This window comes from Emydura macquarii, unplaced genomic scaffold (assembly GCF_026122565.2).
Source record: "Emydura macquarii macquarii isolate MOO-44397 ecotype Brisbane River unplaced genomic scaffold, CSIRO-AGI_Emac_v2 contig_1483, whole genome shotgun sequence".
Classification (NCBI taxonomy): domain Eukaryota; kingdom Metazoa; phylum Chordata; order Testudines; family Chelidae; genus Emydura; species Emydura macquarii.
The window spans coordinates 503522-640366 of NW_027131620.1; the positions used below are offsets into that span (position 1 = coordinate 503522).

The following is a 136845-nucleotide window of genomic DNA, read 5'->3' on the forward strand; positions in this document are numbered from 1 at the left end:
CCCAGCGCAGCCCACAGGCCACGGCTCGGGGGAAGGCGCAAGAAGCTGCAGTTGGCAGGGGCTAGCCGGGGCGGCCTAGTAAGGGCAGCAGTTGGTGGGGAGAGCCGGGGGGGGGGGGGGGGGGGGGGGAAGAATTGGGGGTGGTCTGGGGGGGAAGGGGGCGGGGGATGGAATTGGGGGCGCGGGCCTGGATGGTCTGGTGGGGGGAAGGGGGCCGGGCCTGGATGGAATTGGGGGGCGGCCTGGTGGGGGGGGGGGCGGGCCTGGATGGACTTGGGGGGCGGGAAGGGGGCCGGGCCTGGATGGAATTGGGGGGCGGCCTGGTGGGGGGGAAGGGGGCGGGCCTGGATGGAATTGGGGGGAGGGAAGGGGGCCGGGCCTGGATGGAATTGGGGGGCAGCCTGGTGGGGGGCCGGAGGGGAAGGAAGAGGGTGCGGGGGAGGGGGGGGTCAGAGCCCTTGACACTTTAGCCGCCCTAGCGCGGGCAGGACTGCGGAGACGGTGAACACCTCGCTGACTACAAGTCCCAGCGTGCAACGGGGCTCTCCCGGCAGAACGGTGGTTGCCGCGCTGCATGCTGGGATCCAGAGCGGGCTGCCATTTCATTGATGTCCCCCACGGCCGTTGCCACTGCTGTCATGGCGGAAGCGGCACGTGACTGTCTCTGGGCTCTGCCGTAAATTGCGGGTGGCTGTCGCAGCGCCCTCCTTCCCCGTTTTACGGCAGGCAGGGCAGCGCCGCGCCGCGCCAGCAGCCTTCGCGTGCGCGCGGCAGAGTGGCGGTTGGGCGGGTCGGTTGGCGCCTTTGTCCTCGCGGCGGAGTGAGCGGCGGCGGCCTGAGGCGGGGAGCGGCTGCGACTGACGGTAAGTGCAGGGGCTGGGGCAGGGGCAGGGAGAGGGCGGCCCACCGCTCCCTCCGGGCCCTGGGCGGCGTCGCCCCATGGCCTGGCGAAGGCCCGGCCGCGTCCCTGGGCTTCCGCCTCTCGCAGCGGGCGCGGGGCGGCGCCAGCTGGGGCGGCGGGGGCGGCTCGCTCGGCGCGGCGCGGCGTGGCTCTCCCCCCGGCGCTGGGCCTGGGGCGCGGGGCGCCGCCGCCGCTCGTGGCTGGGTCCTGGTGGCCCGAGAAAACTGGTCGACGGGCCTCGGGCCTGGGGACTCGACTCGAGCGGCCGCTGCCGCGCCGGCTTCCGACCTGTCGGCGGCGCCGTGGGGCAGGGCGAGGATGGAAGGGCCGCTCTGCTCTGCTCTGCTCTGCTCCGCTCCGCCGGGCCGGGCCGGGCCGGGCCAACCCGGCGTCGCGGCGGGCGCCACGCGCGCACATGCCGCCTGGATTGTGTGTGGCGGGCACGGCCGCTCCGCTCCGCTCCGGTGCGCTCCGCTCATCGCGGGCCCTGCGCTCGCTCGCTCGCTCGCCGGCCGCGGGGCTGCCCGGCGCCGGCTGCGCTGCGTTAGCTCTCGAGAGGCGTTGGCGGTTCCTGTGAGTGCTTGGCTGTAGTCGAGTCGCACGAATGTGCGGGGCAGCCTCGTGTCCGGGGCGCAGGGCGGTCTCGCGCGGGGCACCCTCGGCCCGGGCTCTGCGCGCGGAGCGGCTCCACAACTTCAGCAAAGGAGACCTGCCGGCCGCAGGACGGACAGACCGCGCGGACGTGTGGAGCGCTGCGCCCTTCGCAGTGGCTCCAGGAGGCTGGCCGCCTGCTTGTGGGAAGACGTTGACGTGTGAGAGTCGTTACACCTGCCGGATGGTGCCCCGGAAGATGACAGCGAGTCAGATATTTGTGTAAGCCCATGTGAATATCTGAATAAAAGTCTGTATTTAAAAATAAACGTTTTGGAAAATGTGTCCGTTTTTCTTGACTTCCTGCACTGCTGATTCTTCTTTTTTTCCCCTGGCTGATGTAAAACTGTTCAGTGGCGGTCAAGCTTTTTATACACACAGATTCAACATGGGCTTTGGACTTTGCTAGACATTTGGGTAATGTCTCAGGCTCAATACTCTAAATGTTGTAATGAAATGTATTTGCTCCTGAATCCCCTGGTGGACAGGGACAGGTTTAGTAGCAAGTAGGGAAACTTTTCCTGGCAAATAAATAGTGCCCAAGCAGTTAATTGCCTTGGAATTTGTTTTAATTTTAAAAAAGGGTTTTCATTATTTTGCCAAGGAGGGGGGGAGGGGAACTTCCAAATGCTGACTGAATATGATTAATACAATGAGTTCTTCTTGAAGACATGGTTTTCAATCCCTTTAGTTCAATTGATTTAGTTTAACACAAGTGGAAAAAACCTTTTCTCTCATCAAGATGTGGCCTTAGCATGCAAAAGGCAGCTCCATTGCCTCTGCTGCTGCTCAGAGCTTTGCAAAGCAGCATGAAATTAATAAGCTTTTGGTCAGTTTCACCTCAGGTCTAGAGAATCCTGTGGACCAGCAGTGAAAATGTCAAGTTTGTGTCTTACACTGTGCTCCCTGGAAAAGCTTTGAGCAGCAAGCAGTAAAGCCAAAAACACTGGCATTATTCACAGGTGAAGTGGGCCCCCCTGAAAGATGTGGGAAGGCTTAGGTTAACATTTGGATAGGCGATCCTAGGGGTTAATTGGATGGAGCTTAAAATTTAAGGTAACTACTAGCTTAGGGTCTCATACAAAATGTGGAGCCCCTTGCAAAGTCTGGGGATGGCACCTTGTTAGCAAATACAGCGCTCTCTTTTTCCCCATCATAACTGTTAAATCCAGCTCATTCTTCATAATCTTTTTATCGCCACGGCATTAACCTGCCCTGAGCCACCATCGCTTACTAGCTAGAGATAGCTATGAAAGTTTTGGACCTGCAGCCAGTTGGTGTCTGGTAATTTTTTGTAGCCTTGCTTTTACAAACTTTTACATATTGTTTTGGTGATACAGAATATGGTATCAGTATCCCACTTTCTCCTCTGTCACAAGGTCAAAAAGTGTGAAGATGCTTGTGAAACACTAAACCCTTAAGTTTGTGAACAGTTTAGAGAGATTTACCATTTCTAGTGTTTGCTGTCTTTCTGGCTGAAGGCAGGGGCCAAAAAAAAGTGTGCGTGTGTCTGTGTAGGGGGGGTAAGATGTTTTTACTCATCCCACCAGCAGAACAGAAGCAACAGTTGAGTACACTGCTCTAGGAGAGTGAAAAATCTCCTATTCAGCTTTCTTCCCACCTGCTCTTTTCCTTCTTCTTGTCTGACCCAAAGCCACCTGTTTGGAGGAAGAGATGCTTTTCCTATGAGAGGAGGAGGTTCCTGCTATTTGCTTCCTGTCACAGTATCATAGACAGGTTTCTACTCTCTCTAGCAAAAAATTGGGTTGAATTTATTGCCACTCAAATTCTTTTAAGCTTTCTTTTCAAGTGACCTGTGCTTGTTCCCTCTATTAGCACTGGTACTCCATCCATTAATTGAGACTCTCCTCCTTTAGTTGGATTCTTAGAAGGAAGCTGAATGGGGAAATCATTCATTTTCCTGATGCAGTATCCCAGCAGCTTGGGATACCACTCCCTTCTGATGGTCTGAACATTACCAAACTGACCTTACCCATGTATTCAACTAAGGTGAAGGTAGGGGCTGGGAACTGTAAATAGTCTCACATTCAAGCCCTATACTAACTCCTTTTTAAAACAGCGTTTAACATATGGGGTTTACAGATTTGATTTCGAAGGTTACCTAAAAAAGGAAAAGTGTCCTTTTTTGCTTCTTTGTGATGTAGAAAGAACAGGTTTTTTTACCCTAAAGATTTTCTGTGTGATTTTTTTTTTCATTAAAAATAAAGATCTTTTCCATCCTGTGTTTGCTGTAGGACTGTGGACACTTGGGGTTATAACATCTCAAGATCACTGAAACTTGGACAATTGAGTGGGGGGAAGGATTTTTACTTGGACTATTTAAAATTCTTGTTTTATATCTGTTTAAAACTCCTGAAACCTCCTGGGAGGAAAAACCTCATTAAATATTCACATCTCCTACCTCTTCAACTAATGTGTGTGCCAACACTCAGGTAGTGTTCCTGTAAAGACAGGGTGCACAAGATGTGCTATTTCTGATGTTGAAGGTAAATAAACAACCCTTTGGGGCATTCTTCATATATTATAAAGAAGCAAAAATTGGCATAAGCACATTTTCCCTTTGCAGTTCACCTTTAAATGTGTAATTAAAAGAAACGAATATTGCTACCAGCTTTTCAAACTTCCTATGAACATAGGTGTGGATGACCTTCAGAAAAGGTCCCTTGATATTACAAATTCTGGGAGTGGTTTTATGACGGGAAATGCAATTTTTTCTAGTACTATTTTATGGCACTAGAAAAACCAGTGCAAACCCATTTTATTTTTTAAGAAGTCTAACTTGCTTATCCAGAGGCTAGTCTTAAAAGAAAACGACACTAATTATAATTAGAGTTTGTAAGATTTGTCAAGCTATGGCTCATAATTAAGAATAGAAGTATTTTATTGGTGTGTTCAAAATTGTTTCCTGTGTAATTTATTACATTTCTCCTCATCTTCCCTCACCCTACCTCCAGATAAAACTCACCTCCAGCAAAAACCCCACTCTTCACTCCTGGAGATGAACTGCCAGTGAGGGAGATGGTTAAGATCCCTCTGTTAAACAACTTTCCATTTGCAGAGGTCATCTTTTAGTATCTTTAAGCCTATTATGAATTTTTTGCTTTAGTGTTTTATTGATTTTAGCCTGAAACTTAAACCCTGCCTTTAGCTGTGATTGTTTCAGTGTCTCTCTAGAGTCAGAGATCATGTAGTCTGGCCTTCTGTATATCACAGGTCACCAACATCCTCTAGCGTCTCCCCCAGACTGGATAAAAATGGATAATTTTATTTGCAAATAAAAATTTTTTTTATTTAAATTGGATTTTTTGTGTTTGTTTAAATTATAATACATTTTTCTTTTTAAAATTAAACTTGTTTAAAATGAAATCTGAAATTAATACAAAATATGTTAAGGCCTAAACTACTTATAATCTCTTAAAACATTTAAATAAAAAATAAATATGCTGAATCATTGAGCAACTATCATAAACTTGGAGTTAAAAGTTGCTTTTTTATATAAAAAGAGAATCAGGGAAAACACTTAACTTTTGAGGTCAAGTTTTATCAGTATGGCACAGTAGGTCATACTGTATTAAAGGCTTGTTTTGTTTAATAAAAATAAATTATTTGCTGTTTTGTTTGAATTCCAGTTATCTGAATGCAGCCAGACACAAATCATGAGCAAAATGTTATCTAGTAAATAAGCAATATATCATTCACCATTTTCTAATATACTAAAAATATACAATTAATAAGATTCTGAAAATATTAAGCTTAATTGCTTAAGTTTATATTGTTCTAGAATATGCTCCTAAGTAGCAAAAAGGTGTATCACATCTAGCGTAAAGGCTTTTTCGGGACTTGTCTATATTCATGGTTATGCAAGCAAAACTTATATCACTTGGCGGGAGTGGGGCGGTTTGTTTATTTTTCAAGAGCGATGAAGTTTTGCTGGCATAACTGTGAGTGTAGACAAGCCCTCAGTTATAAATCAGCATGTTTTTAATGATTATAGCAACCAATGCAAATGCACCTTGCATTAGAAAATAACTCAAGTATGAGTGGAAAAGTTTATTACAATTGAGGTTTCCACTTGGTGATTTAAATTGTCATGATTTAAATCACTCCTCCCTGACCCACACACTAACCCAACAACTGAAATTAGGCCAATGTATTACAGCCCATAGAAGATGTTGCTGGTATCTCTAGATTTGTCTGCAGTAAACAATGTTTATAAAATTCTCCTGTTGATATCGCTGGTGGAGATGAGTAAGTGGGGAGTTTTTGTAAAAATTCCCTAGTGTAGACTCGGCTTAAGTGGGAACTGACTTCCTGGAGAAGCAGATTGGGACATAGGAAATGAACCTCAGTATTGGTATGAATGGGAGGTCAGATTTTCACTTATTAGATAATTCTACTTCATATATTTTTGTTAAGTGATTCAATTATTGTCAATTCAAATGATATTTTTTTAAATGAATTCACTGTAGATTTTTAAAAATATTTTTTCATTCATTCGGGTATTGTTATATTTGTCTCTTTTTGTATGCTGCTATCAGGATGTCTGCTTCCTGTGTTTATTATTTATTTAATTAGTATTTTAATAGTTTTTACCAATGTACTGAATGCTTAGATGCCACAATGGTGGGCCCTGTAGAAAAGTCTAAGATAGGTACTTGCTAATTAGATATACTGATTAGGATGTTCCTATATAAAATTACTGTTTTCTTTAAATGTTCTTTAGTTTGGAATTAAACTTATGAAAACATACCCTTAGAGTGATCAGTCATGGGTTTAAAATTAAGGATTTAGGTTGGTGATTTCCTTTTAGCAAGACAGGAAGATAAAACCCAATAGTACAATGTAAGAGAGTTGTCTGCCAAATTTCCAAATCCTCTGTATAAGGATTTCTCTTGAATGCAGCTTGCTTAAAGCAACCCAATTGGCCTCTAGTCTGCAAACATGTTAACTTTAACCTTGTTCCAATTTAATTGTAATTATCATGGATGTGAAATGATATGCATGGCCATTTTTCTTTTTTGCGAAGAGTTGCATTTGGAACGAAAACAAAATGGCTCGAGGACGCATGAGCAATAGCATCAAACAGAGCGACTTCACTAACAGCACCAATCCACAAGATTTAGAAAGAAGACTTTTTGTCGGCAATTTGCCCACAGACCACATGACCCGTGAAGAAATGGAAGAGATATTTTCAAAATATGGCAAAATCAGGGGTTAGTATTTTATTTTGTTATGGCTGGGAAATCATAGTCAGAAACTTAATGTTCATGCCATCTGATGGTGATGAGAATGGTGACAGTGAATTTTTCTAAAAGAAAAAAGTGACCTTTATTGACATTTTCCCTGAAAACTAAATTCCTTCAGTACAACTGAAGCCTAAGGCATGTTAGAGCTATAGCAGTTTCTGTCTTGTCTTTTTGGGTTTGCATTATGATATGATATCAAACAAGTCTATCCTTTCCAGGGCTCTTGTATTCTCTTAATTGGATCTTGGTCACTTTAATGCTTTTTGGTCACTGTCTTGTCAGAGGAAGTTGGGTTGTTATATAGCATTTCATAATTGCCTTAGAAACATTATTTTCCAGTTTTTGTAAACTCTGTCATTTTGGTCCTGGTTAACTTATTTGAATATTCCTATTAAGTTTGGATAGATGTTCTTGAGTAAAGTCCATTTGCTTGTTCAGCCCTGTGGAGTTTATATAATGGCCAGCATGTGGTAGTTCTGTCCCCTAGTTGTAACTGGTCTTGCCCTGCTATTAATTTTTCCAGCCCTCAGCATGTTCCATGGCTATGGGTTCGTGCAGTATGAACGTCTAGAAGACGTCCAGGCCGCTCTGGACGGTGAGAAGGGTCGCCTTTTTAAAGGGTATAGATTAGGTAAGGAAAACTGCTCCATGCTACTCATACTGATGCCAGCATGCATTTGGGTAGAAAGAGGGCTGCTTTTTTTTTTTTTTTTTTTTTAAAAGAGATCTATGGAAAGACCGTTGTGTGAAACCTGCCTTGAATATTAGTCTAATTTTGTTTTAGGTACTTTATTTTTCTTTGAGTTCTTTGCTCTAGTCTTGTGTGTGATACAGCAGCCACTCTGCTTCCTCTTGATATCTTGGTCTTTCTCCACATTTATTTTTATATATTAGTATTTAAATTAGCACTATAAGCATACTTGTAAAGCACTTCATTACAAGTAGTTGGTGTTAAACCACAAAATCCTGAGTGTTCACTGGCCCTTAATTAACTTCATTTTTAAAATATTTTGTAACAATGTTAGATCTCATCTTGACAGATGAAGGGAATTGATCACATAACTAAAAGTTAGTGTGGTTGCTTAGATGAAAGTCATCATGACTTGACTACATTTGTTACGGGCAAACAGAATAAAGTAATATAAATATAAAGTACTTTGGTCCTTTAAAAGGGCCAGTTTCACAAAGCAGAAAACAATTGAGTCAAATCAGCTGGGAGAAAGAATTTAAACAGAAAAAATGTGAATTAAAATTGATGAAGGAAGCAAGAGGACACAGAGAAATCTATGGCTGGCAGGGTTAAGGACAATAAAGAGGAATTTAAGTATATTGGGAATGAAAGGAACCCTGACAATGGTATTGGTCCATTACTAAATGGAAATGGTAGAATTGTCAATTATGCAGAAAAGGCAGTTCAATATTCAATAAATATATATCTGTTTGGTATTTGGGGAAAAAGCCAGATGATATAATCATATCTTATGATAAAGAAATACTTTCCATTCCAAGTAGTAGCTGCTGTTTAACCATCCTCCTTAAGATTAGACACTTTTGAATCAAGAGGTATGGATAACTTTCATGGCTGAGGAGCTCTTTGAGCCATTAATGTTGATTTTTAATGTCTTAGGAAACGGAGCACACGAACGATCATACTGGGTCAGACCAATGGTCCATCTAGCCCAGTATCCTGTCTTCTGACAGGTGCTTCAGAAGGAATGAATAGAATAGAACTGGGGAGGTTCCAGAAAACTGGACGAAAGCTAACGCTGTGCCAGTATTTAAAAAGGGTAAATGGGATGACGAGAATAATAAGCCTGTCAGCTGACATTGATGTAGGCAAAATAATGGAACAGTTGATAAAACATTTGAATATGCCAAATTAAAGGACGGCACTGGAATTAATGCTAATCAACATGAGTTTATGGAAGATGGATCTTGTCCAGCTAGTTTGATATTTTTTGTTGAGATAACAAGTTTGGTTGATAAAGACCGTAGTGTTTATGTAATAGACTTCTAAAAGGCATTTGATATGATTATGCAGAACAATTTTAGTAAGAAACTAGAACAATATAAAATCAACATGGCACACATGAAATGAATTAAAAACTGGGTAACTGATAGTTAAGCCTCAAAACATAATTGTAAATGGGGCATGATCATTGAGTGGATGTGTTTTGTAGTGGTGTCCCACTGATACTAATAATAGGTTCAACACTATTTAATATTGATATCCATGATCTGAAATAAAATCATTATTGATAGTTTGTGTCATCTGCAAAAATTTGGGGAGTGGGATAATTGAGGACAGGTCACTGATATGGTGTGAACTGGATTGCTTGATAAACTGGACACAAGCAAACAATTTGTTTAAATACAGTCAAATGTAAGGTCATCTATGAACAAAGAACGAAGGCCATACTTACAGGATGGGGGTCTCTATTCTGGGAAGCAGTGACTCTGAAAAAGACTTGGAGGTCATGGATAACCAACCGAACATGAGCTTCCAGTGTGATACTGTGGCTAAAAGGGCTAATGCAGTGTTGAGAAATATTGAGTTGGAGTTAAGGAGTTAATATTTCTTTATTCAGCACTGGTGTGACCACTAGTGGAATACTGTGTACAGTTCTAGTGTCCACAATTCAGATGTTGGAGAAAGTATAGAGAAGAGCCAGGAGAATGATGAATGGCTTGGAAAAGATGCTTTTTGGTGAGATTCCAGGAGCTCAGTCTAATTAGTTTCAAGAGAAGGTCAAAGGGGTGGGTGATTTGACCACAGATTGTAAATACACCTACATGGGGAACAGAAATTTGATAGAGGGCTCTTCTGTCCACAGGCAAAGTACAAGAAGATCATTGGCTGGAAGTTGACAAACTAGACAAGTTCAGACTAGAAAATAAGGTGCAGATTTTTAACAGTGAGAGTAATTAACCATTGTAACAACTTACTAAAGGTTGTGATACATTCTTCATCGCTGGAAATATTTAAATCAAGATAAGATGTGTTTCTAAAATACATGCTGTAGTGCAACCACAGCTATTGTATTTGAAAGTAGAAATTAAGTCAAGAATATTCTATGGCCTGTATTGCACATAAGGTCAGACTAGATGATCACAATGGTTCCATCTGGCCTTAAAATCTATGAAGATCCTCCAAAACAAAAGATTTTAATTTTCTTTTCAAAAGGTGTCTTGTATATGTTAAATATTTAATCTGTAAATGCTAATGGCATTAAATAAAATGTTCTTGAAAACTGTCCATTTTGCAGAAGAGAAGAATCCTTTGAGTAAATCTTTTTTCAAATCTATGTCCTGTTTGAAGACTTATAAAATCTTAAGCCAAGGAAGCAGATAGTGTTGCACTTAAAGGCTTACATCTGGTAAAAGAATATCTTGCAGTGAAAGGTCAAAATGCAGTGAAAAGAGGACTACCTTAGATGTACATTTTCTGTGTGCTAAAGCTGAAATATCTTGAACACATAGGAACTCTTTAAAAGAAACCAAACAATTTTAACGCCTTTTTTGCGTTGCACTAAAATACTTCCATAAATACACAGAAACTTCTTTGTTTCCCTGATAAATAGATCTGTTTAGAGAATAAATGTCCAACATATCTAAACGTTAATACAGTAGAAAGTTGCTATGTTAAATAGACAAAACATCCACCCATTTCTTAATCCAGTAAATCTGTTTTAAATAAGATCCTGTGAATTTTTATGCCACACACTTGTTTCTTGGGTTACCACTACTTATTGCTCAAATGGTACTTGCTTTTTCATTCACTGTCAAAAGGGAGAACACATCCCTTGTTTAAAGTAAGAATGAAGATTGAAGCTAGCATCTTTGTTTTAATTCTAACTGTAAAATTCAGCAAGAGAAACTTGGGAAATTAGAGTAGATAGTAAATCCACCAAATTTCTGCTTACAGAACTCTATATGCCTTGTTTTTTTCAATTGCAGAAAAATTGAAAGATATACATTATTTAAATAGTTAATCATTACTGAGAGTTACACTGTTAAATCCTCAAACAAATATTTGTAGCATTTAGGTGATTTTCTTTTTTAAAGGTTCTCATGGCTGAGAACAAAAAATCCTAAACTCATCATTACTCTGAAATGCTTTTATTCTTAACCACAATCAGATTATAACCTCATCTCTGTGCTATCATGGATGTTTTCTTCATTTCTCTCCCGGATAATACTACGAGCAGTTTTGGCTGAACCTGTGTTCTTGAATTGGTTACAACATTGTGGCTCCCTAGTTCTTTTGTGTGTTCTATTCTGAACACTTCAAGAGACATTTTCAGGGCAATTACTCAGACACTAACAATTTTCAAATTTCTGATCTGTTGCATTTGTTTATATCACATCGACCTGATGGTGTTATGACTGCATGAAGTTCACTTCATGGGGTAGTTTTTACTTCAAGTCCCTTGGATCCTTCTGTCTGAGTGGTGGAGATTGTGCACTTTGATGTCACAACAGTCCCCTGGAAGTCAATTGAACTTGTTTTTGAGACCCTTTGGGTTCTTTTTCAGAAGGATGGCAGCATGCTCCATCGAACAGGACTGGCTTTGAATTTTGAGATGAAATGTACAGGCCAACAGCTTTCTGTTCATGAAGGATTGTCTGACTCTTTACTTTTTCTCCTGGAATCCATGGAGCTGCATGCTGTTGGTCCACAGACTACAGGAGAAAGAGGTGGTGTTCTCTTATGGGACAAGGAGTCTGGACATGGGTCTAAACATGATCAAGGGATAGAATTTCATACAAACTGTCCACTCTTTTAGCTGGAAATCACAGTAATCCATGACCAGCTCTTTGCATTGTACTATCTTAATTTAATAAAAATCGTCAGTGACAATGCCTCTTTGCTGAATGGATTTCCTTGCACCATATGGTTGTCTTTGAATTTTTATTGCTTTAATTTAAAATGTGCTGATGATCTGTTTTTTTGTTCCATAGCATTGAACAGATGGGTTGATTATTCTTTTCAGATATTAATAAAGCAGCGGAAAGAAGAAATATGAATAAGGCTTCATCAAGGTCCAGCCCAGCACGAAGGTAAAGTACCTGGAAGCAGTGAGTTATACTAGGAAGGTCAGGCTTTAGGGTGTGAGCCCTCCTTCCTCTGCTAAATGTCTCATTTTCTTCCCTTATCACCACCTCCCCAACAAAATGGAGACACTCGAGTGAACGATCAGAATGCGAACATCCCTTCCATGTGCAAAGGGCCTTGCTGGTTCTAACAGCTCAGGAGGCACAAGGAAAATCTTGTGTTTGCTGCTGTGACTACAACAGGATGCTGCATTTTGCGGCATAGGTTGTGTGAAATTTGTTGGGGAAGGATAAACTGCTGTTTGTTCCTGACTCTCAATTGTCAGGGAAACAAGACGTCTATAGAGAATACCCCATGTGTCTATAGCATTCGCCATGCTGTGCTACAGAGAATAACAGCATTTTACATCTTCTGATGTCGAAGGCTTCCACTGCCGATGTGAGTCTGGAAAATGACTATGCGGACAATGCATACTACAGGGAGAAAACTTCCCTGTACTGCACTACCCTTTTTGCATGTGCATTTGTATCATCATCCTCCTCTGTACAGTTACATTGGGGATACTGGGCATCTGCCTTCTTTTCCCACGCATCCTTCCCTCAATAAATAGGCCCAATGCAGATAGTCCCTGAATGTCCCCTTCTTGTGTGGTCACACAGCAGATTGATAAGACACACATGAATTCATTAGGCAGGAGGAGACTCCTGCATCGTGGCCATGTTTTACTATGGAGTGTGGGTGAACACAGCAGTTACATTCTGATGCAGTTTGCATCTTCTCTGGCTATGCTACAGGGCTGAGTATGCATAGGGAGAATTAAATTTCTGGGAACTGAGTGCACACTATATGTAATCAGTCTCAAGCATCCATGTTTCACAGCTACACTGCAAATTGTATCACCTCTGTGTGAGTAGATATTCCATGTCCCTCTACATACTGATATGTATGGGCCACTACTGGCTACTGTTTATCCATGGCTGTGTCCAGTTAAGGGGGTGTGGGGCAGATACACTCAATCACATGAACAGGGATACTCAAAGTAAGTGAATACCGTATCATGGTCCTAACAGGTTTGTTTCTGAAGACCTATGGATACAATCTATGAATTTTGCTAGTTAAACTATCCAAAGTGGATAAACACTACCTTCAGTTACACTAGAGATCTTGGGCAAATATATTCCTTCCTGTAGCTCACAGCCGGAGTAAAAAGTGTAAATCCAGAATGTTTGGAGATACAACATGCAAACAGATATTGTATGTTTGCTGCATTTATACTGCAGAGCACAAGTGGATTTGCAGAGCCCGTAGTCCCTTGGCATCAGGCAACCCTGCAGGCGCACGCAAGCACAGGCCCGTTCCTCTGGGCATTGGGCAATGTGCAGGAGTGCATGCAAGCAGAAGCCGAAGTCACTGGGCATCAGGGTACGGGTGACGCTACAAGAGCGTGTGCAAGCACAGGCTGATGCTACTGAGCATCGGGGTTTGGGCACAGATGCTAACACGGGCTGATGCCGCTGGGCATCAGAGTCCGGGCAATGGCGCAGGCGCATGTGCGAACACGAGCCGATGCCGCTGGGCATTGGGGTTTGGGCGCTGGTGCGGGCGCATGCGCGAACACAGGCCAATGCCGCTGGACATTGGGGTTCGGGCACGGGCACATGCACGAACACAGGCCAATGCCGCTGGACATTGGGGTTCGGGCACAGGCGCATGCGTGAACGTGGGCCGATGCCTCTGGGCATCAGGGTTCGGGCGTAGGCGCGAACACAGGCCAATGCCACTAGGCATTGGGGTTCGGGCACATGCGTGAACGTGGGCCGATGCCGCTGGGCATTGGGGTCTGGTGATGGCGCGGGCGCATGCGCGAACACAGGCTGATGCTGCTGGGCATCTGGGTCCGGGTGATGGCGCGGGCGTAGGCGTGAACACGGGCCGATGCCGCTGGGCATCAGGGTTTGGGCGCAGGCGCATGCCCGAATACAGGCCGATGCCTCATTGGCATCGGGGTCCGGGCAACAGCGCAATAGCGCAAGCAGACTTGCGGAGGCTGATGCCATGGGCATCGGGCCATGCCACTGGAGCACGAGCAGCGGCTGATGCCACAGGAGTGCAAGCAGATTTGCAGAGGCCAATGCCATGGGCATCGTGAGCAGGAGTGCGTGAGCAAGCAGCGGCTGGTGCCATGTGTGGGTTTTTGAATCACAGAGGGCAAATGGCTGTTGTGCATCCCTGTCCTTGATATCTCACTCCAGATAATGGATGGATGTTATATCTATATATCTGTTTAGGTAATCAGAGTGGGAATTAATATCTCTAACAATGCAATTACATTGCACTCTTGGGTGGTTCTATTGTATGCTACCCTATGGCTTACGGCAGGCTATGGGATACTCTGTATCCCTGTGTCTGACTGTACTGTAAATTCCAGGTGGATGCAGTGGTAGCTGCTTTGGTTTCACTGCAGATTACAGATGAGGATATAGGATGTATTTCCTTTGGTTGTACTGAGGAATGAGTGGGGAATACCGTGTGTATCCCTGATCGAGTGTGATTACCGTACAGAAAGTAGGTGAGGATATGCTTTGTATCCTGTCTGTATAAAGTGTAAAGCAGGAAGGGAAACTGTTTCCCTGGTATTGAGGATGGTTACACCCATATTCAAATACAGTGCATTTCACAGGGAGACTGTGCCTGATCTCTGTAAAAGACTATATATTACTTGTGGGTAAAACTATAGTTCATGTTACAGGATACACACTGTATCTCTTTTATAAATAAAGACCAAAGGAATACTGTGCATCCCTTGGATGCAAATGGTGGGTGTCGGACTCTCAACATGGAATCTACATACCTTTTTCACTGCTCAGAGAAGCGGGGCATAGGAAAGTAATCATCAGCTGGGTTTGGTAGGTATCCGTCAATCTGGTATTGAAGCCTGAATCTCTGTCTGGCTACTCCTGATAATCACTCTCCAGCTGATTCCCAAAATGAAACTATGAGCAACGTAGAACTTATCCAAAGGAGGAAGTTGCCTTCATCTTGTTGAGAAAGCATGATAGTAATAAATATCATGCTCCATATCTCCTTCAGGAAGTATGCTAGTTAGCCAAGGAGAATTTAGGAATTGGAAGTGTTAAAAGGAAGTATTTTATTGAGATTTTAACCAAGTGTTTCTCTTCCCACAATTGTAAGTGTCCTGCAGATGTTAGCCATGTGAGAGTGTACATACTGCTCTGCTTGAAGCTTAGCACTTCCATTCCTGAGGCCTACTGTATGTTTATGGGTTTAGAGTGGATTGAAGGTTACGTTAGATCTGAAAAACAGCATTATTTGGGGAGGGGGAAATCTATTTTGGAAAAGAGAAGGCATGCAATCTCTCACCTCTCTTTCTGTGTACTTCTGATTGAAGTACTTCTGACTTCTGACTGACATGCTGCTTTACTACAATAAAAAGCCTGAGTGAGAGTAGTCATTCAGGTACCATTGGGAATCATGATCCTGCTGGTGATACAGACCTGGCTTGGTTAGTACTATCCTAACATGAGGCATCATCCAATCCCACTGCTTTCCTTCAGGGACCATCTCTTCACTGTCAGGAAACTGCAGTGGCCGCTGTACAGAATCCAGCCACAGTGAGGAGCATGCTGCTCTTCATGATCACAACGTTCGTTTCTGTAAATGTGACAAGACTGACGGAATTGCTTCAGGATTCTGGTCTCCTTTTTTGATTCAGTGAATTTGAATTGACACTTAACTACACTATCCTAGTGGTTGGGAGGACACGGTACCCTGGGTTCTGTGTAACAGTTGTCTTATAAACAAATGTTTTGTTTGAAAATTCCTCACTGGCTGTGAGGGCCTGAGACCTTGGAGTGATGGTTTCTTGGCTGCCTAGCCTTGTTTTGCACGGACATCCTGCACTACTAGTGGTGGTCCAGATAGGATATTTTCTGCAGCTTGCTGGGCTGTGCAAGGCGTTTGAATAAGAAACCTTTTCGAAATGCCTTGACACAATCCTTTGGGCATGTCTAGCTGCTTTTGTTTTGTTGGGGAAAAGGAGGGGAGGATTCAGCTGCTGAGCGAAAGGTTTCTCTGGCCACCCCAGGTAAGAGGTCTAGGGTTGACAGTGCTCATGCTTTTTTTTCTAATGACATTTCCCTGGTACTTTCCTCAGAGAACCATATGCATATGGGGATGGCCGTGATACGAGACGTGATCGCTCCCCTATTCGGGGGAGCCCACGAAGAGAACCAAGGGATGGTAGAAATGGCCGAGATTCCAGAGACACTCGAGATATTCGAGCTAGAGATGTACGTGAGCCCAGAGATGCTCGAGACCACAGGGATCCTAGAGACCTACGAGACCCCCGTGACATCAGGGATCCTAGAGATTTACGGGACCCCCGTGATGTTAGAGACCTGCGCGACCCCCGGGATCCTGTGTATGATCGATATCGGGATGTGAGGGAGCCGCGGGACCCTGTGTACAGGTATCTTACACCACTGGATTGTAGTTGCTAAACAGTTTGATTGATTTGCCGTCTCTCTTGTAGTGATGGTACTAAATTGGGTCATGTTGTCCTCTTACAGATTGTGGGAGTCTGGGGGATAGCCTGGTGCATATTTTAGTGATTAATCTGGGGGAATGTTCACATGCATTACGTTGGGAAAAGTTGGGGTTGAATGAGGGGATGATACTGGTGCCTGGAGCTCTCACTTCTGAACATACAGCAGGCTGTGAATCATTTGCTTTGCAGAAGAGATGATTCTTATGACCGTTACCTTCGCCTGGAAGACTATTACCGGAGGAAAGATGAACCTTATGACCGTTACAGAGACCACTTTGACAGAGCCCCTTTAAGTACAGAAGGTCAGTCCCCTATTGGAAAATAATTTATAACAAGAGTGGCTTTGTTATAAGCAGGTTTTCATGTTCTACCACCTGATGGCAATGGGAGGTTGCATCCAGCGCTGAAATGAGTTTGGATGTTTGACAAACTTGTATCTAGTGCAGCAAATCCATCTCTGAAACTGGGGGTTGTGTGGGGGTTGGGCAGGCTGGCAGTGTATAGGTAATAGCTCTGAGCAGCTAGAGTAACATTATTCACTTTCTCCATTTCCATGGCTGGCTTTCTTTCAGAGCGTCTGAAACGCGAGGAGCGACGCCGGGAGGAGCTATACCGTCAGTACTTTGAGGAAATCAAGAGGCGCTTTGATTCAGAGAGGCCTGTGGACTGTTCTGTGATAGTTGTCAATAAGCAGACAAAGTAAGAAGCTAGTTGTTGTGACCAGTTGTGATCTTCTGAATAGAGGGATACTTATTTGCCTGGAATAAAAATTACCCTGGATTTTCAGCACAGTTTCTCTTGTAGCTGCTATTTGTGAAAGTGGCTTTTGAGCATTGAGAGTGTTGTAATCAGTTTCTTTACTGCTCTTGGCAGCAGATACTCTGTTTTTGTTGGGATGGGGAAAGCTAAGTATTTTGGCCTTGCAAATCTATTACTCTAGATCTCTCCCTCCCCAGCTTTCTGTAACAGCCTGGTGCTTCGTTGATATAGGGCTACCTGCAATGGCCTGTGCTTACTCTTCCATTCATTATTAATTGAATTAATTATTGATTTAAAACTTAGCACCATACAGTAGCAATAAGGGCACACAATAAATGGATTTAGAACTAGCTAGCTGACAGATCTCAAAAAGTAGTTGTCAGTGGTAATCATCATGAAATGGTGGTGTTTCTAGTGGGGGTTCTGAAAGCATCTGGCCTGATGCTATTCAACATTTTTATTAATGATCTGGAAGTAATATAAAATCTTTGCAGATGATAGATTGGCAGAATGGTAAGTAATGATGACAGGGCAGTCATACAGAGCAGTCTGTGTCACTTGGTAAGCCGGGGCCACTCAAACAAAATGTGTTTAATACAGCCAAATGTAAGGTGTACATGCAGGAACAAAGAATACAGGCTATACCTACAGAATGGGGGACTGTGTCCTGGTACTGGCTTTGATAAGGGTCTAAGTGTGCTAATGGACAGACAACCCAGCACGGGCTCCTGTCGTCACAGAGCTAGTGCAACCCTTGGTTGTATAAACTGGAGTAGTGAGCAGGGAGGGGATGGTATCTCTGGGTACAGCATTGGTGAGACTGATCCTGGCCTCCAGCTCTGATGTCCACGTCTTCAGAAAGTTGTTGACAAATTGGAGAGGGGGCAGAAGAGAATCACAGAAATTATTCGAGGCCTAAAGAAAATGGCTTACAATGAAGAATCAGTTAAGCTTGTGGAAAAAGAAGATTGAAAAGTGTCTTGGGTACTAGGTACTAAAGGGCTCTTTAATCTAGTAGGGAAAGGCAGAACAAAAGTCAGTGGCTGGCAGCTGAAGCCAGACTAATTCAAATTGGAAATAAGGCACAAATCGTTAACCGTGCTGGTGATTAACAGTGGGAACAAACTCCCCAGGGAAATGGTGGATTCTCCATGTCTTGATGGCTTCAGGCCTGGCTGCCTTTCTGGAAAATGTTTTAGTTGTACACAAGTTGTTGAGTTTATAGAGGGGCACCTGGGTGAAATTCTCTAACCTGCGCTATACAGGGCATCATACGAAGATGTTCTAATGGTCCCTTCTGGCCTCAGAATGTATGAATCTTAAGGGCTGAGGCAGGATTGTAAATCGTGGGTTCGGAAGTATTTATGTTGTCTCCTATTGCTTGTGGATGAATGATTTAATGCTAACTTAGTTGTGTAGTCATGCTTTTAGCTCAAAAGAAGTGACTAGAAGAAGATCTGCAGAACCACTCTTCAGGCAGGCGGATTCCAGTTCCACGTCCCTCTCTGACCAGCAATCGACCTGTACTCTCTATTTTTGGTGATACTTGATATGGTTTTTTGGTGCATCAACAGGCTTCAAATTCCTGTTGTCCAAAGACCCTGAATGTAGTTGGACCCAGTATCTGCTCTTCTGGAGGCTGCTGTGCCTCTGCCCTTTAGGCACATGCAGAAGTTGCATCATTAGTTTAGCTTAAATTCAGTTTTGAACAGAGTTAAACTGGATACAAACTCCATTGTAAACACTCTGATTTTTGGTAACTTTAAGTTGATTCCTAACTGATTTCAACTAAAGCAAAATGAGCCTGGTTTAAACTAAAATAAAATAAGGGTCAACACAGGCTTTTATATCACCTTAACTAAATTGGTTTAAAATTTCCCCTTATGTTAAACAGGGGCAACTTTCTGCCGTAGGCAGCCCCTTAGAAAAATGAGCCTGGAGCTGATGGGAGTGAGGGTTTTTGTACATTGCTGGCATGTTATAACTTGCACTGCCTTTGCTTTGTGTAGGGAGTACGCTGAGTCAGTGGGGCGGAAAGTGCGGGATCTGGGCATGGTGGTGGATCTGATCTTCCTCAACACAGAGATGTCACTGACTCAGGCCCTGGAGGACGTGGGCAGAGGAGGGTCTCCTTTTGCCATTGTCATCACCCAGCAGCACCAAGTTCACCGCTCCTGCACTGTTAACATCATGTTTGGCACACCACAAGGTATAGAGGCCACAATGATCTGCTGGTTCAGATCATGCTGAAGTGCTTGTAATGCTGCCTCAGAGTTTCTTCTCTCAAGCAGAAAACCACACAAGACACAACACTTCATCGTTGTGACATACATAGCTATTGAAGACCCAGTGCTTGCATGAGACAGAATGTTAGAGTGAACCCAGGTTTGCGCTATGCATGAGAAGAGTGATATGGCTTGGTGCTCTGTCTGCAAATGAGAGTGTTTCTGGTGCTGAGCTCTTGGCAGCTTTTCTTTTGGTGCTGAAGTCCTTCTCTGCAAGTAGTATTCCTAGAGCTTCCCAATTCTTAAATCTCTGCCCCGGACCAATCACCTTTCTTCTTGTGTGACAGAATGAATAGTCACAACATCCTTAAAGGTGACCCCAGAGGAAACAGTTGGACTTGTGCTCTTTTTTGTTTTAAGATACATAAAGGGGCCCAAAAGATACTTTGCTGTTTGTTGCTCCAGTGCTGCTGCTGCTGCTCAGAGATTTGCCTGGAATCAGCAGAGTGAAATTCACAAGTGTGGCTTTTCCCACTGTTTCTATTGGATCTTATGGTAGCAAGGAAACTGAGAAGAATCAGGTCAGTGTTACTGAAAGCTCTGAGCAGCATCAGCAGAGAGGCAGGTATTGGGGCTAGTCAGCGGTTTAGGGGTGAAGAAGCAGAGGCTGTCCCCTGGCAGTAGTTAGGCATTCTTCTATGAGATGTAAGGAAGAGAGCTGCATTCTCCCTGCCAGAGGAGGTGGTGAGAGGAAGATCTTCATATGCATCAGACACCTGCTAGTCAGAGGCTAATCTGAAAGTCCCTCCCTGCTCCCAATGCAGTGCCCAGCAGCTGCAGAGAAGGGGCTGAGCTTCTCAACCAGAGTGTTACTCCAGGACCTTGCCAGTGGTTTCCCAGTCCATTTGGTAGCTGAATCCTCTAGCTAGTGGTGCTGGGAAATGTTCCAAGTGCAGGCTTGAATCCGAAGAGTTGCTCCTGCCTGTTCACTCTGATCGCCTACTGACCTAGGTCAGGAGAAGGAGCACCTAATATTTGCCCTAAAATCAGTGGTGTCCAAATAGTTAAAGCTTCTCTCCTTGTGCAGAACACCGCAACATGCCCCAAGCTGATGCCATGGTGCTGGTGGCAAGGAATTATGAGCGTTACAAGACAGAGACTCGGGAGAAGGAGCGTGAAGAAATAGCCAGGCAGGCTGCCAAGATGGCAGATGAAGCAGTTCTGCAGGAACGAGAGCGCCCACCACCCACAGAGGAAGGTGTCAGAGGGAGCCATCCACCAGGGATCCAGACTCTCTTGAACCTGCTGGCGGACAACCGCTATCTGACTGCTGAAGAAACCGATAAAGTCATCAATTACCTGAGAGATCGGAAGGAACGGCTAATTAGGGGAAGTAGTGACACTCTGCAGGGTAAGTTACTCAACCCAAGACAGCGCGAATGTGCTAGCCAGATGCAGTCTCAGCTGAAGGGAGTAGAGCATATTTCTCACTTGTACTTTAACAGGCCTTTGAGGCAGAGATGTCTGTTAGGCTGTGTCTACGCTACCAGACTTTCAGCTGATTCCTGAAGGACTGAGCTATGCCAGCAGAAGCCCCTAACCTAGGCACAATTATACCAGTAGAACTACTGTTACGAGTGTAGTTTGTCCACTTGTGGGCAGTGGCTTTAGGACAGTGGTGGAAAGCACAGCGTGGCAGGTACAGCTGTGTCCACATCTGTGGAGTGCATTGCCAGTATAGAATGCCAGTGCTCCCTTCCTGGTAGAGTGTTCCCTGCATAGACAGCTTAGAGTACTGAGGCTGTTCTGGATCGTTCAGGGAGACTACATTGGCTGTGAGTCTGTCTCTGAAATTGCAGGGTACACCAACTGAATAACTGCATTGACTTGTCATGTGAATGGAGACAGTTCTGTAAGTGACATGGTCTGTGTTCAGCTCCCCTTCACTCGCACAGGGCATTTCCGTCCCACTCATTGAGAGGATAGGGCAGTAGCTGGCTTGTGTGGCTTAGTATTTATACCCATCGGGGCTGCTGTAGGATGTCTGTTCAGATGGGCCTGCAGAGAATTAACCTCTTCTTTTCTCTTTCCAGCTCCATTGTCAAGGCAGTCTCTTGGGGCACCTTCGGGGTCATCTATGGCCAGCCAGGCCAGCCTTCCAAGCTCTCAAACTCATCAGAGCACTCAGCCCCTGGCCTCTGCCGCCTCTGCTACAGTGTCCTCCACTAATCCCCAACAGGAGCTGCAGGCAAAAATCCTTAGCCTTTTCAACAGTGGGGCTGCGGCAGCAGCAGCAGCAGCTGCGGTAGCAAACAGCAGCTCTGCAGCTTCCACAGCTGCTTCAGGTGGCCCTCAGAACCAAAACTATGCTAACGTAGCCAGCAATCAAGGTCGGGCAGTGCAGCTCAGTGCTGCAAGCTTAAACCAGTCTCAGCAGAGAACACAGGCCCCGGCTACGCAGCTTCCTGCCCTCCCAGGCTCCACAAGGAACACAGGCCCAAGACCTGGAGCATCTCAGCCAGCCCAGGTACACTATGGTCAGCACCAAAATCGTCTGCCTACCCCTAGCAACATAGCTGTTCAAAGGCCCGTATCATCGTCAGGTATCAACTTTGACAACCCCAGTGTGCAGAAAGCCTTGGACACCCTAATCCAGAGTGGCCCTGCACTCTCCCACCTGGTGAGCCAAACAGTGGCCCAGGGGCGAGCAGGACCCTCAGCCCCGCAACCCATGGGCTCCTACCAGCGACACTATTAACATCCAGCTGGAGAGCTCATTCCCCTTCCCGTTGCCATTACCATACTTGTAGCTGTTTAAAGAGTCTTTTGTCCTAGATGCAGGGCAAATGCCCTTGAATATGCATGTCCTCTCCCTCCTTGGGTCTTTTGCTGTGCCCTGTGCCACTCCTGCCTACACAGTGACTAGAGCACACACTCCAGTGGGATTGCTGTTGAGTGTGTCACTAGTTCTGCTCCTCTTCCCCTTGGTTTGGGTTAGCTGTGTTTGGAGACGTGTGCTCTCCAATGAGTTCAGAAACTTCTGTGGGCAATTTAATTTTGGCCTCGCTGGAAGTTGCTGCTATTGCAGCCCACCTGCATTTTCCACCCTTGGTGGCAGGCATGGCAGTAATGTTTGCACAGCACGTTTCACCGTGGCTTTAGAAAATGTCTGCAGGCTGTATTCAAGTGGTTCGGAGAGAATTTGACAAGGGGCTTATCAGAGCAAAGTGACTTCTTGAACTGGGTTTGTCTGAGACTGATTCACCTCCCCCTTACAAGCATCTCTTTGCAGGTGGTGTGAAGTCAGGATGGTTCTGTTTTGCGTGGCTAGTGGTTAACACCCTTACTTGGAGGTTTGAGTGGGAAGTATTTGTGTGTGGTTTAAGAAAAACCCCATGAGCTATACTGAGGGGAAAGCTCAGTGGTGGGGCTGAAGCAGCTATGCTCCTGGAGCATGTGCAAGACTTGCCCACCAGGTAAAGCTGGGAATTAAAAGGCTCTGTCAATTCTCTGGACTCAGCAGCCAAATTTACAAGCAGTGTATTACATGTAACACAGTTTTGTTGCTTTGGGGCCATTGGCTACTGTAACTTCATCAAAAGTCCAACCACAGAAAGCCCAATATGTGTGCAGTTACCCCTCTCCCAGAATTTGGTACAGCAGGCTCCCTGCCAGGGAGTGTCTTATACCCTCTGCTGGAGCTTGCAGACTCTATTTTACTGTTGATTATGTTGGGTTCTGTCTCAGGGCTCAGGGAGGCAGTGCTGAGAGGGCTCCTTTGTTTTTATAAGTTTCCAGACGTTTTAGTAGCAGCACTGGATGCTTTTGTGGAAAATCAGGCGGAGATTCCTGAGCAGGTTTTTAACCAGTGATGTATGTTGTTAGGACATGTGGCTTCTCAAACTAGATTCTCTCTAGTGCGAAAAGGAATGCATAGCCTCTTTAAAGCATCTGGGGCTTCCTGGGTGGAGGGCAGAAAGAAACTGTTTGGAAAACAAAGTTCCTGGAGCAGCGACTCTGTCCTGGATGGTTTGTGTTGTGTAGCGTTTTTCTTTCTGTACTGTTAACAAGAGGACATTACTTTTTAATAAAATTGGCAGGAAAAATGTGGTGTTGCGTGTTTGACATTAACCAGCTTGAGTATTAAACTGAAATGGATCCTTCCCAAGGAGTTGCCAGTGGTCTGGTTCCTTATGGTTTGTCTACATGGGGAAGTCCCAGGGAAACTAGTGAAAAATAGCTAGGGTGTAGACTGAAAACCAATAGCTATTCCTCACTTGTTCTCCAGGGGAATAATCTTATTCTGCACAGAGTGCCTTTGTAAGTTAGCTGAAGCCTTTTTGGTTTTGAATCCACTTTTAGCATAGAATGAGACCCTTCACACAGGGAGCTGTTCTGGGCTTTTTCCCTGCATAGATGAGCCTGCAGACACAGGCCAGTGCTGGATGCAAAGGGGAAAGTGTGAAAGCCCTTTCTTGCACCCAACTCTAAGCCTGTTGCATGGGGCAGAGGCAGAGTTACATGCTTGCCTCAGAAACTACTTAGCACTTCAAAGTGCTTTTCAAGCACTTATCCTCATGCTATCTCTGTGAACTCCCTAATTCACATGCCAGTCTGTAGAAACCATTGGTCTGTGCCCACCTCCTAGCAGTGAGTGAATGGCTGTCGGCAGTATCCAGGCCCTCATGCACTAGATGCTGAACTGCACTGCTGGGCAACTAAACACAGGGCGTTAGAAGCATTCTCTGTGCCTCAAGACAGCTCATCAAAGGCCACAGAGAGAGAGAGGTCCAAAGGTTTTCTTTCAGCGCTGTGCATGGAGCACTAGGCACACTGTACTCTGCTCCCTGGAGCCTGCACTCCTGTCATGGCAGGTGTGTTCATGGTACAGATGTGAAATCCCTTTTGGAACCAGACGTTGCTAGTCCCAGTTGCACTAAACACTGACCTTTCTAGCTTTATATTTACTGCCCTGTTTGTGCTGAGTAGAATTAAAGAGGAGTGAGTCCTCTGCTCTGATTGGCCCCCTCTTCAGATGGGAAAAGAATGAGGCTTTCCACCTTCTCCTTGAAGGGCAAGTGCATGCACATTAGTGCTCTAGGAATGTCAGGCTAGACACGGTGTGCACATTTCCCCTTCTGCCTCCGCCTGTTAGACGCTGTTCTTGGGATGTGACCGTGCTCAGGCTGGGCGTGGATGACATTCCTTTTAGCACGTGGGGAGAAGGAGAAGAGGGGGTTTGTGGTACCCGTGAGGGTCACTTCAAAGGGTGTCCGAAAGGTCTCTCTTCTCTTCCTGCGAGCCCCTCTGCATCCTGCTGCCAGGCATGCAGCAAGCACATGAAAGAGAACCTAGTGACCTGTGCTAGCTCCAAACCCAGTGAAAACTCTCCACTACAGGTAGTGAAGGTGCAATAAACCATTTTATTGCATTTTGTGCAGACAGGAGTCTAAAAAATCAATACAGTAAAAGCTGTAAAGCATTAACAGGAGCATTCAACAACTGAGGAGCAATTAATATCCACAGAGAACTCAGGGTTGCTAGTGAGGCGGCCTAATACAGAATACTGAAACACTTGCACAGAAATTAAATGCAAGCCTGTTACTCTTTTCTTTTGGTTTGCAACCTGTTTTATTTACAAGGTTTAAACTACTTTGCATTGCTCTGCACACAGACTCTAAAACACAAAGCGTACTAGGTCACTACATGTCTATCGAAATATTGCACTCGGAATAAAAGTCATTGGAATGGGCTGTAAAACATCTAGGTACAGTGATTATAAAGTTTATTGGATGAATGGACTTTGTTGTGGTAACATTCATAACAAATATATTGCACATGTAGCACAGAAAAGTGTTTTTGCAACCAACAAAACCTCAGACCTCTGGGTCCTTCCCTGGGGTGTCAACCCTGTTACGCAGAGCAGAGTCTGGACTCTTACAGTGCAACTATTGTACCCTAAGCAGGCTCCTGTCCTTCCTGTGGTTCAGCTGACTCTGAATAACAGTGCCCAGTGCAGTTTCTGCCTACATCTCCTGTGAACATGCTCTCCAAGGGTTTGATGCCTGGACTGGGTATAACACACCAGCTTGCACTGGAAGGCCAGGCAGCTAACGGCTGGAAGGGGGTGAGGTGGAAAGGGGCGGGAAGTGAAGGTTGCATCCATTTTAAACTTGTGAGGAACTAAAGACCGTTCCTCTGATGTGGGCTACAGTGATGGAGAGATTCCTGGGCCTGGGAGAGCATGCTCATATAAGCAGGCTGCTAGCATTGGGCAAGCCCTGCACACTTTCTAAGTGCACCACAGAGCCTGTGCTCACCGGGCAGCTGCATACAAGGGCTCTCTGTAAAACAAACCTCATGAGTCAAGACTACCCTGCCTGCTTTGAAAACCTTCCCCCGTCTCCACGTGTGCCAAAAAACGGACTCACATTTCTACTAGGGGACACTGTCTTACCAAGACACAACAGCGGAAGGATGCTCCCAGGGGAGCTGCGCACACACAAGGCCAAACGTGCAGGGGCAGAGCTGGGTTTGTAAACTAACATGCAGTGCTGTCTGCTAAAACTGGCCCTCTCCGCACCCTCCACTTGCCCCTGGGGAGTTTTGCTGGGCAGTGGTCTTGAGAGGCAACAATGCAGATGTTCAGAGCTGTAGTACTGGTCCTGCTGAGCTGCGGAAGGGGACGCCTTTCACGTTCTCAAAATGGAGATTTGACAAGGGGCCGGGGTCTGCCCACACCCCCAGCACGGGTGGAGTCTGGCATTCCAGGCTGAGGGGGACAGAGGTGAGGTCCCTGGCTGCCAGTGCTGGTACGAGCAGCAAGTCGTGTAATCCTGCTCTCAGCTGCTCTAATGGTCACTGCTTAAAGTGGTGCTGGCAGCACTAGGGTGTCCTATGCCACTCAAGGCGGTGCAGGTAGCAGAGCAGGGCTCAGTGATGTGTGATACATGCCCACGGCTGAGCTCTGGGCAGCAGGCTGTGAGGAATCAGTCCTGACGAAAGGGAAAAGCAGGACTGAAGGCCATGGGTGCTGAGGGATTGGGGACAGAAAAGGAGAGGAACACAATGGGGCAGCAGAGGGGAGGGGGCAGTTTGGAGTCCTGTAGGAAGCAGCAAAAGCCAAAGGGTTTGCAAGTAACATCTAAGAATGCCAGGCCCAGAGTCGCTCTGTGCTCCTGAATGGTGCGAGCCAAGCAGGCGGGAGGTGCCTGGCTTTCTCACAGATGGGGCCATGCTGAGAACAAAAGCCACCGAGCAGCCCTAGCTTCTCCTCCATGGGCCCCTGACGAGAGCTTAAGGAAACCTGCAGCCAGGCACACACCTGCCTCTCCATTTAAAAGGTTCCCTGGGGCAGAAGCACTGAGCGGAGCTGCTGTGTGCTAGAACAGCTGGTCAGTAATTGTCCAGTGCTGTTCTGGGTCCATGCAGCCCTGCCTTCCAGCTGGGAGCGGCGCAGGGCACAGCCCAGCTTCACCTGGGCATGGCTTCCCCGTGAGCAGAGGGGCCTGTGCCAATGTCCCAAGCTAGATCAATGCTGCCCTGCGCAGAGCTGGATTGCTCACAGCAGAGGCTGGTGCTGCTGGGCAGGGGGAGGCACTTTGGGGCATAGCTACACACACACACACACACACACACACGGGTGGGGGCTGGGGCCGTCACTACAACTGGGCCTAGGTGAGCAGCTGCTGGATTTTGAACAGGAAGCTTCAACCAGGTCAGTGTCACTAAGCGGAGAATCACTTCCTGCTCCGGCCTCTGCCCCTCACCCCCCCATGCGGACACAGTACTCGGACTGGGGCTGGGGGGGATCCCAAGGTCCCCACTGGAGGAGGGGTTGGGGCAGGGGCTCCCTGTTGCAGCTGCATTTGGAAGGAAGTGGAGGGTTGGCACTGGGAAAGGGGGGAGCTGCGGCTGGGGGCATCCATGCCCAGAGGCTTGAGCGAGCCCCATGCGGCGCTGGGCACTGGCAGCTCTTCCAGTGCTGACTGAGCAAGGGCAGCGGGGGGGGGGCAGCTCTGGCAGTGAGACCGGCCCAGCTGCCTTCTTCAAGGGAGGGTCATTGCACTACACGTCGGCTGTGGCCAAGTTACCCCTTCACTGGCATCAAGCCATGGCCTCTGAAGGCAGCCGTCTCCCCCAGCGGCGGGTCCAGGGCTGCCGGGAGCAGTGCGCCCGTCTGCACAGGCCCAGTGCTGCAGCTGGGGGGTGGGAAGGGCGAGGGGACGCTCTGGGCCCAGCGGAGGGTAACACTGCTCCCGCTCAGGCTGGTGGGGTGGTGCGGCACGGAGCGGGCCCACCGTAGCAGGCTGCACTCAGATTGGAAGCTCAAATCTGCTGTGAAACAAGTTCAGAAAAGTCAGTATCGTCTGTTCCCTGAAAAGACTAAGCAGCAAAATTCCGAAGCGAATGAGCCCGCGCGCTGGCCCTCCCCACAGGACGCACGGGCCAGGGACGCTGCAGCCTTCACCACCGCATGTGGCCAAGGAGGAAAAGCTGCTCTCTCTCGCTCGCTCTCTCCCAGCGGGCACAGCCGCAGCAAAACCTCGCAGCCCCCGTGCTTGGGCCCCAGGGTGGAGCCCAAAAGCCGGAGCCAGAATTCACTGGCGCAAGCGCCTCCTCGCGGCTCTCAGTGGAGCGCTATAGCTAGCCGGCCGCTGGGGCTAGTAACAGAAATATGCTCGCTTTAAAAATACACATACCGTATTATGTACATTATCTACAGCCGGGCCGGGCCGGGATCTGGGCTGGGGCGAGCCCGCTGCCTCCTCCCCCAGCCGCCAGTCACCTGTGGGGCCTAGAACTATTCACATGGGTTAAAAGCTCCTCCGTAACGGGCGCGATGCTGGGGTGGGGGCAGCTGGGAGCAAGGTGTGATGTGCAAACAAGTCTGCAGCCACGGGCGCTGGGCCGGTCGGGCATCGTGTGGCGCTGTTTGCGGGCCTGTGTGGCTGGGCATGGCCTGCTGCTGGTGCGGGGCTGAGCGGGGGGGGGAACTGAGCTGCAGCGTGATAAACATTAAATTCAGGTGGGGGCTTTACCAGCCGCCCCTGAAGCAGCTGCAGGGCCTACCGGGGGGAGCCGGGGGGGGGTTTTGACTACAAGCAGCTGGGTCACAGGGAGACCGAGGGTGAGCATTCAGGGGCCAGCTGTTCATGCAGCAGGCGTGGGGCTCAGTCCCGGTCCCATGCACGGTGCGGGGCCAGCCGAGGCTGGGGAGGGACCCAGGCTTCCACCCAAGAGCTGCTGTGGCCACAGCTTAGCTGTGCCTGGCGCCAGCCGGCCGCTACTGTGCCCGTATGCCCAGGGCTGTGCAGCGCATGTGGGCAGGGAGCGGCTGGCCACGTACCATGCTGCACACAGGCCCCGCAGCTCTCACGTGCCCAAACCTCACCGCGGTGCAGCCACGTGGGCCTGTGCTGGGGGCAGAGGGGCAGCGACATCTCAACGTCCCCTGCCCTAACGCTGCCCCAGCCAGCCCACGCCCAGCCAGAGGCAGCATGGCACGAGCCGTCATGCCCACGCGCTGCAGCACCGGCCTCCGCTGGCCAGCCCTGCCGCTCGCATCCGGCCAGCCCAGTGCATAGGCACGGCTGCAGCTCCGGGAACGGCAGCGATGGCCGCAGGTGGGGCAGGGCCGCGCATTGCTGAGCCCATCGTGGCGCATGCCCTGTGGGCGGCTTGGAGCAGCGGGTGAGGAGGGGCTGGCGAGGCTGGCATGCTGGTGGCCGCTCCCAGGCAAACAGGCTCCGAAGGATGCATCGGCAGGACGGGGGCAGGGCCGAGAACATGTCCCACCAACCTCAACGTGTCCAACCGCAGGCGGAGCAGGGAGCCTGGGTCCAAGGAACCAATGACCCACTTGCCAGCCTGCCAGGGGCTCCAAGGACGCAGGGCCGCAGAGCCCAGCCAGTCCCGGGGCGCAGGCTGTGCGCCACTGTCTCTAGTTCTATGTACACAACAGCAGCGGCGCTGTGCTGGCGCGATGCGGCGCGACGAGCTGGTGCAGTTTGAATGGCGAGAGGTGGCATGATGAAGTTTCTGAGCACCAAGCACAAGCGGCGCCTCCCTCCCGGCCGCCAGGGGCAAAGGGGTCGGCGGGGGGCTCTCAGGGTGCAAAAAAACTTCCGCGCGGCGGCTGGTGTTTCAGGAGTAGATGGTGATGACTTCCCGGCCCCCGCCACGCACCAGCATGACCCGGTCTAGGTGCTCCGTCAGCACCTCCAGGAACTCCATGTCTGCGGGAGCATGGCTGTCAAGGAGGAAATCAGACGCAGGTGCAGCGCAGCACGCAGCCCCTCTGGGCCAGCCCGCGACGGGAGGGCAGACAGGGCCTGCCCGGCCCAGGAGCTGTGGCTGCAGGAGGGGCAGGTGGGCCGGGCCCAGGGCCAGCTGGGCTAAGGCAGGCGTAAGGCTGCCATCCAAGCAGGGGAGACGGGGCAAGTCCTGGCGCCAACCCGAGGCTGGCAGAGTCCCCCCTCCCCCCACATTGCCCAGACCCCTGGGACCAGCCTGAGTGTTCGCTGCAAATTAGCTCACATCAGTGCTGTGCTGATTGGCTGAGTTTGTGCTACTGGTACAGGCCTCCACCAATCAGCTACTCCACACCTGTGAGCGCCAGCTGTGCACGGATGCTGGACCCCACAGCACCTGCCTGGAGCCGGCTGGGCAGGGCCACGGGGCACAGCCAGAGCCCACTGGGCGGGGGGGGCGACCGGGGGGGGGGGGGGGGGCACACATACTTCTGTGTACACGCCCAGGGCTGCCTGGTGCCTGGGCGGAGGGGTGCGCCTTTTCTCTTTAAATCCCCCCGTGTAACACTGGCCAAGTCGCCATGGGCTGCCCCAGACTCAGCGAGCGGCAGGGGCCGGGCAGGCACCAGCATGGCCGTGGAGGGCGAGCGCAGGGGACTTACTGCCCAGAGTAGAACCAACGGCAGCACCCACCAGTGCTCCGGGTCTGCCTTGGCTGGCACATGGCTCGGATCTTCCTGCGCCAGTGACCACGTCTCTGCCCAGCCAGGAGCCAGGCCCTGGGGCTGAATCTGCCCAGGAGTGAGGGCAGGGGCCGCCTGGGCCCAGCTGCAGCCCCCAGGGATCAACCCCGTCTCACCGGCCTGGTGGGGATGCGGCTCTCTGCAATTGGGTGGGGGGGCGGCGCTGGGACAGCTGCCAGGCCTGGGTGCCCCAGCGGTGCGGGAGGGAAGCTGCTGGCGATACCCCAGCTGGCGAGAGGCGGGCTGGGACCAGGCGCGCGGCCCCTCAATACACAGCAGCAGAGCGGCTGGCACCTGGCCTCAGCCCAGGGGCTGGCAGCAGGTGGGGCGGTGCCGCTGGGCAGCCCCTCGGCTCTCGCACCCGCTGCTTGCCCCTCAGCCAGGGCCTCACCGCGCCGCGATCCCCACGGCAGGAGGGCAGGGCCTGCCCCGCCGCTGCCTTCAGCCCCCAGGCAGGTGCCCGGCACCCCGAGGGCATGCGCTACCCCAGCTGCTTTGCTGCCGCCCGCCCGGCCAAGGATACAGTTCTCGTCCCCCTTCCGGTTGCGGGGCGGGCCGGGCATGTTCAGCAGGACCAGCCGGGCCTCCTGCGACTTCTTGACGATGGCCTCGTTGAGCTTCACGGCGGTGTGCATGCGCCGCACGTTGGACTGGTTCCTGCGGGGAGACCACCACCGTGGGGGCGGGCTCGGGGCACAGCCAGGCCCTTTGCGCTGCCATTTGGAGGGCCCCCCCCCATGTGACTGGATCAGATGGGGGCAGCAGCAACCAACCCCCCCCCCCCCCCACACACACGGCTGGATCAGACGGGGGGGGGGGGGGGGGGAAGCAGCTCTCTCACACACACACAGCTGGATCAGACCGGGGGGGGGGGGGGGGGGGGGGGCAGCAACTCTCACACACACACACACACACAGCGCTGGATCAGACCAGGGGGGGGGGTAGCAACCCACACACACACACACACATCCCCCCCCCCCCCAACGGCTGGATAAGACGGGGGCCGCAGCAACCAAACACCCCCCCCCCCAAACACACACGGCTGGATTTGGGGGGGGGGGGGGGGTGCAGCAACCCACACACGCAAACACCCCCCCCCCCACACACACACACACGGCTGTATCAGACCGGGGGGGGGGGGGGTGTGTGTGGTGCAGCAACCCACACACACAACCCCCCCCCCCCCCCACACACACACGGCTGGATCAGATGGGGGCAGGGTGCAGCAACCCCCCCCCCCCCCCCCCCAAACACACATGGCTGGATCAGATGGGGGGGGGGGGCGGGCGAGGTGCAGCAAGCTCCCCCCCCCCCCCCATATATATATATACCCCTACCCCCACACACACACACATGGCTGGATCAGATGCGGGGGGGGGCAGGCAGGGAGGAGGCCTGCCAAGAACAAGCAACTCCTGCATGTCTCAAGCGGGCCCCACAGACGCGGGCCCCTGGCTGCACCTGCCAATGGGGCAAGCCCAGAGCACGGCCAGGCCTGGGGCTTTGAGCAGGCACCGCCAGGCAGTGTCGGTCTCTCCCCCATGGAAGCTGGATCGGGCCCCTACAGCTCCCGGGGGAGAGACCAGTGGCACCAGCAGCCGTTCCCCAAATGCCTGGCATGGCAAGAGCCCCCTCGCCCCTCCCCACGGCAAGGATCGGTGTGTGGGGTAGGCAGGGCCCCTGAGCAGAGGTGTGTGGGGCAGGCGGAGGCACTGTCAGGGGTTGGTGTGTGGGGCAGAGGGGGGCCCCAGCAGGGGTCAGTGCGTGGGGCAGGCAGGGGGCCCCAGCAGGGGGTGTGTGGGGCAGGCGGGGGCCCCAGGAGGGGGTCGATATGAGGGTCAGGCGGGGGGCCCCAGCAGGGGGTGTGTGGGGCAGGCAGGGGGCCCCAGCAGGGGGTGTGTGGGGCAGGCGGGGGCGCAGCGCAGGCGTGGCACTGGAATAGAAGGAGCCGCGCAGTCCCCAGTGGCTCTCCCTGCACCGGGACGGACGCGCCGAACTCAGACTTACAGGTTCTCCCACTCCCTGCCGGCAGCACAGGGAAAGAGAGAGAGCACGTCAGCATGGCCGCCTCGCCCCAGCCGCCCGCCTCCCCGAGCAGCGGGCACGCGCTGCCAGGCCCTGCCCCACACCCCTCTGCCCCCACCTCCCCCCGGCGCCCTCGGGCACCGAGCGCTCAGCGTCCTGCGCTGGACCTGGGGCGCCCCGGCCCCTGCCCGGCACAGCCCACCGGGAGCTGGCGCCGTGCGGCCACCCCAGCGGGCAGCAGCGTGTTGCGGGGCCGGCAGGCCGGGCACGGGGCTGGCTGGTGGGCGGGAGCAGTGCCGGGGCGGCCTGGGCGCTGCCCTGCCGCGGGGACTCACGGCTTCATACTGAAGAAATCCTTGATGCTCTCGGGGCTGACGGGACTCTTGCTCTTGTTCTTCTCAGCAACCGACTTCTCCTTGGTCCAGGTGAGATGCACCTTCTCCGGGGCCAGCTCCGCCTCGTCGCCGGGGGACTGGGGGCTGCTGCAGAAGGCGGTGGCGTTCTTATCGTGGATCAGCTGGACCTGCAGTGAAGGGCAGGCTGAGGGCGAGCAGGGGTGCAGGCCAACGGGGGGGTCCCCCCGAACCTCCAGCCTGGCGCACCTGACCCCAGTCTAGGCTGCTGGTGCCGCTGGTCTCGGCCCTGTGAGCTGCAGCCCTGATTAAGTTCTGTGGGGGGACAGCTCCGTGGTGCTCAGCCCATTCCTGGTACCTCCACTCTGCGGCCCACCCGCCACGGCCCCGCCCTGCCGCACTCGCCCCCCAAGGATCCCACCCTGCTGCACTCGGCCCCCAAATCCCCCGCCCGCCCTGCCGCACTCAGCCCCTCCCTGCCGTTGCTCTGCTCCTGTCCCCATGGTGCCTTCTGGCCTCCCACTGCTCAACACCCCCCGACAACATCCCCTGGCCCCCCAGCACTTGGCCCCTCTCAGGTGCTTGCTCCCCATAACCCCAATTCCGCAGGGCTCAGCCCCCCAGCGCTCAGCCCCCCAGCACCCAGCCTTACCTCCTCCTCCGGCTTCTCCTCGCTGTCGCCCACCTGCTCCTCCGGGACGCTCAGCCGCAGCCGGGTGTTGGCCGGGTCCTTGCGCCGGATGGAGCCGCGGGACTCGTCCGTGATGCTCTGGATCTGCGTGGGCAGGGAAGGAGCCGAGAGGTCACTCTGAAAACCCCGCTTGCCCTGGGCTCAGCACGGAGCCTGCTCCTGGCCCACCCTGTGCGGGGGTCCTGTGAGGGGAGGGTCACCGCCAGGGGCGGATCAGACCTAGTCGGGTTCGGTCTGGTTGGGTGGGGCAGGGGGGTCACGGCTGAGGCGCTCAGGCCTGCCCCTGGGGGAGGGGTCGCTGCTGGGGGCAGCGCAGGTCTGGCTGGGGGGGGCACAGGTCCCGCCCTGGCTGTGGAGCCTGCCCCACAATTATTGGCAGCTCCCCAAGGCTGGCATGTCAGAGCCGCTGCCCCTGGGGCGCAGGCCCCAGTGTTTGGGGGGCACGGCCTGTCCCGGGCAGAGGCCTCGCCCAGACAGCCCGGTTACCTCGCGCTCCCGCTCGGTCTTGGTGAGGTGCATCTGCTTGAGGATCTGTGAGCGCTGCTCCATCACCAGGGTCTTCTCGTAGGTGTAGGCCGAGATGTCGCTCTCGTGCTGCAGGGACGGGACGGGACGGGACGGGACGGGACGCGGCATCACCCTGGGAGAACTCACCAGACTGCCCCCCGCTCAGCCTGGGCCACAGCCAGCAGCCCGGGCTCAGGCACCTAGCGGGGTCATGACGGCACACCCAGTGTCCCAGGGCCCCGGGACCGCCGCTGACATGGGCGGGTGCCACCCGCTGCCCAGGAAACGTCTGCTGCCAAGGATCCTGCCTGCCCCTGGCCCCTGCAGCCCCTTGGCAGCTCCACACCCACCTCCCAAGGCAGCGACTCTGCGCAAGTCACCGGGCCGGGGAGCTGGGCCAGAGAGGGGCCAGGGCCGTGCGCGGGCGCTCACCATCTCCACCACCTCCACCTCAGCGGTGATGCGCAGGTGGTACAGGAATGTCGTCAGGTCCTTCTTCATCTGGATGCTGTTATCGTCCATCTGCGCCACCGTGAAGATGCGCATCTTACACTTCCGCCAAACCTGCAGGGGAGAAGGGGTGCGCTGGTAGCTGCCCCGCAGGCCAGGGGAGGGAGGACACCTGCTCCCCGATCCCGACTCGGCTGACATGCCAAAGTGGGGGGAACGGGCCCTCCTGATCCCAGCCTGGCCGGCCCACCAAAAGGGTGTGTGACACACGTGGGACTTTGCTGTAACATTTGTAAGTTCTGTACCTACCCTTTGCTTCCTGTCTATTAGCCAGTTGCTGATCCAGGAGAGCGAGAGTTCCCTCGCATCCCATCACCGCTCACTCTGCTTAAGAGCCTTTGGTGAGGGACCTTGTCTGACAATCTAACTACACTGTATCCACTGGAGCACCCTTGTCCACAGGCCTGTTGACCCCCTTCGAAGAATTCTAGTAGCTTGGTGAGGCGTGATTTCCCTTTACAAAAGCCACGTTGACTCTTCCCCAACAAATCCTGTTCATCTCTGTGTCTGATCATTCTCTTCTTTACCATCGTTTCAGCCAGTTTGCCTGGCACTGAAGTTAGGTTTACCGGCCTGTAATTGCCGGGATCGCCTCCAGAGCCTTTTTACAAAATTGGCGTCACATTAGCTATCCTCCAGTCAGCCGGCACAGACGCTGATTTAAATGATAGGTTACACACCACAGTTAGTAGTTCTGCAATTTCACATTTGAGTTCCTTCAGAACTCTTGGGTGGAACCATCTGGTCCTGGTGACTTAAGACTGTTTAATGTATCAATTTGTTCCAAAACCTCCTCTAACGACACCTCAGTCTGGGACAGTTCCTCAGATTTGTCACTTTAAAAGAATGGCTCAGGTTTGAGAATCTCCCTCACAGCCTCAGCCATGAAAAATCCATGCAAAGAATTCATTTAGTTTCTCCACAATGGCCTTGTCTTCCCTGAGTGCGCCTTTCGCAGCTCAATCGTCCAGGGCCCCCCTGCTTGTTTAGCAGCTTCCTGCTTCGGACGTACTTTGAAATGTTTTTGCTGTTACTCTTTGCCTCGCTGTTCTTCAAGTTCTTGTTTGTCTTCCTAGGTATGTTCTTACACTTCATGTGCCAGAGTTTCTGCTCCTTTCTATTTTCCTCAATAGGATTTAACTTCCACTTTTTAAAGGATGACTTTTTGCCTCTAACTGCTTCTTTTACTTTGTTGTTTAGTCCCGGTGGCACTTTTTTGGTCCTCTTACTATGTTTTTTAATTTGGGATATAGAGTTAAATTGAACGTCTATTATGGTGTCTTTAAAAAGTTTCCATGCAGCTTGCAGGGATTTCACTTTTGGTACTGTACCTTTTAATTTCTGTTTAATAAACTGCCTCATTTTTGTGTAGTTCCCCTTTCTGAAATTATGGAGGACGGCTTTGGTGACCTGCCCCCCCCGAGAGGTTAAATTTTATGATGTTATGGTCACTGTTACCAAGCAGTTCAGCTATATTCACCTCTTGGACCAGACCCTGTGTTCCACTTAGGACTAAATCAAGCATTGCCTCTGCTCTTGTGGGTTCATGACTAGCTGCTCCAAGAAGCAGTCATTTAAGGTGTCCAGAAACTTCCTCTGCTTTTTGTCCTGAGGTGACACATATCGTCAATAGGGGGATAGTTGAAATCCCCCATTATTACTGAGTTTTTTATTTGTATAGCCTCTCTAATCTCCCTGGGCATTTCACAGTCACTATCACCATCCTGGTCAGGTGGATGGTAGTATATCCCTGTTGCTATAGTCTTATTATTCAAGCATGGAATTACTAGCCAGAGAGATTCCATGGCACAGTTCGGTTCATTTAAGATTTTTAATTCACTCGACTCTACGCTTTCTTTCACATATAGTCCCACTCGCCGCCAGTACGACCTACTCTGTCCTTCTAGTGTATTTTGTGCCCTGGTATTTCCGTGTCCCATTGTTATCCTCATTCCACCAAGTCTCTGTGGTGCCTGTTATATCAGTATCCTCGTTTCATACGCGCACTGACGTTCACCCATCTTCGTGTCTAGCTTTTGTATATTAGCACGTCACAAACTGTCACTTGTTAGCTGGCTGCCGTTCTGTGATGTAATCGCATGGGACTCGTTTTCATTTGACTGTTTCTCATCAGATCCTTCCTGTATTTTATCCTCTTCCCTGCCTGGGATGGGTCCTTTAAGATCACCAAACAGCTGACTGAGGTGAACTGTGTGGGGGACCTGTCCAGCCTCAGGGGACACCTGCCACCTTCCAGCACCTGGTGGACCAGTTACTGAGGGGGACGGAGGATGTTCCCTGGCGTATACTGACAACATCTGTAGCTTTAGCCAGACCTGGGAGGCTCATGTGTCCAGGGGAAGGGGGTGCTGGGTCGCCTCATGGAGGCTGGACTGACAGTGAAGGTGGAAAAGCGTAAGGAGGAGGTGACCGAGGTTTCTCACCTGGGTCACAAGGTGGGAAGTGGCCACGTACGGCCAGAGCCTGCCAAGGTGGAGGTGATTAGAGCCTGCCCAGCTGCCCAGACCAAGAAACAGGCCAGCCCTTTCTGGCAATGGGGGGTGTTACCAGAGCTTTGTACTCCACGTTAGCTGCCTGGCTGCTCCCAGCACTGCACGGCACTAGCGGGTAAGCCAGGCGGTGCTCTGGGCAGCTGGCAAAGGGCTGTCTGCATGGGACGGAGCCCTAAGCCAGGACCCACTCCTGGTACCCCCAGACTTTGACAAGCCCTGCCTGGCGTCCACAGACACCGCGGCCATAGGGCCAGGTGCGATGCTGATGCGAGAGACGCCCCTCGCCAGGGAGCGGAACTCGGCCCAGTCGAGAAGGAAGGCTGGCCTGCCTCTGTGCCTGTTTGGGCAGAGCTTTACCGTCTCCTCTGCCGTGGTCAATGCCGAACTTCGCAGAGGGGGGCTGAGCCGTCACGACTATGGCATGAAACAGTTCGTGCTGCTGCTCTGCCATGAAACGGGACACCTGAACTTCCCCGAGCCACTGCCCGGGCAGGCTCCCGGGGGAGAGGTGCTGAATGTGCGGACCCGGAAAGACAACGAGAACCCCAAGGACTCAGAGCAGCCAGTAAACCGAGGTTCTGGCAGCAGACTCAGCCCAGCTCTGCCGGACAATGGACTGAGACCTGAGCGGAGGCTGTGATAAACCTGGGCTCACAGAGGGGCAGCAGATCTCAGCTGGACTGGCAGAGACACGGCGGGTGAGGCCATCTCCTTTATTGGCCGACACAGGGCAGAGTAGGCCCGAAAGCTCATCCCTCCCACCAACAGAGGCTGGGCCAGTAAAAGCTCTGGCCATCCCCCAATCTCTCTGATCTCCTGGGACCCCACAGCTACGACACGGCATGCAAAACGACAGGGCAAGGCAGAGCCCAGATGCACTGCACCGTAGCTTGGCTGGTGCTGGCCAGTTTGCGCTGTCCTAACCTTTGCGTCACTTCCTGGCACCGTGTCCAGGTGACTCCGAACTGCTCGGGTTGGGAGAGGCTGCCTGCCACGCGGCAAATACTTGCGCGGGGCCTGGGTCCCTGAAGGAGGTGGAAGTCTCTGGCCAGGGTCTGCCCACGGGCACAGCTCCCGGTCTGCAGCTCAGACTCAGACGCGAAGGTCAGCAGGGACCGTTCTGATCATCCAGTCTGACCTCCTGCACAGCGCAGGCCACAGAACCTCACCCCCTGCTCCTGTAACGGACCCTGACCTCGGCCTGAGTTACTGACGTCCTCAACTCATGGTTTACAGACTTCAAGGTGCAGAGAATCCACCACCAAGTGACCCGTGCCCCATGCTGCAGGGGAAGGCGAAAACCCCCATGGCCTCAGCCAATCTGCCCTGGGGGATAATTCCTTCCCAGCCCCCAATACGGCGATCAGCTAAACCCTGCGCTTGTGGGCGAGACTCGCCAGCCAGACACCCGGGAAGAATTCCCTGCAGTAACTCAGAACCCCCCGACTAACACCCCATCGCAGGCCAGTGGGCACATTTACCGCTAGCAGTCACCGATCAGCCAATTGCCACATTGGGCTGCCCCGCACCCCAGGCCCTCCGTAAACGTACCCAGCTCAGCCTTCAAGCCAGCGAGGTTCTGCTCCCCTGCTCCCCTCCAGAACTCCACTCCCCTGCTGGCTAGAAACCTGCGTCTAACAGGCAGCAGGAGGGCTGGAGCAGAGGCTCAGGCTTGGGGGTGTGGAAGCCACGTGGCCAAGCCTTGTGGGAAGGTGTGACCCCGTGGGGTGCTGCCAGGAGATGTCTACAGACAGGGCGAAGCACCGATCCACGAGGGGGAACCACCCCCTGATCCCAGCCTGGCCGCATGCCCGAGGGGGAAACCTCCTCCCGATCCTGGCCCGGCCCCCCCAGTACCTTATGGTGCCGCAGGAGGAAGGGCAGCAGCATGAGCATCCCCCCGTCGTGGACGATCCACCAGACGTCGATGTGGCCCTCGGAGAACCGCTCTTGGTTGCCCGGAAACATGGCAACGTTCTTGGTGACCAGCAGGGCCAGGTGGGCGGCTGTCGTCTCCCGCACCAGCTCTGTGGGGAAGGCCGGCGGCTCAGGGCAGGGCAGGGCAGAGACCAGCCCTCTCCAAGCGGGGTGGGGGAGGCTTCCGTGCGACAGCCTCCCCTCCCCGGCCAGGGAGCACCCAGCTCGTGCCCAGAGCGCTGCGTTCCCTCTGTCCCCTCTGCACAGCTCCAAGCACTTCCCTTCCCACGGCCGGGGCTGCCAGTGCCCTGGGCCGGGCTGGAGCTGCTCAGCCCAGCTGGGGGCTGGATCCATCTGCTTCCCCACCCCAGAAGCCTCCCTGGCGGCTAGGAGAGGAACCGCGACAGGGCTCAGAGACGGGGTGATCACCCTGGCATGCACAAACACACACAATCATTGCTTCCTCCCAGCCTGCAGGGACGCAGTTGGAGCAGTTTCTGGGTGGCTCTGCTTCTGCTCACTTGTGTGCGTGTGCAGGGGGTGGATGTGTGCCGCTGGGTGTGCGCACACACCTTTCTGAGGGGGCCGAGTTCTGCATGCAGTAGGGCTGGCATCTCTTCTCTCCTGCGGCAGGGAGTTCCACAGGCCAGGTATGACTCCCGTGAAGCTTCTGCTTCCCACATTCCCATATTAGTCAACAGCTTCCCGGTCCCCAGGGATGTAGCTGTCATGGGGGGGTCGAGGGACCTGGGGCGGAGCCCACTTTGGCAGTGGCTGAGTGGGAAGCGGGCCTCAGGATCCCCAGGGAGGGCAAGGAGCCAGTGCATTCTCACAGGAACAGCAGACCAGCTGCTGGCTACGGGAATGATCCCAGGGACCAGCCTGACCCCTTTGCTGTTAGCGTGACATGGAGAGGGCGCCCCCCATGGCACCACCCCACCCCCTTGGCTGCAGGGCCAGCTGGGCTGGCGCTAAACAGCGTCCCAGCTTCCTGCTTCGGCCCACAGCAGAACCGGAACCGGAACCGCCCCATCCCGACCCCCAGCCCCTGGGCTAAGTGGGGTTTACACAGCACCAGGCACTGCTGACGTCTCCCTTCTCCTCCTGCTGCCCCAGGCTCTGGATCCCCACCGTGAAACCTGCTCATGGCCACAGGCCGGGCAGGCTGGTGCGTACCAATGAAGTTCCTCCAGGTCTGGTGATCTTCCTTCTGCCGCCAGTTGCGTGGCCACCCCACCAGCACCGTGTTGTGCTGCAGCCCCCCGAGCCCGCTGGATTGGATGAGGTGGGACATGCCATCCCGCAGGTTGGACGAGATCACGACCTGGCAAAAGCCTTTCACCTTCTCGGCTTCCATGAGGCGGCGTAGAGACTGGCAGCGGGAGAGACGAGGGGGCTCAGAGAGCACAGCTGCGCCTCTCGTGGCCCCAGCAGCAGAGGGGACCCAGCGGCTGCCAGCTCAGCTGCACCCCTGTGCCTGGGCAGCCGGCGAGGCAGGCAGAGGGGTGGGCGGAGGAGGGCAGCGTGCGGGCAGGGGCAGGGGCGGGGACTGGGTGGAAGGGGCACATAAGCAAAGCTCACAAATCCCCCTTCAGCCAGGAGCCTGGGGCGCTGCATTGGCACTGCCAGGGAGCGTGTTGAGCTGCCGCAGGCCGCCCGCACTGTCTGTGCCGCGCTGGGGCCGTTCCCATGCCAGGGCTCGGATGGGCAGGAGGGCAGCAATTAGGGTTATTTACTCCCCAACATGATAACATGGCTGCGAAGAGGAGAAATTGTTTGGTTACAAGCTCTTAATCCGATTAGGGGGAAGCCCAGCTGTGAGGCGGGTGTGCCCGGCGAAGGGAGCTCCCTTGGCATGGAGCAGATCCATTCACGCTGCCGCTGCCCCAGGGCACGTCCCTCCCCCTTGCTTAGCGCCTGGCTCCCCTGCTGCACACAGGCCCCCTGCATTCCCGTGACGGACCCCGGCCAGCGAGGCAGATGCCAATGCTGTCGGCCTGCACCATGCACAACGGCACTTGGCTCCCACACATCTGCCACCTCGGCTCTAAGGCCAGCTTTCACCCCAGGCATGCCCTGCCCCAGCCCGCTGGCGGGCCCAGGAGGACGGGTCAGAGGGAGACATGGCTCAGCGGGGACGTCAGCGTCCCAGGGCCGTGCTCTGCCGGGGTGGCGGGTGCCAGCTGCTCTGAGCCATCTCCATCCCATGGCAGCAGGGCAGACGCCGATGGCAGGGGCCAGGCCAGGCCAGGGGGCTCCAGCTAGGCCTGGGGAGGGAGGGCACAGACAGGAAGCGCCCCCAGAGGAGGCTCCGTTCCCTGGGCAGGTGAGGGGCCCTGTGCCCGTGTCGGCCGAGGGGAGGGTCCCTGGGGGAGGAGCAGCCTGGAGAGGCGGGGGGCGCGGGGATGTGAACGCTGGCACTGCCCTCACCTCCTCCGCCCGCTGGGCCTGAAGATGATGGTCCAGGAAGGTCCCTTCCACCACGGAGCCCACGATTGTCAGCCCCTTGCCGGCTTTGAGCTGGGAGGTGAGGGACAGGAGCTGCGGGTGCACCACGTTCTGCTCCTGATCCACTCGGACCAGAACCAGCAGCTGCGGCCTGGGGAGGGAATGTCCTGGGTTAAAGCAGGCCACGCATGACCCTTCCACCCCGCAGCTCACCCGCCCAGGGGAAGCCACGGAGCCTCCCTCTGGCTCCTGCCAGCCACGCTTCCTCCATGCTCCGGGAGTCCCGTCACCCCACACAGCCCTATGGGCCTCGGGGGCAGGCGCACTGGGGGCCCGGGTAGCCCATGCAGCAGGATCGCCTCTCGTTCCGCGGGCGTCCCCATCCATCTGCACCCACTGGCTCCTGTCCGACCCCTGGATTATGAGCTCCGGGGCAGGGACCGTCTGTGGTGTGTGCAGTGCCTGGCACACTGGGACCAGGCCATCACTTCCACCATCCTACCCCTCCCCTCACGCCTACCCACTCTCCTCCGCTCCCTGTACCTCAACCCCCTGCCCTGTGCACCCCCTGATCCCCCCAGTCCCGGGTAGCCACCTCTGGGCCCCTAGGAGCAGCCTGAGTGCCTGTGCTGTGCCTTCGCCCCGCCCACGTGTCTGCCCAGCCGCCCTGCCCTTCGCGCTGCCCCCCGCCGCCCTGCCTCCGCCCCGCTGCTGCTTCACACCGGTCCTGGCTAGGGACAGCTGCCTCCGCCCAGCCCCCCGTGCTCACCTCCAGTTCTTGGTGTGCGGGGGCCCCTCCTCCAGGCGAAGCAGAGCGTAGCGTGCCGCGCTGAGCGAGAGCCCGCGGATCCCATCGCCCCACTCCTTCTCCGCGCTGCCGGGAGGGAGAGGGCAGCTCAGCGCCTGGGCCTGGGGGCGCAGCCGGGGGGAGCTGGCACAGGAGGTGCTAAGCACGGTCCCAGGGGGGCACCGGCTCGCTCAGGGCCATGCGCCGGCGACTGGCAGCTGGGCTTCCAGCGGGCGAGGGGCACCAGGGCAGGGACAGAGCAGACGGAGGCTCTCCCTGCCTGCTCCCTGGGAATAGGGGGCCTTGGGATCAGCTCCGCCAGGGCCCTGGAGGGAGGCTGCTGGGAGCTGTAGCCCTGGGTGAGGGAGGAGCTGGTGGCGGCTGATTTGAGCGAGGTCCGGACAATCGAACTGTCTAACCGAGCCCGGGCTGCTCGCGAGCTGGGGCGAAGGCCGGCCCCCTGCACCCCGCGTCGCTCCCGCAAGAGACCGAGGACTCAGGCCAGCTCGGAGCTCGGGACCACAGGGCAGGGGGTCTGGGACGCAGTAGGGGGTGGCGGTGGGGGTCTGGGAGGCGGTGGGGGGCGGTGGGGGTCTTGTCTCCAGCCCAGGCCCCTGCTCCCAAGCAGGAAGGAGTGTAGCCCGCCAAGCCCGGGGCGATGCCTGCTGCCCGGCAGGGCTCCTTGCTAGCACTTAGACAGGGCACCGCGGGGAACCACCGCGCAGCCCCCCCACTGCTCCTGTGCGCAGCCCCCCACACCCACCGTTGGGCCACGCAGCCGCCCGGGCGCCAGAGACTCACCCTCGGTACTCGATGTACTTGTAGATCAGGCCGGCGATCAGCATGGCCACGAGCGCGTAGTACCAGGAGCAGATGAACATCAGGGCCAGGCAGAGGCTCATGCCCAGGAAGGAGAGCGTCCTGGGGGGATGAGCAGACTCAGCACAGCTCCCCGAGGAGCCGGGCCCCACACGGCACCGGCTGTCAGCCCTGGCACCTCCCGCGCCAGCTCCCCACTCCAGCAGGCCAGGACGCTGCCTCCAGGCCCATTTCCTGCTCTCCCCCCGCTGTGGGGGCGGCGGGTGTGTGACCGGGATCCCCACAGCTTCATCCTTGTGCCCAGCACGGGGGCAGAGGGGCCAGGGCAAGCAACCGCCAGGGATGTCAGTGGGGGCGGCTCCTCTGAGACAGGCCGGGGGGGGCGCCAGCACCCAGGGACATGCCCCCCTGCACCCCCTCAGTACGCCGCTGAGCCGAGCCAGCACAGGTCTCCCGGGAGCACAGGCTGGGACCTTCTGGAAAGGGGCCACTGCTTTGCCAGGGAGCCTGGCTGCCCGAGCTGGGCCCCTCTAGCTCTGCTCCGCCTGGGCCCCCCTCTGCACAGGAGCCAGGTGGGCAGCAGCCGCCCGCCCTCCCCTACTGCCCCCAAGCCAGGCCCTTCACTCGCCCTCAGCCCCCGGGAACCAGCCTTCCCACTGCACAGAGGGGGAAACTGAGGCACCAGAGGGCCAGGTCTGCGCCACATCCCCCAAAGCAGCACCCTGAGCCTATGGCTCCCCCTCCCCTGCACGGGGCAGCAGAGCCCAGCCTGGCCTTGAGGCCGGCGCGCCGGGCGGGAGGATGGCGCCGTGCTCAGGTGGAAGCGGTGCCCTGGGACAGGGTCCTCCTGCGGCCGACACCCACCAGTGGTAATAGCGGAACCGGGGCCGCCAGTTGGGCGTCCTCAGCAGCGTCTGCACGGCACAAGCCAAGTTGACAAACATGTAACACATCAGGAAAAACCTGCACGAGAGAAAGGGAGACGGCGCCTGAGCCATTCGTTCACCCCAGGGCCAACGGTGGCCGGGCCTGGCCCCAGGAGCCCCCGCAGTGGGTGCCAGGAGGTACCATCCCTCGCGCTGGCTGTCCCCAAGGGCCCTCAGCGGGTCCCTGCCGCTGCCAGGATCTCTGGAGGGAAAGGCCAGCCGGCAGGACGGTGCGTGGCCCTACCAGCACACGCCAGAGACGGGAGAGCGCAGCTCGGGAGAAGGCCCTCTCCTGCCAGCTGGGGTGCTGTGGCCAGCGCAGGATGAACGCGGGGGGACGGGGACAGGGATGGGGACAGGACATCTCCCTGGATCCACAGGGGAGCGCTCATTCAGCCAGGGCACGGGAAAGCTCAGACAGCCTGGCTGCAGGCTACGGGCCAGCTGGGGGGTTTGTGCCGGCCAGGCGGGGAGCCGCGTCCTGGGCCCGAGCTGCCTACATGGAGAGGATGGGGGCGACCTCGTCCAGGGAGGCGATGAGGATCCCGATCTCGCAGATGCAGGCAGTGAGGAGCAGCGCCCAGGTGGGCTCCCCGTTGGCTTTGCCATGGCCGAAGACCTAGGAGGAGAGCGAGAGAGAGCGCGTTAGGGCACCTGGGCGGCGAGGAGAGGGGCTGGCACTGCCCCCATCCCATCTGGCGCCCGCTGGGAGGCCCTGGCACGTGGCAGGAACCCAAGGGACCCCTGCACGGTGGCGTGTGCCTCTCCCAGGCCACCCACCTGGGCAGTGAGCAGTCGGTCCGGGGGCTGTGCGTGAGACGCAGGGGCTGGCAGCACACGTCCCAGGGACGTGGCTCTGTCTGGGCGCTGGGGACCCTATAAGCACCGAACCAGGCACGGCTCCTGCCCGAGGAGCAGGCAGGCACCAGCGGGGGGGCGCTGACAGTCAGTGCAGACCCCGGACAGGCAGACGAGCGAGCGAGGGGCCCTGGGAGGAGCCGGAGACAGGAAAAGGGCGGCCATGGATGGGGGAGGACCCAGTGGACTGCAGGGGCCCTGGGCTGCATGTGGGGGGCTGAGGCAGCCCCTGGGGTCAGGGATCTGGGGCAGCTGCTGAGCCGGGAGCCTTGAGGGAGTAGCCGCGGCACAGCCTGAGCCCATGGGACTGCTGCCCCAGCGAGCCGATGGCTGCGGGCTGTGGATAAGAAGCGCCAGGCTGAAGAGCGGGCGGCTCTGGGCCCTGCTGCGGAACACACAGCCGTCCAGGAACGCAAACGTCTCCCGGCCCTGGGCAACAGCCAGGCCCGCACATGTGCCAGCCGTCCCCCCCACAACGCCCCAGCACAGCCAGTGCCTGCCCGCCCCTCCACTGGCCAGCCCAGCACCTGGGCTCCTCACCACGCCCTGCAGCCCTGCCCCTGGGCGAGCAAACACCCACCCCCCGACCATGGGACCACGAGCTGGCAGCCCTTTGGTCATTGCCCACCCCTATGTGGGGCCCCCAGTAACTTCCACTGCCGCTGGGGCTGAGGGAGTGTCTAGGGGCCGGGGGGCCATGGGGGAGACGAGGGCTGAGGCTTCCCTTCAGAGGGCACGGGGAGCCCAGCTCACCCTGCTGGCCACAGCCTTAGCCCCAGGCAGGCTTCACTGCTGCAAGGGCCGCCACTGGGTGCCACCCGCGCCCTCTTCCCAGACTGGGAGTCCCAAGAATGCTGGGCCCCTGGCAGACAGTGGGGCAGAGCAAACCCATCTGCAGCCAGGTGCCCTTGCGGCTTTGCCCTGCTTCAGTGCCACGCTGCCCACAGCACTTGTGATCCCCGAGCCACAACCCCACTGGGGTAACCCAGCGCTGCTCCATGCAGGTGCAGCCTCCGTCCCCACTGCAGCCCCGGGCAGCCCCTCGCCGGCAGACACAGCCATGGGACGCAGGGAGCTGAACTGCATGTTTAGAAAGCGATGGGCGTGGGGGGCAGGTCCCCAGCCGCAGGCTGAAACCCCTGGAGGGTCAGACCCTGGCACGGTGATTAGGTACCAGCCACCCACTGAAATCCCAGGCCAGCGTGTCCATGGGCTGGCCTGGCCCCCCAGCTGCTCCTGTGTGACAGCGCAGGGGACGCCCCATGCACACACGAACCCTGCGCACACCCCCACGCCTGCCCACGGAGCCAGCTGTGCTCAGCGCCCAGCCCAAGCAGGCAGAGCCTGGGCCGGGGTTCTTGGGGCAGCTGTGACGAGGGGGGTTGTAATGCTTGTAGGAAACCTGTGAGCGCTTCCGTTTCCCCTTCTGCTGCATGGTTACTGTGCGGGTGGGAAGGGAGCAGCTACCCCAAAGGGGTGCCTGGCCCCAAGTGGGTCACTGGGAAGGGACTGGCTGAGCTGCCCCCAGCCTGATGGAGATCCCCTGGGACACGGACACCTGGCGCCCCACAGCCAGGGATGGCCCCACTTCTCTGCGGAGCCGAGCAGCATTTCCCCACCTGGAGAACAAAGCACCTGGGGGGCTAAGAGCCGGCTGCGGGAAGCGGTCAGGGCACAGCTCGGATTCTGAGCAAGGCGATCGGACGGACGGAGCCTGAACCAAGGGGCTCACAGGAGCGGGGCTGGGCTCCGGGCTAACCAGAATGGACAGTGCTTTAACCTTGCCAGCCAGGACTTCCTGCACCGTGCGCCAGGAACAAGTAAACCCGGCCCGTGACAGCGCTGTGCGTGTCGCTGCACACGCGGGCGAGCTGCCTTCATCCCGCAGAGCGGCCAGGTCTCCATCGGGCCCCGCAGCCCGCCCCGGGCCCTGTTAATAGGGTGCAGCGATGGAAGGGACCCGAGCCCAGCTGGGCCGCATCGAGGGCAGTTCCCCATCCGGCCCCAGGAGCAAGGCCCCCAAGGAGGCCCCAGGCTGTCCCTGCCCCCTCCTGGGCATCCTCCCCGATGCAGCCCCGCTCTCCCGCAGTGGGGGGGCTTTGCCTGCGCGGAGAGGCTTCCTGGCAGCCAGGGCAGTGCGTGCAGCGAGCTGGAGGACGCACGTCTGCTCGCATTAGCAGAAGACGGGGTTGCTCAAGTGAATGCTCAGACTACGGCTGGCAGGGCGAGGGAGCCGGTTTAAAATTAGCCTGCTCTTCCCCGGGGGAGCTGTCGGTTTGGATTTGGAGAGACGGGATTCTGAGAACGCATCTTCAGAGAGCAAATGAAATATTAACCAGCACAAAGGCAGCGCACGGGGCGCAGGCCGACCTTTGCCAGTGCTCTCCTCGCCTGCGTCTCCCGGCATGTCACAACCAAACCCCTCCGCGCACGGCGGATCCTGCACCTGCCAGACCCTCCCGCACCAGGGCCAAACCCCGGGCAGCGAGGACAAGGCCCAGGGTGCAGAGCGAGCTCTGGAGCCAGCCTCTGGTTCCTGATCTCCAGGGATCAGGAGTTCTGGTTCTGCCTGGTGCCAGGGAAACACCAGGTCCCAATGGGCAGAGACTGACTCTTGGACCTGAGAAGGCATCTGGATGGAGGCAGAGCAATCACCAACCCCAGCGCCCACTCCCCTCTCCCCTCCCGGCACATCCCGCCGCAGCCCCCTACCCCCCCGGCCCCCGGCACATCCTGCCCCGGCACCCGCTCCCCATTCCTGCCCCCGGCACAGCCCGCCCAGCGTGCACCACCCCTCCTCACCCAGCAGCCTGAGGGCAGTTCTCCCCCCAGCCATGGGGCAGCTGGTAGCCAGCTCCTCCTTTCTGACTTTCCCTAGCTCCCTGCCCAGCTCCTGACACAAGCGGGGACCTGCCCCGTGAGCTGCCAGCACTCCACCCGCCTGCACAGGGCAGGAGCGGCCACGCTGTGTGGACGGGGAGCTGGTGTCTCTCCGAGCAGGGGTGAGTTCCCCCATTACCGCTCTCCCAGCCGGGCTGTTATGTCAAAGCCTGCTCCGGCATGAACCGAGCCAGACCTGAACCCCAGGCCTCATCCCAGGTCACCAGCCACGCAGCTTCCATCCCTGCCCCGGCGCCTCCTGCACACAGGACAGGGCCTGCTGCACTAACGCCTCGTGCAAACAGGCCACGTGCGAGCTGGGACACAGATGTGCTGCTGCAGACGCTGCCAGGCCATGGTGGCTGCCGCCCTGCTGGGAGCACATGGCAGCGCCGAAGAGGGGCGCGCTAAGAGCTGGCTGCCGGAAGGAGTCGGGGCTCTCACCTGGGATGGGAGCAAGCAGGTCAGCCGGAGACACACAGCCTGAACACGGGGTTCACTGCAGCGGGGCTGGGCTCTGGGCTGAGCAGAACGCGCCGTGCATCAGCCGTCCCGCTCTGGGCTGCTCTGGGCTGCGTCCAGTGACGGCTAAACCCGGCTGCGCCGGTGCCTGCATCCCTGCACCATGCACACGTCTCTCCCCGGGTCTGCCTCAGGGGCACTCACCGCGCGGGGCAGCAGGGCTGGAGCCCCAGAGGCCCCGTCTAAGGAGGTGGGGAGGCTGCATGGCCTGCCCTGTGCAGGGAGCGGGGCCCCTGGGGCCAGGCACAGCAGCTTGCCCTAGAGCCTGTTCCACAGCTGGGGGTGTAGCACCGACCCTGTGCATCCGCGACTCCGTGTCTCCATCCAGACACAGGGAGCCTGCACTTGGAGGACAAACGGACGTGGGGCGAGCTGGAGACGGGGCAGGATGCCCGCCGGCAATGGGCCTGGCAGTGCCGGTGGTCAGTGCCGGCAGCCTGCAGCTGGCAGCGCCTCACCCGGGCTCCCGGGCAGCGCCATGGATCAGAGCCGGCGGAAGCTGGCGTGCGGCAGGTCACTCACCCTGAGGAAGGGGACGATTCCATCCCGGGAGATGGCCTGGAGGAGGCGGGGGGCTCCCGTGAGGCTCTGCAGACCCGCCCCACACGTGGAGAAGAAGGAGCCGATGACAATCACCCAGGGAGACGGCCAGGCGAGGGTGCCGACCACCAGGTTCCCACTGACAGCCTCGCCAAACCTACAAGGCAGCAAGCGTTACCGTGGGCTGGGCAGGGCCGGCAGCGTGGCTCCCGCCTCCAGGGCAAAGCCAGCCCAGGACAGCCCGGGGCCGGCCAGCGTTAATTGGCTTGGCAAACCGGGCACCTACGCCCACCGACCAGTCGACTGAGCGCCTGTTCTGGACAGGCTCAGTCATTGCCAGGAGTGCCAGCGAGAAAGGCCTGCCGCGGGCGGTGCCCTGCACCCTGGGGCCTCCCGCTCGCTGGCCACGGTCCGTGGCCTGGCCACTCACCCGCTGCAGGCTCTGCCCGCCAGCAGGGGACGGGTGAACCGACTGAGAGCCCGACGGGCTGGAGCCTTGCGCGCGTGGGCGTTTATCTTTGGCTGTGCATCCGGCCCTCATTGTCCAGGTGGTTTACAAAGCAAGTTAAAAGATTTGATCCCCGCCCCCAGATGCAGTTTGGGGGGGCAGGGAGGGCAGTGCTCCCCCCCCCCCAGCTGCAAGCCTCGGGCCGGTGTGGAATTTGCCCCCCCACACCCAGTCCCGCTGGCCTGACTGGTGCTGCCCCCCAGGTATGGAAGTCAAACTCCGCCTGATCCCGTAACGGACTAGACAACCGAACGGGGTGGGGCTGCGGGAGGGGTCGCCCCCATTCAACCTCCTCGCCAGCACAGCAAGAAGAGATGCCCGCTCTGCCCAGCCAGGCAGCAGCCGGGAGAGCAGGCCCGGCAGCCGCCCAGCCAGTGTAAGTGGATTAAAATGGCTGTTTCCCAGGACAGCTGCTCTGAGTTTCTTTTGTTTCTGGTTAATTTCATTTTTCTCCAGTGGCGCTCAGCATGGCAGGGTTCAGGCCGCGGTGCGAGCAAAGGTCCGTAGCTCTGGCCTGAGAGCTCCCCTGCGCCCTGCCGCCATTTCTCGGTGTGAAGTGGCTCAGTGAAGTAACCCGGGTTTTGTTTAAGGCGTGAGCATCGGGGGCTGGTCTAGGCTAGAAAACCACACCCCAGCTCCATGGCTCAGGGGTGTGAAAATCGCAGCCCATCTCCTGGTGGGCAAACTGAGGTTGCAGGAGCGGAGGGGAGGGCTTGGCCCGAGGCCCGTCCTCCAGGGGCCCCGCCCGCCCCCCCAGAGGGCAGGCCAAGGCCCCGCTTTCTCTGTCAGACAGGAGCCAGTCAGCGCCTGGGTGGTGTTTGTGCTGGCGACCCAGAAGCGTCACGGCAGAGCACAGCAGGCAGGGCTGCCCTAGATACAGCCAGCGCCGCAGCGCCTGACAAACAGCTCCCTGCAGCACCAGGATTAGAGGGAGAAACCAGAGCAGAGGAGACAGCAGAGGCGCATGGAATAATCAGCTGGGGGGGCAGGGACACGAGTTCAGCCTCCTTAACCGAGCTCATTTCCACTCGGCTCTTGGGACATCGGCGCCACCACCCAACGGTGCAATCACCCCCCAGCATCCTCCCACCACAGCCAGCCCCCAGCCCCCGCCCAGCCCCCCAGCCCCCGCATCCCGCTCGTGGCGGCACTCACTTGTCCCGGAGCACGACCCCCTCGATGCAGGCTCCAAAGAGAATCACGGAGCTGATATCTGCGGGTGGTGAAGGAAAGCCCAAGCTGCGGAAAGTCCCCCACTCCTCCCCCGCTTCCCACGCCACCCGCTGTGCCTGGGCATTGCCACGGCGCAGCCACGAGTGGGGAGCCAGGGCCACAGGGCTGAGACGAGGGGCAGATGGCAGGGCCCAGCGTCCCACGGAGCCAGAGCACTGTCAGAGCAGCAGACCCTCCCGGGGCGCCAGGGGAGCATTGCTGGTCTCCCAGGGCGCAGACAACAGGAGTGCGGGAACAGCAGGGACACGGCCCTGGCTGCACAAACCCATCCTCTGCTGGGGCCGCAGGGACACGAGAGCCCTCGCCGCTCCGACCCCGCAGAGGGGCTGCTGCAGACACAGACAAGGCCCTGCTCCCAGCCGACGTGGGCCTGCGCCAAGGATACAGACAGCAGACGTTGTGGCGATGGCCAGGATGGTCCCTGTGGGGATGGATTTCTGAGCATCGCGCAGGTCTCCCGATCGGTTGGAGCCGGCCATTATACCTGGGGAAGACAAGGAAAGCGCTCTGGGGCACCATGCTGCAGACAGAGCATGGCCTGGGATGCAGAGCCCTGACACGCTGGTGTCCTGAGGCCACCAAGGGCAGGGGGATCCAGGCCGGCTCCGAGAGCAGTAGCCGGCAGGTAAGGCCCAGAGCAGACTGTGTCCAGCCTCCATCCTGCACGGGGGCTTTGGACTCAGCCATGACACGGACACGCAGCCAGCGCAGGCAGACTCACAGCATGCTCCCACCCCGGCCCCCAGCCCCCGGCCCCCGGCCTGGGGCACAGACACATTCCCTGCAAGGCCAGCCCCAGTGCGGGAGGGGTCCAGCCCCAGCCGCGCCCAGGAAATGCTGGAGGGAGCCGAGCAGGAGAGGCAGGCAGCTCAGGCTCCGGGTGGCAGGGGAGGTGGGGACTTAACGGAGCTGGCAGGGGCCCAGAGAAGCAGCGTCGGTGGGGTCGGCGGGGCCAGGGCTGAGCGAGGGGACCGAGAGCTGGCGGAGGGTGGAGCTGAGGCCTCAGGGAGCAGAGTGCGCGGCAGGTCACAGCCTGGCGTGTGGATCTGAGCTGCAGCAATGCGCCACTCAGCCAAGCGCATGCCAAGGCTGGGCAGATGGGCAGGGGCCCCACATGGCCGGAGAGCAGCATGTGGGGTGTGGGGCTGCCCTGGGAAGGCAGGGAGTGTGTGGCAGAGGGAAGTAGGCACTGCCCTGGGGGGTTGCTGACTCCCCCTCTTCTCACCCCATTTCCAGGTGGTTTCACACCCGACTCCACTGGTAGGATCAGGTGCTAATGTGGTTTCTCTCCTCAGCCCATAATCAGAGCCGAGCGGGTGAGGTGCTGCCCCAGCCCCTGGGCACCGGCCCAGAGCTCGGCCAGGTCAGCCGGCAGGCAGGTGGGCAGGGAGCTGCGAGGCCGGCCATGCCGCGGGCAGCCTGGCGTGGGGCTGGGCCCGTCACCGGTGGCTCTCAGCAGGGGCTGCCTGGCCTCTCACTGCTTCAGGGAAGCGAGGGCCAGGAGCCCCCGTGGAGCTGACCACGCCAGGAGGGGAGGGTGCCTCAGGAAAAGCTGCCACTTGTAGTTCGGCCTGAATCATTCCTCGGACATGAGTGCAGGTAGACGTCATGAAAGGCAGGTAAGTGAGCGGCATGCAGGGCGTGTGCCGGAGGCGCTGGGGCGGGGCAGGGCTTTCCTGGCCCCAGGATTCCCCAACATCACCAGCAGGGTCCTAGCACCAGCACAGAGCTGGCCCTAGCGTTCAGGTCATCGCACCTGGTCCAAACTCGGCTGGCTCTGGGGTGCAGCTCACGGAGCTTGGGAGGGCCGTGCCATTCCCAGACCCAGCCTCAGACCACAGGCTGCCTAGGCGCTGTCTGCCCCAGACCAGGCTGCTCCTGGGGGGCAGATCGGGGGCTGATCTGCTCAGTTATTTCAATGGCCACCCACACTGCAGGGGAGCCAGAAATAGCTGAGTGCTGGTGACGTCAGCGCGGAGGGGAGACGTGCCTTCTGCGGGGCTGGGGGCTGGCTGGGGGCGGAAGGGCTCTTTGATCCTCCCGTTCACCCCCACACAGTCACGATCCGAGCAGGAAGCAGGAACCACAGGACAGCCAGAGGGTGCAGAGAGCAGAGTGGTGTGTGGCCAGCCAGGCGTGACAGAGACCCTTGCATGCACACACACATGCATGTGCAGCCAGCAGGTGCACACACAGCCATGGAGCACATGCATACCCCACACGTGTGCCGGCACAGACACACGCACGTGCCCAGAGGTGTGCAAACACCCCCAGGCACACCCACGCACGCAGGCTGCTGCAGCTCCTACCTGTGACGGATGGGAAGTAGATGCCCACCAGCAGGGTGAAGTATGAGGTCATGTCGCTGAAGACGTAGGGCTGGTCCATGTCAATAACGGGGTCTGCCAGGGGCACCGAGGGCATCCCCTGCTTCTCCACGATCACCCCCTTGGGCAGGTAGCTGCTCCAGAGATTCTCTGCGCGGAGAGCAGGGAGAGACGGCTGAGTGCACGGCGCCTGCTGCAGGCCCAGCGATGCTATTAGAGGAGCGACCCCACACAGCCGCCCTGCCCCGCTCAGCACCCACTGCAAGCGGGGAGAACCAGCTCTGCACTCAGGACTGCCGGCATTGCCGGACGGGATCAGCCCTGACGTGCATCTCGCCATCGCCCGTCTCTGCGGGCAGCCAGCAGCAGACGTGTGGGAGGGAGATGTACGAACCCGCAGCTGGCCCATGGGGAAAAGCGGCCCCCCATGACGGTCTCGCCCACACTCCAGCTGGATGGGGGGTCACGCTAGTGCGCTGTAAATGGTGTGGACGTTATGGTCCCAGGGAAGGTCTAGACACACCAGCTAGGACCCAGGGAGTAGGGTGGGCTTGAGCCCAGCTGGGTAGCCAGAGCCTCCACACAGCTATTGGTAGTGCACTACCGCAAGCCCGTCCCGCTGGGCTGGGAGGCTCGGTCACAGCTGCAGTGTAGACAGACCCCAACCGTCAAAGGTCAGCTCAAACGCGAAACACTGTCAGCGTGAACTGCGATACGGTTGGATGTTCACCATCTCCATTTAAACATTCTGTCCCTTTCTGAATCTCGCTGAGCTCTTGGCCTCAGCAGCATCCTGTGGCAGTGAGTTCCCCAGGCTAATCACACAATGGGCGAACAAGAATTTCCTTTGTCAGCATTGAATTTTCCATCTGTCAGCTTCACTGGCCGCTCCCTGGTGCCTGTGCTGGAGGCAGGGAGAACAGATGCCCCCGATCCCCTTGCTCTGCCCCATCCAGGACCGTATAGACGGGTATCCTGCCCCCTCTGCTCGCTAATACTCCCTCTCGCCTCCAGCTCTCCCATAGCACTGGCCGCCCTCGCCTTGTTCCAGGTCGCTGCCCTGCGCCAGAGCGGCCGCCAGTGCTGGGAAGAGACTGCCCACCCCACTCACCCCCAGTGCACAGCCCCAGACTGCCAGCCCCACTCACCCCAGCCCCACTCACCCCCAGCACACAGCCCCAGACTGCCTGCCCCACTCACCCCCAGCCCCACTCACCCCCAGTGCACAGCCCCAGACTGCCTGCCCCACTCACCCCCAGCCCCACTCACACCCAGCGTACAGCCCCAGACTGCCTGCCCCACTCACCCCCAGCCCCACTCACCCCCAGCGCACAGCCCCAGACTGCCTGCCCCACTCACCCCCAGCCCCACTCACCCCCAGCACACAGCCCCAGACTGCCTGCCCCACTCACCCCCAGCCCCACTCACACCCAGCGTACAGCCCCAGACTGCCTGCCCCACTCACCCCCAGCGCACAGCCCCAGACTGCCTGCCCCACTCACCCCCAGCCCCACTCACCCCCAGCCCCACTCACACCCAGCGTACAGCCCCAGACTGCCCACCCCACTCACCCCAGCCCCACTCACCCTCAGCGCACAGCCCCAGACTGCCAGTCCCCGCTTTCCCCACAATACCGCCCTGACGCCCCCTCTGTCCTGCACTAGGCAGTGACTCCACCTGCCCCAGGAATCTGTGCTGGGGACGACGCTTGTCAAGTGCTTCCTGAGCATCTATTAACGACCTCCACTGAGCCCCCTCATCTGGCACGGCAGCCGCCCCACAGAGAGCCAGGCGGGTTGGTCAAGCCTGACCTCCCATGCCTGAGCCCAGGGATGAGAGCCCTGGCGAGCTGCTGTGCGGTTCCCATGGATCTGCTCTGCCCACACACCCTTTGGGCTCCCAGAGCCGAGCCGAGCCGAGCCGAGCTGCACGCGTCAGCCCCGCACAGAGCCCCGCCCCATCTCGGGCCCCTTCCAGCTCCCTGGGGCAGAGGCAGAAGCCTGAAGGACAATCTGGGAACGGGGGGGGGCACCTCCCCAGGGTCCCTGGGAGGCTGGAGGCTGCAGAGAAAGGCCATTTCATTCAGCAGCGCTCTCCTTAGAGCTGAGCCACTGCCACCTTCCAGACTCGAAATCCCAAGCCAGACACAAGCCCCTGCCCCTTGGCAGCTCAGGGCAGGGCACAGGCCAGGTGCTCCACGGGGCAGATCTGTCATAGGCTTTGCTACAGGTAGCAGGATTTCTCAACGACTCCTGTCTTTATTACCGTCCAGCCGATTTGCCCAGCCGTGCTGCCGGACCCTGGTTACGCCCCAGCGGCCATTCTGGAGCGTGGGGGCGCGGGGCTGTCAGGCTGACAGCAGGAAGATAGTCCTCCAGCCTTTTACGGTGCCAACACGGCCGCAGGGATTTCAGACTTCCCCAAACGTCACTCTTGGGCTGAGCCCCATGTGGAAAGTATCGCCCCCAAAATGGGGCATCTCTGAAAGCCAGGAGCAAGGGAGAGCTGCGTGCATCTGGATCCAGCCCGCCACACTCCAACCTTCTCCAGTGCAAGCACCCAACAACACAGGCTGATGGCTGAAGGCACAGGAAAAGTGGGCTGGGAACAGCTCCTGCCACAAACTTCATCAGAATTTCCTGTCCCTGGCCCCGTTCCAGAGCCCTGGTTACACAACAGCTCCTGCTCACTAATCTCCATATTAAAGCAGCAGATAAGTAACACCAAGGGGGCGATTACTGCTCACTAAACCTCAGATCAATATCAGCCCTTCCCAGGCCAAGAGGAAACAAGGAGCAGATTCATTCCTCTCCAGCCTGGGAAAGGCGGTCGGGCGGTCGGAAGCCAGGGCACTGTGGTCTGGCAGCTTGACGGGAGAGTCCCCAGATGCACGAACCTTGGCACGGCGCATAGGAGCCAGCTGCACCTTCCCATGACAGTTACAGGCAGAGGGACAACACAGCATCAGTGGGAATTACAAAGCCTGCAGCATCTCTGCAGGAGACGCAGCCCTGAGCAGAGATCAGGCCTGCATGTCAGCGTGCCCTAGTTAGAGGGGGCAGGTCCCCCTGTGTGCCGCCACTCCGCCCCACAGAGCCACCCTCCCGCCCCACTGCTCCAAGTGAGTTTCACCTGTCGTGTGCTGGCAGGGCTGGTTTCTAACATGCACAAAATCCTCATGATCTTCAGCACCTAGACTGCTCCCTGCCCCAAGCCATACACCGCTCTGCTACTGCCCCTCAGAGCTGACCCCAGCTTCCCCCGTTCCGCTTCTGGGCTTCTCCTTTGCAGAGGCTGAACAGACAAGGCCAGGCCACGTGGAGACAAAGCAGCAGTTCACTAGAGAGCAGGCAGCGCCCCGAGCCAGTGCTACACCCAGATCTGCCCAGACCCTAGCCCGGACTCTCCCCCGGGGTGGTCCTACCTTTGATGAGTCCACTGGCAGCGCCCGGGATGCCCTGGATCTCGGTCACGTTGTTCTTGGCAAAGTACTCGTCACAGGTGGCGTTGAGGAACTTGGAGGTGCAGAACAGCTCCCACAGCTTGGAGCCCACGGTCTCGTTCCCTTCCACCACCAGCTTGGTGCAGATGTCAAAGCCGTGGCGCGACAGCGTCCGGTTACCCAGAATGCAGATCCTGCAGGGAGAGGACACGCGGTAGGGATGTACCGGAGCCGAGCTCCTGCCCCGCCAGCCCCCTGCCCTCCCGGGAGAGGGATGGTACTCACGGGAAGGAGGGGGGGTCGATGGCGGATTTGATGACTCCGGCGTAGATGGCGAGGATGGAGAGGATGACGCAGCCCAGGAAAACCAAGGCAAACTTGTTGACGTACTTGACCCCGACGAACACCACGGTGGCCATGCAGGTGAGCACGCAGGTGCCGTAGACACGCATGTTGTTCAGCAGGGCCGCGGCCTCCTCGCTGGCCTCCTCGGCCTTGAAAATGGCCATGGCTGGGAAGAGGTAGGCCTGGGAGAGAGCGACAGCAAACCTCAGCGCAGCCCCCACGGCTCCACGGGGGGCAGGTGCGGAGTGACCCCCCGAGGGCAGAGGCTGGGAGGGGGGCAGAGGGTGGGGGGCAGGTGCGTAGTGACCCCCCGAGGGCAGAGGCTGGGAGTGGGGACGGTTCCAGCCCAGACTGCGGGACGGTCTCTGGTGCCCAGAGCTCCCTGGGTCGGCAGCTCCTGCTCCTCATGGGCTGGTTCTTCTCCGTGGTTTTTCCCCAAAGCCCCCATGTGTGGAGGCACCTGGTACTAGCCCCAGAGCGAGGGTCTCCCCAGCACAGTTCTGGGGCCAGCGAGTGCTGGGGGGAGGCATGGCCCTGGCTGGGCCCCTTTGTACCTCCTCTGCTCAGGCAGACAACCTCCCTCAGGGTCTAGGGCAGGCCGGGGGTCCCGGGCCGGAGCTGATCTGTGAGGCTCCAGGAAGGACTAAGGATGGGGAGGAAGCGCTGGGAAGCTCGCTGGTTCTCCTCCGGCAGCCACTGGGGGGATTAACCCTTCCCCTCTGGGGGGCAGTGAGTGCTAGCAGCCTCCTGCCCCCTGCCCTGCACCTCCATCCCCCCGCTGAGAGCAGGCGCCCGCTAGGAACAGCGAGCGGAGCATGTGGCTGGCAGTGCCGGGCCAGGAAGGCTGCTGGGTCCTGGGGCAGGCGGGAACAGCCTCTCCCTGACTCCCCGCAGCGCCTGCTCCAGAGGGGACGCGGGCAGGCCGGGAACCCACTTACCAGCAGGATCTCGATGGTGCCCAGGATGTACATGGCTCCCGCAAAGGTGGTGCCCAGGTAGAAGCACAGCCCCACGGCCCCGCCGAACTCGGGCCCCAGCGAGCGCGAGATCATGTAGTAGGAGCCGCCCGCTGGCAAAGAGAAGAGCAGAGGGGGGTGGGCCCCACCGCAGGAGCCCAGCACGTGCCTCGGTTCCCTGCACCCCACGTGTCACCCGCCCGGGTCTGCCTGGGCCCTCCTGGGGACCAGCTGGGCGCTGACCGGAGCTCCACTCACAGGCGTGCAGCAGGGGCCACTCTCAGCAGGGCAGGGGGAGTGGGGCGCCTGGGCTGAGGGGGGCAGGGCTGTCTCCCCATCCCGGCAGGGGAGGGACGGAGTCCCCTGGAGACCCTGCCAGGCTCCCCCACCTTGGCTCGCACTGAGTGGTCTCTGGGAGCGGCCGAGCCCTGGCAGCTGCACTCTCCACTGCGCGTGGGCAGCTGCCGGGCTGGGCTCCGCGTCCCACCTGTGCAGGGCGGACAGGAGCAGATCCCCTGCAATCCAGCAGCTGCAGGAGGCGGCGGCTGGGCCACATGTCCCCTGCCAGCGGAGGCAGGCTCTGGGTCGCTGGAGAGGCCAGGGAGGGCAGCAGAGCCACGAGCCAAGGGCCTGCTGCAGCAGGTGATAAATGGCAGCAATGACACCCCTGGACAGGGCTGGCACAGTTCAACCAGAGCCAGGTGGCCCGGCCCGGCCCGGCCCGGCCCAGCGGGGATGGGAACCCAGCCTCCATCCCCAGGCAGGCGCCCCATGCACACAGCTCAGGCAGCGAGTCCAGTCCTGAGGCGCGGGGTCAGGGTAGCCCCCAGCCCAGAGCCTCTCACCGGGCAGGCGGGGCACAGAGCCGCCCGCAGCACCATCCAGAGCTAATTAACTGACCAGCAACGCTCGAACTCGCTGCTAAGCCCTGCCCCACTCAGCACGCCGAGCGGCCTGGCCGGGGAGCAGAGCGCGCCCGGGAGGCACCACGCACCGCACAATCCCAGGCCCTCCCGCCGCCTCCTCCCCCACCCCAGGGCCCTCGGCCACGTCCTCACTCTTCTGTCTCTTGTCACCCCTTCCTGCCCGCACTTCCCGTCCCGCCTGCTCCGCGCACACAGGGGCCCACGGCAGCTCCTCTGATGGGCACCTGATGCTGCCACCTGCTCCCGCCGCCAGGAGGAGGAGGCCAAGCTCTGCTCCCAGTGCGCCCCTGGGTGAGAGGGGGGGATCGGGCAGGGCGGTGCCAGGGAAGCTGATACCATCCGGGCCCCTCTCCGCTAGTCCTCACCACATGCCCCTCCGGCCTGGCTGCTCCCTCCGGGCAGGGTGGGGGGAGGCTGGGTGAGTGGCCGCCACCTGCCGCTACCACCTTTGAAATGCAAGAACCTGCCTCTCCTCGGACGAGGGAAACCCCCGCAACAAAGCAACTCTGCAAATCCCCTTCAGCAGCCGCGTACAGTGCCTAGCGCAGCGGTTCTCGGCCGCTGGCCACACAGGTGGGTGTGCCCGCGTAACAGAGAGCTGCATCTGCGGCCCACCGTGGGAAAGGGGCTGAGAAGCGCTGCTCTGGAGAGGTGAGGCGTCTCGCTAGGGTTGGTAACGTCGCATCGCGTCACGCTGGCGTGGCTCAAAGCCTTGCGTGCACACGGGGGCAGGCGGCCGCTGTATTTTCAACAGGTTTGATCAGTTCTGCGTTAGCTGGGCACAGAGACGTTTCCAGCCGCTCTGCCCGGGTGTTTGACAGCAGTGCACGTCTTGAGACCCACATAAAGCCCCGGCAGATGGAATTATTCTTCTGGCAACTGGCCAATCCATAAAGAAACCAGTCAGGCCGGTCAAACCCCGACCAGGGGGTAACCCTAGTGCAACAGGCGGGGAGAGGCGATGCCACCCAGCTGGCTTGAGGGGGGCCGGGGCAGGGCTGGGCCAAGGGAGCCCTGGCGGGGCTGGACTCGTGTCCCCCGGACACATTTGCTCCTCAGCTCCCTGGGCAGCCCCTGGCCCAAGTGGGGACGAGCTGAGGAGGGGGAGAGGCCCGAGGCAGCCTTGTGAACCTGGCCAGATGCCAGGGTCCCTCTGACCACATGTAGCCCTGTCCTGACCCACCACCGCCCTCCCTAGGGCTGGACTGGCTCTGGTGCCTCCCGGGGGAGGCTCTGACGCGTGACAGTGACTCCCTGAGCGCTAATGGGACACAGGGCAAGGTCAGGTATTAAATCCAGTTCTGCCCTTTTCGGGGCTCCCCCAGGCTGGGTCACCCCACTTTGCTCCCCCACGGCCTCAGTCTGCTTACAAAGCCTGGGACGTCCTCACCTCTTCTTAGCAGGACCCCAATGCAGCACCACAAACACCACAGACAGGAAGCAACGTCCCAGTTCACCCCGGTACAGCATCTAGCAGCACGAAATCGTTCCAAAAACTGCCCCAGGCCCCTCACGCTACGTCGCCTGCCTCCCTCCGTGCCCGTCTCATCCCGCCAGCCCTCAGCGTCCCCCGCCCACGGAGGGAGACGCTCACCTGCTCTCTGGGCTGTCAGCTGGCACTAGCGTGCTGGGGCTCGCGGAGCACAGTGCTGTCTAGTAGTTAGCGACCCCGCAGCCCCGTGTAACAGCCGCTGCCGGGGCTCCCTGCCGGAGGGCAGCCTGGCCTCCTGGCATCTCAAACTGCCACTGAGCTACTGGACAACGCGCTCTGGTGCAGAGGCAGGACTAGGTTAAAATCCGCAGAGGGGCTAGGGAGCTTCTGTCGGGGGGTTAGACAAGCGCAGAATTCAGCCCGTTCCTTCCCAGAGCCAGTGGGGAGCAGCAAATGGGACTCTGGTCTCTCACATCAGGGACTCAGGGTCTACTGCGAGCTCTGCCTGGTGCAGCCTGCCCGCCAGGCGGCTCGTAGGTGGCTGGGCGTTAGCGGCCCGCGACGGGGCTCAAGGCCTGGGGACGGCTGTTGAAGTCAGCCAGGCACCTGACGATGCAGCTAGGGCGATAACCTGCAGCGGGCAGGAGCCAGCCACGCCCAGCCCAGCCCTGGCCTTACCTGGCACGACGCCGTTCGTAGCAATGGCGCTCATGGAAATGGCCGTCAGCATCGTCTGCAGAGAAGAACAGCAGGTGAGAGGCACCCGAGAGAAGCTGCCTCCTGTGCTCCAGTGGGCGGGAGGCAGCAGCACCGGGTCAGGAATAACGCGGCAGCAGGAGGGGGAGCAGGAGCTCCTGGGGGGAGGGTAATTAGTGAGGCACCGGGGAGGGGCAGGGGTCACTAGGACGTTCGCCTGCATGACCGACATCAGAGATGCAGTGGACCAGAGGACGCGGCAAGGACTGAAATGAAACCCCTTGGCTGAGGTTTTCCCAGCCGGGCGCTGGATCCAGCGATGCCCCACTCCCGGCCGAGGCCTGGCTCCCAGCACGCCAGCCACCCGCTGCTTCCGGCCCCTCTGCTCCTGCACGGGCTGAAGCCTGACAAGTGGTTCCCAGCAGGGAGAAGCTGGGACTCTCCTGCAGCCAGGCTCTCGGGCTGCGCGCGTTTGCTCTCAGGAGGGGGCGGCCCATCTGCACAGGGCTGCTCTGCTCAGGTCTGGTCTGCACTAGATCCATGTCACTACGTCTGCAAAACCCGCTCCCCTGTGTGACGCCGCTAGACAGACCCGCCCGCCCGTGCAGACAGCGCTAGGGCAGCGGGAGAGACGGCGCTCGGGAAGGGAGATGAACTCCGCCGATGGGGGAGCTGCCACAGTGCACGGCACGGTGCAGCTTTCGAAGGTAGACGTGCCCTCAGCATGTCAGCCTGGCCTCTCGTGCACGGCTGCCGTGGCTGTTAGCCAAGGGCCAGTGGGAGGCAGGTCGTCATGCAGCAGCTCTGGAAGACGTGGCCCACACCAGGGCAGAGGCTTTTCAATAGTATGCTTTTTTGGCTGGGGGGACCCTGCAGCACTCTCTTTCTTGCAGAGGAAATGTCTGTGCTGTCCCTGAGGGCCATTTCCATCCGGCTGTAACGTGGCTTGCGCTGCACACGGAAGTCAAGCCCCCTTACCCTAGCTAAGCCGTCTCGCTGCCCTGGTGCAGCGTGGGCGAGGCCTCAAAGACAGGGGTGCAGCAATATTCCATTCCGACCCAGGAGACAGGCCCCAAGAAGCAGCAGCTCCCCTCTGCGGGGTTCCCAGCTGGCACAGGCCAGCCTGGCTCCAAGATTACCAGGACTGGGCCCAGCCTCTGGCTTTCCCAGCAAGGTGAGGTGCTTGGGTTTATCAGAATTCAGCCTCCTTCTTGTCACCTAGTAACAGCTGGGCTGCTCTGTTCCTCCTGAATGCTCACTCATCAGCTGCAGTCTCCGCTATTCCCTGCTGCCCTCCAGCCAGCCTTACAGTGGGGCTTTTCCTCGAATTCGAGGCTGAGCCAGGGTAACACAAACACGGGAGGTGAATTATTCTCCGTGCAGTGCCAAGCCAGCCCTGCCATTCCCAAGGAACTCCGGCCCTTAGCAGGAAGGGACGGGACAGAACAATGAGACAGGCCCGTCCACTCGATGTCGGTCTCTGCCCCTCCTGTCACCCCACCTGGACGGGAGACACTGTCCTGTCCTGAGGCAGAGAGTACGGCCGGGCGGGGCCGGGTCTGCCCGGCAGGACGCAGGGGATGGGATAGAACGACCGATCACTCACGCAGGAGCAGCAAAGTAAGACCATGCAGAACGATTCCATGATGCCAGCAATTCCCACCACCCAGGTCAGGCGCAGGAAGAGAATCACCCCGAAGATGTTTTGCAGGCAGGGCAGGTAAACGCCCATGAAGGTGCCCATCCGCGGCGCCTACGGAGGAAAGCACAGAGCCATTAGATACAAGGGAGGCAGTGTCAGCGCCTCCCACGGGCCACAGGAAACATTGGCCTGGAGGGTCAAGTCCCTGTTGCAGACGGTGCTGGAGACACGGTGCAGAGACGACTCGAGGAGTTGGGAGGAAACGGAGGGGCTCATATGCGCCAAGCCTGGCCATGGCAGCTGCGGAGAACAGGCCGGAGGGGAGGGCTCAGACCACGCAGGGCAGAGATGGGTCAGCAGAGCTGGCGAGGGCAGCGAGGAGACAGGAGGCTCTTCCGTCACCTGCAGCGGCCAGAGCAGCGCCTGCCTCCCACGCGGCCGGGGGGATAAGACGAAGGGAGAGCGAGGGAAAGAAGGCAAGGAGGCTGCACGCAGTCACTGCAGAGCATCAGCTACAGCCACCCCGCTGGAGACAGGCCTCTGCAGCCCTAATTGCTGCTGTGCTCTCTCCACACAACCGCAGGGCATGTCATTCTCCTCCCTCCTCCCCGGGTCCCCTGAGACTGCCTGTGCATTCTCAGGGGGTCAGAGGCCCTGTCTGAGTGCTTTCAGCTGCCGCACGAGCCGGCCCTCGCTGTGCGGCTGCGCGTGCGGGGCCAGCAGGGAATCCCAGGGACAGGCAGGTGCAGTTTGCAGGGAACTTTGCAACGCCCTGGTGATCCCGGCAGCAGCGGAAGCCATTTCCCCCCCACCTGCCAGTGCATCAATGAAGGGGAGAGTGGGAGGGTCGAGGGTCCGTGGAACAAGGCCCAGCTGGGGCAGCAGGACCAGCGCGCTGGGGCCAGGCCTGCCCTGCGCATGCCAGGACTGCGAGCTGGAAGTGCATGTGTGGGAACTCCTGAACTCCCACGCCCGGAGAGAGCGTCACTGCCGCTGGCCCTGCAGGCTGAGGCCAGGGAATGCAAACTGAAACCCCAGCCCCCAGAGCCGCCGCGGGAACTCACGGCCCTCCAGGCGCGTCCTGCAGGGAGAGGACTAAGGCCACTCGCTCGCCTGCTCCCTGGGCCCTGCACCACGGCTTGGCACGGACGTGCCGGGGAAGCCCCCTGGGCGTAGGTGCTGGAACCAGGGGTGCTGCCGCCTGCCCCCCCAGCTGGAAGTGGATCCCAGCGTATCCAGGGTTTACAGGTCAGTTCAGTGGCTCTCAGCACCCCCCATACACATTGTTCCAGCCCCCCTGCCCTTGGGAGAGAACCCAGGGCCAACAGCCCTGAGACCAACCCCGGAGAACTGCCATGGCACAGCCCCAGAGCGCAGCCCCAGAGCACCCCCCGGCGCAGCCCCAGAGCACCCCTTACCTGCACAGGTTTCTTTTTGGCTCCATCGTTGTTCTCTGCCTCCTCGTGCTCCCGGCTGCCCTGCGGCAGGTTGGTGTAGTTCGCCAGGCCGCTCAGCAGGGAGGAGACCATGGGGCTGGTGTCCATCTCTTCCTGTTAGGGGCAGCGACAGAGAGGTGAGGGTGAGGTGCCTGCTCTGCCCTGCCCCCGCTGCCCCTGCCCCCCGCTGCACCCTCCGGCTCCGGCCCTACCTCGAAGAGGGCCATGTTCTTGCCGTCATACTCCTTGCCCTTCTCCAGGTCTGTGCTGTTGATGAAGGGGCTGCTCTCCTTGGGGTTGCCATCACCTGCAGAGACACGGAGAGATCAGGGCTTGGCCCGGCCCCTCGCCCCAGCCCAGCTGCCCCCACCTGCTTCCTGCTGGCAGCAGGAGCTGCACCAAGCTCCACCGGTCCCTGCCCACCTCATGGGAGCAGGACGAGGAGCTGAGAGCCGGGGCCCCAGCACAGCCCCACCTGCCAGGAGCCATCAGGCCAAGGATGGTGCCGGGTCCTCAGCAGGCACGTGAGCGAGAGCAGATCCTCTGCGGAATGTCACCATCCAGGGCCTGATCCGAGCCTGCCGCCCCCGAACCATCAGTGCCGCAGGGATGGGGGGAGAGCAACACCCGGACACGCCTCTAACGGAGCCAGGGGACGCAGCCAGCATCTCCCTGGGCAGCATGGCCTGCTGCAGCAGAGACCCTGATTTACAGAGAGCACCACAGCCCCTCTCCTCCCCCCTCTCCTGTGGGAGCCCCAGCCCCATGGCGCAGGCCAGCTGGGCCACCACCAGGGAGGGAAGCCAGCCGGGTATTTGCCTTTGAGCAGCAGGCTCTGTGCCGAGCGCCGGCAGAGGGATCCGCGCCCCGGCGCCAGCACTGGGATGCCCAGACCCCGGTCACGGGCCCTAATGCACTTACGGGATCTCTGCTGTTTGCTTTGTGGGCAGGGAAAGAGAAGAGGCAAAATCCTGGCTCCAGCGCACAGGCCAGTAAGAAGGAGACAGCCCGGCCTGGCAATGCTCAGTCAGAGCAGGGCGCGTGTGCCCAGCCAGGTCCGGCCCCCTGGCCCAAGCAGAGGGGAGGACACCACAGCAGCCCCCGCAGGATGCTCCCCCCCCAGCCCAAGTCTCCAGCCCCACAGAGGGAAAACACATGTGGTTGCTCAGGCTCCGGATGCTCTGGGCTCCACTCCCCCTCTGGGCCTGGCGCCCACCCCAGCATCGGCGCTCCTGGCACTGCCGCCAGAGGGCACGGCCACCAGCTAAAGTGAGCGGTGTGTGCCCATGATGGGAAACAGGCCCCAGCGCAGCCCTCAGCAACGCCACAGCCACGGCCTCCTCTGCCCACCCGCGCTGCCGTCTCCTGGGAGGGGCGCCCGCTGGCTGCCGCTGAAGGCAACAGAGTCCTTGAGACTGGAACCAAACTGGGGAGCCAGCCCACATGGGAAGCGCTGCAGAGCAGGGCAGCAGAGACAGCCAGCCCCAGGGAGAGCCACGGGGCTGGGGTGTGCTGCGTGGGGGCGGCAGCTCCCGAAGCTCTGAGCGCAAGCCGCTGTGAGAATGGGGTGGAGGCTGCATGGGAACGGGCTGAGCAGCCTAATAACGAGGGGAGGCACCAGCCCCAGCCCCAGCTAGAACAGTGCGAAGCTCAGGTTCCCCGGGAAAGGGCCGGGCTGTTTGCAGCACTGACGACCTCTCTGTGAAGGAAGCGAGAGCCAGACGTAGCAATAACAAGAGCAGCAGAGAGCTGCAGAGCAGCAGAAATAAATCAGGGTGGCAATGCAGCAGCAGCTGGTGTGGGTGCTCGTGGAGGAGTGCGTCTCAGAGCCCTGGCACAGCCAGGGCGCGGCAAAGGAAGGGGGAGCCGGGCAGGGGGGCTGGCACCGAGCAGCCCAAAGAACCAAAGCAAAGAGCAGCCAACACAGCAAGCTCCTGGTCGCCAGCCCCACCCTGAGCTTCCACAGAGCCCGGAGCAGGAGACCAAACCGGACCTGGGAATGGGCCGAGACCCACGCGGCAGCTGGGCTTGAGTGAGAGCAACTCACTGGAAGACGCACCCCCTCTGTGACGGAGCAGGTGAAAGCTGGAGCGCCTGGGCAGGGAACCCCAACACCAGCTCTGCAGCAAACACTGCCACGGGACCGGGACCGGGACCAGAGCTCTGCCCAGGGCGCAGGGCACACGCTGGCAGCCCCGGGCCAGCACTGCTCTCCCCGGCTGAGTTCAGGTCCCAGCGCCCGGCAGAGACGAGGAATTGGGCAAGGGGCAGAATTTGCAGAGCAAACTTCCACTGCCCCGGGTCTGGTCTCTCCGGGGGGGTCTCTGCTTCCCATGGGAAGAGGGGAGCAGTAGCCGCCTGGCTTCTATGCTGTAGCTGCATCCACAGGTTTTGGCAAATGCCCCGGCAGCGGAACGTGCCAGCTGCAGCCTGTCTCCCTTGGGGCCGTGCCCCCCACGAGCCGAGCACGCCTCCCCGTGCAGTGACGGGCTGGGGCGCGTGGGGAAGGTTGTGACAGGGCCACGGAAGCAGCCCGTGCAATGCAATGAACACCAGGCTGCTCAGCGATCTCCGGGCGCGTGTGGCTGCGTCCCTCTGTCAGCAAAGGGCTAGCCGGTCTCCACGTCCCTGCCAGCCCCTGCCATGGCCAGCAGCCCACAGGGAGTGAGACAGTGGAGCAGAGAAAGCAGCAGCAGCGCCTGACTGCTGCTGCCACACAAAGGACTCGCTGCTGCTGACATCGAGAGCGGGGCCCTGCGCTCAGCCAGCCCAAAGATGCTCCCTGCAGCGGGGGAGGGAGGCCCATAGGGTCCGCAGGAGGCTGCCCAGGGCCCAGCTCTTCTATGCCGTGCTGAGTCACAGCCGCACGTGGAGCTGAGCCCTGCATGGCGCAGCGGCCTGCCCGCGGTGCCAAGGAGCACAGCAGACGCTCTCACTGACTGGCCACTCTCCCCTGACGGGCGGCAGTGCCCACAGTCTGCAACGTGCCAAGTCCTGCGAGCGCCTGGCTGACCAAATGGAGCATTGCGTCATACTGTGGGGCTTGTGTGTGCCTCAGTTTACCTATGTGCTGCATTGCGAAGGCCTGGTTGCTCTCTGCACCAGGCGGGCAGACACTGGGGCGGGAGCCACTAGCTGCCTGGGGCTCCGTCTCCAGCTCCTTCAGGAAGCTGAACAACAATCACCCTCCCAGCCCCTTTGAGAGCGAAGGACGGGAGAGGCGAGTGCTGGGGGATGGGAGGGGCTGTGGAGGGAGTCAGAGCCCTCAGCTGCAGCTTTTGGCACTTGGCTGGGCTCTGGGCTAACCAGACTGGACTGTGCTCAGTGCTTAGTCTGTGCCCGGGCTGGCCAGGCCTGAGCCCCAGCACCTCCCAGCCCGGCCGTTCCTGGCCCTGGCACCCCCAGGCCAGGCCGTTCCTGGCCCCAGCACCTCCCAGCCCAGCCGTTCCTGGCCCTGGCACCCCCAGGCCAGGCCGTTCCTGGCTCCAGCACCTCCCGGCCCGGCCGTTCCTGGCCCCGGCACCTCTGCACTTGCCGTGTCAACTATGAAAGTAAAAAACAATTGCTTGCGCCCCGGCCCCTCTTTCATGACGAGCAGTGGCCAGGCTTTAACCTTCAGGTCCCTGGGCTCCCGGAAGCCTTGCCATGCTGGGTGCCAGTTAACGACTAAGCCCGACCTCTGACAGCGCCGTGCATGTCACTGCACACGCATTAATCCCGGCAGTGGCCAGGTCTCCATCGGGGTCTGTCTCCAGGGGACTCGCTGAGTGGAGCTCACGGGGTGAGGCAGGAGGGCTGCAGGCCCAGAGGTGTAGTCTAGGCAGGTGGTGGAGCCGCGTGGCTTCCCCTGGAGGAAGAGTCAGAGCCCGGGGGGTCTGGTGCACTGACGGGTCCTCCTAGAGCCTGGTCTGAAGCTGGGGCCGTAGCAGTGATCCTGTGGATCCGCGACAGCCTGTCCCAGCCGGGGAGGACACTGCTTGTTGGTGATGTTATTTTCAATGGACAGAAGCCAGCGATTCCAAACCCTGCATGGCAATCACGCAGTGAAGGGCGTCTGGGCGCCGAGAGGGAGACGGGCAAAGGGAGCCGGGACCCCACAGCAGGAAACGTGCCACATGTGTCAATCACAGCCACCTGAGAACCGCAGCCTCCCCCGCGAGGCATCGGCAAACGTGGCACCCAGCCTCTCCTGCCTGGAGCAGCGATGCACTGCTGCGTGCTGACTCTCTGTCAGACTCCTTGGAGCTGCCCTCCAGCGTGAGGCAGTGATTCATCGTCTGCGGTCTGTCTGTCTGTCCCAGACATGGGGCTCCCACGCCAGGCAACCCAAGGCCAAAGGGGCTGGCAGGACAGACTCTACACAATTTTCATTTACAAATATTGTCTAGAATGCGTATTATATAATAGCCACACACACACACACACACATGCATACACGCATGCCCATGCACATGGACACACACGCATGCACACGGACACGCACGTGCATGGACACACACACACGCATGCACACGGACACACACACACGGACATGCGCACCCATCCATCTCGACTTACTTAAAAATGCACCATGCAGCGTTCTGTGGGAAAGCACAACCACTAAATAAACCACACACCAGTTGGACCATTGTCTAAACTAAATATACCCACCCATCACACACACAACCAGGGAGCCAGAGTCAGCGAGATCTCCATTCAGAAACACAACCCGAGAGGCCACGCTGGAACCCCCACCATCACTACTGGGTGACCATCGGAAAACAAGACGCCCGTTTCCTCCTCCCCAGCCACAGCGATTTCACATCGAATCACAGGAAGGCAGGACTGGAAGGGACCTCGAGAGGTCGCCGAGTCCAGTCCCCTGCACTGAGGCAGGACAAGGTATTATCTAGACCAGTGGTTCTCAACCTTTTTGGGCTGGCGACCTCCAATGGACTTAAAAAATATTGTGACCCCCGCCCCTTCAATATCACTGAGTGAATGATGAATAATCCGTAGGGCCGGCGCTAGGGGAGGCAAGCAGTGCGAGCGCCGGGGCCCCACGCTTGTTACATGCTTCAGCCCTGGGCAGCAGGGCCCCGGCAGCAGCTAGAGCTCCCGTGAAGCTATCCTGTGGCGTGGGGCCCGGGGCAATTGCCCTGCTTGCCACCCCTAACACCGGCCTTGGCGACCCCCGGACCCGTCCCAGGATCTCCCTGGGGATCACAAGCCCAGGCTGAGAAACACTGACCTATTCTAGACCAGTGCTTAACTATCCTGCCGTTAGGAAGTTTTCTAATGTCCAACCTAAACCGCCCTTGCTGTAATTTAACCCATTGCGTCTTGTCCTGTCCTCAGAGGTAGGGAGCACAATTCATCACCCTCCTCTTCATAACAACCTATCATGTACTCGAAAGCTGTCCTCACATCCCCCCCAGGCTTCTCCTCTCCAGACTAAAGAAGCCCAGGTTTTTCAATCTTCTCTCACAGGTCAGGTTTTCTAGACCTTTCATCATTTTTGTTGCTCGCCTCTGGACTTTCTCCAATTTGTCCACATCTTTCCTGAAATGGGGCGCCCAGAACTGGACACAGTTCTCCAGTTGAGGCCTGATCAGTGCTGAGTGGAGCAGAAGAATTGCCTCTCCCAGAATGATGTTTGCTTTTTTTGCAGCAGTATCACACCGTTGACTCACGTTTAGCTTGTGATCCACTATAACCCTCGGATCCTTTTCTGCAGTTCTCCCTCCTAGGCCTTGCCCGTTTTGGATGTCTGCAGTAGATTGTTCCTTCCCAAGTGCTGCACTTCGCTTTTGTCCTTACTGAATTTCAGCCTATTTATTTCAGACCATTTCTGCAGCTGTCCAGAGCATTTTGAATTCTAACCCTGTCCTCCAAAGTGTTTGCAACCTGTCCCATCTTAGTGTCATCTGCAAACGTTGTCCGTGTACTCTCCATCCAAACCATTTATGAAGATACTGAATAGAGCTGGACCCAGGACAGATCCCTGTGGGACCCCACTCGATACGCCCTGCCAGCGTGGCTGTGAACCACGCTCTGAGTGCGCTCACACACCCACCGTCTACTGCTTCCCCCAGCCACAAGGCTTGTTACCCTTTCAGAGAAACTCTCCCCGTGGGCGATGTGGCTGGGGAGGTGTGCGACTGAGGAGTGGGAGGTGAGCTTTGGGGGGCGTCCATGCCGGGGGGCTGTGGAAGGAGCTGCAGGGGCAGCAGCAGAAGGAAATAAATGGGGCTGGGGGCTGGTGCCAATGACAGAGCAAGAGGGGAGCGAGGGCGAGGGAAGGGGCACAGGAAGATGCATGTGGCAGCCCAAGGGGGCAGAGGCAGCTCACAGTCCTACCTGCTGCATCCTGACTGCAACCTGCCAGGGAGGGGCAGGGGCAGGCTCAGCATTAGGGTCATCTCCTTTGTGAACTTCCAGCTGCTAGAGGTGGAAACACCACACAGCGGCTCTGGCTTTCTCCAGAGAACGGAGCTGCGCTTGCATCCCTGCAGGGCTGCACCCCCGCCTCCCTGCCCCCCTTGCACCCGTACCCCGCACCCACCCCCTGCACTAGCCAGGATACGGCTTGCTCCGGATAAATGGGTACAGCCATTACAAGGAAGCTACACTGCAGGGCCGGTGGCCGATGCTAGTGAATGGCGCAGGGACCGGAGTCACACGACCATGCCAGAAATAAAAAACAAGCAGAAACGAGAGTGAAAATGTCCAGCGCGTCCCTACAAGCCCGGGGGGGGCAGCGTGTAGCAGAGGGCTGGGAAATGCACCTGGCTGTCGGTAGCTCCTGGCAGCCACAGCTCACACAGCCCTGCGATACCCACGGGGCCAGCCGCACTGAGCCGCCCTAGCCCCAGTGATCCCACAGGGAGAGGGCAGCCAGCCCCGGGGGAGCCTGCGTGGCCAGCCAGCACCTTGCGAATGAGCGTCCTCTCTGCATGTCCTACGGAGCCTGAGCTCAAATCCGAGAGTGTCTCGTCTCCGCAGCATGAGCGCTGTGCATGGGGCTGGTGGCTGGCAGCTGGACGCTGCCTCTCTGTTACTAATCTGTCCCCTGAGGCCCAGAGGAGCCGCCCTACCTGGGGGTGACTTCGCCCTGCCGCTAACTCTGGAATGGCAGGTGCCCCAGGCTGCACCTCGGGGTGATGGCGGGTGAGCAGCAGACGCTCGCTGTGCAGGGGAACGGTGCGCAGGCTGGGTGCATCCCCTGCAGCCCCTGTGCCTCGGGGTGCCCTGCAGCTCCCCACAGCCAGCGAGTGCCGGATTTCTGCCCCACCAGGCTGCTGTTAACTTCAGCCACAGGCCGTGGAGACGGCCCCAGAGCGAGGGGGCAAGGCCAGGGAGCAGGGCCGGGGCAGAGCCTGCAATGTGAGCAGATGCCAGGACAGAGCAGTTCCCTCCAGCCCAGCACCTCGCACACGCAGACAGGGGCCGCAGCCATCACTGGCTGGTTTCCATGGCAACACCGAGCCGGCGTGAGCGGTGGACACGGCAGCCGTGGCTCCCCCAGCTCTTACGTAACCATTCAGCTGGCCTGGCCCGTGGGCCACTGGCCCGACTCGCGGCCCTGCCAGGCCCTCTGCACCGCCCCTGCTGCCCCCGGTGCCGCCACCCCGTTCCCAGGGGACCCCACATCAGATCCTGCAGCTCAGGGGGGTCACTCAAATCCCACAGGTTGGCAATTAGCCCACATCCTACCCCTCCCCCGCCTGCTCCCTGCAGCTCCCCCAGCACCTAGCCCCACATCCTACCCCTACGTCACATCACTGCCTCCACGGCTCCCCCAGTGCCAGCACCTAGCCCCACCTCCCGCCCCCGCATTCCATCACCTACCTCCCCTCATCTCCCCCCCCGGGTCGGTACCTTGCCACACATCCAGTCCCCCCTCGCACCAACACCTACCACCCCACAGCGCCCCCAGACAGCACCTACCCCACGGCATCCCATGTCCCTGGGGCTGCCCACGGGCCGCGTAGGGTGCTGAATGCCACGGGCTGGTAAAAGCCAGCCCCAAAGCCTCAGAGCAGCAGGGCTAATGGGGCGGGCAGGGGGCTGTGTGCCCCTCCGCACAGGGTGACGGGGGGCTGTAGCCCCTTGGCCTGCTGGGAGAGTCGGTCACTGTGCCAGGCGCTGCTCTCCCAGCAGCAGGCCAGGCCCTTCCTGACACATCCTCCTTCTCAAGGAGCGGCTTGAACCACTAGCCCCAGCCAGCCCCATTCCCCGGAGGGGCCAGGTCAGCCACCCCGAGCAGTACAGCTCCCAGCTCCCCCACGCTCCTGTCCTTCCTGCCCCCAGGCTGAGGCATGGGGTGAGTGACAGGGACTGGCGCAGGGAAGGGCTGTTAGAACAGTGCTGCCTGCCTGTGGGGCCACACCCCCCCCGGCCCCACGCCCAGGGCCCCAGACCGGAGTGGCACTCACAGGGCTGAGAGCCGGCAGAGCCATCTCCGTCCTGGGCTCGAAATCGGCACAGACAGAGCAGCCGGAGGGAGCCCTGGGACGCACGGGGCGGTCGGCACCACTGCTGAATGCTGGACGATCTGACGAAACCGTCTCAGGAGCCGGCTGCGTCACGGAAAGCCCGTGTGTGTGTGTGGCTAGCAGGGCAGTGTCGTGTCTCGGCCAGGCCTGAGACAACAGGGAGGGATCAGTTCTCAGCCACCGGCTGTCCCTTGGGACAGTGTGTGCGCTACGTCTGGGGGGAGGTTGGAAAATTCCCCAAAAGCAGCAGGTGACCCCAGCTGGAGACTATAAAGGGACTCCGGGGGACCAGTCTGGGCAGCCACCGTGCACCAGATTAAGGTGAAGGAGCCCACAGGAGCTGGGACGGCCCCATCCTCTCCGCCCACCCCAGTCCCCAGTGTCTCAAGCAGCCGCGCTCCTCACTGCCCCTGCACTGAGACCGCTCTGCGCTCAGCAGCTGGGTGCTCTGCTAGGAGGAACCGTAGCAAAACCCAGGGACTGGAGGTACTGGGCCTCCAGCCCCCCCACTGACCTGCTCAGAGCAACCCCAGGGAGGGGAGCCAGCAGCCTGTCAGGGCTCAGGGTGTGGGGGATGGAGGCTGGGAGCCCCAGCTCTTGGGGCAGCTCACACTGGACCGGACAAAGCCCAAGGGAATAACCCTCAGGGACCAATCCTGCCCCAGCCCCAGAAGGGGCCTGTGTGGCGCTAGATGGGAGAGGTGACAACACAAACCAAACACCCTCCAGGACACCTTAACCTCTGCAGGACACACACCCTGCTCCCCCGCCGGGGCAGGCGCATCATCCTGCTCCAGGGGGAACCAGCACCGACTGACAGCTGCACAGCGCCCGCCATGCCAGGCAAAGCAGCCCCCCATCCTCAACCCAAGCACCACAGCTGAGCTTCCAAACACTGCGTCCAGCCCAGGGCAGCCAGCCCAGGGTGCCTCTGCCAAGCCCTGCACCCCGCCGCCTTGCTGTGCAGGTGCCGCTCGACCCCCGGAGTGGCAGGAGGGAGCGAGGCCAGCAGACACGCGGGGCCTTTGGGAATGAGCACGTTCCCCTTCCAGCCTCCCAGCGCCTGACACTGACACTGAGCTGAGCGGAGCTGAGCTGCATGGCCAGATTTCCAGTGTTCAGGCACCTCGAGGTGCAGAGAGGCACCCAGTGGAGTTCCTGAGCGTGCCCAGTTCCCATTGCTTGCCATGGCAGAGGTGCTCAGCCCCACGGGTGCTCCTGGACATCCCACGAGGCCCTCGCTGCCCATGGGGGAAGGGCTGTCTGAGGAGGGCTGCCTGTGCAGCGGTTTGAGTCACCCCAGCCTCCGAGGCCCGAAGCTCTAAATCCCAGGAGCTGGGCTGACCTGGCCACCCAGTGCCCGTGCCCTGGGGCCAACGCTGGGCTCTCCACGGCACTGCTAGGGACACGGCAGGCGGTTGCCCTGCTCCCCACCCCCAACGAAACTGTTCTTCTCTCCTCCTGACTCAGTCCCTACCCCATTTCCTGGGGCCGGGTCTAGCCTGGCCTGGCCTCTCGGGGGCGCTTGTGCCTCCCGTGCTCTGCCTGGCTCCTCTGGGACCCTTTGCTGGGGTCAGTGGGAGCTGTGTGCCCTGGGCGCCGATTCTCCTCTCGGGGCAGGATGACGGGATCTGCTGACAGGCATGGCACTAGGAGGACACGAGGGGCGAGCTCTGCACTGGGCAAATAACCAGAGCAAAGCCAGAACCTGCCCCCCGATGAGCAAACAGGTCCCCGAGCTCGAGGCTGCCACTTCTCCCCCTCCCCATGGATGGCTCAGGCTAATCGAGACCCAGGCAGATCCTGCAGGCCTCGTCCCCCCTTCCGCCCCAAACGGACGGCAGGCAGCATCAGGGTCAGTTCAGGAAATGTCTGCTCTGACTGAGTGAGAAGCGAGGCCTGGAAGCCCCTGTCCACAGACACTGGCAGTCCCGAGCCCTACGCGTCCAGCCCCGGCACAGGGACAGCCTGGCCCGTGTGCAGCACCGTGGCGTGCAGGAGAGACGCTCGGGGCAGCTCTGTGCAGGGCTCTCCCTGCGTGCTCACGGCAGAGTCCGGCGCGGAGGGGAGGCAGGTGCCAGGCACAAGGCAAGAAGCTGTGTGCTGAGGTGGAGGCACGGAGCTGGCTCGGGGCAGCGTCTTAGGGCAGGCCTGGGCTGGGCTGGCATCCCCGGGGAATAGCTAGCTTGGCTCCCCCCATGCGTCTCTCTCCCACAAAGCAGCTGGGAGCCTCGGCCATGCCATGAGGAGGAAGGATACTGCTGACACTTGCTGCTTGTCCCGCGGATGTGGCCGGGTTTGTGGGGAGGCCTCCCTAGGACCCGCTCTGCAGCTCCCTTCCCCATCCAGGCCCCCGGCTGCCTGGAGAAATGGGAAACACAGACCCCAGTGAGAGGGGCAGTGTGAAGGCGGGGGCTGGCTCAGACCAGAGGAGGCCCACATGGGACTGTGCCCGTGTAACGCCCCTCAGAGTGCCCCAGTCACAGTACCCCCATGCACGGGCCCTGCCTGCACCCTGACATGTGGGCTCCTGGGCCCGATGGCCCTGGTGGGTGCCTGGCCCCAGGCATACAGGCAGGGCTGGGAGCCATGGACAAGACCTCCCTGAGAGCCGGCTGGGGCCCCCAGAGGGGCAGTGTCTCCCTGGGACTGGCTAGGGGCCAGTGATAGCGCACGGGGGGTGAGCAGCATGGGGTAGGGACACAGAGCACGGGACATGGAGCAGGACCCTGGGGGGAGGCATGTCTGACCCCCTCCTCTGCCTTCACAGCTGGTGCCCCCCCAGACCCTGTGTCCATTCGCTACTCGGGCAGAGCCGCCTGCGCTCACAGCGCCAGCAGAACCCACCCGGCTCAGCCAGGCCTGAGTCAGGAGCTGTCCATGCCCCAGGCCCTACAAGGGGTGCTCTGTGCACAGGGCTGCCGGAAGGAGCGGGCACCCCCAGCTGGCAGCCTGGCACCAGCCCAACATTTGCACACACAGACCCGCCCGCCCCCGCGTGCTGGCCTCTGACAAGCCCCTGGACTTAGCCCGCTCACACCAGCGACCCTCAATCACGCTGCCAGCAGGGGGGGGGAGCAGGCAGGAAAGCAGCTCCCTCATGCAGGGTAACAGGAGCGCGGGCTGCAGGCTGGGGGCAGGCTGGGGGCGGGGGCACAGGCCCTGTTCAGCCCACCCCCACGATGCATGCACACTGCCCCTCCTCAGCCAGGCGGTGCTGAGGCTGCTCAGGCTGGAAGGAGTTAAGCTCCACGGGCTGCCGGGGTCCCAGAAGATGGATGAGCTCCCGGCTCCGGCTGGAGACCATTTTGCCGCAGAGGGGCTGGTGCAGCCTCTTCCCGGCAGCTCAGCACACCATTTGTGGGCTGCGCGGGCACCACGGCCCAGCTTGGATCCGCCCAGCCCTCTGCCCTCCGCACCTGGCTGGGTCTCTCTGCTCCTGCCTCATCACCCCACAGCTCACACCGGGGGGACCTGACCCCCAGCTGGGCCTCGTGCGCCTCCTCAGGGACGCGGCGACGCTGGGGCCACGACCGAGATCCTCTGACTTCTCCTGCGTGGGGGCTGCCGGGCTGCGTGCTCGCCTGCCTGCAGGTGCCACCAGCCCTGAGCTCGGCCCAGCCCAAGCCCGAGACACAAAGCTGGGGGGGGGGGATCTTGGGAACCTCCAGGCACAAACCCCACCAGGCTCCGGGTGCTGGACGCGTCATGTGAGCTGCCCGGGGGACAGCGGGGCTCGGAGCACAGCTGCCCCTGCCGGGAGAGGTGGCCCTGAAAGGAAGAGCCAGACGAGCAAGCGCAGGCTTTGATTCCCTGCTCTAAGCTTCCCTCCCCCTCCCCGGGGATCACTCAACATGAATCGTCCGTTTAATTTTCTGTGCTGTTTGGCAGTGCTCTCGGCTGGATCACTGGCAGACAGACCGCAGCCCCAGCGCGGGTATCGGCTAATCCCCGCGCTGTGCAGGGAGACCCGCGGGCGGGCAGAGCACAGCACAGCACAGCACAGCGCGCGCCCCAGCTGCCAACACACGCCCCAAGCTCCCGGCGTGAGCCACAGCCTCCCCCCCACTGCGCCTGGCAGGGGCTCTCACGGGGCTCCCCGAGCTGGGCAGGGCAGCACAAGGCACCGGGACGGTCCCTGCCGCTCCCCAGCAGTGGGCACTACCTGGGGTGCCTCCGGCTGGCAGCAGCGGGTCGTCAGGGCGGAGATGGTAATTTGCTCTCCTGACAGCTTTTCGTTCAGTCTGAAACTGGGCTGGAAACGTCCCCCGCTGCCCTTCACCCATCCCCACTACCCTGTTACATGCCAGGCTGGGCACAAACTGGGAGGGGCCCAGGGCCAGGCCAGAAGAGCGAGCTGAGCAGGGCAGATCCCTAGCCCCAGAGATGGGGGGCGCCGGAACCGGATCTCTCTGGGTCCAGCTAGGCCAGTGGCACCACCTGGCACTCCCCTCTTGCTTGTGCCGATGGCTGCTCAGCACAACGAGCTCCTGCAGGGAGCAGGGGACACTGCACAGGATGGGGCAGAGCCCCCAGCTACGGGCCAGCCCCTCTGAGACCAGGCCCGCACAATGAGGGGCAGTTGTCTGGAGGGCCACGGGGTGACACAGGGCACAGCACTGACTCCTCCGGCCCACAGCCAGGGCAGGAGGGCAGGCCCAGGCAGAGGGCACCGGAGGCCCCGGCAGCAAAGGCTACGGTGCAGAGGATGGGCAAGGCCACGGGCTGCGCTGGCGTGTGCCTGGAGTCTAATTAACAGCGAGCAGCTCCCCAGGGTCTGCCTGGATGCTGGAATCTGGCTATTTATAGCCAGGGAAATCTGGTCTGCCCTACCTGTGACACTTCCTGCCTCCCCAGGGCCCTGAGGGCAGCCCGGCCTTCTCCAGCAAACCTGCCCAGCTCTGGGCCAGGGAGCTGGGCTGGGCTGGGCCAGGATGCAGCAAGTGTGATCTGGGAGCCAGGTGCCATCGGACACGGGCATCCTCCCCCACTTCCACGCCTCCCTGCCGCATCTGCGCCTCACACGGGCGACCGCTGAGAAGGAGCTGCCTGCCCCTGACATCCCTCCTGGAGCACCCATGACGCCAGCCTGGAACCAGCTGAGCACATGGCCAGGTGGGGGGGAGGGAGGAGGCAGCACTAGTGCCTGGGCAGGTGCAGCCCCAGGCCAGTTGCTCTGTGCAAGTCCCATGTGAGCTCCACGGGCAGGGCTGAGTCAGCCTGGGCCCAACCCCAACTGCGGCCGCACATCAGCCATGTGGCCCCCCCAATTCCCAGGACAGACCCTCACCCCATATCTAGCTTCCCAGCTGCAACTCCACCCTTGGCAATGAGCAGAGACATCCCAGCACCCTCCCCACCCCCATCGCTGGCCAGGGACCGGCTGCAACCCCACTGGATCCCCTGCATTTACCCGCTACTCGCCCAGCAGCCCCTGCCGGTCCAGGAGCAGCTGAGCCTGGCTGGCTGAGCTGGGGAGACGCCCCTACCCGCAGCCGGCTCCGGTGCCATGGAAGTGCCCACGAACAGGACACAGTCCTTTCCCCGGGAGGAGGCGCTGGCTCCCATCCAGGCCCAGAGCGGAGGGACCGGCCGGCTCCGGGGGAAGGGGATTGGGGCAGGGGGCTTTTCCCTTCAAGGAAGCATGGCCTGTTATGTGGGGCGATGGTCTGTTCCCAGACCCAAGGCCTCCCTGTGAGCCTGCAGAGGCTGGGGCAGGCGCTCTGAGATGTGGGACCCCACCCCCCTGCGGGTGGGAGTGACTGTCCTTGTCAAGGGGCCCGAGGCGCCAGGAGGCAGCTCCTGGCCCAGGGAGGCTGAGGGCAGGGGTGGGTTTCTAGCCAAGTGCACTCGATGCCCATGGCCTTGCGTGGGCTCTCCTGGCTCCTCGCGGGGCTCTCTAAGCTACTGGGGACTTGCAGACAGGTGCGTCCCCACGCAACACGCTGCCCCAGCGTAGCACGTCCCCCGGCTAGCCCTGGAACCCCCAGGGCCGACTGGGAGGTCAGGTCCCTGCCACACCGAACGGGTTAGAGGGACTGTGCCTTCCAAGTGTGGCCAGGGCAAGGCAGGCAGCAGGCAGCAGGCTGCAGACATCTGGGGGCAGGAGCTGGGACAATTGCCCCTCCACCCTCTGCCCGTTGTGACCCTGCCGCTCTGCTAGGCCCTGGGGATGTGGGGCGTCCCCGGCAGCGCAGGATGTGCTGTGCTGGGGGCAGGACCGCCTAGGGCTCAGCCGGGCCCCTCCCTTCCCAGAGCTGCCGCCGCCAGCCGGGCCCTGCCCTGCCCAGAGGGGGCTCGGCTCGGCTCGGCTGGCCTGAGCCACGTCCCAGCAGCGGCTGTATCTGAGGGCCTGGCCTCTGCCCCTAGCCCGGGATTATCCCGGAGCGCGGCCCCGCGCGGTGCTGGCTGCGGTTAAACCGGTTCCCAGCCCGAGACGCCAGGCCCCGTCCGCCAGCCGCTGCCAAGGCAGCCGGGACACGTCGGGGGCGCCGGGCGGCCTGGCACCTCGCGGCGGCGGGGAGCCCTCGGCCCGGGCGGGCCACCGAAGGCAGCCGCGAGCCTGCCGCGCCCCTGGCCCAGCTGGGTCTCGGGAAGGCCCAGCCTGTGGGCGGCGCGGCGCCCCCGGCCCGGCCCGGCCCGCAGGAACCCGAGTCCCAGGCCGGTCCCCGCCGTCTGAGGCAGCGAGGCGGCGGGACCGGGCCTCCCCACCTCCCGCTGGGGCGCTCCAGGGAGCTCTGCCCGCCGGGACCGGGGCTCGGCGCGGGGGGTGGAGGGGATGCTGCGGCCCGGCTCCGGCAGGACCCAGCGCTCCCCGTCCAGGCTTCGCTGCTGCCGCGGGCCCCGGCGCGGACTCCGCTGCGGGGGGAGGTCGGCCCGTGCGCTGCGGCCTGCGCCCCGGTGCGCGGAGGGGCCAGGGGGAGCGCGCAGACCGGGCAGGGCGGTTCTGGGCCCACGGGCCGAGATAGGCGTGAGCCACCCCCGCCCGCTCAGACTGGGCTCCCCCCGGAAAAGAGCCGGGCCAGCCCTGGCCTTGGACAGAGCCGGCTGCTGAGGGCATCAGAGCCCCCTGCCCCAGCCACCCCCGGGCCAAAACTCCGCGGCAGGAGCCAGAGATTTCTGCAGCGTGCCCGGCCCGGGCTGTGCGGGGCTCGGCAGAGGGGTCCGATGGGGCAGCGATGGCCGTGGGGGGGCCGGTCAGAGGCTCGCCCTGCACAGCCCCTCGCACCTGCCCGGCTGTGTCCCAGCTGCGGCACCTGCCCACACGGATCCCTGCAGGGCTCGGAGCTGCGTATCCTGCCTGCAGGGCCCGGGGATCTCGGCAGCCGAGCGGAGCTGAGCAGAGCCGGCCGGCTCAGGAATGCCCAGGGCAGCGGTTCGCCCGCTGCAGAGTCACAGCTGTGCCAAGTGCCAGGGAGACCCAGGTCCGCCGGGGCCGGGCCGCGAGCGCTGGGCGCCGAGATCGCGCTGCGGGCCGGGGTCTGCGAGCCAGGCTCCCCCAAACCCTTTGCACCAATCTGTGCACGGCTGGGCTCTCCGCCCGCACTGCACCGAGTCTGCAGTGCATCGCCGCGCGGCGGCACGCGCCGAGCCGGGCCGGGCCAGCCTGGCCTGGGGGAGCCCGATCCCGGCCCTGCGGGGGCTGCACCCCGGGGACAAGCCACACGCCAGCACTGCCGGGGCCGAGTGCCAGGCGCCCAGCCGGCCCCTGAGCCGGGCGTCCCCGCGGTGGCACCTGTGGGGTTTCAGCACCTTGGACAGGCCCGGGCGGGCGGGCGGGTCCGGACGCCGAGCCGCGAACCCCCGAACCGCAAAACAAAGGGCCGAGGTCCGGCCGCGCCGCCCGCCGAGCACCGGCTGAGCCGAGCCGAGCCGAGCCCCGCCGAGCCCAGCGCGGGCCGGAGCGGTCTCTCCCGCAGAGCGCCGGGCGCGGGGGCAGCCTGGGCCCCCCCCGTGCGGTGCAGCGTCCAGATGCGGCATGCGGCAGAGACCCCGCCGGGGCAGCGGCCCCTCCCCTGGCCGCCCCGGGACTCCCGCCGCCCGCGCTCGGGGCTGCAGCCCGGCCTGGGCAGCCCCGCGTGGCCAGCGCCGGCTCCGCGGCGTTGCGGTTCTCCGGGCCGGCTGCAGCCCCGGCCGCGGGGGCGAAGCGGGGCCGGGCTGCGGCTCGCCGGGACCTGGCGTTTGACGCCCGCGCCGAGCCGCGAGCCCGGGCCCGCGAGCCCGGCGCATTCCAGCACCTGGCCGGGCGCAGCCACATGCCGGCACCCGGCGCCGGGCGCAGCCGGGCCCGCGGAGCCGCATCGCCGCGGGGCAGCCGGGCTGGGGTCGCTGCCGGGCTGCGGGGGGCAGCCCCCGGGCCCCCCCCGCCGGGCCCCCCCCCAAATGCCGCCCTACCTTGGGCCGCCCCCCCCTCGCCGTCCTCGCCGTCCGCCAGGCTGTTGAGCATGGCGCCTGCCGCCGCTGCCGGTGCCGCTGCTTCCCGCGGGGCGCCCAGCCGCCGCTCGGCTCCGCTGCGCTGCGCTGCGCTCCGCTCCGCCGCGCGTGGGAGGGGAGGAGGCTGCGCCGCGCACCGCCTCGCTCGCGCCAGCAGCGCCAGAGCCCGCCCGGCCGCTCACTTCGGCGCGCGCCCCGGCGGCTCCTGCCGGGCGGGGCGGGGCGGGGGGGCGCGCAGCTCTGACTCGAGCACGGCAGCTTCTCCCCCCCCCCCGCCGTCCGCGGGCAGCCCCCTCCCGGCATGCGGCAGCAGCGGCGTCCCGGGGGGGCGCAGGAGCCTGGCCCCCAGCCGGGAGGCTGCCCTTGGAGGAGCCCGGATCGGGGCTGGGCTGGGGCCCCCCGGGGAGGATCTGACCCGCTGGGACAGGGCACCGGGTGCTCAGACACCAGCCGCTGGGCTGCCCGGCCCCAGGGCTCGGCTCCTGCAGCAGGATCCCTGCCCCCCCCCCCCCCCGCCCCGGCTCCAGCCCCTGGACCCAGCCCCTGGACCCAGCCTCACCAGACAGGGACGGTTGGGGCCAGGGAGGGTCTGGCCGGACGAGGAGGCAGTGCCCAGAGGACAGGCCACAGGGTTGCCAGGCCGGCAACTCTCTGACAGAGGCCAGGGCCGGCCCCTAGCTGGGGGGCTCTGGGGAAGCCCACTCCTAGCTCACACCCCCGGCCTTCTCCAGGGAGGTGGCCAAAGAACCCCGAGGGGCTGTGCTCACTCCAGGGCCCCTTGGCAGGCCGCAGCCCTGGGCCTCCCTCATCATGCTGCAGATAGGGCCCCAGATGGGGGAGCGCCTGGGGAGACCATGGAGGTGGGCTGAGGATGTGCTGGGTGTGACCCAGCCGTGCCCATTGCCCGGACCTGCCAAGGAGGGGTATTACCCCTGTGTCCTACCATCCTCCGTATTTCACCAGCCATCCTCTGGGTCTTGCCAAAAGCCAAGGCCCAGCTGGTTCTCCCGGTCAGTGCAGCAGGCATGTGCAGAGTTATGTAAGGGAGGCTTTCGGGATCCAAATCTGTCCCAAGTGAAACATGGCGCCTGAGGGGGGGTTGGGGGTGTCAGAGGTGACTCAGTCTATGTCAAGAACCATCGACACCCCTGGACCCAGTTCATGCAGGCCTGACCATTGACAAGACAAAAGCCTCTCAAGCAAAGACGCTGAACCTGCGACCTTCAGGGTTGAGCTGAAGTTAGCAAATCGCCCTGATTATGAAATGAGACAAAAATCTAGGGCTGCATAGGAGGAGAAGAGCGGACACATGGGGGCGTCTGTTATGGGGGGTCACTCTGCCAGGGGAGTGTCTCATGCGAAGCGGATCCCGACTCTGGAGTGGACAAGAGCTGCAGGCTGACCTGAGAACGGCCGTCCAGGCAGGAAAGCACCTTGTCAATAACTACAGGCTGCAGGTTGTATTTTTCCTTTCACTTGCTTGTATCTGAATCTGTAACTCCAGCTTTGTTACATAAACTTCAGTTTGGCTTTATTACAGCTCCCTCTTCCTGCCTTGTGCTAATGCGAGCGCTGTGTCGAGGGGAAACCAGTGACTTGGGGTGCCCTGCTTCCATAGAGGCAGGGCCCCCCATGGGGGGAAGGATGCACTTTACTGGGCCCTGGAGGCCCTGGATGGCTGCAAGCCCCATGGGTGTGTGTGTGGGAGGGGGCCCGTGTTACAAGTTTGTACTGGGCCCGAAAAAATGATGCTTCGGCCTGCATGGAGGCAGTGGGTCAGTGTGCATGGCGGGGGTGCAGAAGATGAGTGTGCCAAGAGCGGGTGAGCAAATCACTAGCATGCAGCAGGAGGTGGTGGAACTTGCAAGCAGGGCGCTGGCGTTGTCTGCAGCCAGTGGGCAAAGCCCGGCTCCCTCACCCTGGACGACTCACTGTGGGCAGCCCCGGGAAGTGTCACCCTGGGCCCTGCACAGGACACAAAAGGAAGACGGCTCCACCCCAGGGAGCACAGTGGGAATCCCTGCCCTGGCTGCAGAGCGTTCCCATAGAGACAGCCCTGGCCCCGGCTCCACCCAGCTGATCCCCGAGCTCACCAGGAGCAAGGACAAACAGCCAAGCCCCCTGCAGCCAGCTCTGACCTCATGACCTGCCCGGGGAGGGGAGCGGGATCTGTGTGCTCCTCTCTACTCCACCCTCACCGAGGTTGCTGCGGGAGGAAGGAGGCTCAAGCCCACTTAATCCAGGGAGATCCCAGGCCCTGGAGCTGGCTGCAGCTGCCGGCTCCGGAGCAGTCTGAGATCATGCCAGGCCCCGGGCAGTGGTTACTCCTTGACGGCTGTAATTAATTGTTTACTTTCTCCTGGTGTGTGGCCAGCTGCTCCGCAGCTCTGGCCTTGCAGGGCTCACTCTTGGGCTGGGAGGTCCCAACCTCTCCCCCCAGCCCACTTAGCACCATCCTCACCCTGCCTCGGACTCAGCAGGGTGCCAGGCTGTGCCCAGGGCGTGGAGGCTGCAGCAGCCGGGTCTGTTCCCCCTTCTCCCGGTCTCCAGGACGCCTGTGTGGCCAAAAGACCCCAGCCCCCCTGGCAGTGGTGACAGGACTCCGCAGGCTTTGGGCATGCAGGGAACTCCAGCCCAGGGGCTGCCCCCTTCCCTCCCCCCGGGCAGGTGGGTCGCCATGGGAGGAGGCGTGGTCTCACGGTTCAAGCACACGCTTGGCGTCAGAAGAGCTGAGTTCCATCAGGCCCAGCATGGCCCTGGGCCAGCTGCTTCCTCCTCCAGGCCTTGGTTTCCCTACCTGTGACTGGGGGATCAGGCCCCTCCCATGGACCCGAACTCAGCCACGCCTGGGAGGCCCTTTGGGCTCCCAGGGCTGTGTGTAGGGCGCGTTCCCAGGCGCTGCCCTGCTCCAGACACCAGCCTGCTGAGGTTGCCCAGGGTCCTGCTCTCACCAGCCCTTCCACCTCTCTGCTGCCCGTGTGCCTTACGTGCTGGTCTGGACCCACACGGGACATGCAGATGCCTGGGTGCCACATGGCCAGGCAGGGCCCCAGCATCATTTTTTCGGGCCCAGTACAAACTTGTAACATGGGCCCCTCCCACACACACACCACAATCCCAAACAGACAATCTCATGAGCCGTGAACATTTTTTTTCTTCGTGGTAATGGGGGCTGCAGCCAGGCCCCAGTAAAGTGTACCCTTCCCCCCCCCCCCCAATGTGGGGGTCCTGTGGCCAGATGCAATGTCTGCTTGTCTCAAGTACTCAGTGCCTCCTGCCCAGCCGTGGCAGGGCCTGCACCCACCCCATTTATCTGGATGTTCCTGGCAGCCTTTTCTGTCTGGTGTAAGAGACAAGCAGCACCAGAGCTGGTGCCTCCGGGAGCTTGCTGGCTGCTTTGCCAAGTCACACTTCGTTTCCCAAACGGCCCATTCGGACCCACTCTGCTCTGCTCTGCACTGCCTTCAGCTGTCAGCCCCTGCCTGCAGAGCTCTCCCCAGCTGCAAGGGGCGCAGGCTCCTGCACAGAGGATAAACTTTTGGGAAACCCTGAGGCCCCCAGTGCCCCTGAGAGAGGGGGAGGGAGGGAGGGAGCAGTGTGAGATGCCCCGGGGAGGAGGAGCTGGAGGTGCCAGGGTGTGTGGCAAGGACCAAGGGGCCGGCTGACTTGCCCCAGCCATCCAAGCCCCCAGCATTCCCAGGCATGGACCGAGCACGGGGCCATGGAGGCAGGAAGTTTGGTCCCAGCTATGGTGCTGCTCTGTGGCCGTGGGCTCATCGTCACAGCACTGGAAGACCCCCTGGCGCAGCGCCTGTCCTGGAGTCTCCGCTGCTCCCCTCCCTGGGCTCAAGGAGCCTCTGCTGGGCTCATGCTGGCTCTGGAGCAGCGGCTCTGACAGGAGGGGCATGCGGCACTGGGCGGGTGCCCAGAAGGGCACGGCCAGGGACGCGCTGGGCCTGGAGCCAGTCCTGGCTCCGGAGGATCTGGCCCACAGCGCACAGCTTGGCACTGGCCACAGGTGCGGGAGCCAGGCACGGAGGTCAGGTGCTCTCGGCGCATCGCTCAGCCCGGGGGGGGTGTCACGAGGCCCGAGCTGGGGGAGGTGTTGGGTTGGAGTGGCCAGGAGGAAGGTCGGCCTCCTAGCGATGCTGTGTGGTGCCCTGGTGGCTGTGGGATCAAACAGGCCCCGGGGCCTCACGTCGTGGCCCCCCCTGGGCCTCAGCTGTAAACCAGGCCCCCACCCCTCTGGCCCCAGGCTGAGAGAAGCCTCCAGCCTGTCCCCCGCCCGCTGCCCCCAGAAGGGAGCTCTCCAGACCGTAGCAGGGCAGCAACGCGAAGCTCCAGTTCTTTGCACAGCCAAAGCCCAGAGCAAACGCAGCCAGTTATGGAGCAAAACGAATCCGCTGGGCCTGGGCCTGGGCCTGGCGTGCTGGGATGAAGGCCCCAAGGTCCTGAGAGCTGGGCTGTGTGGGGCAGCTGGGATGCGAGCTGGGACTGAGTTTCCCCAGAGCCAGCAGGCTAGGCGTTTCCAGGCCCCGGCCAGCCAGGCAGGCTGGGGCCGGGAGCAGAGCATGCAGCCCGGTAAGCCCTGCCAGGGGCCCCACGCGGAGCGCAGCGGCTTTGCTGGTAGGGATGAGGAGGTCACAGATCGTGCAGCTCAGCAGCGAAAGGGATTTTCCTGCTCAGCCATCTGGAGGAGGGGGCACAGGCACGTGAAATATTGCTAATCCCTAATCCCGGGATGACGGCCCTGCTCCAGGAGCTGGGTCCGCGCCAGCCTCTGCTCTCTCCCTAGCCCCACAGTGGAGAGATCCCTGGGGCACAGCCTGCAGCTCGGGGCCATGGCATGCAGCATGAGGGCATCCCAACACAGCAAGTGGCGGGTCCATGGCGCAGGAGGAAGGGAGACGTCTATGGCGCAGGGACTGGGGAGGGTCCGTACGGGTCCATGGAGGTGGGGAGCTGGGTTTGGTTCAAAGCACTCAAACCCTTGGCTGGTCAAAGTGCACTCACCGCCGGGCTGGCTGGGGAAGGGCCTGTCACCCGAGGACAGCGGAGGGATGAAGGTCAGAGAGGGAATCTCAGGGGAGCGCCCCAGCAGGGAGACGGTGGAGGGGAGGCAGCACTTGGGGCAGTGAACAGGAGGCCAGACAAAGCCCTGCAACGTGCAGCAGGGAGCTGTGCCTCGCGGAGGGGTCTGCGCCAAGGGGCCATGTGCTGATAGCAGGGATAGGAGCCCACCCTGGCACAGGCAGGATGCTGGAGTCAGGACACTGAACCACCAGCCTCCCTCCCGCCCCCGGCCATCACAACAGCCAAAGCATGGCTTCCTCGCGCCCGCCCACCATGCCTCAGGACCCCGGGCCAGAGGCTGCAGCTGCCCGACCCGAGCCTTGTGTGCGTTTTAGCTCAACAAGTTGCCTGCAATTCTCTGCCCCTCCAAGACACCTGCCCCCTCGGATCCCCTGGGCCAGGAACCCCCGGGTGCCAGCCGCTCTCACCAGCCACAGCTTGTGCTGCAAGTCTCTGGGTTCAGACGTCCCATCCGCCAGACACACCTTCTAGCCTAGTTTATAACCGTCCGCACTCTTTATACAAATGTTACATCTTTTAAAACCCTACTGAGCTCTTGTCCTCAGGAAGATCTTGTAGCAGTGAGTTCCACAGGTTAATGACTGTGCTCGCTGTATATCTAATTGTATTGCTTTTCCATGTGCTGCCTATAAACCACCTCAGCCCAGCAAAGAACTCACAACCCCCCCTCACTGCATCTGCCGGATCTGAAACCCAGATGAGGAGATCGGGAGCCAGGGAAGAACCAATTGTTACCAGCCAAGCTTTGTGTTGTGGCAGCGCCAGAGGCACTGCTCAGCAGCGGGGCCCTGTTCTCTCCCTGTTCTCTCCCTGTTCAGGCTGGCAGTGCCGCCCCAGCAGCCCTCACCGGCTCGGCACAGCACGGCGCAGACGAGTGGCACCAGCAGCGCTGTTGGTACCAGTGGATCAGTAGAACAGGGAAGAATCAACCTCCTGGTTCCCCAGCCCCTGCCAGTACCGAGATCCTCCCGGCCCCAGTCGGAGCTAAGGTGACCAGACCTCCCAGTGTTCGGGGCTTTGTCTTATACAGGCAACTATGTCCCCATTTCCCCCCAGAAAAGTGTCCTGGTTTTTCGCACTTGCTGTCTGGACACCCCACGTGGGAAACGATTTGCTCCAGGAAGCCTCACAATATAAAATGGGTCAAAAGACAAAGGTCATGAGCTTGTGTGGGGGAGGGTGTCAGCCTAGAATTCAGGATTTGGGGGCCCCATGTACTTGTCCTTGGACCATATCGGACCCAGCGCCCCATAAAGGGGAAAAGCCCCTGGTCCTATTCCACACCCCCCAACCCACCCAGCTCCCCTGGGTTCTATCCCTGGCACTGGGAGGGGAGTGGGACCTAGTGGTTAGAGTGGGGAAGGGGGAGAGAGAGTCAGGGCACCTCATGCCTCAGTTTACCACCTTTCGAAGTGATTTCCATGTGCCTGGAAGGCAGGGTGACCAGACATCCCAACACTATCAGGCCTGTCCCGATACCGGCAGCATGGCGCGGGGCTGTCGCACCAGCGGTGTGGCCAAGGGCTGTTGCCCAGGCAGGCAGCATCCATGGTGCCCCCCTGACCCGGGCCAGGCCTCTAGGGCACAAAAGCAACAGGCATGGCCTGTGGCCCCCTATTTGCTATGCAGGGAGCCTGACAAGGCCCTGGCCTAGCCTCCTGATGGCAAACAGGACCTGGGGAGGGCAGCGGCTGTGGTGGGGCCAGCAGCCCCCTGGCCCTGAACGTGGCGCTGTTGCAGACGTGTGGCCCGGGGAGGTGGCGGGTGGATTTACAGCTGTGGTGCTGCCTGTGTTGTCCGCTTGTTCCGCCAGGTGCAGTGGGGAGACAGGCAATAAATCTCCAATTTAATAACAGTCTCCACAGCACAGAGGCCCTGACCCCCCTCCGCCAGGGCTGGGCCGCCTCACAGCTCATTAGAGGTGCAGCTCACCACTTCCCAGCTCTGCTGCCCATGGGCAGACAGACATTAACCCTGAGCAACCCTGCTGGGTCCTACCCTGCACCCGGACAGCCGTGCTGCTACCCAGCGAGAGGCTAACAGCCAATGCGGCTAGTGATTCTCATCTGTTTCCGGTTCCACCTGGGGCGAGTCCTTCCCCGCCCCATGCACAGAGCTCCCTCAGGCTCTTTCAGGGTCGGCGTTATTGCCACAGGAATAAGAGAGGGAATTTCCAGCCTGGAGGTTAGATGTGGGGACAGACTGGGCTGACACCTGGAAACCCATTCAGCCTGGGAGAGAGGCACTTCCCGGGCACAGGAGCAAACAGGGCTGGCATGGGGCAGCATGGAGAATTCTGGGTATCACAGGAGGTGGGGGGCAGCGCGGAGGGCCCCTGAGTCACAGGGGGATGAGGAGCAGCAGCAAGGGCTCAGGGGTGGGGGGTGATGGGAGGCTGAGAGCAGCACAGAGGATGCCCTGGGTCGCTGGGGGGCAGCACAGAGGGGGTGAGAGCAAGGCAGTGTCTGTAGGCGGCCTGCTCCCCTGAGCGGGTCTGTGCGACCGGGACTGCATGGAACCTCTCAGCCCACGCTGCCCTGTGGCAGTGCAGGGGCCACTGCACTGGCACTGCCTCCTGCCTAGGGGTGCACAGATCCGATGTGGGCCCTGCCCCTGTCCTGCTCGCCCGCCCGCCCGCCCGCCCGGGCTGTGACTGATGGAGAGGGACGTGCTCAGAATGGGAGCAGCAGCAGCTGGGCGCGGGCGGCTGGGAAATCTCGGTCCCTGCAGGCGCCGGGAGCAGGGAGGAGTCACACACAGCTCAGCCGGTCTGGCAATGCCAGGACCGGGGAGGAGGATTCGGGGACCAGGGGCTCCCCACGGCCCCCTCCAACCAGCCCAGGGAGCCCCTGGCCAAAGCGGGGAGGTTGCTTCAGTTCCCAGGTGTTGGCTTTTCCCCAGGATCCTCCCACAGCATCGCAGAATCAGTCAGCTCGGGCCCTTCGGTGAGGAGGGGAAGCCCAGGCCCAGCCCCTCCCCACAAGGGAGCCCCAGTCCCCTCCCTGCGAGGCGCCAAGGCAGCGCAGAGGCCTTGCCATTCTCAGGCCCCGGCCAGCCCAGCTGCTGTGGGGCAGGCTCTGCTCGTGAGGGTGCCCCAAAGACGGCGCTTGTCCGAGTGCTTCCCTCCCAGCCTGTTTCCTGGCCACCGACCAGCCGGGGCAGTGCCGCCTCGGCCCCCATGGGCCCAGCCCTGCCCCATTGGGAGCCAGCTGAAGGGGCCGAGCCCGGGGCCGTGCTTGGGGGGGTCCTGCCATGGCTGTCCCGGGGCAGTGATGGGGGAGGCTGTGGCAGCTGCGCCGGGGCAGAGATGGGAGAAGCGATGCTCCGGCGATGTGGGGGAAGCGCGTGGGGGGCACTCTGTCACTCATGGGGTCCCCCCACCCTGCAGCATGGGGCCCAGCCCACCCCTGCCACGGCATCACTCTGGGGTTTGGCTCTTCAGATAGCATCCCTTCGAAGCCATGCCAGCAGGCAGGAGGGGAGGTGGGGGTGGGGGCCAGGAACTTAGGAGCACTTGGGGCGTTTGTGCAGGGCCAGCATGGAGCTGCCACAACAGATTCGTTAACTAATTATACTGACTGCCTGGGGGCAGTGCCCCCCACTGAGCCCCGCCCTCCTCTGCCCAGCACAGCCCCCCACTGATCCCCACCCTGCCCAGCGCAGCGCCCCTTTCACCACAGCAGGGCACTGGAGCTGGGCAGGACACGGGCTCTGATGGAGCGGGGGGACTGCCTGCCTGGGGCAGGACTCTCCGTGGGTTTGGGGTTTGGTCCACGTGTGCCCCGCTCGCGCTGACTCCCCGGCACCTACGGCAGGGCCAGTGCAGATGGGGCTGTGGGGTTGGCAGGGCCACCTCCCTGGTCCGACCCGAGCACCCCTCTCTGAGCAGGGGACAGGCATGGGGCAGCTGCTGGGGCAGGACCCACTCAGGTGGGGGGCTGCCTCCCAGCCCTCCCCTGGCTCAGCCTCATGCCCCCTCCCCACAGCCAAGCACCACCGAGATGGTAGGCAGATTCCCCTGACAGGCACCCCGCACGTCTCCATGGTAACTACACCCAGCGCAAGGGAGCCCTGGACCCCAGCCCCCGGGTGACGCAGACGCAGCATCGCCCCCGGCTGGGCCCACGGGCACTACTGCTCTGCCCCCGCCGGATAGCACAGACCTTCCCCCACCGCGGGGCTGGCGAGCGGCTCAGCTGATCCCAGCAACCTTAGGGAACAGCCTGAGAGACATGACAGCGGGCCTGGTTTCCATGGAAACGGGAGAGCTCCTGAACCAGTTTGGTGCCATGGAGATTTCGATGGTACCCCGGCTGCATGTGGACTTGTTTTCTGTACACCGTGTTTGTGTGTCACCGTCACCCCAGCTGTGCCCGCGCGTCTTCTTCCTCCTCCAACCCAGCGCCCCCGGCACGCCCGTCCGCCCGCCCGCCCACGCACGTCCCCGCCCACCTCCCCCTGCCCCCCCACTAGCCTCCCCCCTCTCCTCCCACACACACCCCCGAGCAGCACAGCAGGAGCAGGGGCTGCCCAGGCCATGGGGGTGGCCAGCCGTGCCAGACTGTCCCCTCCCAGCAGCCTGATCTGTCCTGTTCACCTCACCATCAAACCATCTGCTCACAGACTCAGAGACAAATGCAAGCCCCCCAGCCCCGGTCACTGCAAACCTGCCGGCTTTCTCATGTCCCCAGGCCATTCCCAAACCAAGCCCTGGATAGAAACGCTGCACGCACATTCCAGCATGCAGCTGTCGCGCAGCAGCAACCCGGCACTGGCCCCAGGACACTGGAGTTGGCACTGGCTTCCCTAGTGCCGTCTCTGCAGCCTGCTGTGAGACGGGGCAAATACCGAGATGAGGGGATGTACCCCTGGAAGGGCTCTGCGTACCCCGGGTACAGGTCCCCTGCTTGAGAACCACCGCCCGAGCGAACCCAAGGCTGGCATGGGGCCAGGACTCACGGCGCACGCAGGAGACTGGGCCTACTGCCCCCTCAGGTGGGATGGGACAAACCCTTCCAGGTATCGGACGGGGCGCCCTCCCGTCCCTGCAGCCTGGTGCCCGCGGAGCCGCAGCCTGGCCCCCTTCCTGCCCAGGCGAGGCAGCAGAGTCCGGCTCCTGTCTCCCCCCGGCCAGACGCTCTGGGTCCCTATGCACAAGTCATGCCCCATGGCGCAGCCCTGCTCCCTGCCCCCCACGCCGGCTGGGCCCCTCGGCACCATGTGCCAAGCGGGGAATATGCCCGTCACCACCCCCCAGCGAGCGGAGTTAGGGGTTGCCACAGCAGCCAGGTCCTTGCTGGAGCCGGGCACCGAGTGAGCCAGTTCGAGGGGTTGTGTTAAAAATCACTTTGAATCTCTCTCCCCCCAGCTGCCGAAAGGGAGGGGGAGGGCCCTGGCTGGGTCCGGAAGGGGGGGAACCCGGCCCTCCATCCCTGGGCCCCTCGCTGCGTGCCAGGGACAGGGAGCAGCAGGACGGGGGCAGATGTTAATCAGGCCTCACTGAGGAGCCTGATGCCTGCAGCCCTGCGCTGGGCCTGGCCAATCCACCCACCTAGGCACAACGCGGGGGGCGCGGCTAGGCCGGGGGGGGCAGGGGAGGGAGGACAAACGGCAGGGCCACTCGCTGCCCCGTGGGGCACTGAACCGACCCCCCTTCAGGGCGCCATGGGGGCCTCGGCCGAGCCCTGCGCAGCATTTACCAAACCGGCCGGGCCAAGCACAACCGGCGCTGCTACGAACCAGGCCCCCGCCCGCCCCACGAATCGGCACAGCCGTCCCCTGCCCCAGCTCAGCCCTGCCCCACACAGCCCAGCCCCCACTGGCACAGGCCCCCCCCACGTCCCAAGGGGGGGCTGGGGAGGAGAGACTGAGCCAGGTGTGTCTGTGCCCATGGTGCCAGCGGCTTCAGGTTCTGCGCGGCAGTAGCCCAGGTTGGCAGCTGGGAGTGGGGGGAAGTGATTCCTCCTCCCCTCCCCGCGCAACCACTGCAGCCTGGCCTGGGGCGGTTCTGGACTCATCTCTGTGGGGGAAACCCACAGCCCCTGCAAGCAGCGGTGCCAGGTCAGGGGTCTGGAGACAAGCAGCTGTGTGTGTGTGGGGGCCCTGACACAGAGGGGTCGGGGCCGGGTGCAAGGAGGGAATTGCAGGGGGGAGGTGGGCGGGGAAGTGCAGAGAGATAAGGATAGAGAGGGTAGGACTGCATGGAGAGGACGGGGCGTGGGGGGCAGGCGTGGGGGCAGGGAGAGGACGGGGCGTGGGGGCAGGGAGCGGGTGGGAAGGGTTGGGGGGAGGAGGGAGAAGGGCAGTGAGGCAGGATCTTGGGGAATTGCTCTGCATCCTCAGCCTTTGCTCCCCGCCCTGCGTGGGGCTGGGAGGGGGGGTGGATCCTGCACATGGGGCATCGCACCCAAGGGATCCCAGAGACAGCCTGGCCTGGTCCCTTCCCCCGTGGCTGTCGCCCCCATGCAGAGGGCTAGGCCCAGCCCTGCCCCTCCAGCCCATCCCCAGGCCCTGTGGGTCACTGGTGAGCAGGGCAGCTCCAGTCTGGAGGGCTGCATCCGGCTGATGGCGACCCCGGGGCAGGGAAAGAGGCCCAGCTCTCCCAGTCTGGGCGGGGGCAGGAGCCGGAGCCGGCCCCTTGCTGCACGGGGCCCAGGACCTTCAAGCCGCCCCCCAGCATCAATACCCAAGGCCAGTCTGAGTGTGTTCTGGGCTGTGATCGCCGAGCCCCCAGGGTGTGTCTCTGTGCGCGCTGTGTGCGTGTGGTATGCGTGTGTGCACATCTGTGTTGTGTGAGCGTGAGTGTGCACTGTGTGTATTCAGTGTGCACTCTCTGCAGTGTGTGTTGTGTTGCACATTGCGAGTGCGCACACTGTGCCCGTGTGCGCTGTGTGAGCGCGTGTATGTGCATTCTGTGTGTGTGCACATGTTGGGCGTGCACTGTGTGTGCACGTGTGACAGCTGGTGCTGCCAGCTCGCGCACGTTCAGAGGGAGCTCGGCGGTTTTGGTCCCGATGCAGGTGTGCGGGCGCAGAGCCTGTGGTGCCAGGTCCAGCCCGGACCGGCCCAGTCCCATCCCAGCACAGAGCATGGGGGAGGGGAGCTGGAACTAGGACCCCCCAAACCCAGAGGGGCCCCCCAGGCAAACCGCTGTTAACCCCTGCTGAGCTGGCAGGATCCCTGCCGGGCCAGGGGAGCAGTGCTGCTGTCAGGAACGGTGGGTGGCGGGTCCCCCTCTCTGGCCAGACATCTGCCCAGTCTGCTCCACCCTGTGCGTAAAGGGGCAGCACCGTTAACACAGCCGCTAACACGCTTGGTACCCAGCACCTGTCACGGGTCCCTCACACGCATGCAGCACGGCCAGCTCTCACAATTGTCAGGAGTCCTGAAAGCCCCAGCTCCTGGAGTCAAGTGAGCACAGAGGATTTCAGCTTCCGTTTATCATGAACAGCCGGTTTCTAGCCCTTGTGGCTGCAAAGAAAATCTGGGCAACGTGGCCTGAGCACGGCCCGAGTGACTCAGTGACTCAGCTGCAGAGACAGACTCCAGACGTGCCAAGGTTAAAATCTCATGATCTCTAAGCCCTTGGTACCTGCAACCTTCCCACCCCCACCACTGACCTCTGCCACTGCAGCTCACGGCTCGGAGGCGGAGCAGAGCAGGCTGCTGTCCCCTCTATGGGGCAGCCCCCACAGGACTCACCCAGCCGGGCGGCAGGGTGCTTATGCTGGGGTGTGGTGTGTGCTAGCATTACAGACAGCACAACCACCGGTACCAAGCCCCGGGACGGTGCCGGCCCTGGCCTCTGAGCACAGCGCACATGGTCTGGGCGACAGGAGCCCCACTGCGGTGGGGGACACGAGCACGTGGTTTGCCATGTTCTTTCTGAGGCCGAGCGGCCAAAGGGCGGCGCTTTGTCTGTCTTGCACCAGCTGGGCCCTGGAGCCAGCCCTGCTCCCTGACTGGGAGAGGGTGGCTGATGGTTCTCCGCAGCCTCCCTGGCAGTGGGCGCAGACGAGGGGCTGTGCCAAGCACTGAGAAGACACTAGCCATGAGGGGGAGGAGCTGGGCAGTTTTGGGCCCCTTCCCTTGACCACAGGGCAGATGGACAGACACCCGCTGCATCCCCTGAACCACTCGGGGCCAGCGCTTCCACGGCCAAATGGCAAGCGCTGCCCAGACTGTGAGGTTGCTCTGACCCCTCTTGGTTCAGCCTCGGGGCTCAGAGACCCTCCCCACACCCGGCCCCGCTGCACTGCCTGGTTCCACTCCACGGGGCCTCGGCGGGGTCCCCGTGCCCCCCTCGGCGCAGAGAGGGACCGGCGAAGCTGCAAAGAGAAGTGAGCGGGTTTGAAACGCAGAGAAGGGGGCAGGGCTATGCAGCCTCGGGCCTGTCGGGCAGGATAGTCCTAGCCCACAGCGGAAATGGGGCTGCAATTCCAGGCAGAACTGCACTTAAATCCCCACCAGCTGCCTGTCCTGCCCCTCGCTAGGCCCAAAGGCGGGCGTGCCCCAGCTCCGGTTCTGGCTGCCGGTGCAGGGAGCTGGGTCCCTCCGCAGAGTCCTTCAGGCATTGCAGGCTGCAGAAAACCTGCACGATGCAGCCGGGTGCAAGGCTGCTGCCAAATAGAAACCCAGGCAGGGAATCATGGGGGGGTCAGAACTGAGGGGCAGCAGCACTGTTGGGGGGAGCCGGGTCTGGGATACCAGGGCTGCGGGTCAGGACCGAGGGGCACCGGTAGCCCTGCACAGAAGCCTGCACACATTACAGCTGGTTCTAGAGCCAAGCTGCAGTGTCTCCCTCCCGTGTGAGCCGCTAAAGTGTGTGCCCACGGTGCCCAGCAATTTGCCAGCGCAGAGAGCTGTGGTCTCTGAGCAGGGCCACACGCTTGGGCCCAGGGAACAGACCTCCATTCAGGAAACCCCAGCCAGGCGGAGGTCCCCATGGGGGGGCAAGGAGGGGTCCTACACAGGCCTGATCACTGCAGCCTCGGCAGCATGCCCCAGCACAGGTGATGGCTACAGATGGGCCACCACATCCCATGCCCGTAGTCAGCATCTACCGCTGCATGGGGCAGCCCGGGGGAAAGGGGCAGCCGGACAAGCCGGGCGGCACAGACTCCTCAGTCCTTCCCCAGAGTCCTAGCTGTCCTGATCTCCAGCTGCTCCTGTTGCAGGTAAAGCCCTTGGAATAAGATCCAAGGGCACCCAACGCAGCCCCACTGCCTGAGTTTGTTGAGAGACTGAGACAGCAACTCTGGCGAGAGCAGCCCCGGATTGGGGCAGCCGGGGCAGTGATGGCCGTGAATAGCATTGATTGTTTGAGACAACGTCGCTGCGTGGCTGTCAGTCCGCCACGTTCAGCAGAGCCTTAACCGGCCAGGATCTTTCCTGGCCCTGGGGCCAGCACCCACCTGCCCCACAGGCTTTCCCACAAATTAAGCGGGGAAACGACAGCAGTCACCCAATACGTGAAAGGCTGCCATAAAAAAGATGGAGCCACGTTGTTCTCTCGGCACAGCGGGGCTGGGTTCAAACTGCAGCGTAGCAGATTGAGATTAACTCTCAGGAAAAACTTCCCAGCTGTAAGACCAATAGGACAGTGGAACAGACTTTCTCGGGAGGTCGTGGAAGGGCCTTCGCTGGAGGGTTTCGAGAGGAGGCTGGATCCGTCTGCCTTGGATGGTCTAGACCCAACAAACCTACATCTTGGCAGGAAATAGACTAAATGACCCTTGTGGCCCCTTCTGACCCTATGGCTCTGCAGCATGGCTGCTGACTGCCTTCCATGAAGCGGTGACTGGCTCTGTGGATGCGGGGAAAGCGGCGGACGTGATATACCTTGACTTTAGCAAAGCTTTTGTCACAGTCGCCCACAGTATTCTTATCAGCAAGTTACAGAAGTGTGGGCGGGATGAATGGACTATAAAATGGACAGACAGCTGGCTAGATCATCAGGCTCAACGGGTAGTGATAGAGTGCTAGATACCCTGGAGGGTAGGGATAGGATACAGAGTAACCTAGACAAATTGGGGGATTGGGCCAAAAGAAATCTGATGAGGTTCAAGAAGGAGAAGTGCAGAGTCCTGCACTCAGGACAGAAGAATCCCATGCACAGTTACAGACTGGGGACCGACGGGCTAGGCAGCAGTTCCGCAGAAAAGGATCTGGGGGTAACAGTGGATAAGAAGCTGGATATGAGTCAGCAGTGTGCCCTGGTTGCCAAGAAGGCTAATGGCATATTGGGCTGCGTTAGTAGGAGCATTGCCAGCAGATCAAGGGAAGTGATTATTCCCCTCTGTTCGGCACTGGTGAGGCCACATCTGGAGTATTGTGTCCAGTTTTGGGCTCCCCACTGCAGGAAGGATGTGGACACGTTGGAGAGAGTCCAGCGGAGGGGAACAGAAATGATGAGGGGGCTGGAGCACTTGACTTCCCTGCCAACCCGAATCTTCTAGGATACTGCGATCCGCCCCGTGCCCGGCCCGGGCGACAGTCCCTGCACTGCCCGCAGCAGCCCAGCAGAGGGAGCCCCCTGCCCAGCATTGAACCAGTGACAGGCCCAAGGACCCGAGTGCGAGACGCGCCCCCCACCAGGGAAGCACCAGGAGCTCCAGCGAGCCTGGCCCAGAGGTCCAGGGGCCACAGCTCAGCCGAGGGGGAGGGGAGCCGCCCCCCTGCAGTGCTCTGGGTCGCCGGCTGCCAGACCCCTGGCTTCGGGCGTGGGGCGCGGTCTCCATTCTCCCCCAGCAGGACAGAACCTGCCCTCAGTGGCTGGGTGCCCAGCAGGCCCTGGCCAAAGCCCGTCCCAGCGCCAGGCCCGGCTCCAGCAATGACTTGACAGCTGCACCCTGGAGCACCGGCCCAGGCGGTGCTGAGAGAGCCGCGACCAGGGCTCCTGGCTGCAGAGCGAGTGTCCAGAGCACGGGCCCATCTGCTCCCAGCCAGCCAGACCTGAAAGGGCCCTTCCCCAACCCCTGACCCCACAGCCTCCAAACCCTGCCCAGCCCCGCAAACCTGTCCCCGGCCACCCCCAAAACCGACACCTCCTCTACCCCCCAACCCTAGCCTGACTCCCACACCCCCCTCCGCTCTGCCCCAGCCGGTCGCGTGCCAGGCAGGGCTGGATTGCTCCCCAGTCTCCCCCTGCTCCCCGCCACGCTGTCCTGCCTGAGTCCCTGGGCACTGACTGGTTCCAGGCAGGTCCCCCCGGCACGTGCCTGCCCGGGTCGATCCCCAGCACTCTCGCCCCCAACCAATCTCCTCGGCCAGCGCAACCCACCCAGGCCCTGCCCGAGCAGCACCGCCATGGCGGCCAGGCCAGAGCCTGGACATGGGGGTGGGTCCATCACGGATACAGCATGAGTCACGCGCCCAGAGCCTGCAGCCATGTGACAAACCCCCCAGCCCCAGAGCCACTCAGCCCCACCCCCGCCCCCCAGCACAGCCCCCCCAGCTGAGCCCTCCAGATCCCGGCCCCAGCCACGATCCAAAGCACCCGCACAGAGGTGAGGACAGGACTTGTTTCTGTGCTCTGAGCCCCTGCCACACGGGGCCAGCTTCCCCCAGCTCCCTGCAGATGGCCCCGCCTGGCGCCCGGCGCCCTTGCAGAGGGCACAAGGAGCTGGAGCTCCTGCTGCCATGGGTTGGGTGTCTGAGATCAATACGGCTCCAGTGACAGGCCGGATGCGCAGCGAAGAGCCCCGTGCTCTGGGACACGCTGTGCATGGGAAACTGCCTCTCTCCAGCTCAGGGTCTGCAGCCAGGCGGGCCCGGGAGTGGGGAGCACAGCCCCACGCCCCCCACACACACCCAGGGAGAGGAGCACAGGGGCCAACTGCTGAGCCCCATGCAGCAGCTGTCAGGCCCAGAGATCCCCCAGCGCGGACCCTGCTCCGGCCACACTGGGACGGTTCTGCAGGGCGCTGCCGGCTTCCAGCCCTGCCCTGACGCCGGCTGAGCCTGGGCAAGTGCCTGCACCTCGCTGCCGCCTGCGTCCCCTGCTGAGCCCCCCAGTGCTGCCACCGCAGACGCACTGCGCGAGCCGTCCCGGGAGAGGGGCCAGGCGGGAACCGGCCCTCGCCCAAGCCCAGGCCGCCACGGCTGGCCTGAGTGGGCAGCAGTGCCGCCTTTCCTCTCTGCGGGCTGCACACAGAGCGGCACCGCTTTGGCTGCCTGGAGAAGTTCGTGTGACGCCTCCGCCTGGGTGAGGTGGCCGCTCGGTCTCTAGAGCCCCAAGCGCCAAACCCTCAGGGTGCCCGGGGGGGTCACTGCTCGGCAGATTATCTCCCGGGCAGGGCAGCCGGGGTGCTGGGCTGGTGCTGTGACGCTGCACCCCCGGCATGTCCCTTGTGCCCCTGTGCCCAGGCCAGTGCCCCGGCCCCACGCCACGTTTCAGGTTGTTTCCAGGACAGCCGGGTGCCGGGAGAGCCCTGCGCCTGGCAGCCAGCGACGGGGACAGGAGGCCAATCACGCCCTGCTCCTCTGAGAGCTGGAGTTACCTGGGGCAACCAGCCGTCTCCTGGGCGAGCGGCCCTTCCCCACCGCAGGGCCCCAGCGCCCCGGCCCCACGGGACCCACAGACCGACACTTTCCACTCAACGCAGCAACTTTGGCTCCCAAGCACGGGCCTGGCCACATCAGCGGGTGCCCGAGCCCGAACCCGGCCAGGCGCCAGGCAGAGCCCTTGGGAGACCAGCTGCCCTCAGACGGGGCCGCGGGTGCAGCCACTGCCCAGCGACCCAGAGCCTTCGTCTCCGTGGGGCAGCCAGCCCCACCCACCCCAGCCCTGTCCTGCCCCTCACCGGGAGGGCTCCTGGCGGGTCACTGCAGCCACCGGCCCCTCTGTGCACCCACCCCCCCGCGCTGCCCAGGGGCGCCCGCCGGCCGCAGCATCGCTTACCTTTGCTGTCTTCTCGGCAGAGGCTGACAGGCCGGGCAACTGGTGGGGGGGCAGCATCTCCCTGGGGAGCTGCGTCTGCCTCCGGGCCGGGGTCCGCCTCCTCCTGGGGCAGGGCCGTGACCGTGAACCTCCGGCTCATGCCCGGCACGCGCAGGCTTCAGCCTCTCCTCTCCACAAGTGGCTGCTGAGGCACCGGCTGAATGAGACGGAGCCGCTCTGCCTCTGCCTCTGCCTAGCATGGTCCTAGTGCCCTCCTGGCACTGGCTTCCCGCACGCACCAGGCTCCCACGGGCACCGCCACCCCCACGGGCTGCGGCACTGGGCGCTGGAGCCACCGCACAGCCCGGGGCACAGGCTGGCCCGACCCTTTCCAGACTCCCCGGCCAGAGCCAGGCCCAGACTCTCCCTCCAGGGCTCCCTCTGCCCTCCTGAGGGGTCAGAGCCAGCGAACAGCCCCCTCCCGCCTGCCGCTTCAGGCTGGGCAGCGCCAGCCTGGCTTCTCCACCCGGCATCGCCCGGCCGAGGAGCTGCCTTCTGCTGCGGGTACCCTGCAGACCCCGCTCAGCCATGCCCCCTGGCCTGCACTTGCCCACCAGCCGCCCTGCCTTGCCCAGCCCTCACAGAGCCCAGCTGGGCACTGCCAAGGCCATCAGGGCACGGAGCTCAGCCGCTGGAGCAGGGGTCAGTGGAAGGGGTGCAACAAACGGGATCAGGGGCTGCCCCGGCCCAGGAGCTGCTGGCTGGTCTCGACTCAGTTCTTTTCTGTCCAGATGGGGCCGGGGCCCGGCTCGCTGAGTTTTGCCAATTTGTCGGCACCTGGCCTGGGCACCAGGCAAGCTCTGTGATTACAGCTCTGGGCGCAGCTGCCAGCCCTGTCCCACCCCCCACGGAGTGCAAGAGGGAGAGATTAGCCTCAGCCCAACCTCCCCAGGAAAGCCCACGCTGGCCAGGGCAGCTCTGGACCATCAGAGCAGGCCCCAGGGAGGCTCAGCAGAGGGCAGATGCGCCTGCATTTGTGACAGCAGCCGTCCTGCGGCAACATGGAGCGAAGTCAAGGAGCCGTTGGTCCAGGGGCACGTGTCCATAAAGGGACTTTGCGAGTCACCCAGCAAGCCAAGGGGGCAGGGCAGGGCAGGTGCAGCTGGTGACTCCAGTGGGATTGGGGGAAAGCAGGGACTCCCTGCTCTAGAGCCTTCACCCTCACAGCTGAGCTGAGCATACACCTAAACACCCCCTCCCCCTGCCCTTACACCTAAACACTCAGAAACCTATAAAACGCCCCAAACTGATGGGGCTCTTCTGTCTTTGTCCTGTGGCCAAAGCTGGGCCCACTGGCTTCCTGCTCAGGGTGACTGCATTCCCTGCCTGCTAACTCGCCAGAATACTCACTCTGGACCCCACGCTCAGCCCTGGGGCCCTGGAGCACATTTGCAAGGCAGGGACATGCGGCCGGGGCAGGGAGACACGGGGCCAGGCCTCTCCGACACGCATGCAAATCACAGCAGCCCTCAACTGTCTCGGGTCACCCACATATGCAAATGAGTCTGGAAGCCCTTAACCGCAGAGCCTCAATTCTCTGGCTTCACCTCTAGAGGGCCCCAGCGAGTCCTCGTCCATGCACATCACACAGGCACAGACACGTGTGAACACAGCTACCGGCAACACCCGTGTAACACTCACTGCACGAGCAGCACACCAGGGCTTGTGCCTGGCCCCAGACGTGTGGGGTGCCCCGTACATAATGGGAGCCTCTGCCCCGGCCAGCCAGTGCCCACCGTGCCCCAGGCATCCCATGTCGGTCACAGACGCCGGGCACCCTTCCGCATCTACAGGCCAGGCCACGCCGAGCCGGGCTGGTTCCCCTCGGAGCTCCAGCTTCGCGCTGTGTCACCAAAGGGCCGTGTGAGGTCTCTGCCGCAGGCTAAGAACTGGCTGGCTGGCACCGCTAGGGCGGGGTGGCTGGATGGGCAATACTGACCTTGTAGCTAGTAGAATACTGGGGCCGCAGCTGCGGGAGCTGAAGCTGGCACGGGGGGGTCCCTGCAGTGAGAGCTCGAGAGTGCACCTGACCCAGCCCCGCCACAGGGACAGGCAGACTCCAGACAAGGTGCAGGCTGGGCCTTTACAAAGCACAGACCAGCCCAAGAAAAGGACCTTGAATGGGGACATGGGGGCCTGGAGCCAGTGCAATGCTCTGCGGATGGGCAGAGCTGTAGGGGCTGGAAGTGTGTAACAGGGGAAAGGGGCACAAACGCTTCACCCTTGCAGAGGCCCATGTGAGTGTCTCTGGCTGGGACAGCCGCTGCGTGGGTGCGCTGACCACTGGGTGAGAAAGGCCTGATCAGGCAGGGAAGGACCTTGTTAGTAAGCACAGGCGCGAGGGTGCCTGTTACCTTCTCCTTCACCGATAACCACGCTCCAGCCCTTACTTCTGGCTGGCTTCTAGGCAACGCTTCAGCAAGTAACCCTCTGTGGTTTTACAGCAGCCATGGCTCGGTGGCGTGCGCTGAGGCATGCACTGAACTGCTGCCACAGAGGCAGTAAGTCTGTGCGAGGGACTGGGCACGCGAGTGTCACGCAGCGGGGTGTCCAGACAGGCTGGCGGGAGCCAGGCCCCAGGCCAGAGCAGCACTGCTCTGCGACAAGGACTCAGCCCGGGGGCCTAAGGGCTGCGGTGCAAACTGACAGGTTCAGAAGGAGGGAGCAGGGCGGGCGCTGGTGGTGCCAGCAACGGGGCGAGTTTCCCCACGTGGGCACAGGCAGGGCTCTCTCGCACGGAGAGCAGGTGGTAGCAATTCATCCTGTGCCCCATGGGTGACCCTGATTTAGTGCCACCCCCAGCCAGGGCGAGGAGTCTGCAGATGGGTCAGGGTCTCAAGCCTGCTAGAACCTGGCAGCACTTCAGGCCGATTCCCTCTGCAGCGCAGGGGCTGAGATCCATGGGCTGGGCTTCAGGCCCTGCACAGGGGCAGGCCATGCAAAGAGACGGAGCATGCAGGGATGGCGGGAAGGAGTAAGGGGGGGCAGGGCAGCTAAGTGTTGGGGTCAGGCAGGCACCAGGACACGTTAGAGGCACGTGGCGGGGGTCGAGGACTGGCATCGGGGGCACTGGGAGGGTGATAGGCTGGTGATGTTGGAGGGGTGCTGAGCCCCGGACCCAGGAGAGGCAGAGTCCCTCCGAGCTGCATCTGGACGCCCAGAGGAGCTGAACCGTGACCCTGAAATGATCAGGCGGAAAAGGGGCGACAACTCCCACCAGCCACCCTCCAAAAGGATCAACACCCCAGCGAGGTGGGGGTGCAGCTCGTGATTTTAGGGCCAATTGCCTGAGCTTCTGGAGTCTCCCCTGAGTGGGGGATGCTGGGGGTGCCATGCCGCAGCTCCTCCCCTCCTCCCCTCCCCCTGGCAGTCCCAGCCCCCATGCCAGCCCCCAGCCCCACACCAGCACACCCTGCTGTCTGCATCCCCCCCCCCCACACACACACAGGGAGCCCCAGCGCCAGGACACAATCTCCCAGCCCCCACCCCACGCAGGCAGGGCACCTCCTGGTGCCGCCCCAGCCAGCCCTCGGCGGACGGATGGACAGACGCAGAGCAGCACCCACACGCCGGATTTCGACAGGATTCTCTTTATTAAAAATGTGCAAGGTACAAAACTGGCAGACTGGGCAGCAGGAGAGAGCGAGGACGGAGCCCGGCACTCCCTGTGCCCACTGAGGCCAGGGCACCCGCCCGGGGCGTGGGCACAAACTCCTGGGCAAACCCGGACAGACGGACATGGACTTTATCAGCGTCCTGAACAGACCAAGTCGTTTGCAAATCTCTGAGCAGTTTTCACCAGGCAAACGTCTCTGTGCAGCACATGCAGGCGGGGGCCAGCACCCACAGGGACACGACCCAGGGACGAGGGACTCTAGCTAAAGGCTCCTGTTCCTCTCACCACGGGGGGCTCCCGGCACCAGACACAGCTCCTGTTACAGCCCCCAGAGTCCGTCGCCCCGAGATCTAGTTTGCTCTGTCCCAGCTGGGTGAGATTTTGTTTCTTGGGAGCTGCTGCCCACAGTGCCTAGAAAGCAGGACCCTTCCCTCCCTGGGCCCATCTGGGGCTGGCAGAGTCCATGGGCCGACTCCTCCACCTCCCGCTCGGGAACAAAACAAGGAAAACCAGGAGTCTGCAGGGATGAAAAGCTGCTGCTGGGGAGAGGCGCTGGCCTGCGGCTGGGCCGGGCTCAGGTGCAGGGACAGGTGGCTTGGCCTACTGCTCCGGGCAGTTCAGGATGTCGTACTTCACGTAGCCCACCTGGTCCACCTGGTAGCGCGGGGTCATTCTCCAGTAGTAGCGGCCCTGGCAGAAGTGGTACTTTCCTGGGCCAGGGAGGAATCCAGAGGGACGGGGTTAGCAAAAAGGAAGGGCTGTGGGGACCGGCACTGCCAGGCCTGAGCGCTCTGCCGGCTCAGGGCAGGGCCCCAGAGCGGCCAACGCCGTGTCTCACCCACGAGCGCGGCCCAGCACCTTCCTGGAGCCAGCCAAAGGGCTCCGGAGCCACAGGCTCTAGCGGGACTATCGCAGCAACAGGTGAAAGTGCGGCCGCGCGGCTCCGTGGCATCGCAGCTGCTCGCAGGCAGAGAAGGGGGCACGGTCTCCCCAGGACTCCCCTGCCCTCAGCCCTTCCTTCCAGAGCCAGGAGAGGGTCAGACCGGGGGGAGCTGCAGGATTGGCCTGTGTCCAGGTCAAGAGCCAGGCAGGCTAAGCCTGGTGCATGGAGAACTCCCTCTCCTGCCCTCAGAACTTCTCGGCCAGAGGCCCCCGCGCCAGAGCCCAGAGCCCGTCTCACCTTGGTGCAGGAAGACGTCGTGGGCGTCGAGGGGCACGCCGGCAAAGGTGTCATCCGTGAGCCGCGGGTAGCCCTTATCCACCTTCTGCACCTTCACGTCCAGCCTGGGGGGGAGAGAGCAGCGCTGGCTCAGCGTGTCCACAGACCTGGGGCTGGGGCCCTGCCCACGCAGGCCCTGCGCACTGTGCGGGGCTGGAAACGGAGTGAATTCCCAGAGCCCCTCGCTGCCTGGCCCCGTGGCCCGCGCCCCGCGGCGTGCACTCACCTCCAGAACTTCTCCCCACTGAAGAGCAGCACCTTGCCGCGCCCCCTCTGCAGGGTGCCGGAGATCCGCTCGACTTCCTTCCCGATGCCCAGCTTCTCGATCCCCCGGGGGCCCAGCACGCTGCTGCCCGTGTAGACCCAGAAACGCCGACCTGCAGCCAGAGACAGACGCTAGCAAGCCAGCCCCAGCCATGCAAGAACGTGCACCCTCCCCGCCCATGGGCGGGGGCCCTGCCACACACGGGGCCCCCCAGAACCAGAGGGGCAGGGCACTGAGGTCCAGCCCAGCCCGGGGAAGGACCAGTCCCCGTCAGTCAGTCACCGAGCGAACGACCATTGGGCCCCTCCTGCAGCGCCAGTGTGGCCGGGTCTCCAGTGCCCGTGTGGTTCCCAAGTGATGCTGTTTGGTGGCTCTGGGGAGAGGCAGGGGCAGGCGTTGGCACTGACGGGCCCCTCAGCACAGAGCTGCCGACAGGGCAGGGTGCGTGTGGGGCAGCTGGCACTGCCATTGCCCCAGTGGGGCAGGGGGTTACCAGGGGGGGTGCCCAGGGCACCAGGTCCTGGCAGGCTGGGCAGGCTGAGGCAGTTCTCACCGGAGAAGAAGAAGAGTCTCTTGGTGAGCACGTCCTGGAAGGCCGCGTCGACGAGGGCCGGGAGGGCCGGCCAGGTGGCCGAGATTTGGAAGGGGCCCCGGATTGCCCCCTTCTGGGATGCTGAGCTTTTCCAGTACTTCCTGAGGGCACAAGACGACAGCGTCATGCCGGCAGCTTGGGTGGCTGAGACCCCGTGTCCCTTCCGCACCCCGCCCCGCCCCAGAGCGCCCGGCCATGCTCGGCCCTGCAGCGGACTTTGGATCGCACTCCAGGCTCCAGGGGCTCCCTTCATCAGCAGAGGGCTGGGAGGGGCTCCCGGGCCCCTCTCATCCCTGTGCCCCCCATGGCCCTGCTGGGCCGTGCAGCAGCACAGGGCAGGGGCGCGGCCCGCTCACCCGCTCTTGAAGAAATGCAGCTCCCCGTTGATCTCGGTGATGGCATCGAAGGAAGTCACTTTGCAGGCGTCATTGTTGGGGTCCACGGGGCTGGGCTCAGTAGGCAAGGGGCTGTCGTCCTCTGTGGTCGAGTCAGGCTCGGCTTGCGTGGTTGCCTGGCCAGGGATGTCTGGCGCCTGGGTGGGCGGTGTGGGCGCAGGAGGCTTGGGACCAGAGCCACGGCCTGAGAAACGGGAAGGAACATGAGACCCCCTTGACCCGGCCAGGCCACCAGAGCAGCAGGAGAGGGGCCCAGTGGCTAGCAGGGCGGGCGATGCAGGGCACCAGCGGGCAGGCCCCGTCACGCTGCCCGTGCTTCGGGCCTGGAAGGAGCCTGTCGGGGCGGTGGGCAGCTGGACGAGCTCCCGTCGTGTGACCCGGCGGGGATGGGCAGGGGCAGATTTCAGAGCACAGGCTGCATGCAGAGCTCCCTCGCCGGCCGGCCCGGCGCGGAGCAGGCAGGGTTGCCATAGAAACTGGCGTCTCCATGGCTGCTGCTGCGGGAAAGAAGGAGCAGGTGGCACGTGTGAGTCGGGCACTTCTCCTTCCAGCACCGAACCCGGCCCGGCCCGGCCCAGCCCGGCCCGGCCCAGCCGCGTCGGGGGCACCCCTCACCGTAGAGATACTGGATGCCGCTGACGTCGTCCGGGTGCAGCTGGAAGTCCTCGATGTAGCTGTACATGGGATACATCAGCGCCTCGCGGACGCTCGAGTGGTCCAGGCCCAGAGAGTGGCCGAACTCATGGGCCGCAACCAGGAAGAGGCTGTAACCTGAACGGAGCAGCTGTCAGGGCCCGTCCGGCTGGGGGTCCGACACCCCCTGCCAGCCCCCCGCCCTGTCCCTCCTGCCCCCCGCCAGCCCAGCACTCCCCCTGCCAGCCCCCGGCCCTGTGGGTCTGACACCTCCCCTGCCAGCCCTGCCCAGCCTTGGGTCTGAGCCCCCCCCCCCCCCCCCCACTGCAGTCCAGAGAGCCCCTGGCCATGCTGACTGCCACAAACACATGGCCGGAGAGGGCAGAGGGCTGGGGACGGCAGCCGGAGCTGGGCTGTGGCCAGGGTTCATGGCTGCTTCCCAGGAAGGGAGGCGCGCAGGGGAGGGTGCAGGGAGCTGTACCTCTGTCTGCACAGAAGCCCCACTTGTGGTCCGTGTCGTAGTTGCTGGTGGTGGCACACCAGAGCTTCCCATCCTCTCGCCCCTCGCTGGTGCACGCGCTGTACGTCTGGCCCAGGAAGGTGAACGGGAACACGCACGGGTCGCCCTGGGAGTTCCCACCAATCACAGCTGTGTCTGCAGCACAAAACCAGCCCGGTGAGCAAGACTCCAGCCGGCTGGCAGAGGGGCAGCCCCGGCACAGGGCCCCTCTGAGCCGAGAACAGCCCCGGGGGCAGCAGTCACTGCAAACAAGCTCAGCCCAGGCCTTAGCGAGCTGGGTGCCCCCAAGGCAGGGCAGGGCAGGGGCACAGAGTGTGGGTGGGGCAGCAAGGGCCTGGCTTCTGTCAAGTCTGGCACCAGCCCAGCTTGTGCACCTGCCCCAGGGAAAGAGCCTCAGACTGGAAGCGTGCTGGGCAAGCAGGCCCTGGCCGCCTGCGCTGGGTGTGATGTGCTCAGATCAGGCTCTCTCTGCAGCAGGCCACAGCCGCCTGCGCTGGGTGTGATGTGCTCAGATCAGGCTCTCTCTGCAGCTGGCCTGTGGCTGTGTGAGTGGCCGGAGGGTGCCGGGGGCCGCGTTCCCGAGGAGCCACGCGCTGCCACGCCGACTGCGGGGCCATACTGAAGGGAGGTTCCCGCAGCGCGCCGCAGGGCAGGGGCAGGCACGGGGCGGTGGGGGCCACCCCATCAGCTGACGCTGCTGTTGCCCAGAGCGGCCCCACCCTGCGCCCCCAGGAGCTCAGTACCTCTGTTGGGGCAGAACCCGTATTTCTTGTCCTGATCAAAGCTGGCGGTGGTGGCACACCAGCGGTAGCCGTCCGAGCGCCCGTCGGTGGTGCAGGCATCGTAGGACTTCCCCTCGAAGAGGAAAGGGAAGACGCACTTCGCACCGTCGCTGTTGCCATCATAGGTGTAGAGAACTGCCCAAGACACACACAGTCTGCTGGAGCCACTCCACCAGGCTGGGGCCTCGGGACCCACAGGAACCCCTCCCTCCATGCCAGGGTAGCCAGACTGCCTCCTGCCCCCAATGCCCTCCCTGCCCTGGGCCAGCCCCGCCTGTGGGGTGGCGCCTGCCGGCTGATACTCACGCTCACTGGGGCAGAAGCCATAGACCTTATCCCTGTCGTAGTTGGGGGTGGTGGCACACCAGGGCAGCCCGTCGGAGCGCCCCTCCGTGATGCAGGTGGAGTAGCCCTGGCCCTCGAAGGTGAAGGGGAAGTGGCAGGTAGCCCCGTTGGCGTTCCCGTAGCTGGTTTTCACCACTGTTTGGGAGAGAGGAAGGGTGTGGCTCAGGGGATGCTGCTCGGGACCGTGAACGAGGGAGGGTGGCTCCCACGCCAGGCTGTGCTCAGAGCAGCAATGACCCTGGAGTCTGGCCTCACCTAACCCTTTTCCCAGCGTCCAGAACTCGTCATCATCGAAGTGGGCATCTCCCTGAACCCCTTTGCCAGGGGGGAAAGCGTGGGCCAGAAGTCCATCCTTCCCGTCAAACGGATACCCATCGCCGTGCTCTGCAGAGAGAACCCACAGTCAGCCCTGGCCCAAACGCCCCTTCCTCTCGCAGAGAGCAGGGCCAGACACCCACATACAGGCACCCCCCACGTGCCCAGCACCCCCCCCCCCCACTGCCTGGGGCGAGGGTGCCGACAGGAGGTGCAACTGAGCGAAACCCCCCATGCCATACCCCAGCTCACCCTGGGTGCCAAACTGGATCATGATGTCGGCCTCGCCACTCTGCAGCCGGGTGAAGGTGAGCGGGGTCACATCACTCCAGACCTTGAAGGCTCGCGCAAAGGCATCGTCTACCACGGAGGCGTCCAGGTCTGGGGAGTAGTTTACTACCCTGCCAGGTGTGGGGAGGAAAGAAGCAGCACAGGGTCAGCCCCACGGGGCTCTGGTGCACCAGGACAACCCCCCCACCCCCGAACTAACCCTGCAGGGGTCAGGACACGGAGAGGACGTGCTGGCCAGCAGAGCCCAGTCGTGCCATGGCACAGAGCCTCAGCTCCCTGCATCCAGGGTCAGCCAGGGGCCAACGCTCCGGGCTGGGTCTCCCTAGGCCAGACGACTGCCTGGGACACTGGCCCACGCAGGCTGCGGTGACATCACAGATCAGCCCAAGCCGGCTGCAGCTGTCAAATCAGGCCTGGATGGCCGGGGGCACAGGTCTCTCCTCCCACCCCCCCGGCTGCCGTCTCCTGCCTGTCGGGGCATCTAGGGGATTTGGAAGGGTCCCATCACTAGCCCACGTGTGGAGCCGGGGGCTCCCCAGCCTGCGAGGGGCTCACCGGTAAGTCAGGTCATTGTGATCCCACTTGAGGTCTCCTTCGAAGGTGAGGAAGCGGCCCACATCAGGGACGCCGCAGCGAGGTGCTCGCATGGCGTCCAGCGTGCTGGTGTCGAGCTTCCCCGTCTCCGCCAGGCCCAGCTGCTTCTGCATTCTCTGGAGCGCCTTGCTCAGGGACGCCTGCCTGGTGCGGCTCTTCCCCGTGGCCTCCTGGCTGTAGCCGAAGCGCAGCAGGTAGCTCTGGGAAAGGAGAGAGGGTCAGAGGGGCGGCAGCGCCCGGCAGGACGGCAGTGCACCCAGAGGGGCAGTGACCCAGACCCCCACTGCCAAGGAGATTCCCAGCTTTCCCCAGCCCTGCACCCAGAGCGCTGAGCGCAGGCTCCTGGTGCAACCCATCCCTTTGCCATGCACCGGGGACCAACGGACCTACAACGGGACCTAACAGCCCCACCCTGCCGCCGCAGCCGCTGGGGGCCCAGCCCTCGAGGGGAAGGCCAGCGGGGCGAGCGACTCACCTCTGCCAGCTGGAGATCCGTCATGTTGCTGAACAGCTCCCCGGGGAAGATGACCACAGCCTGCGGCGTGGAGTGCAGTGGTGCAGCCCAGCAGCCCAGGGCCAGGAGCCCCATGGCTAGCGGGGCCAGGAGAGCAAGCCCCATAGTGAGGCAGTGGCTGGCTCTGGGTGTCTGGCTCTGGGTGTCTGGCTGCCCTCCTGGCTGTGTGCAGCGCAGAGCTGCCTGCTCCTATTTATGCCGTGCCGGGGGAGTGAGTCACCCTCAGCCCCTCTCCCAGCCCAGCTCCCTCCTTTCCTGAGGTGACGAAACGCACACTCCGGCCCGGCTTCTGCGAGCCCGTTAACTATTTCAACACGCTGTTTGCCAGGCACAGCCGCCGTTCCCACAGGAAGCCTGACATCCTGTGAGGCAAGAGCAGCAGGCAGGAGGGTTTGGACCGTGCCAAAACCGTGCCAGGGCCACGCACCCAGCTGGCACTGCACCGGCCCAGCAGAGCAGCTCAGGGGCCGCCTTCCTCCCCAGGCTTCAGGGCAAGTTTTACTGCCCCAACCTGCTTCTCCCAAATGTTTGGGGCCACAGCTCCTCACACAGAGTTTGGTGCTGGCTGGGGACAAGTGTCTGCCCCTCGGCTGAGCTGCAGGGGCAGTTCTGCTCCGGGGTGTAAATGAGCAGAGAAGCAGGCCCATGCCCTGAGCGCCGTGGGGGGGAGACGCCCCCGTTGGCGCTGCAATGGCATTGCTGCTTACAGTGGAACCTCCCCAGTCCTTTTACATCCACACGCATAGTCGGATCCATCCCAAAAGTGGCATGTCAGGGCAGCACCCAGGGTGGAGGTTGTGGGGCAAATTTGGGGTCATTTGGTACAGGGGGTCTTCAGAGACAGCCCCCTCGGTGCCCTATTTTAGAAGAACATTTTGACTCATAAGCAGCACCTAGGACGCCCCTCCAGCTCAGCCACGGCTCGCCAAGCCCAGTCTCCTGTCTCCGGCCGCGGCGGGAACCAGCTCCTCAGAGGCAGGAGCAGGCCTCTTGCACCAGGAGGTGGTGCTGGGGTGACCAGAGAGCTTGTGTGACGCATCGTGACGGGGCTTGGGGATAACAGGCGCCTGTACTGGGACTGTCCCTATAAATCGGGACCTCTGCTCACCCTGGCTGGTGTCCTGTGGGAGAGGAGTTGGGAGCATGGTGGAGCAGTGTGCAAAGGGAGTGTGCCCAGTGTGCAAGGGTGCCCAGGGATAGCTGACGATGGTGCTCCATGGTGCAGGGAGGGAGCTGCCCACACGTGCCCTGCACCACTGCACAGCCACCAGGGCAAGGCTCCACAGCCCTTGGCAGCCGGTCGAAGAAAATCACCAGCTCCAAGGCACCGGGGTCAGGCCAGGCCCCCGTGTCAACAGCCCTGCTCTGGCTCCCACTGGGCTCCTCACAGCCCGAGCCACGGGACACCTGCCCCAGGGGTGCCCTGCAGGGACAAACTGGCTGGGGACCCCTCCCAGGCCAGGGTCAGCACCTCCTCTGTTCTCGGGACGGTCCCAAGTGTAGCGTCACCAGCAAACTCCGGCAGATGGGTCCCCGGCCCGTGGTGGCTGGTGAGCGCACCCTCCTGGCGCAGACCAAGGCCTCAGCCCCACACATGGCTATGCTCTGCCCCAGAGCAGGCGCCAGGCTCGCCAGGCCCTTCCTCTTGCTAACGACCGATCCCCGGGGCCCACTCCATGCTCTGATAGCACCATGCTCGTCATGGCCTCCCTCCGCCCTGCCCCAGGCGGCAGAAGCATCGCTGGCGGGACATTGCTCTCCTACTTTCCCCAAGGGGCAGCCTCAGTGGGACCCCGGGTGACCGAGGGGAAGCAAACAGGGCGAAGGAGGGAGCAGAGGGGAGCCAGGAGCTCACAGAGCCACAGGGCCCCGCTGGCCAGAAGCATGGGCATGGCCAGGCTGGGACAGCCCAGGGACCACCACCATCCACCTGCTGCCGTCTCCAGGATGGGCTGGTCAGTGGCAGCTGCCTGCGAGGCAGATGCAAGCCCCGGCCCTGGCTGGGAGTCTGGGGCAGGCTGGCTGGCGCCCAGCCGGGAGGGTTTCGGCGCTGGCTGTGCTTGGTCCCCTCAGGGAACCCTGCGGAGCTGTCGGCCCAGTGAGATCTTGCAGCCGGAGACGGCGTGAGGCTGAGTGATTGCTGAGGGCTCCGAGCAGCTCAGGGGGGTCCCTACTTGCTTTTTCTTAGGTGTTGGGGGGGGGTGGAATATTCCTGTTAGGACCCCTGTGGGCTAACACCGCCTCTGCTGCGGCCTCAGCTCCTGCAGGCCAGTTGTGTGAGCAAGTCTGGCAGGCAGCTGCCGTGAGAGCGGGAAGGGAAGGCCCTGCTCCATCTGCCCAGCCCCTCGGCCGGGCTGCAGCTGGCCTCATGGTGCCCCTGGGAGCCGGCCCCGCCCTACGCTGAAGGCTCCCAGCTGGGTCACTCCTGCCAGGAAAGTTTCACCGGCCCAAGCCTGGCTGGCTGCAGCCGGAGGGATTTTCCTGCATGGCCCCCGGGGAGCCCTGCAGAGCCAGCGCAGCATGAGGGAGCTGAGCAGTGCCCACGTCCTGCCCGTCTCGGCCTCACCCTGCAAGGTCCAGGCGTTTACCCCGGCCAGGCCTGGCTGGGGAGGGGAGGAGGACGCAGGGAAGAAGTGGGCCGCGAAGCTCATGACTGGCCACGGCTGCGGAGGTTGCAGAGCAGCGACGCCAGCTGCCTGACGACAGCCGCGCACAGCCCCGGGGAACCCCCTGGCTTCATGAGCAGAGCCCCTGAAGGGCCGGGGTGACCATCGACAGCAGGTGTCTGCACCCGGGAGCCAGGAAGCCTTCTCCGGGTGGGGATGTGCTCGTTCCAGGGGGCTTCCTTTGCCCTGGCACCCCTCCCCAGCCCCTGGGAGATGGCAGAGAGCAGGCCAGGGCCGGAAGCACCTGGCGAAGGAACCATCTCCCCCTCCAAGCAGAGCCTCGCACGCCCCGGATGAGGTATGGGGCCGGTTGCTTCACCTCCCACCACAGCCTGCCCGAGTGACGGGGAGGAAGTTACTAACCGGCTGTAGAAAACTCTTCCTCCTTGAATCACTGCTCTGTTCACACGCCAGCCAGGGGAACAACCCCATCCCCTCAGAGGGAGCCCCCTCTCGAGGCAGGAGCCCCCCCAGGAATCCGCTCCCCATCCCTCATCAGGTTCCACCTACAAACCCTCCAGAGCAACAGGAGGGCGCCTGCGCAGCGGGCACTGCCCCCAGCCTGGACACCTGCAAACCGCACAGCCGGGGAAGCTGCTAGGGGCCAGGGTGGCCAGCGTGGGGGCTGGTTGTCAGTGCTGAGCACCGGCAGCTCCCGGAGACGCCAGCTGCAGCCGCAGGCCCTTGGCACATCAGGCCCAGCACCAGCTTCCTGGGCACAAGGGCAGGGGGACGCAGGAGGATTTTCCTTCCCTCCCTCGCCCCAGTGGGCTGGCATCGGCCTGCCCAGATGGCAAAGTTGGGCCCAGAAGGTGGCAGCCAAATTCCACAGCTGTGTCAAGCCCGGGTGCCTTGATGGGGACCCCACTGCAGAGCCTGCGCCCGACCAGCCAGCGGGCAGCCCACCCCCCGCCCTGAAAGCAGGTGCCGGACCCGCAGGCCAGCCCCGGGCCAGCACAAAAGGGACATGCTCTTGGCCAGACAAAGCAGGAATGCAGCCAGGGCGGCTGTGCAGCCTGGGCTCCCCAGCCCAGACTGGCTGGTCACAGGGGTCCCGTCGGGCCTTGGACTCTGTGTAAAACGTGGGTGGTGCCTGTAAAACTCCCGACCTGAACCTCCCTCCCACCGCCCCCCGGCCCTTCAAAACCCCTCAGCCCTTCTGCCAGGCTCCCCAGCCCATCTGCGGTCCCGAGGCACCCAGCAGGGAATTCCATCCTGCCCCCCTCACACTCCCTGCCGGCCCAGCTGGCTCTAGGTTCTCCTCCACCTCCTGCCCTGGCGCACTGGGAGAGGACAGAGGCCTGCAGCCATCCCCTCCGTGGGGCAGCAGCCACAGCTGACCCTGCTCCCTAGGGTTGGTGCAGCCTGGGGGTCCTTGGCTGGGCAGAGCCACCCGTCTCCACCAACAGCCAGCTGCCTGGTGCGGGATTTAAAGGAGGCCTTGGGCTGGTTCGTCCATGCTATGAGGGCAATTCCCAGACAGGCCTTTGTGTCCCCCCAGCAGGCTCTGGCTGGCCCCACGAGAGCCACAAGAGGGTCTGAGACGGGGAGGGGGGACGGCTACTGCCACCTGTACACAGTGCAGCTGGCACCCAGCCTGGGGCACCCACGCTCCTCCCTGGGCCAGCGTCTCCCGCTGGCTCTCAGCCAGGCTAACGCAGCTTCTGCTGGCATCAGCACCCGGGGATTTCCTGGTGATTCCTTGGAGCCACCCCAGGAGAAAAGGCAGGGGAGAGCAAGGGCAGGAAACTTCGCCCCCTCCGTCTGGAGCGACGGTGAGCCTCCATGCCGGGCACCTGGGGAATTCCAGCACGAGCCTGGGGCACCTCCCCTGTCTGGGACGCTGCAGCGCTGCAGGCCCGACAGCTGCCTCCAGGCCCGGCCCAGCTTCCAGCTGCGCAGGCACCCTGCCCTGAAATGAATTTGCTGGTGCTGCTGCATACCCCCAAACCAACAGACTCTGGGCAGGGGCACCCCAGGACGGAGCCGGCCTCAGGGCCAGAGCCTGGGACCTGGTCAAGATAAGCAGGCAGATGAATGACAGGGAAGGAGGTTGTAACACACCCACCACCCACATGCAGCGCGACCCGTCAGGACAGGTTTTTCTGGCCTGGGACGTCCCCCATTTACCTACACCTGGGGGCAGGGGTCCAGAAGGGTTTTGGATTTAGGAAGAAAATAACCTACGCCTAGGAAGGTGAGCAGAGCTCTGGGGAGGGACAGGAGCGCAGAGACCCAGCCAGGGAGGAGAGGGGCTGAATTGAGGCGGGGGGACTTGTTCTTTCATCCCAAAGAGCGCCAGGGGCCAGGAGTGCAGGATAGGGACTGTGCAAGCTTCCTGCATGGCCCTGCTCTGTATTGGGGTTTGAAGAATCATCCCAAGCCCAATGTCACTGGAAAACCACCACAGCTCCCCTTCCTCCAGTGTGTCAGCTGAGTCCTGCTCCTCACTGCCAAAAGGGGAAGGAGCAGACCAACATCAGCGGCCCACCAGCCTCTTACTCACAGCCGGCCCTTCCTGACAGACACTCATGCTGGGGAAGCCCCCTGCCACCATCCACCAGACGCTCTGCTGCTGCAGATGCCCAGCTAGGGCGACAGCATCTCGGGACTCTCCCTTACCTCACTGCCAAGAGAGCCCTGGCTGGGAGGGGAACAGCAGCCCCAGCCTGCCAGGAGTTCAGGCTGGCTCCGTGGAGCAGACCCTGCACTGGGCAGTAGTGCTACAGGCTCCCAGGCAGGGATCAGGGAACATGCAGGGAAGGCTGCCGGCTGCTTCCTGCTGGCGCACACGCCCTCAGCCCAGAGAGAAGCTGGTGGCCAAGGGGGTGATCCACGGTGGGCAAGTGGCAAGGGGCCAGGAGTTCTCTGAGCCACAGGGGCATCCTTCACCACTGCCACCCCCAGCCTTGACAAAGCAGAGGCAGCTCCCCCTCCCCAGCCCCGCTAAGGACACTTTTTAACAAGGAAGAATCGGGGGTTGGACTGACCAGTGGCGCTCTGCTCTCCCAGCTGCGGGGGTCACGTTCTCCAGCTTCTCTCCCCACGCAGGAGGGCTAGAGACTGTTTTAAAAATGGTGTCACGGATCCACAGGATCGGGGCTACAGCCCCGGCTTTGGCAGGGCCTCCAGGAGGAGCCTTCAGTGTGCCAGAGCCCCTGGGGCACTCACTCTTCCTCCAGGGGAAGCCACGTGGCTCCACTGCCTCCTTAGACAGGACCTCTGGGCCGTCCACCCTCCTGAGCTCCACTCAGGGAGTTCAGCTGAAGCCGGCTGGACACTTCGCCATGAATGCACCGGACACTCAGACAGCGATTGCGTGCTGGTCACCTGCACACAGCACAGGACGCCGTAAGTTGGCACAGAGAATGGAAGGGGCGAGAATGGAAGATGTTAGCCCAGAGCCCACACGCCTGGGGAACCCCCATGTCCAACCTCCTTGGTCAGAATCCTAGATGTGCCCGCCTGCTCTGCTTCCCAGACAGCCAGCTGCTGTTCACACCTGTGTCTCAGCCTGCCCTGAGAGCAGACAGTCCCTTACCAGGCTCTAGGGAACAATATAACAGAGGGAAACTGAGGCATGCGTTGGTCATAAAATTACCACCACACATTCCAACTTCCTCACAAATGGAAACTGAGGTTTGCACATAATCACCTGACTCCAGGAGCTGGGGCTTTAAGAAAATGCCAAATACCACAAGAATTGGAAGCCCTGCCTTCAGAGAATGAAAATCCAGGCCCAGGGAAACCAAAAGATAGGAACATAACCAGAGCAGGTAAAGGAGAGATCTCAGGGAATTAGAGGGGCAGTGACCAGAGTCCAGGGATCTAAGCGGTCATGGGAGAAGAGGGCAGGTCCTCTCCTGGATCAGTAACTGGTTAAAAGATAGGAAACAAAGGGTGGGAATAAATGGTTAGTTTCCAGAATGCAGAGAGGTAAATAGTGGTGTCCCCCAGGGGTCTGTACTGGGACCCGTGCTGTTCAACATATGCATCAATGATCTGGAAAAAGGGGCAAAGAGTGAGGTGGTAAAGTTTGCAGCTAATACAAAACTACTCAAGACAGTTAAGCCCAAATCAGACTGCGAAGAGTTACAAAGAGATCTCACCAAACTGAGTGACTGGGCAACAAAATGGATGAAATTCCCAGATGGAAAAATCCAAGATGAAATTCAATGTTGATAAATGCAAAATAATGCACATTGGAAAACAGAATCCCAACTAGACGTATAAACTGATGGGGTCTAAGTTAGCTGTTAGCACTCAAGAAAGATCTTGGCGTCACTGTGGATAGTTCTCTGAAAACATCCACTCAACGTGCAGCGGCAGTCAGAAAAGCGAACAGAATGTTGGGAATCATTCGGAAAGGGATAAAAGACAGAAAATATCACATTGCCTCTTTATAAATCCCTGGTGCCCACTCTTTGAATCCTGCGCGCAAATCTGGTCGCCCCATCTCAAAAAAGAGATATCGAAATTGGAAAAGATACAGACAAGGGCAACTCAGATGATTAGGGGTATGGAACAACTTCCATATGAGGAGAATGAAGACTGGGGCTTTCCACCTAGGAAAGAGATGCCTCAGGAGGAACACAATCGAGGTCTCTGAAATCAGGACTGGTGTGGAGAAGGTAAATAAGGAAGTGTCATTTATTCCTTGCAGGGTCACTGAATGAAATTACTAGACAGCAGGTTTAAAACGAAGTAAAGGAAGTATTTCTTCACACAGCGCAGAGTCAACCTGTGGGACTCATTGCCAGAGGATGTTGCGAAGGCCAAGACTATAGCGGGGTTCAAAAGAGAACTAGCTAAGTTCATGGTCCATCAATGGCTGCTAGCCAAGATGGGCAGGGATGCAAAACCACATCACTCAGGGGCTGGCAGAAGCCTGTGAGAGAACAGGTGGGTCTGCAGGAGCCCCACAGCAGAGCAGCTCGGGGCAGTGGGGCTCCAGCACAGAGGATGTGGAGACAATAGCTGCTCTCCCGCTAACAGAAGCGAGGGGCTGTCACAGGTTGAGGTGTCACAGGAAGAGGGGCTGGAACAACCTCACTCCGTGTGAGCTGATCAGTTCCCATGCACAGAGTTCGGAGGGGGCGTAGGAATGAAGGGGCCGAGCTGCACACCAGGACAGGCAAGCTCATGAACAGCAGCTCCTTCCACAGAGGACGGGGCAGCCAAGGTGGTGCTCGGAGTGATGTGGGGATTCCAGCGCGGGGATGGGGAAGGCTGCCAGGCAGCTGGAGAAGGGAGGGGATAGGAAGCACTGACGGGCATGGGGCAGTGTGCTAAGTGAGCTCTGCTCCCCAGGTCTGGGTCCAGGGGAAGGAAGGGGGCAAACTGCTGCGGTTTCGAGCTCTGGGGAGCCTGTACAGGAGGGAACCGCAGGGGGACGGTGTGGCGCAGAGCCTGCAGGAGTCAGCGTCTTGTGAGGATGACACAGCGCAGGGTCAGTGCAGAGAGCAGCTCAGGTTGCCACATGAAAGCAAAATCTGAGGACAGGAAACAGCTCTAAAAGCCGGCAGAGTGCTGACGGCAGGCATGCCACCCAACACCGCCACGGGGCTGTGCAGAGGCCACCAGGCGCAGCCAGGCGCCAGGACACTGGGAACAGCAGGCAGCCCAAGATAAGGCCCCTGGGAGCCCATCTTAGCCAGTGTGAAAGCCACGCACAAGACAGACAAAGCCCTGCCATCCCCTACCCTCAGCTGCATGGCGAGCTGCTGCCCTGCAGCAGGGCGGACAGGCTCTGGGACATGGGCCACGCTCCCCTGCCGCTGGATGCAGATACACTGAACGCATGCCCCAGGAGACCCCTCTACCCAGAACAGTTCAGGAGTAAACACTTACTCACAACAAGTGAAACAGGGCCCGGAGCCCCACCCCACCAGCCAGGGCATGACTCACTTCCCGCACCATCGCTCGGAGCGATATTATTCCCCTCTGCTCAGCAGCGACAGGGCAAGACTCAGCAACAACTCACCACCCACCTGCCTGTGCAGCACAGGTACCGGCCTCTCCCCCGCCGCAATCACCCAAACACAGGTGGCCTCGCTTGGCTCCTGCAGCCCTCTTCTGTTGACACATCCACAAAGCCGGCTGGCGGGGCTGGGTGTGGCCCACGGGCTCAGCACTGTTATGCCAGGGCCATTCGCCTGCCTGACGCTCTACAAAGCCGAGGGCCCCATTTTCCTCTGCAGCTTGTGCCATAACCATTGTACGCCTGCCGCGGGGGCGCACACCACCCACTGGCTGGCACCGTAGCACTGCACGGCCGCTGTGCCTGGGCAGGGCAGGGGCAGGCCGTCCCCAAACAGCGACGAGCCCAGGGGTTCGCAGGCTACTGCAGGGCAGGAGAAAAGAGACACAAACTGCCGAGCCTAGATGCTCTGGAAGCCCCAGCCCCGCGGCAGCCTCTCTGCAGCATGCGGCTCACAGATGGGGGGCGGTGGGGGAGGAAGAGGCACATCCAGCCCCAGCAGCTTCTCTATGCCCCTTTTAGCCATTCTCGAGGGCTCGTCCCAGGAAGTTCTGAGCTGGTGCGGAGACGCCCTGCGGTGGGCCCCCACCCTTTCCAACGGGGAGCACCACTCGCTGTGAGACAGCAGCTGTCACTGTGAGACACCGGCCCCCGTCTCAGACACGACGGGAGGGACATGCTTCAAACGGCTGGGTTTCAGCCCTTTGCACTGACCTGCCCCAGGCCCTGAGAGAAAACCACCCTTTTCCACCCCAGTGGTACCAATGCAGAATACTGGGACACGGAGGCACAAATACGATTTAACAATATTACAAAACATTCCCGTGTCTCCAGGGGCAAGTTGGCTCGATGCTCTCAGCCCAGCCTGAGGCCCACACATGGTTGCTGAGACTAGAATATTAGCCAGGAGATTTACTGCCTGGCCGGCAATTCATTTCAAAGGGTACAGACACAGCAGCTGTCCTCAAGACCCAGAAGAGCAGCGATTGTTAGCCTGACTGCTATGTGCAACAGACACAAAACCACTGACCGTGTGGTGATAAAGGAGCCATGGTAATCCGAGGACTTGGGGCTTTATGGAGAATAAATCTGGCCAGGCAGAAATGATGTGTTGTATTTTCACACTAAAATGACAGCAGCAATGGAGGAAGGAACGTGGTAGATACAACAAACCTGGATTTCAGCAAGACATTTGACACAATGGCTCAAATTCTCAGCTGCAAAATTAATTCAGGCAGTTGTGGATACAAACACAGCCATATGGACTTCACGAAACACTGGCCTTTAGCCCATCAGTAAACAGGAGAGAATCAAACCAGCCAGTCGTCTACAACATCTGCACTAAAGATCAGCCAGGTGGAGTAAACACCACCCTGGGCAGATACTGGGAATACTCCTCAAGCCAGAGAAATAATTTGCGGGGCCTAGAGAAACTCGAGAGCTGGGCAGAGAACAGCCACACGCAGTTAACACACGCCTTGGGGTCAGGGAGAAGTCAGAGCTGGGCATCTCCACACCAGGCATGCTGGCTAACATGCTTTAAAGGTCTAGTATAGACAAGGCACCTTGCCATTTGCACACTCAACCGGTCCAGTTCAAATCTGCGGCTGTGCCTACATCACACCTTAAATCCTAGTATAGACGAGACCCGCACAGAATGGATGGAGAAGGGTTTGCTGCAGTGTATGCCACCTTCTGGGGAGATTCCTGACCAGGCCTTTGGAACAACTGAAAGACTCTGAGCAGGTTTGCTTTGGGCCCTGAACAGGACTGCAAATCTTTTTCCCAGAGGTGCCGACCAGCCCTAGCTCCAGGTGGTTTCCAAGGGAGCTGCGGCTGCTCAGCGGGGCAGATGCCCATGCAGCAGGGACGTGCGGAAGGAAGAGGCTAGGAAGTTACTTGGGCACCGAGCAGCGTCACGGCCTGGGACCCTGCAGCCTGCTCTCACTCACCTTGTTATTTTTACTTATTTTTCAGTAATCTGCTGATTTCCCCCTTTTCTAAGCTAACCAGGGCTGATGAGTCAGCAGCCCATGGAGGGGCTGAAATCCGGTGGCCTTGAGCAGTGGCTCCGAGGTCTCAGGTCCTGGGAAGGAAGCCACAAGAACAAAGTCTAGAGAAAAAACAGCTGGCAGCAGCAGTTCCCCGTGTGGGGAGAGGGGCCAGCCCCGCTGCTGTTAGCACTTTTACATGAGACCAAGAAGAAAAAGCCAACCCGGAGTGCAGCCTGAAAGGGCCTTGGACTCCAGCCAGGCCACTGAGGCCCCCACCTGGGCCAAGTGAGAGGGACAGACCACAAAATCTCCCAGGCAGGAAGCTTACAACACAGCCTGGCACCCACAGCCCTTCCCATGGCATGTTGCAGCATGGCTGGTGTCAAAGCACGTTGGGGTCAAGGTTAAGCGCAGGCAGGCTGGGCAGAGCACACGCAGCAGGGGTCCTCGCTCACTTCCTCGGTCCCCAGGAGCTGCTGTTCCTTCCTTCAGTCTCAGTCACATTTTGGGGTCCCTCCTGAGCACCGGTTTGGATGCATCTTTCCTCCTCAACCACACTCACGGTTACAGCCCCCAGAGCCGCTCTGCGCACCCTACTAGGCAGCTCTCCACACTGAGCTCCTCCTCCCTCCATCTCAGGTGGGGAACTCCTTCAACAAGCACCCATTGTGTGTCTCATCATCTCTGCCACAGTCTCGCTGGCTGGGGGCAGAGGGGCACCGTGCCCTCAGAAGGATGCTCTGGTCCCTGGCCCACAAATCCCAGATGAGTGGAATTGTGGACACTCTCTCTACACAGCGCTTGGAGATGGCCCTGCTGAGACCTTGGGCAAGACTCATAGCCAGGCGCATCCAGAAACAGTGCCCAGGACAAAGGGGGCCCACATCCTGCTGACCCGCAGAGCAGTACAGGAACAATCTCTGGGAAGCATGGCTTATGGGAGGTGGTCGTTGTTGCTGGGAAGAGGCTGGGTGGTGAAGCAGTTGAGTGGTGAAGCAATCTGGTGTGAAGAAAAACCCATTTCCTGCAGCGATGCTTGTTTTGCTCAACATTTTACAAACTGTGCTGATGCAACCAGCTTCTCCCCAGGTGGAGTATAAATACAAGCCTTGTTTATGTAGCTGCCGGGCATTAATCCACGTCTCCAGCTCCTTAGTCAGGGCTGGTTTGTTGCTGTTTGAAATAAGAGGAACAAACACCAGCGGTTACAGTCACAAACTAGTGAGCAGTCCAGTGACGACTCTCACCGCTCAGAGGAAGCACACTACACTCAGTGCTATTCTGAGAGATTGGTTCAGACCCTGGCTAGGGCACAGGGGTGCTACTAGGGGTAGTTTCATCTCGCTAGTGGGCACAACTCTCAGCCTCTGCTCACTGAAGATCCAAAGGCTGGAGCAGCTTGGGCACATCAGCAAAGCTGAGATTCAGAGAGTTTAAGGCCAGAAAGGGCCATGAGATCATCTAGTCTGACCTGTTGTAGAACACAGGCCAGAGGACCTCATTACCCCTCTGCTGAACCGAGCAACTCGTGTTTGCCTAAAGCATCCTCCAGTCTAGATTTGAAGAGCTCAAGAGATGGAGAACTCACCGCTTCCCTTAGGAGTCTGTTCCAGGGTTAGTCATCCTCCCTGTTAAAAATACACCTTATTTTTTATTTGAATTGGTCAGGCTTTAACTTCTTGTTCCGCCTTTCTCCACTATGTACTAACGCACTCTTTAACGCAGTATTCTCTCTGTGAAGTACTTACACGCCATGATCAAGTTCTCCCTTGATCTTCTTGATCAACTAAACAGATTGAGCTCTTTCAGTCTCTCCCTTTAAAGCACGTTTTCCAGATCTCAAATAATTTTGGGGGCCCAGAACTGGACTACCAGGGGGTACCGAAGATCATGACAGAGGCGCAATAGCAGAGCTGGGGAGAAGCAGGGACAGGAGGTTGAATTATGCCTGGCTTGGAAACGCCATTAGTTTATCTGCAAGCACACACTTTAGAAGTGGGCCAGACCCCCCATGTCCAGTCAAGCTCTGGCTGGCACAGGTCTTTGGGTGGGTGAAGGGTAAGATGTCTCTAAGTCACACCAGGGCCAAAGGACACGGGGAGGCAAAAGGTGGCTTAGAGAAGCCCAGGGTGGTCTACTTCACAAGGGCAGGAATGCATCCCTATGGCCTATCTGGGACTACAAAATACAGCCTGCTCCTGCCATGTCCCTTTTTGTCCTGGAACATCCCCTACGTCTGGGGCATCCTCAGCTTACATCTTCAAGTGGCTGGACAGAGGGCCATGAAAGAGGAACTAAGCTAGTTTGCATCATTTGATCCCCAGTTCCCAGCCCAGGGAGCAGTTTGTGCTCCTGTTCTAACACAACCTAATCCAACCCAAGGACAGGGCTCCAAGCTGTCACCCAGCCAGCAGCAGGAACACGGAGTTTGCGTCCTGCAGGATGCAGAAGGCCACTCCAAGCTCTTATGGACAGACCATGGTTTGCGGATTGTCAAAACAAGGCTGTGATATTGCACGTCTACTGCACAGAGCATTTACTGTAAGGGGCAATCACCTGTCAGGGGAGCCCCTCACGTCCCCACACCAGAGAGGCTACTCCCTCTGCCACAGGCAGAATGCACTGGGTTATTATTGTGATATCACCGCTTCGAGGGCTTCTGAGGCAGACGAGATTCCTGCTCTCCAGGGGCCTCCAGCAAGACTGAGCTCTCAGTGCCAGGTTGCAACGGGCTTCACTGAGTCACTGTCGCTCTCCCAGAGGAGAATGTGCGCAGAGCCTGCCCCAATCACTCCTGCCTGGTTCCAGCCCAGCAGGGACTTCCCGCTCAGTTGTCACACAGAAATTGATTGGGCCATAAACCTTTCAGTGATGTATTTAATCAGCCTGCACCAGAGCCAGATAGGAGATGCAAATGTAATTTGCTGATGGTACCGTGGAAGTGGAAGTTACCCTTCTGCCCCCTGGCGGGCACTCGGTATCTGCCAGGAAACCTTGCCCGGCTTTCACCACAGCCCGCAGGAGTCACAGGGCAGCAGGATTCATGGTGCTACCTCCCCAGCCAAAGAGCGTCAAGCAGCACAGAGCTACAGCACACACGGCCAGGGTTTACAGTTCCACCACGCTCTACATTAAACAGATCACTGCCTCCCTAGCAAGGGCAATGTCCGCCACCGCCAGGGACAATGCAACAGCTGGGTGCATTCCCCTCCGTTGTGTCAGAGCACGGCAGAGAAAGCCCCACGCAGGAAGTGAAGAGTGCAGAGCCCCGAGGCAAGGAATCCTCCCTCCATGGGACACCAATGAATCAATCACTTCAGTAACGGTCAGAAACTATCTGACGTCTTAACAGCAATTCACAAGACCCTGAGATTGATGTGCTGCCAAAGGAGAAGCCAGCAGAAACACGCTGGAACTAGCACAACCAGACGTCCACAGTCCAGGTTACCCTTCTGCCTGCAGAATGCAGTCCCAGCCAAGAGGCCAGAAGAGACAGCGAAGGGTATCATTCTCTGGTGGGTAACAGTGGGCGAGACGAGGCAGGGAGCAGCCCCTGTAGAGGGGTATCGCCTGCTCACAAAGCCCAGGCAGGTAGTGGATTGTGGGGAAGTTCAGTGTCCCCATAACCTCCCCATGCATGGCTGGGACAGTGACAGAGCTGAAAGCCAGCTTCCCTTTCACCAACCCGCCAGACCCAAATCCCAGCTTGCTTCCCCTCCAACAGCAGATGGCATCACAGGCAGGAAATCACCTGGGCTGATGATACCCTCCAGCTGGAGGTGAGTACAGCATGCCTGCCTAGGCAGACCAGCTGAGCTCACTTACAGGTTTCCATAACACCCAGCACGATATTGAAGATGTCGGACAAATGCAGAATGTGAACACAGGTCCCGGCTGGCAAGCAGGGAGAAACAATTCTATCTGTTTAATGTGATTATATTTGCCTCATTGGAGATTTTGTATGTTCAGTTACTGGCCTGGGATCAAAACAGGTTGGGGGTTGCCTTCCCCCAAATGCATTCGGTTCCAACAGATCTGGAACATGTGTTGCTGCCAGTCCAAAACCTCAGCAATGCCCCCCCCGGTAGTCCTTCGCCCCTCCCCGCCCTGTGCTCTCTTCTGGATGAAGAGAAACTACTCCCTCTTCAGATCACTCGACCAGAGATTCCCTCTGTGCCATGTTCAAGGCCCGTCTACACTGTGCTTTGGTAAACAGTCCAAGTTTAAACGCTGCTCCGGCTAGAAGAGTTTCTGGCTAGTTCCTTCCCTAGAATTGGAAAAGTGGTTTAAACAGGATTCAACCTCATTCATGCTGGCTACCCAAAGCATGTCAGAAACCATCTGACTGCTTCCCGGGCAGGATAAAAACCAGGCAGGGACAGAGCTTCAGTCCCTGGGCTGCTGCCCGGTCAGCATGGCGGCTGTGCAGATCCCTGTACAACAGCCCGCTCAGGTCACCTCACACCACAGCAGTCACTAGCAGGCTCCCCGGGGAAGAGAGGGGATTTCTCCGGATTTCCCCCCGTCTGTGGGTCTCCTTCTGCAGACGGGAACAGGCCGCTCCGTTCATCCCCTGGGGACCACCTCAGCCGGCTGCGGAGCGGACCTACCGGAAACACGATTAGCTGCTGCTGCGGTAACGGGCTCCTGGCGGCGGTACCACACCGGTGCCTGGTACCACACCGGTACACACCGGTACCACACCGCGCCCCCCGCGGGGCGAGCGGAGCCCCGCAAACCCACGGGCCGGTTCCGCAGAGCCCGGGTCGGATGTGACATGTGGAGCGCGGCACGTCTGCGGGGCCCGAGGCACCTGCGCGGTCCGCGGGCCGTGATCGCCGAGCGGACGCAGGTCCCGACCGGGTGTCCGCGCACGGCCCGGGGCGAGGTGTCGCCCCCCCTCAGCCTGCAGCAGGGACCGGCCCCCGGGCCGCCGCGCACACACCGCGCCGCGCACACACCGCGCACAGACCGCGCCGCGCAGCGCCGCGCACACACCGCGCCGCGCAGCGCAGACACCTCGCGGCAGCCGCCCCCGGCTCAGCAGCGCGGCCCGGTTCGGTTCGGTTCGGTTCGGCCCGGCCGCTAAACGAGGCTCCGCTGGCTGGCCTACGAGAGGCCCCGATCCCGGCCCCGATCCCGGCTCCCTGCAGCGCAGGCCCCTCGGGGAAGGAGGCGGGAGTCCGCAAGTGGCCGGCGCCCGCCCCGCCCCCTATAGCCACGTGACGCCCTGACCCTTGCGTGACCTCACAACGCGCAGGGTCCGGCCATCATCATCCCCTCACGTCGTGACGTCATTTGCGTACGACTTTACAAATGGACACTCTGATACTTCCGCGGGAAAATATAGTCCCCCCCCGGAGAGGCCTCCTCCTCCTGGCGCGGCTGCTCGGCGCTCCGGGTCCGGGAGGGGGTTCGCTGCCGGGTACGTGCGGCGCCCCAACAGGAGGGTGGGGTCGGGAGAAGCGCGGGCCCTTCCGAGGCCGCTTGTGTGTGGTAAGTAGTCCGGCACGGGGTCCGGACGGGAAGATCCCTCCGCGGGGGATGGCGGCCGAAGGGATGCCGGGTCCGGGGGAGCCGCGGCCGCCGCAGCGGGATGCTCCGCGGGACAGGGCCCGGCACGGTGAGGGGCGGCGCTCAGGCCCCGCGGCCCCGGCCTCCTTCCTCGTCCCGGCGCTGCCGGGCCGCCCGAGCGCGGGGACCCCGCGCCAAGATGGCGCCGGCCCGAGCGGGGGCGCAGGCAGCGCCGGGGGCAGCCCCGGCCTCCCGCAGGGCCCCGGCCGCTCGCCCGCCCGCCCGCCCGCCGGGGAGGGCAGAGACGGGGCAGAGCCGGGCCTCGCCGGACAGGGCCGGGCAGCTCGCCCCGGGGAGCGGGCCGGGGTCACGGGCGGGCCGGGGTCACGGGGGCAGCGCCAGCGATGGAGCGGACTGGCCGGGTCGGGCCGGGCCCTGCCCTGGTGCATTGTGGGAGAATCCGCCCGGCCCGGCCCGTCCTGTCCTGTCCTGTCCTGCTGCGCGGCTGGGGCTGGGCCGGGCCGGGCCGGGTGGGGTGGGGTGGGGTGGGGGGAGTCCGCCGCCGGGCCGGGTTCCCTTCCTGCCTCTGACACTGACTCGTTCTGCGACCCTGGGCAAGTCGCGCCCCGCCTGTCCTGAGTCACAAGAGCGGGACGAGGCCCCGGCCGCCCCCCGGGCGCTGAGGCTGAACTCCCCGCGTCCGTGAAGGGCGTCGAGACTTGCTTAGTGGGTGCCCCGCGTCAGGCCCCGGTCCAGGTGCTGCAGAGCGGCGATGGCAGACCGGCACCGGAGCAGCAGTTCTTCACACCGCACCCAGCCTCACCCTGCAGCGCCCTACACTAGCAGAGGGGCCCAAAGCATGTCTGCTCTGCAGTCTCTTTCCGAAGTACCGAGCAGGGGGGCTCCTACCAATTTCCACTGAAGACTCTGCCACAGCCCAGTCCATCAGCACCATGCCATTCAGACCAGTTATGGAGCTCCCGTCCCTCCCCCTCTGTGCTGCACCAGGGGGTGATTAGAGCAGGGGGACTTCGAGTCTGGACTCCTGGGTTTTATTCTTGGTTCCATTGCCTGACATGAGGAGTCACAGGTCACTTCACTTTTCTGTCCTGTGGTGTATTTTTCTGTAAAATAGCAATAATTGTCCTTTCCTTCTTGATGGCCATGTGTTATGAGGCTAAATTATTGGGGGGGGTGGCGGGGGTTGTGATGCTCTGATGAGGCTCCAAAAACGGGCTAAGTATTCCCATTGCTTCTTACTGAAATGTTAACCTCCCCGTGAGTTCAGTGATCGGTGTCCTGTAACCTGGCTGTAGAGGCTGTGGTTTGGGATCTCCTGAGATTAGATTAGATTAGTCTGGGTGGGGGGGCCTCTGTATTTGACAGCCCTGCATTCTCCAGCTCAGCCCTTCTTCAAGCTAGTCCCTGGTAAAGTGAATGCATGCCAGCCTGCTGCCCAACACTCATCTGAAGTTTGTTTTTTGCTTTGTCTCCCCTTGGCTAGGATGAAAGCACTGGCTTTGGCGATTCCCGGTTGCCTTCAAGAACAAGAGTAGGAGACGTGTCAGGCTGTAATAAGACCTAGGATATCGCTGTGCCGGTATGTTTTATGCCTGGACCAAGTTCCAGTAGAGTGCAGCATGCAATGAAGAGCATGAATTGAAATATTGAGCTGCACAGTAAGGGGAGGAAGGCAAGGTGGCATGAGGTAGCGTTATTAAGACCAATCATGGTCCTGTGTCTCCTCTCCCAGTCTAGTGACAGCACCTCTGCTGTGTGCATTGGGATACCTATGCTGTGATTATACATTTATATTGTGATATTTAGGTGCCTGTCATTCTTCCCAGGTGGGTGGGAGGCACAGCAGGTCTGACTGCAGAGCTTCCTCTTGTTTAGATCACACTTAAGGCACCCAGGCAAATTGGGCATGGAGGCGGAGGAGAATGAAGTGGAGAGTAGCAGCGATGCGGCCCCTCATCCAGCACAGGAAGAGCCTTCAGAGAGCGGACTTGGTGTGGAGACTTCTGAGGCCATGTCTGCAGACAGCAGCGATGCTGCTTCAGTGCCCATCCTTGCAGAAGCAGATGACTCTGGTGTGGGGCAGAGCTCAGACAGCAGCGGGATCTCTTTGGTATGGAGTGAGTCTGGAAATCCCTTTGGGATGGAAGTGAGGAGAGGTGGCTCTGAGTCTGTAGAAGGGTGTAAGTTGTCAGACTCTGAGGATACTGCTAGTGTCCTTCAGGGAGTAGGATCTTTGACCTGGCCTAAAGGTGCCCGGCCTAGGTGGAGAGCCTGCCCTACACAGAGTGGACCACAAGAGCCAGCTCTGTTGTCGGGGTCTTCTGCAGTACTGATATGCTACGTGCCAGATTTGTGTCTACCAAGCCAAGGGGAAGAGCTCTGCCTACCTAGCTGGATTAGCAGAGGAGAGAGTGCAGTTTGTGGGTATCTGCCTGCTATACACCCGGGGTGAAGGCTCATTGTCACAAGCTATCACTTGTCACCCTCTTGTTGGGGCTCTTTGAGCCCTTTCTTCTGGGCAGGTGCCTCCTGTGAGGCCAGGTGTCGATGTGGCATGCAGATACAGGTTCCCTCTTGGGGTGGCTCAACAGAGGCTTCTAAGCTGAGCTCCCTGGCTTGTCTGTTTTCCAGGAGGAAGTGTCGGAGAGCAGCTCCAGCACAGACGCTATTCCTAGGATCTACCTGCCAGATTCTTCCTCTATCGCCCAGTCTACCCTGGTCTCCAGTGTCTCCACAGTGAGCCAGTCCATTATGGTATCGGAAACCCCACAGGTCCTGGTCCACTCCAGTGTCATCACCGACGGGGCCACGGTTGTATCAGACTCCACTGCATCCACCTCCTCGGACTTGGGCTCTGCCATAGACAAAATCATTGAGTCCACAATTGGTCCCGATATCATCCAGAGTAAGTGCATCCACCAAGTCAGTCATTGCTTGCTCTTTTTCCTGGAGCACCATGCAGCATAGCTCTTGGAGCGTAATGTGCCTCAGACTGGGCCAGGGGGGCCAGGCAGTGGGGAAACAGCAGCTGAGTGGGGAAGGAGCTGCTGCTATAGCGAAGACTGAAGGAAACAGACTCAGTCAAAAAGGAAATCCCATTTAGTGGGAGACTTCTCCCGCTTGCTCGCCCTGACAATTAGTAGTGGTGCCCTGCTGTTCTTGGCCTTGCTACCAGGTGTGAAAGCAGGGACTTGCAGGGCAGCTTTCCAGCTCTGCTTGAATGGGTTTCCATCCTCAGTCCTGAGCTCACAGCATTAAGTCCACAGAAGAGCACTCATGCAGCCCCCACTTAACTTTCCTCTCTCTCCTTCCCCCTTCCCCACCCTTACTTCCCAAAAGAATGCCTTGTCTTGTCAATTCATCACTCTCTTGCTTGCCTTTCCCTTCCTAGGCTGCATCGCGGTGACGAGCGCCGAGGAGAGCAGGGCTCAGACTACCCGGTATCTAATTCTGCAGGGGCCTGATGATGGTACGTGAGTGCTTCTGGTTCCTCCAGTGACATCTGCTTCTGAGCCTTTTCCCATGTCCATCCTTCCACAGTAACAAAGGCCAGAAATCCCTGTGAGGGAATTGTATAGGAGTACTGGCAGTGGGGCAGTTCTTGGTTACTCTAGTCCCAGTCTCTCCCAGCAGGGGCACTGTAGGCAGCAGGGTGGGAATGCTGCCTATGGGGCAGAGCTCGTGACCTAGGAACTCCAGTCCCTTCCCAGAAGGGGGTGTTGTAGGGAGCAGGGCAGGAGCACTGGCTTTGGGGAAGCTCTTGGCTACTTGACCCACTGCTTCGCAGTGTGAAGTGTGTGTGTGTAGCCTTGAGGGTGAGGGTTCTGTTCCGTTGGTGAGCTGTTGTTGGTGCTTCAGGTGCTCCCATGGTGTCCCAGATGGCCACCTCTGCTCTGGCCAACAGTTTGGCCATAGAAGCCATAGCCGATGGACCCACCTCCACTTGCCTAGACCAGCCTGGCCCTTCCGAGCAGTCTGAAATACTGGAGCTGCCCACACAGCCCGATCAGGCCAGAGAGGCAGATGCTGGGGAGGAGCTGGACCAGCCGGACTTGGAGAGCTTGGAGGAGATGATGGAGGTGGTAGTGGTGCAACAGTTCCGGTGCAAGATGTGTCAGTACAAGAGCATCTCCAAGAAAACTCTCATCAACCACATGAAGGAGCGACACTTCCAGCCAGGTGGGGTGCTGCCATTTCTGGGAGGCGGGGCAGGGTAGGGCAGGGCTTCTGTACCAGATGGGGATTGAGGTACTTAATGTACCCAGTGTGGGCACCGCTGTCTCCAGGGAGGTGGCGTATAATGGCGTTCTGTTCTACTCCAGATTTACACCAGTGAAATTGAGGGCAGAATGTGGTTTTATATAATTCAGTTACTGAGGACTAAATTCCTCCCATTGGGGAGAATTTGGCTCTTAATTACTAGAAATATGAATGACTAAATATCACCATGCACAGCTTTCAGAATTAAAATCTACTTTAACACCCCCATGAAAATAAATAACTACTTTTTTAAGTCTGAAGCTTTTGATGTGGAGGGTAGTGAATGTAACGCCAATTTTTAAAAAAGGCTTTAGAGGGGATCCTGGCAGTTACAGGACAGTGAGTCCAACTTCAGTGTCTGACAGAGTGGTTGAAACTATATTAAAGAACAGAATGGTCAGCCATATAGATGAACATGAGGAAGAGTCAACACGGCTTTTGTAAAGGGAAATCATGTCTCACCAATCCACTAGAATTCTTTGACGGCGGGGGGTCAACAAGCATGTGGACATGGGTGATGCAGTGTACTTGGGCTTTCAGAAAGCCTTTGACGGTGTCTCTCACCAAAGGCCTTAAGCAAAGTAAGCCATCATGGGATACGAGAGAAGATCCTCTCATGGATCAGTCACTGGTTAAAAGACAAGAAACAAACGGTTGGAATAAATGGTCAATGTTCACAGTAGAGAAAGGTAAATAGCAGGGTCCCCGAAGAACCTGTACTGGGACCTGTGCTGTTCAGCATGTTCATAATGATCTGGAAAAAGGGGTAAACAGAGAGGTGGCAAAGTTTGCAGGCAATACAGAATTATTCAAGATAGTGAAGTCCATCGCAGACTGCGAGGAGTTACAAAGGGATCTCACAAACCTGGGTGACTGGGCAAGAAAGTGGCAGATGAAATTCAGTGTGGATCAGTGCAAAGTAATGCGCATTGGAAAACATAATCCCAACTATACATACCAAATGATGGGGTCTAAATGGGTAGTTACCCTCACAAAGAGATCGTGGAGCAGGGATGCTGGAACTGGGGAGGTACGGGGGCCATGGTCCCCCCACTTTAACATGGGTGTAGTAGCCTCAGGTAGGCGTGGCAGGGGAGACGATGATCACCTCCCCTGCCAGCAGCACCAGCCTCTTCCCAGTGAGGGGGCTGAGGTGGGCTTTAGCCCCTCTCGCAACAAGGCCCCTTGTCCCTATCAGTGGCCCCACTCCTGCTTCTCTCCACCTCCCCCCAGGCCCTGGTCAGGCTGGAAGCTGGAGTCGGGCCATGGTAAGGGATGCTGAGGGAGCCTGGGCGGCTGGGAGCCCTGGATCCTTCGCCTACGCTTGGTGGCGTGCTCCGGAGGGCAGGGACACGGGCCGGGGGCCGCTCTCAGGGAAAGAGGACAGGCAGGGGTTGGGGCCTTTTGGCCTCCCCATGTCTACTGATGTTCCGGCACGCCTGTCTTGAAGTCGTTGTGGATAGTTCTCTGAAAGCATCTGCTCATCGTGCAGCAGCAGTAAAAGCGGACAGAATGTTAGGAACCATTGGAAAATGGAATGAGAAGGCAGACAAATATCATCCTGCCACCACAGTGCTGCACCCCCAGCTTGAATAGTGCATGCAGGTCTGGTCACCCCCTCTCAGGAAAGGTGTGTTGGGTTGGAAAATGTAGAGAAAGGCAACGAAAATGAGGAGAGAGAAAAAAGACGGGACTGTTCAGCTTAGAAAAGAGATGACTAAGGGGGATATGGTAGAGGTTGTAAAATCATGACTGGTGAGGAGAAAGTGGAAGTGTTGTTTATCCCTTCACGTAACACACGAATCAGGGATCACCCAATGAAATCAACAGGCAGCAGGTTTAAAACAAACAAAAGGAAGCATTTCTTCACCCAACGCACAGTCAGCCTGTGGGACTCATTGCCAGGGAATGTTGTGAACTGGGTTAAAAAAGAGAGACATTCTTGGAGGACAGGTCCATCAGTGGCGGTTAGCCAGGATAGTCAGGGTCTGAGTGTCCCGAAACCTCCAACTGCCAATAGCCGGGACTGGACGACACTGGATGGATCACTTGGTAGATGACCCTGTTCAGCTCTTTCCCTCTGAAGCACCTGGCGCTGGCTGCTGTCAGAAGAGAGGAGGATATGGGCTAGCTGGGCCATGGGTCGGACTGGTGTGGCTATTCTTACGTTCTTTATAAACCAGGTAGGGACGCTGATGCTCTGGAGTGGGAGGAAGGGGGTTTATATATCAGGTGAGTGTGCTACCATCTCAAGGTGTGTGTGGGGGGGGTGCTGCCCTGTCTGGGGAGGGGTAAGTGGCTTATACCGGGAGCAGTGCCTGCTCCGTGATACACCCCCACTTGACTGGAGAGAGCAGAGTGCTGCCCCAGGGGTTCTCACACTGTTTTCTCTGCCAGTGGCTGCCGCTCTGGCTTTGAAGAAGGGGCGTCCGCGGAAAGGGGGTCCCTCGCCAAAGCCCCTGGAGGAGGACGTGCCGGAGGAGGAAGAGGAGGATGATATCATGGATGCTGGAGCCATTGATGATCCTGAAGGTACAGCCCCTTCTCCCCTCTGGCTGGTGCCGCCTGCCGCTGCCAGGGTCTGTGGCTAATGCCTCGGTCCGTCCTCCCCACAGAGGACAGCGACTATAACCCAGCCGAGGATGAGCCGCACGGGCGGCAGCCCAAGTACAGCCGCACTGTCCCCACGTCAAGTGAAGAGAGGCCGCGCCGGCGGCCAGGGAGACCCCGCAAGTTCCCTCGCCTAGAGGACATGCCGCAGCCTGAAGGTAGGGGTGGGAGAGGCGCAGCAGGGCGAAAGCCCCGTGCCTGCTCACCAGAGCAGGGATGAGGCTGAGCTGACGTGCTGTGTTGCTGTGGGGCAGGTGGCGGAGAGGAGCACTTAGTCACGTCCCAGAGCACTCTGAGTAGTGAGCTGCAGAGCTCCGAGGCAGCCAGCTCCTCCGTCCTGGAGAACGGAGCCAGCGACAGCCTCGTGGAGCCCGGCGTCAGCCAGTCGGACTCGGAGAACAAGGATCCGTCCTCCAACACGGGCCCTGAGGAGGGTGATGCCATGCCTCGGAGGCGAGGTCGGCCCTCCCGCCGCTTCCTGGGCAAGAAATACCGCAAGTACATAGGACGCAGGTGAGGGGTGTGTGCTGAGCTGTAGCTGGGCTGTGCCCATGGCCACGCTGGCAACCTTGCTGCCATCACAGCACTGAGCACTGCGGTGCTCTGCTCTTGCAGGTACTACTATAAGTCTCCGAAGCCTCTGATGCGGCCTTACCTGTGTCGAATCTGCGGCTCGCGCTTCCTCACGCACGATGACCTGCGCTTCCACGTTAACTCCCACGAGGCCAATGACCCCCAGCTCTTCAAGTGCCTGCAGTGCAGCTACCGCTCCCGCCGCTGGTCCTCCCTTAAAGTGAGCATGGGCCACCCTGCCCCGCCCTGGCGGAGCTGCTGACTCCATGCCTCATGGCCTACCTTTGCCTCTCACAGGAACACATGTTTAACCACGTGGGCAGCAAGCCATACAAGTGTGAGGAGTGTGACTACACAAGCGTGTACAAGAAGGATGTCATCCGCCACTCAGCTGTGCACAGCCGGGACCGGTGAGTAGAGTCCGAGCTGATCCCTGCACCTTGGCCAGGCAGCCCTCCCCTCCATCAGTGCTCAGCTGGGTAGGCAGCATCTGCTTCTGTCCCTTTCCCTTCCCAGTCCCGGGCATTGGCTGGGTGGGAAGGTTGGTTGGGGGGTCTCAGAGCCAGCATCTGACCCAGTTGGTTTTTCTTCTCTCTTTTTCAGGAAGAAGAGAGCTGATCCGGTGAGTTCCCAGCTCCCCATTGGCTTGTGTCTTAGGGCCCTAGGGCCGTGCTGAGCTCCAGGACAGGAGCTGCCCTGGCAGGCCTCTCTGCTCCCAGTGCCTGGTAGATAGGGATGGTTCTGGGCTGACTGTACTGGAGCCCCAGATCTGGCTGGGGGAGAGAGCGGGGGGCAGAGAGGGGCTCTCATCCAGGTGGGCTCATCTCTGCATCCTCTCTCTCCAGCCCCCAAAGCTGAACTCTTTCCCCTGCCCAGTGTGTAGCCGAGTCTACCCCATGCAGAAGAGGTTGACCCAGCACATGAAGACGCACAGCACGGAGAAGCCACACATGTGTGACAAGGTGGGGAGGGCATGGAGGCAAGGGGCAGGAGGGTGGGGCGAGATGTGACCCGAGGCCTGGATGGGAAGTGAGTGCTGCTTTGATCTGTTGCAGTGTGGGAAGTCCTTCAAGAAGCGCTACACCTTTAAGATGCACCTGCTGACACACATCCAGGCCATTGCTAACCGCAGGTAGGAGCAGGGGGTTCCTGGCCTGTAGCCCTGGGATGGCCAGAGCCTCCTATCAGGCACAAGAGCTAGGAGAGGCCTGCTGGGTGGTCACCCTCTCCCAAAGGGTTCCCAGGCAGGGTGGGGCACTCTGTCCCCGTGTCATGGCTTGGTCTCCTCCCCGGCAGGTTTAAGTGCGAGTTCTGTGACTACGTCTGCGAGGATAAAAAGATCCTGCTCAACCACCAGCTGTCGCACATGAACGACAAGCCTTACAAGTGCAGCTTCTGCAAGTACTCCACCTTCCGCGAGGACTTCCTGGTGTCCCACATGGCCGTCAAGCACACGGGTGAGAGCAGCCTGCCCCCTCCTGGGCCTTGTGCCAGCCCCTCCCCTCAGCAGGCGGGCGAGAGCCGCCACTGGCCCTGCCGGCTGACTTGCCTGCGCCCCTCTCTCCGGCTGCAGGGGGAAAGCCCTTTGCCTGTGAGTACTGTCACTTCACCACCAAGCACAAGAAGAACCTGCGCCTGCACGTGCAGTGCCGCCACGCTGACTCCTTCCAGGAGTGGGCCCAGCGACACCCCGAGGAGCCCCCCTGCCGGCGCCGCCCCTTCTTCACCCTGCAGCAGATCGAGGAGCTGAAGCAGCAGCACAGCCAGGTGCAGACTCCCGCAGAGCCTGCAGCCAGCCCACCGGTGAGTGCTGTGGCCCCGGGCCTTCCTGCCCGGCCCCATCCCCATGCCCGTCAGGCTCAGGCACGCTCTCAGCTGCTTTTCTCATCCAGGTTCCTCTAGGCCCCGTGACCTATCACACAGTCCAGGCCCTCCCGACGGTGGAACCCCCCATCCTCTCCCAGGATTCCTTGGGGGGAACCACCATTATTTATGAGCAAGGTGAGCTCCCAGGGAAGGGGGAGGGGCCTGCCTGGGCAGGCACAGTGCGTCTGACCTGCTCTCTCTGCCTCTCCCAGGGGTGGAGGGATCGGCAGAGCTGGCCACGCAGACAGCACTGGATCTCCTACTGAACATGAGCACCCAGCGGGAGCTGGCCACAGGCTCCCTGCAGGTGAGGCCGCAGCCCCTCTCTCTGGCTGTGGCCCAGCCCGGCCACAGCCGAGAGGACAGCCCCAGGCCTGACCCCAGCTGACTCCCTCCCGTCTTCTCTGTGCAGGTGGCGGTGGTGAAGTCGGACAGCTCTGGAGCAGCGCAGGCTCCTGAACCCCAGCCACAGCAGCAGGAGGAGGCAGAGCTGGATTGCAGCGGGCAGCAGCAAAAGGTGGTGACGCTGCACGTGGCCGAGCATGGAGAGGCCTTAGTGCAGGAGGCCTATGAGGAGGCGACCCTGGGGAGCTCCGAGCTGCAGCAGATCACCATCCCTTTTGGGAGCACAGCGGAGTACAGCATCATCACGCCTGTCAGCGAGGAGATCCAGGCCACGGAGACACTCTACAGGTCAGTGCCAGCTCCGCTGGGGGAGCCACACTTGCCGTCCCTGCCCTGGATCCCAGCATCGTCAGGTTCTGCTCCAGCTCTGAGTATGTCATGTGGCTGCCTTCCCTGGAGGACAGAGCCCCCTGCTCTCACCCTGTCCCCATAGTCAGGGCAGCCCGGGGGAGAGGGGGGGGATGAGAAATGCAGAGGCCCCACTGCCCCCATAGCAAGGAGAGTCCTGGGGGGAGGTGGAGACTTCTCTAACCCTGCCCTCTGCTCCTGTAGCGAGGGGGAGAGCCCTACGGAGACCACCCATGCAGTTGTGGTGAGCGACGCCATGATGACGGAAGCTCTGAAGGAGCACGGCAGTCACTACATCATCCCAGGGAGCCAGCTCCATCACGTCGAGGTAAGGGGCCAGAGGTAAGAGGGGCCAGGACTCCTGTGTCCTGGAGGGGGGTAAGACAGTGTAACTCTCGGAGTCTTCTCTCCCAGCAGCTCAGTGGAGACCCTGCCCTCTCACCAGGGGAAGGCCAGGAGGCCCAGCCCTCCGCTGGCAAGTGGCCCGTGCTGCAGTGCCTGGCCAGGCAGCTCCGAAAGAACTCTGCCTTCTCCCCAGCACCAGACGGGCAGGAGGTCCTGTCCCCAAAGGTCAAATGGCCCGCGCTGCAGGGTGTGGCCAAGAAGCTGTCGTGCAAGATTTCCACCACCAAGAAGCTGTCGTGCAAGATTTCCACCACCAAGAAATTCTCGTGCAAGATTTGCACGGCCATGTTCACAGGGAGAGCAGAGATGGAGAGTCACAAGAGAGCGCACACAGGGCCCGGCACCTTCAAGTGTCCCGACTGCCCCTTCACGGCAGCCTTGTGGCCGGAGGTCCGGGTAGGTTTGCCGGGCGCAAGGGGCTGGGTGGCGGTCTGGTGTTGGCGGCTCTCTGATCTCACTGTCTCTTCCCCCACCCTCCCAGAGTCACATGGTACAGCACGCTAACCTTCGGCCCCACAAGTGCTCCCACTGCAGCTTTGCTTCCAAGAACAAGAAGGACCTGCGCAGACACATGCTGACACACACCAACGAGAAACCCTTCGCCTGCCAGATCTGTGGGCAGAGGTGGGTGAAACCTAACCGCCAGGGCCCTGCAGGGCCCTCCAGGTGGGCTCTGCAGCCACACTTCTGACCCTTGGTGGGGGGCACCTCTTGTAGCGAGCCCCCTGCTCCCCAGCACGGTCCCCTCCTGCTGGGACCCTAGTTTCTGAATGAGCCTTCTGTTCCTCCTTCGCGTAGTAGCAGCCGAGCTGGCCTGCCCTCATTTCCAGCTGCACATACAGCCTGACAAGGCAGAGCTTGGAGATGAGGCGCCAGCACTATGTGACCACCCGCTGCTGTGGGCCCAGCAGAGCTAGCCGGGCCTTGGGATGTGTCTCTGCTGTTCCTGCCCTGTGTCTTCCAAGGACAGGAGGGAGCTCTCAGCAAGCTCTGCCCCTGCCCTCGCTTTCCCTGTAGGTTTAACCGGAATGGGCATCTCAAGTTCCACATGCAGCGTCTGCACTGCTCGGAGGGGAAGCGGCCGGGGCAGCTGGCAGCCGCCACCCAGCAGACCATCATACTGAACAGCGATGAGGAAGCGCTAGCCACCCTGCAGAGTAAGAGATCTGCTTTTCCTGACGGTACAGGTCTCTGCCCAGGGCTGCCTGCTGTCACACCATCACGGGCTGAGCGCTTGTCACAGCATGTAAGCTAAGCAGGCTGGACCTGATCAGGTCTTGGACGGGAAATCCCTAGTGAAGGTGCAGGATGCTCCAGAGAGCGGACGGAGGCGGGGATGCTCTCCCTGTGTTGTCACTGCTGACAGTGTCCCAGCCCGGGGCTAGGGACAGTGGGCTGCAGTGCGGTGTGGGTGACGCAGTAGGGGAAAGCTCTCCTTGCAGCCCGTGCAGTGCTAAGGGATGACGGGCTGCTTCCTCAGTCGCTGCTGGTCCCAGTAGTTCAGTGTGGGGAGGGGA

General features: G+C 60.2%; 4 protein-coding genes and 1 long non-coding RNA gene across 9 annotated transcripts in view; 2 read left to right on the plus strand and 3 right to left on the minus strand.

Annotated features, from left to right (window-relative positions):
* Nucleotides 1-728: 728 nt before the first annotated feature.
* Nucleotides 729-23532, plus strand: NCOA5 (nuclear receptor coactivator 5). 3 transcript variants are annotated; one of them, XM_067553912.1, is made up of 10 exons: nt 729-863; nt 6600-6786; nt 7343-7450; nt 11814-11880; nt 16050-16364; nt 16632-16744; nt 17015-17141; nt 19211-19410; nt 20514-20837; nt 21520-23532. In XM_067553912.1, exons 2-10 carry the CDS (start codon nt 6624-6626, stop codon nt 22182-22184), a joined length of 2082 nt encoding a protein of 693 aa, XP_067410013.1. In that variant the 5' UTR covers nt 729-863; nt 6600-6623; the 3' UTR covers nt 22185-23532. The 3 variants fall into 3 exon arrangements, with proteins under 3 accessions (XP_067410013.1, XP_067410014.1, XP_067410015.1); XM_067553913.1 differs by lacking the exon at nt 7343-7450; XM_067553914.1 differs by lacking the exons at nt 6600-6786; nt 7343-7450 and having other exon boundaries at nt 731-863.
* A 4994-nt stretch (nt 23533-28526) lies between these two features.
* Nucleotides 28527-98705, minus strand: SLC12A5 (solute carrier family 12 member 5). 2 transcript variants are annotated; one of them, XM_067554563.1, is made up of 26 exons: nt 98567-98705; nt 63874-63968; nt 63644-63775; nt 62190-62336; nt 60566-60620; nt 57512-57642; nt 56514-56755; nt 56211-56422; nt 52769-52936; nt 50845-50943; nt 50382-50439; nt 48701-48875; nt 44419-44537; nt 43857-43955; nt 42975-43094; nt 42156-42260; nt 41369-41537; nt 40115-40310; nt 38879-39048; nt 34431-34562; nt 33978-34085; nt 33453-33575; nt 32783-32970; nt 32430-32444; nt 30946-31079; nt 28527-29664 (listed from the first exon to the last, which is right to left on the minus strand). In XM_067554563.1, exons 1-26 carry the CDS (start codon nt 98703-98705, stop codon nt 29573-29575), a joined length of 3423 nt encoding a protein of 1140 aa, XP_067410664.1. In that variant the 3' UTR covers nt 28527-29572. The 2 variants fall into 2 exon arrangements, with proteins under 2 accessions (XP_067410664.1, XP_067410665.1); XM_067554564.1 differs by lacking the exon at nt 32430-32444.
* Nucleotides 98706-102179: 3474 nt separating this feature from the next.
* Nucleotides 102180-108863, minus strand: MMP9 (matrix metallopeptidase 9). Its single transcript, XM_067553915.1, has 13 exons — nt 108648-108863; nt 108134-108372; nt 107540-107688; nt 107228-107356; nt 106934-107107; nt 106589-106762; nt 105807-105980; nt 105308-105463; nt 104654-104876; nt 104259-104398; nt 103667-103817; nt 103402-103505; nt 102180-102931 (listed from the first exon to the last, which is right to left on the minus strand). The coding sequence occupies exons 1-13, from the start codon at nt 108789-108791 to the stop codon at nt 102822-102824; spliced, it is 2067 nt and encodes a 688-aa protein (XP_067410016.1). The 5' UTR covers nt 108792-108863; the 3' UTR covers nt 102180-102821.
* Nucleotides 108864-123682: 14819 nt separating this feature from the next.
* Nucleotides 123683-124601, minus strand: LOC137157273 (uncharacterized). 2 transcript variants are annotated; one of them, XR_010921041.1, is made up of 2 exons: nt 124346-124601; nt 123683-123932 (listed from the first exon to the last, which is right to left on the minus strand). It is a non-coding gene; the product is annotated as an uncharacterized lncRNA (long non-coding RNA). The 2 variants fall into 2 exon arrangements; XR_010921042.1 differs by having other exon boundaries at nt 124325-124601.
* An 814-nt stretch (nt 124602-125415) lies between these two features.
* ZNF335 (zinc finger protein 335) overlaps nt 125416-136845 on the plus strand; it is a 16377-nt gene continuing 4947 nt past the window's right edge. Inside the window, 23 exon segments of the mRNA XM_067553916.1 lie at nt 125416-125930; nt 126345-126440; nt 126737-126971; nt 127493-127766; nt 128253-128330; nt 128720-129040; nt 131519-131653; nt 131737-131889; nt 131986-132244; nt 132347-132524; nt 132602-132714; nt 132908-132926; nt 133150-133266; nt 133360-133436; nt 133601-133761; nt 133878-134107; nt 134197-134305; nt 134383-134477; nt 134583-134863; nt 135128-135248; nt 135251-135724; nt 135810-135952; nt 136346-136485. Of these exon segments, the coding sequence (XP_067410017.1) occupies nt 126768-126971; nt 127493-127766; nt 128253-128330; nt 128720-129040; nt 131519-131653; nt 131737-131889; nt 131986-132244; nt 132347-132524; nt 132602-132714; nt 132908-132926; nt 133150-133266; nt 133360-133436; nt 133601-133761; nt 133878-134107; nt 134197-134305; nt 134383-134477; nt 134583-134863; nt 135128-135248; nt 135251-135724; nt 135810-135952; nt 136346-136485 (3682 nt within the window). The 5' untranslated portion in view covers nt 125416-125930; nt 126345-126440; nt 126737-126767.

Coding starts and splice junctions, on each gene's coding strand:
- SLC12A5 (XM_067554563.1), bottom strand. CDS start 98,705: ATGAGCCGGAGGTTCACGGTCACGGCCCTGCCCCAGGAGGAGGCGGAC. Junction 57,643..60,565: donor TACGAACGGCGTCGTGCCAG/GTAAGGCCAGGG, acceptor TCTCTTTGCCAG/CGGGCGGCTCCTACTACATG. Junction 29,665..30,945: donor CCGGAAGGGGGACGAGAACT/GTATCCTTGGCC, acceptor ATGCTCCCGCAG/ACATGGAGTTCCTGGAGGTG.
- NCOA5 (XM_067553912.1), top strand. CDS start 6,624: ATGGCTCGAGGACGCATGAGCAATAGCATCAAACAGAGCGACTTCACT. Junction 6,787..7,342: donor AAAATATGGCAAAATCAGGG/GTTAGTATTTTA, acceptor TAATTTTTCCAG/CCCTCAGCATGTTCCATGGC. Junction 17,142..19,210: donor GTTGTCAATAAGCAGACAAA/GTAAGAAGCTAG, acceptor TGCTTTGTGTAG/GGAGTACGCTGAGTCAGTGG.
- MMP9 (XM_067553915.1), bottom strand. CDS start 108,791: ATGGGGCTTGCTCTCCTGGCCCCGCTAGCCATGGGGCTCCTGGCCCTG. Junction 107,108..107,227: donor GACGCTGGGAAAAGGGTTAG/GTGAGGCCAGAC, acceptor TCTCCCAAACAG/TGGTGAAAACCAGCTACGGG. Junction 104,399..104,653: donor CTGCATTTCTTCAAGAGCGG/GTGAGCGGGCCG, acceptor TTGTGCCCTCAG/GAAGTACTGGAAAAGCTCAG.